The 135,267-nt window shown below is 45.6% G+C and overlaps 1 protein-coding gene across 16 annotated transcripts; it reads left to right on the top strand.

The window, feature by feature from the left end:
* The first annotated feature begins 36,844 nt into the window (after positions 1-36,844).
* AHNAK2 (AHNAK nucleoprotein 2) lies at positions 36,845-134,949 on the top strand. Of its 16 annotated transcripts, none has more exons than XM_081857112.1 (15): positions 36,845-36,914; positions 100,653-100,720; positions 102,529-102,624; positions 103,494-103,556; positions 104,879-105,020; positions 106,817-106,998; positions 111,953-114,335; positions 115,059-115,429; positions 118,322-118,405; positions 118,826-118,879; positions 119,603-119,801; positions 120,510-121,642; positions 122,351-122,596; positions 123,320-123,907; positions 124,364-134,949. In XM_081857112.1, exons 1-15 carry the CDS (start codon positions 36,860-36,862, stop codon positions 132,392-132,394), a joined length of 13,695 nt encoding a protein of 4,564 aa, XP_081713238.1. In that variant the 5' UTR covers positions 36,845-36,859; the 3' UTR covers positions 132,395-134,949. The 16 variants fall into 16 exon arrangements, with proteins under 16 accessions (XP_081713238.1, XP_081713239.1, XP_081713225.1 ...); XM_081857113.1 differs by having other exon boundaries at positions 118,826-118,891; positions 119,615-119,801; XM_081857099.1 differs by lacking the exons at positions 118,322-118,405; positions 119,603-119,801 and adding exons at positions 117,599-117,652; positions 120,311-120,422 and having other exon boundaries at positions 118,781-118,879; positions 121,131-121,642.
* The last annotated feature ends 318 nt before the right edge of the window (positions 134,950-135,267 follow it).

The raw sequence follows: 135,267 nt of genomic DNA, 5'->3' as shown, positions 1-135,267 counted from the left end.
TCGCTTTCAAGACAGCATATGTGGTTCTTTCCCCTCCGCCCATTTTCTCCTCACAACAACCCTTTGAGGTAGGTCATGCTGAGAGACAGTGACTAGCCCCAAGGTCACCCCAGAGAAGCATCATGGCCAAGTGGGGATTTTGTGGGATGTAAAACTGCAGTCAAGTACAACATTCCTTCCGTCGACATGTTAGGGGATGTTTTGTACCACTCAGGAGAAGACTTCCTGTTTCCTCCTGAGCTGGGACAGACTTGAAGAGGGTGTGGTCTGTTGTACCAGCATGGAGGAGCACACGACCTCCATGTTCTGATCAGTGTGTGTTCTCCATTTTGTATGTTGCTGTGTGTTTGGAGAAGTGACTGCTTAGTCACAGTCACTTGGGATTAACTTCTTTAAGGAATGTTGTTGTTGTTGTTAGTCGTTTAGTCGTGTCTTATTCTTCGTGACCCCATGGACCAGAGCATGCCAGGCACTCCTGTCTTCCACTGCCTCCTGCAGTTTGGTCAAACTCATGCTAGTAGCTTCAGGAACACTGTCCAACCATCTCGTCCTCTGTCGTCCCCTTCTCCTTGTGCCCTCCATCTTTTCCAACATCAGGGTCTTTTCCAGGGAGTCTTCTCTTCTCATGAGGTGGCCAAAGTATTGGAGCCTCAGCTTCACGATCTGTCCTTCCAGTGAGCACTCAGGGCTGATTTCCTTAAGAATGGATAGGTTTGATCTTCTTGCAGTCCATGGGACTCTTAGGAGTCTCCTCCAGCACCATAATTCGAAAGCATCAATTCTTCGGTGATCAGCCTTCTTTATGGTCCACCTCTCACTTCCATACATCACTATTGGGAAAACCATAGCTTTAACTATATGGACCTTTAAGGAATAGTTATAGTAGTTATGTAACCTAAGCCTGCCTTCAGGGATATGTTTGTGAACCTGAATGAATCTGTAAGTAAACTACTTTTATATTAACGTTAATCAGATTCTTGTGTTTATTCGTTTTAAGAGGGATTAGAAGGGATTTTACCAGGAAGGAATCTTTAATAGTAAGACTCAGATGAGTCAGCAATGAGCTGATCGCTGCATAATTTAAAAAAGGGGACTCGGCCAGAATATGGATCTTGCTAGCGCAAGTTAGGAAGGATATCATTAAATAATATATCCTCTCCTGCCTCCCTAATCTTCCCCACAGATTTAAGGTGCTGTGGTCTAAACCACTGAGCCTCTTGGGCTTGCCAATCGGATGGTCGGTGGTTTGAATCCCCACGATGGGGTGAACACCCGTTGCTCTGTCCCAGCTCCTGCCAACCTAGCAGTTTGAAAGCACGCCAAAAATGCAAGCAGATAAATAGGTACCACTCCGGCGGGAAGGTAAATAGCGTTTCTGTGTGCTGCTCTGGTTTTGCCAGAAGTGGCTTTGTCATGCTGGCCACATGACCCGGAAGCTGTCTGCGGACAAATGCCAGCTCCCTCGGCCAGTAAAGCAAGATGAGCACCGCAACCCCAGAGTCGTCTGTGACTGGACTTAACGGTCAGGGGTCCTTTACCTTTTTTAAAAAAATCCCCCCGTCTTAGTTAAACTGCTCTGCGCTGCGTCTCAACACCACACTGGCTGAAATGAAATTTTGGCCTAATGCTCACCCTTTGCAAGACAATCCTTCCCGTTTTTCCTCTCTCTGTGCGAGGTTTGTGCATCAGCACCTTCCTACTTAAGTGACCAGTGGACAGTTCATGGGAGAGAGGAGCAAAGCGACGTTCCAATTTCCTTTTAAAAAAAAACAACCAAGAATTTGTTGCAAAATTTGACAAGCCATTTCCCCAAAAATGCATTTTTAGATTTTTCACTAATCTAACATATAATTTCTATGTGGTTATTTTCACAAATATATGCATTTTACACACACCTAATATACATATGGCTGGAGAAGAGCCTCACAAACTTTGGAGAAGTGAAAAATTTGAAGGGTATCTGTGTTTCATTTTGCATATTATTTCCAGAAGTGCAAATGACTTTGGTTCACATTAAGATGGGCAGGGTATAAATAATAAAATAACGATATTAACAACGAGGCTGATCCAGATCTCCCCCCCGCCCCCCCGTGTTATGACCCAACAGCGAGTTGAAATGAACACATTTCAAATTTTGCTATGAAGAGTTTGCATGCAGAATTTCAAATTTGAATTGGGGGTAAAATTCTACCTGGAACTTGGAAACGTTAGTGCTTTAGACTTGTTGGCATTTCTTGCTTTGATGCTGGCAGGTGCCAAGTATGAAATATAATAAGCTGTCAGTTGTCAAATCCTGTTAAAATGCCTTTGCATTTCAGCTACAAAATATTAAGAATGTTGCAAAATGTTGCATCAGTAATTGTCAGGTCCATTAAATATGGCTGCATCTCAGCTGTCGGCTCTAAATGTCATTTCGTATTTTCCCTGTGGTCAAGCGCCGCAGAGAACAAACTGTCAAATATCAGATAATGAAACACAGTTCTCCGAAATGGATATAAGATATGCAATGTCATTTTCACTAATATATGCATTTAATGGACACTTTCCCCCCCAATAGGTACATTCTGAACCCATTTTCTTTTGGTTGGGGAATGGCACTGCAAAACTCAGAGAAGTGCAGGTTTCTGCAATTCAATTCCCACAGTGTTTAGGGCATTATGTTAAAAGGTGAAGTCGAGCCAATTTCTCCCCCAGTCTGCAATGCTTGCTTTTTGCTGGCCTGGGCTAGCCTGGTCACCTGCCTGCCAGGCATCTATCAGCCAACAAGGAGGCAGAAGACACAGGCCACATACTTCAGCTTACAGCATGCACATGTGTCACTCTGCTCATGGGACGCCATGAGTGGTATTTGGGTGAGTAGCAAGCAGGCACTAGCTAGAGCGGTGAGATGTCGGGATGCTGTCCTGTCTCTGGTGCTGAGGTCAGATTATTATTATTATTATTATTATTATTATTATTATTATTATTATTTTATATCCTGTCCATCTGGCTGGGTTTCCCCAGCCACTCTGGGCGGCTTTCAGCAGAATATTAAAATTCAATAATCTATTAAACATTAAAAGCTTCCCTAAACAGGGCTGCCTTCAGTTGTCTTCTAAAAGTCTGCTAGTTGTTTTTCTCTTTGACATCTGGTGGGAGGGCGTTCCACAGGGCGGGTGCCACTACCGAAAAGGCCCTCTGCCTGGTTCCCTCTAACTTGGCTTCTCGCAGCAAGGGAACCGCCAGAAGGCCCTCAGAGATGGACCTCAGTTTCCGGGCAGAACGATGGGGGTGGAGACGCTCCTTCAGGTATACTGGACCACAGCCATTTAGGATGCTAGTCCAGCCATCCATAATGCAACAAAGGGGGGGGAGGCAGTGTGGCAGCAGGGATCATGGCTGTGGGGATGCACTGGTAGAGCTCATCCATTGTTTCTGCTGGTGTGTCTACACTGCCCTGACCTTGCTTCTGCCCTCTACTGAAATGTGTGCAGAAAAGGGCAACCAAGATAATAATAATAATAATAATAATAATAATAATAATAATAATAATAATAATTTATTATTTATACCCCGCCCATCTGGCTGAGTTTCCCCAGCCACTCTGGGCGGCTCCCAATCAGTATTAAAAACAATACAGCATTACATATTAAAAACATCCCTGAACAGGGCTGCCTTAAGATGTCTTCTGAACGTCAGGTAATTCTTTATCTCTTTGACATCTGATGGGAGGGCGTTCCACAGGGCGGGCGCCACTACCGAGAAGGCCCTCTGTCTGGTTCCCTGTAGCCTCACTTCTCGCAATGAGGGAACCGCCAGAAGGCCCTCGGCGCTGGATCTCAGTGTCCGGGCTGAACAATGGGGGTGGAGACGCTCCTTCAGGTATACAGGACCGAGGCCGTTTAGGGCTTTAAAGGTCAGCACCAACACTTTGAATCGTGCTCGGAAACGTACTGGGAGCCAATGCAGATCTCTCAGAACCGGTGTTATGTGGTCCCGGCGGCCACTCCCAGTCACCAGTCTAGCTGCCGCATTCTGGATTAATTGCAGTTTCCGGGTCACCTTCAAAGGTAGCCCCACGTAGAGCGCATTGCAGTAGTCCAAGCGTGAGATAACTAGAGCATGCACCACTCTGGCGAGACAGTCCGCGGGGAGGTAGGGTCTTAGCCTGCGTACCAGGTGGAGCTGGTAGACAGCTGCCCTGGACACAGAGTTAATCTGCGCCTCCATGGACAGCTGTGAGTCCAAAATGACTCCCAGGCTGCGCACCTGGTCCTTCAGGGGCACAGTTACCCCATTCAGGACCAGGGAATCCTCCACACCTGCCCGCCTCCTGTCCCCCAAAAACAGTACTTCTGTCTTGTCAGGATTCAACCTCAATCTGTTAGCCGCCATCCAACCTCCAACCGCCTCCAGGCACTCACACAGGACCTTCACCGCCTTCACTGGTTCTGATTTAAAGGAGAGGTAGAGCTGGGTGTCATCTGCATACTGATGAACACCCAGTCCAAACCCCCTGATGATCTCTCCCAGCGGCTTCATATAGATATTAAAAAGCATGGGGGAGAGGACAGAACCCTGAGGCACCCCACAAGTGAGAGCCCAGGGGTCTGAACACTCACCCCCCACCACCACCTTCTGGACACGGCCCAGGAGGAAGGAGCGGAACCACTGTATAACAGTGCCCCCAGCTCCCAGCCCCTCTAGACGGTCCAGAAGGATGTTATGGTCGATGGTGTCAAAGGCCGCTGAGAGATCCAGCAGAACTAGGAAACAGCTCTCACCTTTGTCCCTAGCCCGCCGGAGATCATCAACCAGCGCGACCAAGGCAGTTTCAGTCCCATGGTGAGGCCTGAATCCCGATTGGAAGGGATCCAAATGGTCCGTTTCCTCCAGGCGTGCTTGGAGTTGTTCAGCAACCACCCGCTCAATCACCTTGCCCAAGAATGGCAGATTTGAGACTGGGCGATAGTTGGCCAAATTGGCCAGGTCTAAAGATGTTTTTTTAAGAAGCGGTTTAATGACCGCCTCTTTCAGCGGGTCTGGGAAGGCTCCCTCACAGAGGGAAGCATTCACCACCCCGCAGATCCCATCACCCAGCCCTTCCCGGCTCGCTTTTATCAGCCAGGATGGGCAAGGATCAAAGAGACAGGTGGTCGGTTTCACTCGTCCAAGCAGCCTGTCCACATCCTCGGAGGTAACAGATTGGAATTGATCCCATGTAACAGGACCAGACAGAACTCTAGCACTCTCCCGCCCTGGCCCTGCTCCCACGGTGGAGTCTACCTCCTTCTGAATCTGAGCGATTTTATCTGCAAAAAACTTTGCAAAAGCATTGCAGGAGATCTTGGGGTCCCTACCAGGCCCCGGTGGTACAGGTGGTTCTGATAGATTGCGAACCACCTGAAAAAGTCTCCTGCTGCTGTTTTCTGCAGATGCAATGGAGGCGGTGAAGAAGGCCCTCTTCGCCGTCGCCATTGCCACTTGGTAGGCTCGACGTTGAGCTCTAACCCGTGTCCGGTCTGATTCAGAATGAGTTTTCCGCCACCGGCGCTCTAGCCGTCTCAGCGATTGTTTCATCACCCTCAGCTCCGGGGAAAACCACGGAGCTGTCCGGGCTCCATGCAATCGGAGAGGGCGCTTCGGAGCCAGACAGTCAATAGCCCTGGTTAACTCCGCATTCCAGCGGGCCACCAGGGAATCAGCTGAAAGGCCATCAACTTGGGATAAAGCATCCCCTACCACTCTCTGGAAGCCAATTGGATCCATTAAGTGGCGGGGGCGGACCATCCGAATCGGTCCCACCTCCCTGCGGAGGGGAAGGGTTGCGGAGAAGTCCAGTTGCACCAGGAAGTGATCTGACCATGGCACTTCTTTTGTTTCGCTTTTAGTTAATGTCAGATCACCAGCATCCGTAGAGGTAAACACCAAGTCTAAGGCATGTCCGTGGTTATGAGTTGGGCCAGACTTATTCAGGGACAGCCCCATGGAGGCCATGCTTTCCACGAAGTCCAGGGTCTGGAAACCAAGCCTTATAAGGAACAGTTGAAGGTTCTGGGTATGTTTATCCTGGAAAGGAGGAGACTGAGAGGAAATAGGATAGCCATCTTCAACTATCCTAAGGGCTGTCACATGGAAGAGGGAGCTCCTGCTCTTGAGGGTAGGACTCAAGACAATGGCTTCAAGTTACAAGGAGATTCTGACTAAACATCAGGAAGAATTTTATGACAGTAAGAGATGTTCAACAGTGAGACGGTCTCCCTTGGAGGGAGGCGGACTCCCCTTCCTTGGAGGTTTTTAAGCAGAGGTTGGATGGCCATCTGTCATGGATGCTTTAGCTGTGATTCCTTCATTGTAAGGGGATGGACTAGATCAGTGTTTCCCAACCTTGGGCCTCCAGCTGTTTTTGAACTACAATTCCCATCATCCCTGACCACTGGTCTTGCTAGCTAGGGATGATGGGAGTTGTAGGCCCAAAACATCTGGAGGCCCAAGGTTGGGAAACACTGGACTAGATGACCCTCCGGATCCCTTCCAGCTCTACAAAAATGCAGGAAATAGTCCTGTCATTTCACTAGTAGATAGAAATGCCATCAAAGCTGTTGGATATCCAACTGAAGATCTTTATTCTCTAAGAAAAGCATGAAAGATCTTTACAAGAGGAGAGAATGTTGATGCTCAAACAATCATGGACATTGTATGGCATTAAATAAAGCCAGCTTTTTCAAAACTATACTAAGAAGAGAGAGAGAAAGATGTTATTTCTCCATAAAAGTAAACCTCATGCCAAATTTCTTCACATGTCATGATTAGTGGGTGGTGATTGTTGTCTGTCCCCAGAATAGAATTGAAAATGTGTGTGTGTCATGGGACTGGCCTTACAAAACTAAAACATCTGAACTACAGTAGGGTTGTCATTTCAATCTTCTGTGGTCAACATCCTGTTTGTTGTTGAAGAATCCTCATGGTCCATCTTTGTCTTTGGAATCTGAAAAGCAATGTTGCATAAGGCATTGCATCCAGACCACTTACCAGGAAGTAAGCCACATTGAACCCAAGTGGACTCATTTCTGAGAAGATGTATATAAGGTTGGGCTCGAAGATCACAACCACACCATACATTTACAGTGGTACCTCTGGTTGTGAATGGGATCCGTTCCGAAGGCCTGTTCGCAACATGAAAAGAGCGCAACCCGCAGCAGCGCATCTGCATTCGTGCTGGTTGCGATTCACCGCTTCTGCGCATGCGCGTGATGGCATTTTGCATGTCTGCACATGTGCGAGTGGCGAAACCTGGAAGTAACCCTTTCCAGTACTTCCGGGTCGCCACAAGACATATCCTGAAAGAACGTAACATGAAGCGGACGTAACATGAAGTATGACTGTACAGCACATAGCTTCTCCCAAAGAATCCCAGGAACTGTAGTTCACAAATCTACAATTCCTAGCACCCTTATGGAAGTAAAGTTCCCAGGATTCTTATGGGGAAGCCATAGGCCTTTAAATGTACCATGTGGGTGCGTTAGATGTCCTTTAGACCCACTGGACTCCATGAGGCCAACTGAAGTCCTATTGATTTCCAACTCTCAACATCCCCAGCCAGCAAAAGCAGCAGCCAGAGATAGATGGGAGCTGTAGTTCAACAGCCTATGGAGGGCTACAGGCTCCCCAACCTTGATGGCTTTGAAAGAAGATTAGACAAATTCATGGAGGCGATGGCTAATGAAGGTTACTACCCATGATGGCTCTGCTCTGCCACTACAGTTGGAGGCAACCATGCTTCTGAAAGCAGTTGCTGAAAACTAGAGGAAGGGGCAGGGCTCTTTTGCTCAAATCCTGCTTGCGGCTTTCCCAAGGGCATCTGCTTGGCCACTGTGGGAACAGGATATTGGGCTAGTTGGGCCATTGGCCTGATCCAGCAGGCTCTTCTTACGTCCATCTCGGATGTGCAGTGAGATCGCATCCAAAGACAATCTCAGTATAGAAGATCATTCTGGAGCATTCTTCCCCCCGGGGCCATTTTCACTGACGGTTAAATCGCCTGCATTTCCAACATCTGCCAACCAAGTATGATACCAATGGCTGCCTTTCCCTTTTGATCCAATTTTAACGACATCCACAGATGTGCACAAATAACGCAAGAAAGCTGTGTTGGGTGTTACCTCTGGCAAGTTCTTTCCTCTTTCTTTCCTTCTTTCCTTCCTTCCTTCCTTCCTTCCTTCCTTCCTTCCTTCCTTCCTTCCCCTGCTAGGCACAGATGGGGAGCTCAGAAACTGGCACCATATTTGGGCAGGAGCCTAAAAGTTCCTCTGGACAAAGCCAATCCCTCCAGCCATAACAAATAGAAGAGCATTCCAGGGTAAACTTTACAGTACCCAGGAGCACACCTGCCTCTCCAATTGTTTAGTCTTTCTTTTTCGAGATAGAAATCAGCCTTTCAAACTTGCTCCGTGTGGTCTGTTTGACAGCCTTGTTCTGCTGCTCTGTGTATCTGCTTTGCTGGGTTGTTAGACCAGGTACCCATGTTTATTCTGGGCGCACTCTGCTCACGTTTTCCCGAGCGCATTGATGCTGCCGCTACAGCTCTTGCTGTTCCCTGGCGCTTAGCCACAAAATGCCACGCTATAAATAATGGAGCAGGGCAGCCAACATCTTCCAGTAAACCAGTCTGCTTGTATTTTCATCGTCACTGAATTCTGCTGAGATCAGGCTCTCGGCAGCATCTAGTATAGGTAAGTAGGGAAAGAGTTTTACACTCGGCTGTTTGGGGCCCTGCTCCATCAGAGCGACGTAGGGCTCATCCGGGCTTGCGCTCATCCCATGCCTAGTTCCAAGCACAGTTCCAAGCCTCATGACAACACTGCTAAATAAATAAATAAATAAATAAATATACCCCGCCATTCCCGGTTCAGAGAACCGGGCTCAGGGCAGCTAACAACAAATTTAAAACACTTAATTGATGCAACAAAAACAGCATAAAATACAGTATAAAATAGGAGTAACAATAAATTCAGAATTCAAAAATCAATTTAGGGGGGAAATCCATCCAATAAACAATAGATGATCACCTGGGCTAGGTGGCTAAATTAGTCCTATTTGGGCCAGCGGGGAGACCAGGGGAGAATTACCTGTGGGATCCAGAGCAGCTAATCTTCATAAAAAGGGGAGAGGAAGGGAAGGAAGGGGAATAACAGATCAGGCTAAGTTCAAATTGCAAGCCAGGCGGAATAGCTCTGTCTTACAGGCCCTGCGGAAGGAAGTTAAATCCTGCAGGGCCCTGGTCTCATGGGACAGAGCATTCTACCAGGTTGGAGCCATCACTGAGAAGGCCCTGGCCCTGGTGGAGTTGAAGTCCAAGGGTGCCCCACAGGGTGACACATGGTTCGCTTCATAGAGAGCTGGGAATCAACCTCAGGTCTCGACCTACGGCTGGTCTCCCCACTTTCTGCCCTGTCGTCCATAATGGGTAGTAGCTACCTCTGCTTAGATAAATAGGATTCTTCCCATTTGTCAAATAATGAGTCTATGCAAAAAGGAATGTTTATTTTCTTTATTTTATTTTCAAATCCTGATTTTAAAGGTCCTGGTTTATTTCAGGCCAGAGACACGGAACAACTATGTGGTGGCAAAGTTCCTGAATGAAAGGCTGCCTTAAGGAGACAGCAAAATGTGCACCTATTTATTAATAAATAATATGAAACCACTGATGGGCTCCTGTTTTACGATGAATTCACATCTGCTTTCCTTTCATATTTGACAAGCTCGTATAGTTTTCCCCCATTGGAGCTTATAATGGAATCTCCGGTTTCCTGACTCAGTTAGCTTGTGAAGTTATATTTTCCTTGAGTCAAGATTTCGAGAAGTGATCATTAACCATCAAATTATATGTGGTCAATACATCAAAGTCACTTTGCTCTGACAGGAACAACTGCTCCCCCCCCTTTTTTAAAAAAAATATGCAGCAAAATTCAACTTGGGCAGGTGAGGGAGGGAAGAGAAGTAAGCTCCCCTGCCTTATTATCTTTAGAACAGTTATCTCACATGGCATAATGTCTAAGGTGAATCGTTAATTGTTGGTACCCAGGCTGATCCTCAAATCAGTACCACATGGGAGAACTGAAGAGCAGAGCCATGAGTCCATCACATGATTCTGCAGTACTATGTGCAAAGTCTCCTTTCTCTAATTTTGGCAGAGGAGCAAGCTACAGGATTCTGAAGACACCATCAACTTCGTTGGAGTGGCCGCTGTTTGCCCACACTTAAACTCTTGTATACTGGGACGCTGGTGGTGCTGTGAGTTAAACCACAGAGCCTAGGGCTTGCCGATCAGAAGGTCGGCGGTTTGAATCCCCGCGACAGGGTGAGCTCCCATTGCTCAGTCCCTGCTCCTGCCAACCTAGCAGTTCGAAAGCACGTCAAAGTGCAAGTAGATAAATAGGTACCGCTCCGGCGGGAAGGTAAACGGCGTTTCCATGCACTGCTCTGGTTTTGCCAGAAGTGGCTTAGTCATGCTGGCCACATGACCCGGAAGCTGTATGCCGGCTCCCTCGGCCAGTAAAGCGAGATGAGCGCCGCAACCCCAGAGTCGTCCACGACTGGACCTAATGGTCAGGGGTCCCTTTACCTTTTAACTCTTGTATAATTGTAAATCAAGCAAAATATTGCAGCAAAAGTCTTTGGTGCCATATCTGTCAACTTTCAGATTTGAAAATAAGGGATCAGTAGCCTCGAAAACGGTGGTGATGTTCTAACTCCACCGTCGGAATCAGTACTCCACGGAATGCCAGTTGCTGGAAAACACAAACGGGAAGGACGCTGTACCACTCAGCTTCTGCTCACGAACTTCCCATAGGTATCTGGTTGGCAACTGTGAGAAGAGGAATTTGAACAAGATGGGCTCTTCTTAAGTTGCAAAAGCTGACATTGCAGTGGTGCCTGTTCAGAATGAGGAAAGTGCTTCCTGCTCTCCCTCTGATTTGGCCTCATGACATGAGCAAATCTGACCTTACAATGGCCACCAACCTGGAGGGCCTGGAAAGGGGATTAGATGAATTCATTGAGGATACAGCTATCAACAGCAACTAGCTGTCGTGGATGTGTTCTGCCTCCACAACTAGAGGCCGTATGGCTTTGAATATCCGTTGTTGGGAACTGCAAGTTGGGAGAGTGCTATTGTTCTCATGTCCTGCTTTCCAGCTTCCCATCAGCATCTGGTTAGATATTGGGAGAACAGACTGCTCGACTATACGGCCTTTGGCCTGAACAAGCAGGGCTCTTCTTAGAATCATAAGTCTTGGTTTCTTGTGCTCTGAACATCCTGGGTTGTACATTTCAATGTTCACATGAAATAACCTCTACAGAATAATGAGTACAGACCATTTTCGAATCACTGCATTCTTTAGGAACACTTTTGGGGCATCACTTTTTCTAACATTTGCCGAGTTCTGAAGCAAATCGCAAGCCACTTATTTATCTTAGCATCTACTCCCCACTCCCTCCATTCAAAATCTGCTTTTACTGGCTATTCTGAACACTTCTGTCCCATTTACTTTGCACAGAAGGCTATTTGGAGGAAAGGAAGCATCTGTCTTGATTTCTCATCTTATTCAATAGTCTAAGAGACATCATTTTATTATGCTGGTGATCACCTTTGACCCGACAAAATGACACACCGTCCTCTATCCGATTATTATTTCATATTAATTGGATTCTGGGAATAGAAGAAAAACGAGTGTTTGCAACAGAATGGACATTAAGGCAATTGCTGAAAAGGTTTCTCAGTGGGTGTTTTCATTTGCTTGTTTCAAGAGAGCTTTGGTTTTTGGCATATATAATAGTCGCCTTGACTACTCAGCCATTTCTAACAAATCAGGGGAGAAAGAACCACAGAGCATGACTGGTGGAGATCAAAACAAGATATTAATCTCAGGATCTTGAATGGGAAAGTGGTAGAAAGTCTGCCTTGGATGCAGAACGTCCCTGGTTGTGGGCTTGGTGGACCACAAGTTTTACATGATTCAGCAGTGTGATGCAGCATTATAAAAAGCAAATGCCATTCTAGGCTGCATCAACAGAAGTTTAGTTTCCAGATCAAGGGAAGCAATTTGTTGTTGTTTAGTCATTTAGTCGTGTCCGACTCTTCATGACCCCATGGGCCAGAGCACACCAGGCACTCCTGTCTTCCACTGCCTCCCGCAGTTTGGTCAAACTCATGCTGGTAGCTTCAAGAACACTATCCAACCATCTGTCGTCCCCTTCTCCTTGTGCCCTCCATCTTTCCCAACATCAGGGTCTTTTCCAGGGAGTCTTCTCTTCTCATGAGGTGGCCAAAGTATTGGAGTCTCAGCTTCACGATCTGTCCTTCCAGTGAGCACTCAGGGCTGATTTCCTGAAGAAATGGATAGGATAGGATCTTCTTGAAGTCCATGGGACTCTCAAGAGTCTCCTCCAGCACCATAATTCAAAAGCATCAATTATTTGGTGATCAGCCTTCTTTATGGTCCAGCTCTCACTTCCATACATCACTACTGGGAAAACCATAGCTTTTACTATGCGGACCTTTGTTGGCAAGGTGATGTCTCTGCTTTTTAAGATGACTCTATTCTGCCTTGGTCAGACCACACCTGGAATACTGTGTCCAGTTCTGGGCACCACAGTTTAAGCAGGATATTTGACAAGCAGAGGAGGGCAACCAAGATGATCAAGGCTCTTGAAGCCAAGCCTTATGAGGAATGGTTGAAGAAGCTGAGTATGTTTAGCCTGGAGAAGGTGAGACTGAGTGGAGATATGATAGCCCTCTCCAAATATCCTAGGAACTGTCACATGGAAGAGGGAACAAGCTTGTTTTCTCCTGCTCTTGAGAGCCATGGCTTCAAGTTACAAGAAGGTAGATTCTGACTACACACCAGGAAGAAATTTCTGAGAGTAAGAGCTGTTTGTCAGTGGAACGGTCTTCCTCAGGAGGTTGTGGACTTTCCTTCCTTGGAGGTTTCTAAGCAGAGGTTGGATGGCCATCTGTCATGGATGCTTTAGCTGAGATTCCTGCATTGCAGGGGGTTGGACTGGATGACCCTTGGGGTCCCTTCCAACTCTACAATTCTATGATTCAACCCCCAGTATGTGCAGCTAGGGGTGGGAGAGGTTCCCTACCTGAAACCCTCGAAAGCCAACCAGCTTCTTTGTTGGTATAGGGCAGCTTCCTATGTTCCTGTGATGTAGAACAAGTGAGCTCCAGTTCAGACATTTTGTCCTACACACCTTCCATTGCCTTGCCTCGATTAAATGCCAAAGGAGCATTTGTTAGAGGCAGTATTGCACAGAGTGTCAATGTTATCGGCTTTAACGGAGCACAGCCAAAGGAACCGAGAATTCCCCAGGGAGCCATGCCTGACTCCTCCCATCTTCGTGTGACTCATATCTAGCACTCCTCTCCCCTCCCTTCTTTCTGGGGATCATGGAAACCTTTGCTATAGAAGCCAATTCATCACTGATCTAACACTTGGCTGTACAACCCTGGGCAGGAACTGTGAAACCTCAGCGAAGGTGTGAAGCTGCATTGATGCCAAACAAGCAAGGCTGTTAAGGCCCATGAAAACTCGACAACATGGTGTGACAGTGCTTTCCTGCAGAGGCCTGTCCCCAGCAAACCACAAGATCCACCAACTTTAAGAGGCGGTGTCCTGTTTTGTATTGGCATGTCAGTGGTATCTTACAAATGACACCTTTTTAAGCTGGGGGGGGGTGATAGCAATCTGCCCGTATTCAGTTGGCCTTCCTCCGTGCTGAGTCATTCCAGCCGTTGCAAAGACCGTTTTCCAAAGCCGCAGCAGCAACTATCTTCTGCTGATGAGTCAGTAAATATATCTCAGGTGCCTGCAATTATACGATGGCAGACAGGAGTCAAGTCATATGAGGAATAGCTTCTGGTTGTATTTAGCCTAGAGAGAGTTTCAAGTGAGAGGGAAGCATGTTATGGGCCCCTGCAGATTGGTGCTTTAATCTGGGGGGTTCCTTGACCCAATAATAGTGCGTGAATGGATTTATTCTGCTTTTGTGTCTTCTGTGATGTTTCCCAAGGCTACCACATTAGTGCTTTCCAGAGGGGCTATAGCACAACAAATGTGGGAGTAAGGTAAACCAAGAAGTCATGGTATAGTCAACAGGATATCACAAACTGAAAGGCAGCAACCTTTTGAAATGTGGACTTCTCTGCATTTTGCAATGCACCTCTCCAGCCAAGCAATGCATACAAAAATCCATTTGCTAGGGTAAAGTGTGCATAAAAGTGCATATTTCCATGCAAATAACATACAAAAAATGCACGGCATTAGGAGAAACTGCTGTGCAAAGATGTGTATATTAGGGGAGATTGCATACAAAAATGGATATATTGGGAGTAATTCCGTGGTGACTAAAAGAAAAAGAAAAGAAATCACAATCTGATGTGAAAATGTGGAGAACTGAATTTAAGTTTGGAAAAATGAGAAACCGAGAAAAACTGAAATACATGGATTCACCCATGCCAATTTTCTCCCTTTTTGGAATTATGTTTGCTTCATAACAAGATGTTCCAAGAGGCCGTGCCTGCTGCTTTTGGCTATAAATTCGTAGGGAGGTGTGCAAGGTCTGTTGAAAGGAAATCAGTTACAACCGTAAAGAAGGAGATGGCTCAAAAGATAAGAAGGAAGAGGAGCACACTAGCTGAAACCTCTGAGAAAGAGGAGGCGCAGGCAGTTGGCCCTGTGCTAAGAGCGTTTGCTTTTGTTAACCTCCCCAATAAGGAATGTTAATTTGCCGCTGACTCGCTCTCATCAGCAGCTCACTGTGTGAGGCTCTTTTTCATCCAACAGATGAACGAATCATATTACCCCGTTTCTGCTTCTCCGGAGGGGGGGTTTCATGCTGCTTTCCTCTGTGTAGATAATAATTAAGGACAAGAATAAACGATCTTTCGTGGCACCAGCCTCCTCTAGTTATAAACTGAATTCTCAAATTATATCTCTTTCCCTCACCCTCCTTCTCACACAGGAAACCCGATACACCTTTAGGAATTAATGATAACAACAACAATTTTCTTAGGTTTGCTCGGCTTCTTTGATCCTGAAAGATCTGATGGAACATCAGAAGGCCTTGCTCCAAGCACTTCATCATGTTAAATGATGGTGTGCCAAGCCACCTGGACCCTTGCCAGGGATGAAAGCAACTCTTTTCTCCAGAAACGTTGGGTGAAAATTGGGAGCTAAGACTCGCCCTCTCCCCCCCCCCCAATCCTTCCCGATCCAGGGCCCACCTTGTCTCTCAGCCTGCAACATCAGACACCCTTGTGCAAATTAATTGAAACAAACAATGTAGTTTATTGTACAAAACTCACATATGCATGTAGAAAACTCACATTAGTAACGGATACGACCTCCACTGTTTTTAAGCAGCATTTGAACATAGTTTGGCATGGAGTCTACTAGTTTCGAACAGTCACTGTTGATTTTCGGATCCCTGTACTACACTTGAATCAGCACCTGAATGAGCTTCTCCAGACTCGTACAGTCTACATCACGGAGGCAACTTTTGCATATAGGCCACAAATTCTCAATGGGATTGACGTCTGGGGAATTCCCTGGCCAATCAAGTACCTGTATTTGCTGCTCTGTCATGAATTTCTTCACCACTTTTGATGTGTGACAGGGGGCTAAGTCCTGCTGCAATATCCCAGTACCATCAGGATACAGAGAGCCAGTGTGGTGTGCTTAAGAGTGGTAGACTTGTAATCTGGGGAACCGGGTTCGCTTCCCCGCTCCTCCACATGCAGCTGCTGGGTGACCTTGGGCCAGTCACACTTCTCTGAAGTCTCCCAGCCTCACTCACCTCACAGAGTGTTTATTGTGGGGGAGGAAGGGAAAGGAGAATGTTAGCTGCTTTGAGACTCCTTCAGGTAGTGATAAAGCGGGATATCAAATCTAAACTCCTCCTCCTCCTCCTCCTCCTCCTCCTCCTCCTCCTCCTCTTCTGGGTTATTTGTGGGGCATAAGAATTTGTTCATTTCCCCCCCCCAAAAAAAATATAGTCTGGCCCACCACATGGTCTGAGGGACAGTGGACCAGCCCCCTGCTGAAAAAGTTTGCTGACCCCTGATCTTGAACCATGGTATCTGCAACACAATATGGGACTTTACTGCAACACTTTAATATGTATTTTATTCTCTATCTCAGCCCTCCCCCCCCCTTTCTCTCTGTCTTTTGCCTCATTTAACTATGAGGAACTATGTAGAATGTAAGAAAGAACCTCCATATGCACTATACAGTACATTTAAAAGCAGCATCATGCTATTATTATTATTATTATTCTCCCAAAGAAATTTGGGAACTGTGTTTTGTATGAGAGTCTTTCGGAAATCCCTATAGCCCTCCATGCCTCTTGCCAGGGAACTTTAGCAAGGCTGAGAAAGAGACTGGCCTTGGGGGTTGGGGGCCCTTAGGTTTCTAGGACGGCACTGCCCCAGTTATCCAAGCACACCAATTCCCCCTGCTAATAACACCCCACAAAAAGTGGTACCCACATTCCTGAGTCTTCAGTGGGACTTTGTGCTACGTCAGCACATGACTTTGTCATGTGAAAAACAATGGCATCCCACACAAGAGGGAGCAAGAGACCTTTGTCTCACCCACCAAATGCTATTCTTTGTAACGATTATCAATCCCCACCGCCGCCGCCTTGTATTTCTCCCATATATGTGAGGCTAGTGATAAGTGCACATTACCCAATTTCCTGCACATCAGCATCTTGCTTGCTGGATATCTTTTTCTTTAATGCTGCTGCCTTAAGTGTCCATAAAAGTTTTCTATTTTAGAGTGGTGTTTTATGCTGATAACGATCCCCCAACATTTGAACACCCAGTGCAGCTGCACTGATGCTGTGCTGGCGGCCAGTGGCGTAGCGGGGGTTGTCAGCACCCGGGGCAAGGCAAGTAATTTGCGCCAATAACCCCTAACCTGCCGTCGCTGCCAGCTTCTTCTTGCTGCTGCCTGGGCTGGAGTATTTACGGTAAGGTAGCCACGGCGGCAGCGGCGGGTCCGTGTCAGGTGATCTGAGGCGAGTTGCCGCTGGCGCTGCCGCCCAAATGACGCCGCTTGCCCGGAGAAGGAGGAGGGCAGAGAGGCGAGGAAAATGAAACATGGCCCAGCAGCTGCAGCCGCTGCAGCAGCAGCGGCGGGGCTGTGAGGAGGGGCTGCCTGGCGCGCCCTCCGCGGCCCTGACGCGCGGGGACCACAGTGAGCGCTGAGAGCCGCTGCCTGCCAGACGCGTTCAGCCCGGACGCACGCACAGCTCGTCGGTTCCGTGAGACATGGGGCTCTGCTACAGCCTGCGCCCGAGGCTCTTCGGCGACTCCAGAGGAGGCGAGCGCGCCCCCCCAGATGTTGCGCCCGGTGCGGCCGGGCCCCCCTGCACCCCCCACGCTATGCCACGGGTGGCGGCAGCAAACACACAGCCACCCAGGTGCATGTTGAGAAGAGTGGCACAGCAGGGTGAGGCTAGCGAGGGGCGCTCCCAAGCCACGGAGGCCCCCGGCCAGCGCCAAAACTGGCTGACTACTGGAGCCAGGCCTGCAGCCCAGCATTCCCTTCTCTCATTGGCCAGTTAGGATATGAGAGCAATAGCATCTGCCCATTCATGACCCCCAGCAAGGGGAATTCAGAGGCATATTGCCTCTGGTGCCGTCAGAATGACTGGCAGCTGCTGATAAGCCAATGTGCTTTTCAAAGGCCCTTCAAAGAAGAAGAAGAAGAAGAAGAGTTTGGATTTGATATCCCGCCTTTCACTCCCCTTCAGGAGTCTCAAAGCGGCTAACATTCTCCTTTCCCTTCCTCCCCCACAACAAACACTCTGTGGGGTGAGTGGGGCTGAGAGACTTCAGAGAAGTGTGACTGGCCCAAGGTCACCCAGCAGATGCATGTGGAGGAGCGGGGAATCGAACCCGGTTCCCCAGATTAGGAGTCTACCGCTCTTAACCACTACACCACACTGGCTCTCAAAGGCTTGTCTTCATTCTGATCTCATTGGGGTGTGAAGAGATAAGCCCAGGGGTCAGCAACTTGTGACCCATGAGCCAGATGCAGCCCACGAAGACCGTTTTGCCGGCCCACGAGCCACCCCTGAACCGAGCCGCCCACTCGGCAAGTCCCCCGCGCACTGCCCTAAACCAGCACAGCATGGCACGGGGACTTGCCGAGCACACCGGAAATCGCATCTGCGCATGCGCAGATGCCGGAAATCGTGTCTGCGCATGTCCAGACACCAAAAATTGCTTCTGTGCAGGTGCAATTTTTGACGTCTGGGCATGTGCAGAAGCAATTTCCGGCACCGCGGACAAGCGCAGACGCGATTTTCGGCGTCACGCTGCTCCAGTCTGGCCCACGGACAATCTCTGTGGGAGTGATCCAGCCCATGGCTGGTAAACCTTGCCGACCCCTGAATAAGCCCCTTTCCCACCAAAAACCAGGCTCCCCCTTTTCAGTCAAGGAAAAAGAAACCACACAGCTGTCTGGTACATGTTTAAGTGATTGTTTATGTTGAGCTTCAGCATGGGCGCCAGGTTGAACAAAATATTGGAGGGCCACCCACTCAGTGGGTGCTGGCCTCTCTTTTCCCTGCCCCACCCACTCACCTTTCTCCCCCTCCCCCGCATGCAAGATTTTTCTGCCTGCTCATCTGCCTCCTGCCCTCCACCCAAATGGGTTCAAAAGCCAGAAGGCAAGTTGGGAAAATAGGGCAGTACCTGGTTGGGGGTGGGTGGAGGTGGCTAGCCAAGGAAGGTAGAGGCACCGACTTGCACAAGATATTGGGGGGCCACCGCCGCCTAAGAATTTTGTTGGGTAGGATGAAGGTACCAGGAGCCCCTTAGAGTTAAGTGCCTAAGGCCCAGAGTGATGCAGCCAGAGTTCAGTAGGAAAACTTTTGTGACTCAAAAGTAAATCCTTGTGAATTCAGTGGGGAAATAGACAAGACATGGGAGAGATCTATAATCAGATCCTACAATGTTTTCCTTTTTTTAAAAAAAAAAATGCAGCTGGAAGGAGAATGCATGTGAAGAATTGGATCAGGACCAAAATGCTGAGAAGGGTGTAGAACATGTCCCCTGCACCATATTCCCAATCTAAATTGCAGCGTGCGCCCCCCCCCCAAATAGTTGTCTTTTGGTCTCCAGTTTGTACCCGTGGGTACAAGCAGGGCAAATAGCTTTCATTGGTGGCTGTGGGGAGGGGCGGCAGCTTTTGATCACAAAAATGCTGAAATATACTCAGAGTCATGTGGATTTCATGCTCTTTATTCAGCTCATAGTGGTGAGGAATGCAAGTTCCCCCTAAATGTCTGATTTATATACATTATTTACACAATGGGCCCCACGTGATTTGGCTAATTCTGGGATTCACCTGTAGGCCAATCAGGTTGCGGATTCACTTCCACCTGGAGCTGGATTGGGTGGCTCCTGCGGACCAATCAGACTGCTGCATTTTGGATCCTATTGTTCTAGGACCAGTCAGACTGCTGCATTTTGGATCCTATTCAACTCAGTACATAACAAATGCAATGGAGAGAAAAGTTTTTTAAGAAGGAGAAGGAGAAGGAGGAGAAATCTTCCCCAAACAATGTGTTCCCAATCCAAGGTTGCTTTGAAAGTGGGATTGGGGGTGAGGACATGTAAATTGCCCATATTTTCTAGTATAGACCTTACTCTCCCGAAAGTGTGCACAAAATTGCAGCCTAGCTACTGAAGCCAAACTGGCTACGCTGGATTTGAGCAGACCTTCCCCCTCCCTCTTCTCGATTGCCCACATTGTGAACAACTGAAAAACAGGATGAGGGCCTGAAGTCTGTCCCTGGTCCAAGGGATGTTTACCTTCTCCACTCTCCGTCTGTTTTCATGGAAACTTTTACTTCTGCAGCTCAACGTCAAGCCAATTTCCTTGCTTAAAGAGTTTTTGACCAAGGACGTCCTTAGGTGTGGGTCTTAATTGTTGCCGCCAGCTTCCGGAACAGGCTGGTCCCGGGAATGGTTTCCTAAGTGTAGCCATAGAGATGGAACCAAAAGCTGCCCAGTGGTCTTTTCCAACAACTTAGCTCCTTTGCACTGGAGTGAGGAAGAGAGAAACCTTTCCAAGAATCTGCCTGTTTTCAGGTTCTTTTTCCATCATCTGGTTTGGAGAATCTATCGTTGGCCATTTGCCAAACTCTTAATAAGGGATGCTTCTGTAAATCAGATGACTCCCCCGGTCATTTGATGCTTCCATAGCCAATGTGTGCTGAGTCACGAGGATGGGGGTTACATAGTGTCGAGTTAACCAGGCAAAATGAATTACTCAAGAAATTCCTCTTTCAAGGCTGGTTGGAAACCCTACTGATACATGTTTGTGTATGTTATGGTTGAAGAGGAAATTATTTGAAAATGATATATCGTTGGTACCTAACACCAAGTAAACTGGCAAAAAAAATGTATAAATCTAAATCAAACAAGTGCTGGAAGTGTAAAGAGACAGAAGGTTCTTTTTATCCTATGTGGTGGACTTGTAGTAAGGTTAAAGCTTACTGGGAAATGATATATAACGAATGGAAAAGGATGTTCAAAATAACCTTTGTTAAAAAAAAAAACAAAAAAAACCCCAGAAGATTTTTGGGGGGGAATAATACCTAAAGTGTATAGAAATTTATTTATGTATGCTACTACAGCCGCAAGAATGTTACTCACCCAAAAATGGAAAGAAGCAGAAGTCCCAGCAAAGGAAGAATGGATACAAGAACTTGTGGAATATGCAGAAAGGGTGAAACTTACCGGAAGAATAAGAACTCAAGATAACAAACTTTTTATAAAAGAATGGAAATGGTTTATGGAATATTTATGGATAAATTGCAAATACAGTGGTACCTCGGGTTACATATGCTTCAGGTTACAGACTCTGCTAACCCAGAAATTGTACCTCGGGTTAAGAACTTTGCTTCAGGATGAGAACAGAAATCGTGCTAAAACAGCAGCTCAGCGGCAGCAGGAGGCCGCGTTAGCTAAAGTGGTGCTTCAGGTTAAGAACAGTTTCAGGTTAAGAACAGACCTCCGGAACAAATTAAGTACTTAACCCGAGGTACCACTGTAATAATAATAATAATAATAATAATAATAATAATAATAATAATTTATTATTTATACCCCGCCCATCTGGCTGGGTTTTCCCAGCCACTCTGGGCAGCTTCTAACAAAAGATTAAAAATACATTGAAACATCAATCATTAAAAACTTCCCTAAACAGGGCTGCCTTCAGATGTCTTCTAAACGTCAGATAGTTGTTTATTTCTTTGACATCCGATGGGAGGGCGTTCCACAGGGATAAAACAGTTAAGAACATTGGCAGGATTATAGTAATAACCTGCAGTTACATAAGAGTATATATTTAAAGTAGATGAATAAATGAGCAAATTAAATGAATTTGGGCATGCAGAAGATATTAAAAAATAAATTTAAGGAACCGCAGAAAGAGGGGGAAGGAAGTCACACTTTGAAATGTTAAAATGATTGAAAAAATAATGAAATGTATAAACTTGAAAAGTATAAATGAAAACTTTTTTTAAAAAAAGATACATGTTTGTGTATCATGGAGGCATCACAGAGGAAAGCGAAAGCAACCACATTCACAACCCATGTGGCTACACATTAGTGCCTTGCAGGGATGCTACAACTACCTTGCTCTTAAAAGGTTCCAGGTTAAATTCTTGACATCTCCTGGTAAGATGGGGAATAGCCCCTGTCTGAAACACTGGAGAACTGCTACGAATCAGTGTAGACAGCACTGAGTTATGTAGACCAATATTCTGACTCGGTATAAGACAACGTCCTAATTTCCTTTTTGATGTTGCTGTCATGGACTGGTTAGATGCAAAGGAATAGGGGGAGGCACCAGCTGATGAACTCCCAAGGGAAGAAGGCTCAGGTACCGGTGGGACGATAATGAGTGGTTAGATGTATAAGACTGAATCAGATAAGCGCTGGAGATGCACTGAGGTTGAGGGAATGTTCTTTTGTATGTGGTGGATCTGTAAAAGGGTAAAAGGGTATTGGGAAATGATCCATAACGAATTGGAGAAAATATTTTAAAAAACCAGAGTCCTTTCTGTTGGGGATAACTCAGACTGAAATTTTCAGCAGTCAAAAAGATTATTTAAGTATGCCACTACTGTACTGTAGGGATGCGGGTGACACTGTGGGTTAAAACACAGAGCCTAGGACTTGCCGATCAGAAGGTTGGCGGTTTGAATCCCCGTGACGGGGTGAGCTCCCATTGCTCGGTCCCTGCTCCTGCCAACCTAGCAGTTCGAAAGCACAAAGTGCAAGTAGATAAATAGGTACCGCTCCGGCAGGAAGGTAAACGGCATTTCCGTGCACTACTCTGGTTCGCCAGAAGCGGCTTAGTCATGCTGGCCACATGACCCAGAAGCTGCACACCGGCTCCCTCAGCCAATAAAGCGAGATGAGCGCCACAACCCCAGAGTCAATAAAGCAAGATGTGCGCCGCAACCCCAGAGTCAATAAAGCAAGATATGCGCCGCAACCCCAGAGTCGGCCACGACTGGACCTAACGGTCAGGGGTCCCTTTACCTTTACTGTACTGTGGCCCATGTTTTGCTAGCCCCAAAATGGAAAACAAGTGAGGTCCCAGCCAAAGAAGAATGGCAACCTAAGGTGACACAATATGCACAGCTTGCAGACCTAACATATAGAATAAGAGAACAAGAAGAACATACGTTTAGAGAAGATTGGGAAACATTTACTGAATATATGGGAAATAACTGTGTACAGCTGAAAACGTTGGCAGCATTAAGATGAATTCAACAGTGTAAATAAGTTATGATGGATGTAATAATGGAATACTGAATGGTTTCTGTAAAATATGCAGGGATTTGTGATGTGTAAAATGAACCGTGGAAAGAGAAGATGGGAAGTCACTGATATTTTGAGGATGTAAAAAGGAGTACTTTAAACTGCAAAAAAGAAAATTTAATAAAAATTATATACAAAAAGAAAAAGACTGGGAGGAGGAGGTATTGGAAGCTGAAGAGGTCACAGGGCTTAGTGAGCAGGGAGAGTCTGTGGCAGAGAGCAGTCCAGAATCAGAGGCAGAAGCTGGAGCCAGCAGAGGAGGGAGGCCAAGAGGCAGAGATGAGTCAGACTGATGGCAATCAATGGCTGCTAGCTAGGTTCTGCCTCCACAGTCGGAGGCAGAAATGCTTCCGAATACCCATTGCTAGAAACCGCAAGAGAAGAGACTGTGCTTGTGCTCAGGTCACACTTCAAGATTTCCCACGGGCTTCTGTTTGGCCACTGTGAGAACAGGATGCTGGACTAGATGGGCCAGTAAGCTCTTCTTCGGTTCTTAAAAGCCAACTGACTGCTGGCAAGAGGACAGAAAGCCAAGGGAGGGGAGGGAGAAGGGAATGGAGGATCCTGGAACAGGGCAAGACAGGCAGGCCGGAAGCCTCACTCCCTGCTGCAGCTGTGTGCGCCAGGCCCCTCCTGCACTAGGAAGCCTCTTGCAGTTACAGTGGTACCTCGGGTTAAGAACTTAATTCGTTCTGGAGGTCTGTTCTTAACCTGAAACTGTTCTTAACCTGAAGCACCACTTTAGCTAATGGGGCCTCCTGCTGCTGCCTTACCACTGGAGCCCAATTTCTGAAGTTCTTAACCTGAAGCACTATTTCTGGGTTAGCGGAGTCTGTAACCTGAAGCGTATGTAACCCGAGGTACCACTGTATAGGTATGAACGACTTAAACCACACTGTCACAAAGGAGGGAGGCTTCTGTTCCACTTTAATGTGTCAAATGACATTGTCTTCAGACTGCCTTGGGCTGTTTCTCTTTCGCTGGCCAGCAGTTTAAATCTAACATCCCTGATTCCACACCCAAGCCCACGAGAATGATATAGGTAGCCTGGAGAGAAGGAGTTAATGAAGCAAGCGGAAACGCACCTCCATATAGCTCCCCTCCCATTCCCACCCCTAAGGCGCACTGGCAGCACAAAGCATGTCTCAGCAATAAAGGTTCTTGCTCCCTGCAATGCTGGAATCTCCTTCAGAGGCTGTGGGAGTTGGCGAGGGAAAGACGGCTCTGAATGATTAGCGGTTTATGCCATCCGGCAAAATTAACGTTTGTTCGCTGCCTGCGTGCCGAATTTAGATGAGGATCTCCTGGGGGCAATCACAGCGCTTTCCCAGTGCTGCACGTACTACTAGCAGGGCAGCCTTGGCATAAAATACAGGATACAGTACAGAAGAGACGCTGTTAACCGTGTCCATCCCAGCCGAGACGGAAACACAAAAGCCACTGGCTTTCAAGCACTGTGGTATTCTTGCAGAGAAGCTGGTAAAATGTGAGCTAGATGATGTTGGGTGAATTTGTAGCTGGTTGACGGACCAAATCCGAATAACTATAATATAATAATAAATTTTTATTTATACCCCGCCCTCCTCGGCCAGAGCCAGCCTCAAGGCGGCTAACACCAGTAAAATTACAATAAAAAGATAATGGGTGGGGACCACACAAAAAACCACCCCCACCAATTTATTAAAATACGGGTTAAAATACAATTTAAAATGCAGCCCATAGATCAAAACCATGTTGTTGTTTATTCGTGTCCGACTCTTTGTGACCCCATGGACCAGAGTACGCCAGGCACTCCTGTCTTCCACTGCCTCCCGCAGTTTGGTCAAACTCATGCTGGTAGCTTCAAGAACACTGTCCAACCACCTCGTCCTCTGTCGTCCCCTTCTCCTTGTGCCCTCCATCTTTCCCAACATCAGGGTCTTTTCCAGGGAGTCTTCTCTTCTCATGAGATGGCCAAAGTATTGGAGCCTCAGCTTCAGGATCTGTCCTTCCAGTGAGCACTCAGGGCTGGTTTCCTTAAGAATGGATACGTTTGATCTTCTTGCAGTCCATGGGACTCTCAAGAGTCTCCTCCAGCACCATAATTCAAAAGCATCAATTCTTTGGTGATCAGCCTTCTTTATGGTCCAGCTCTCACTTCCATACATCACTACTGGGAAAACCATAGCTTTTACTATATGGAGGACCTTTGTTGGCAAGGTGATGTGTCTGCATTTTAAGATGCTGTCTAGGTTTGTCATTGCTTTTCTCCCAAGAAGCAGGCGTCTTTTAATTTCGTGGCTGCTGTCACCATAAGGGGAGGGAAACATAAGGGTCAGACTAAGTCCAAACCAAAGGCCAGACGGAACCGCTCTGTCTTGCAGGCCCTGTGGAAAGATGTCAAATCCCGCAGGGCCCTGTTCTCTTGTGAGAGAGCATTCCACCAAGCTGGGGCCAGTACTGAAAAGGCCCTGGCCCTAGTTGAGACCAGAATGCTTGCTAATGGTTCTTCATCGTCCTGGGAAAAGGTGGCATGTGGGGTCCTGTCCTGGGAAAGCTGTCGCAAAAGCACTGGGCAGCAGATTGTCAGTGCCCACAATGAGCAGGGGCATAGCGTGGGCAGGCAGGGGGTGCACACAATTTTTAGGGGGCAAGAACCAGGCGCACACACCCCAGGGGTCACCATCCTGCCTTGCCTGCTGCTGGAGGTCTCTGAGTCCCAGAGCCCGGCTTGGCCTAGCTGCCGTGTCCCCAGCCCCCTTGGCTGCCTGGCCAGAATCAGGGAAATTTGCCTGCCAAGGCCTGGCCGGGCTCCTCACTGCACGGTCAGGCAGGGGAGCAGCGCAGCGCTGCTTTGCTCCCGTGGCCAGCGCTGAGCTGGCGCAGGGGCTCCATGAATCCTCTGTGCCCTGTGCGCATATGCTTGCCAGCTTTGGCAGTGAGGCGTGGTGTGGTGTTGGCCTTGTGCCCCCCCTCCGTCGCTGCCCAGGCACCAAAAAAGGATGCAACAGCAAGCAAATGAAAACCTGCCAGCTGGTGGGCGTAGGTGGGATTTTGTGCCCCCACCTACCTGTCAAACTTGGCCTGTCAAACTTGGCCCATGAGTGATGAGGGTGGTAAGAATCTGGCCTCCAGGCTAGTTATGCTCCCTTCCCTAAAATAAGAATTGGGGCAGATCCACATGATACACTTTAAGCCCATTCAACAGACATTTAAAGCCCATTACAGTCATACCTGGGACATGGGTGGCGCTGTGGGTTAAACCACAGCCTAGGACTTGCCAATCGGAAGGTCGGCGGTTCGAATCCCCATGAATCCCTCAATGGGTGAGCTCCCATTGCTCGGTCCCTGCTCCTGCCCACCTAGCAGTTCGAAAGCACGTCAAAGTGCAATTAGATAAATAGGTACCGCTCCGATGGGAAGGTAAACGGTGTTTCTGTGCGCTGCTCTGGTTCACCAGAAGCAGCTTAGTCCTGCTGGCCACATGACCTGGAAGATGTATGTCTGCTCCCTCGGCCAATAAAGCGAGATGAGCACCACAACCCGAGTTGGTCACAACTGGACCTAATGGTCAGGGGTCCCTTTACCTTACAGTCATGTTACGTTTGCTTCAGGTTGAGTGTTTCAGGTTGTGTCCCGCGGTGACCCAGAAGTACCGGAAAGGGTTACTTCCGGGTTTCGCCACTCACACATGTGCAGATGCGCAAAATGACATGTGCATGCGCAGAAGCAGCAAATTGCAACCCGCGCATGCGCAGACACAGGTTGCATTCTGCTCATGCTGCGAACGGGCCTCCGGAATGGATCCTGTTCACAACCAGAGGTACCACTGTACTTTCCACAAAGAATTCTGCGCACTCTTTCCCACTCATGGAGCTACAATTCCCAGCATCCTTAGCAAACTTTGGTTCTACTAAAACGGCAAACCGCTAATGGAGCAGCCTTCGTGGCTCCGGCTCAAAACGAAACAAAGGCCGGTGGGTAATGCAGGGCCACACTCCGCTCTGAGGCTCAGGAAGAAGCACCTTGTTGTCGCTCGATCTCTCCGATGTAGCTGATTAAACCATCATGCCCTGGTGCCTTGAGGGACCAAAGATGCATTTCTTGGCCGCTCATTCATGTTTTTCCACAGCAGATTTCCTGTAGAGATTTAGATGCTGCACGTGAACAGCATGAAGTAGTGGCTATAAAAACTGACCCAGTCAGGAAATGATAAGTGACTCTGCAAATCGGGCTTTGGATTGGGGCAGCCAGCTGTTTATGGAGCAGCAAACATCAGTCAGAAAGAGTTTTTGCGTGACAGGAGGCAGCAGTCTGCTGACAAAGAGCAACTGTAAACACTGTGAAGAAGAAGAAGAAGAAGAAGAAGAAGAAGAAGAAGAAGAAGAAGAAGAAGAAGAAGAAGAGGAGGAGGAGGAGGAGGAGGAGTTTGGATTTGATATCCCGCTTTATCACTACCCTAAGGAGTATAAAAGCAGCTAACATTCTCCTCTCCCTTCCTCCCCCCAAAACAAACACTCTGTGAGGTGAGTGAGGCTGAAAGACTTCAGAGAAGTGTGACTGGCCCAAGGTCACCCAGCAGCTGCATGTGGAGGAGCGGGGAAGCGAACCCGGTTCCCCAGATTACGAGTCTACCGCTCTTAACCACCACACCACACTGGCTCTCAAGAGCCTGCAGGATCAGTGGCTCAAGGTACGAAATGCACCTGGGTGCTTTGGAACTAACCTTCCCCAGGGGCTGCTCCAGACCATCTGTTTGTTGACCATTCATCCTGAGCTGCTTGCACAAAGCCTATGTGGAGGTTAGACAAGGTCTGGTTTTGATTTGCTCCCATCTCTTTGCAGCATGGTTATACATTTGTGAGGACAAAGAAAACAATGAGAGCCTGCTGGATCAGGCCAGTGCCCCATCTGATCAGGACCACAGTACCTGAAGAACTGCCTCTCCCCATATAAACCACCCCAGACTTCTTCATCTGAGGCCCTTCTTCTTCGTGTGCCTCCTCCACATGAGGTCCAGAGGGTGGCAACACAAGAACAGGGCCTTCTCTGTAGTGGCTTACCGTCAGGCGCCAAACAAAAACATTCCTCTTCAACCAGGCCAGTTTGGGCTGATTACTATTCCACAGTCTTTTCAATGTGTTTGTGGGAGGGGGGATTATTGTTTTGCTGTTTTGTCTGCCCGGGGCTAATGGCGTCTCTTTGTTTGGGATGTGGCATATCACGGCTCCTGTGAGCAGAAACTGAAAATGGAATTGCTGGACTGTGGAAAACATCAGGGGAAAACATTTCACACAGAATTAAGAAGGTGAAAGTTGAACAGGCCAGTGGTTGTAAAAGTAAAGGGAAATTATATGAAGGATTAACATCGGAACGGTTTATTGATTAACTAAGAAATGCAATGTGATATATTTCCCCCCCCCCAAAAAAAATGTATTGGTTTTCTCTTATAATACACAAACATAAACACAGAAAAGAACATTACATTTAACACAACATAAAAACTTAACAACAATAAAAGCACAAAAGAAAAAAGAAAAAAATAGGATTTTTCTATCCCTTAGCCTAATCTGTTACTTCCAGGAGTTTCTTAATTTATCTTATATTGCAATATCTCACTAAATATTATTTAAATTTCTTCCAATCTTCTTGTGTTTCCTCCTCTTTCTGGTTGCGGATTCTCCCAGTCAGGTCAGCCAGCTCCGAAAAGTCCATCATCTTCATCTGCCATTCTTCTATTGTCGGTATTTCTTGCAATTTCCAATTTTTGGCTAATAAAAGTCTTGCTGCTGTAGTAACATACAAAAACAGTCTAACATCCTTCTTGGGCATTTCCAGTCCTGTTATTCCAAGTAGAAAGGCTTCTGGTTTCTTAATAAATGTATTTTTCAACATTTTTTTTTTAATTCATTATAAATCTTTTCCCAGAAGTCTTTCACCTTGGGACACTTCCACCACATATGATAAAAAGTGCCTTCTTTCTCTTTACATTTCCAACATAGGTTATCATTAGTGTGGTAGATTTTTGCTAGTTTCACCGGGGTTAAGTACCATCTATACATCATCTTCATAATATTTGCTTTTAATACAGTACATGCCGTGAACTTAACCCCTCAGATATGCAATGTGATATTAGATTATCAGCACTTCGCGAAATTCAGAGCATGGGAAGTCAACCAAAGATATAAAATTCGGCATTTATATTTGGCTTTTTAAAAAAATTGTATTGTGATTTGGAATGTTTTAATGTGGTTTTTATTGGATAATTAAATTTGAAAGCTTAATAAATATTATAAAAAATAAAAATATTGTTTTGCTGTTTTGTTTTACTTATTTATTTGTATTTCTCCTGTATTTTATTCCGTGAACTACCCTGAGATCTTATGATGAAGGGTGGTGTATAAATGCAATGCAATCAATCAATCAATCAATCAATATCCAGCATCCTATTCTCATGATGTCCAATCAGATTCCCCTGGGAATTCCGCAAGGAGGACCTGAGCAAAAGAGCTTTCTCCCCGCCTGCCATTTCCAGCAATTGGCTGTGCATTATTGTGATGTCATAACATTCATTGATTTACCCTGCGTGGGTGGAACCACCCATATAACTAATTTAGGGGAGAGGAAGTCTTAATAGCCGGAGGAGGCAATGGCACTGAACAGGGAGAGGAAAATATATGTATATTCATTGATATCTGTACTTATCAGTGGCAGGATTCTTTTCCACTGAAACTGCTAAGTTTCTTTCTTCCTCCAGTTGGAAACTAGGTACTATTCAGCACAGCTATAATTCAAATCATAGCCCAACCCTAAACTTAGTGGGTGGCTTTCAGCAAACCTCTTATCATGCAGGATTTGTTTATTTTTTAATCCTCTGCTTGTTAAAATGAAAATAGCTGATGGGGCTGTTGGGATGAAGAATGAGATAAGAATTCCAAAGCATTTCCCGGCCAAAGCTTTGCTATATAAATTACTTGCAATCTTTTTTTACTGGGGGAGGGGGTTACAAAAGGCAATTTTTGAGATGTTCACCTGGGTCTATTTTATGCCTCCCCAATATATAACCGCAAGCAGAAAAGTAATTAAAAAGCCCTCCTAATTGAAGAGGAAGCAAGTTTATATATCATCATCTAACACACCCACACACCCCATATGATGGTTATCAAAGGAAAACTCTGGAAAACAGTTTTCTCATCTAAGCAAGCAAGGCATGGCAGGTTGGTGCGTTTGCTGGGATTTCCTCAGGGAGGAAAAAGGGGGAGGTGAGACGCAGGAGGGAAACGTTTTGAGGTTTTGCTCAAAGGAAATTCCAGTAATAATGAATAAAGCAAATAACGTTGCCTAAGGACCCAAGAATGCCAAAAGCCAGCTAACTGCTGTAAACAATGATCTCGCACATCGAGCTGATGTTCTAACCGGCTTAATCACTGTCCTACACTGTATGACACAAAAGCCAAATGGAAGCCAGAACAGAGTTGAGGGAGCTGAGGCACTTGAGCTGTTGCTAGACTCCAACTCCCACCAACCCCAGTCAGCATGGCTGACAATCAAGGTGCAGTGGCGTAGCGTGGGGGGTGCAGGGGGGCCGGCCGCACCGGGCGCAACATCTGGGGGGGCGCGCTCGCCGCCTCCGGAGTCGCCGAAGAGCCTCGGGCGCAGGCTGTAGCAGAGCCCCATGTCTTGCGGAACCGACGAGCTGTGCGCGCGTCCAGGCTGAAGGCGTCCGGCAGGCAGTGGCTCTCAGCGCTTGCCGTGGTCCCCGCGCGTCAGGGCCGTGGAGGGCGTGCCAGGCAGCCCCTCCTCACAGCCCCGCCACCGCCACTGCTGCTGCAGCTGCTGGGCCATGTTGCATTTTCCTCGCCTCTCTGCCCTCCTCCTCCTCCAGGCAAGCAGCATCGTTTGGGCGGCAGCGCCAGCGGCAACTCGCCTCGGATCACCTGACACGGACCCGCCGCCGCCGCTGTGGCTACCTTACCGTAAATACCCCAGCCCAGGCAGCAGCAAGAAGAAGCTGGCAGCGGTGGCAGGTTAGGGGTTAGGGGCGCAAGTTACTTGCCTTGCCCCGGGTTAGGGGGCGCAAATTACTTGCCTTGCCCCGGGTGCTGACAACCCCCGTTACGCCGCTGTCAGGGCGGATGTAGTTGGAGTCAAGCAACATCTGTGAGGTTGCTCAGCCTTGAGACAGTGCATGGTTTGTGTTCGTTCTTGTTCCTTGTTTTCATTATGTATCTTGTCTCCTCGTTTTGTATTGTTATGTTGTGAACTGCCCTGTGATCCCAAAATTTAACAAATCAGAAACAGAAAGTTAACGAACGGGTTCGTCGGCAGGACACATGGAACCAGCTGGCATGTCAAACCCCCGTTGGCAGAAGTGTCCCGGTGGGAACATGATTCAGCTTGTGGGCAAGAGAGCGCAAGCACTGAGCACCTATGACAGCCCAGCCAAATGCCCCTCTCGGGAATTGCAGAAAAATGCATCCTTTGCTGCTGCTGCTGCAGCAACATCATTTGAAGAAGAACAAAAAGTAGGAGAAGAGATTGTTGCCTTGTTGGACATCTTGTGGTGCCAAGGGAGCATTGTGCCTGCTCTCCCCTTAATGTTCTGGGGGTGATTTGTGCCCAAGTGACTTTTATTGTGGGGTAGGAGAGGGGGCATGGAATGGAATGAAGATGCCTTTGGGTGTCTTTCTATTGTATTTTGCAGTTATATAGATCATTTCTGTACCCCTTAACATACCAAGTTATCTCTAAGTGGTGTGCGGAAAACTAAAACAGCAGCAACAGACAACTTAAACACTGATAAATGTCACAAAAACACAGTTGCATAAAACTGTCACATCAGTATCAAATTACTAATGCATGAACTCAACATTGATTCCTTCTCCTTCTGCATCCTTCCCTCTCAGCATCCTGGCCCCCAGCCAGGATTCCACCCATCCATCCAGGACTCTCAGCCAGGGCCCAAACAAATTCACAGCTCACCCATAAAAACCTGAGAATGAGGAGGGTTCCTGGAACCTGCTGACATCACCCAAGTCTCCCACACTAGGCTTGGTCAAAACAAAACAAATTCCTTCCAGTAGCACCTTAAAGACCAACTAAGTCAGTTCTTGGTATGAGCTTTCGTGTGCATGCACACTTCTTCAGATACACTAGGCTTGGTTTTGGAAGGACAGGCATTCAGGCAGATGGAGAGTCCTCAGGCTGCCCAGAGCTGTGTACCACCCAGCAGTCAGCTGCACTCGCCCCATCCACTTCCAGGTGGTGTAGTGGTTAAGAGCGGTGGACTCATAATCTGGTTCCCCGCTCCTCCACATGCAGCTGCTGGGTGACCCTGGGCCAGTCACACTTCTCTGAAGTCTCTCAGCCTCACTTGCCTCACAGAGTGTTTGTTGTGGGGGAGGAAGGGAAAGGAGAATGTTAGCCACTTTGAGACTCCTTAAAGGGAGTGAAAGGCGGGATGTCAAGTCTTCTTCAGGTACAGCAGGTTTGGTGAGTTTCCCAGAGGGTCCCCAGAAAGGAAAAATAATATAATATAATAATAATTTATTATTTATACCCCACACATCTGGCTAGGTTTCCCCAGCCACTCTGTGCAGCTTCCAACAAAATATTAAAAATACAATAAAATGTCACCCCTCCACTCACATTTCTTCCTCTAGCTTCAGCCCTCTTCTCCAGCTTTTGGCACACCCATGTTTCTGTTCACACGGGTGCGCATTGGGACCTCTTTTTGCATGTGCCCAGGGTTTATTTTTGCATGCCTGCAAAAAAAGGGGGAAGGATGCACAGACCCTCCAAGTGTCCCTATTTTTCCAGGACAGTCCTGGATTTACAAAAGCCATCCCTGTTTCTGATTTGATCCCAGAATGTTCTGCTTTTCCTTAGGACATCCCTATTTTCATCAGAGAAATGTTGGAGGCTATGGAGTTATCTGACCCTCAAGACATCTGAAGGCAGCCCTATATGGGGAAGGGTTTTTAAAAAATGTTTAATGTTTTATTATGTTTTAATATATGTTGGAAGCAGCCCAGAGTGTCTGGGGAAACCCAGTAAGATGGGTGAGGTATTATTATTATTTATTATTATCATCATCATCATCATTATTGACATCCCTATTTTCATCAGATAAATGTTGGAGGGTCTGGATGCATTCCCAAAGGGCAATCCAAATCTTTTTTTTCTTGTTTTCCCCACCCCCTTTCAATTCACACAATTCTCTTCCAAGCAACTGTTTGCTACAGATTGGTGGAAACCAAGGACAGTTGTGTGGCTTTGAGAGTGAGACTGCATGCGATATGCAACCACAAGTTGTGATGGGTGCAGTGCTGCCTTTTCTCTTAGTGATAAACCAGCAAGAGCAGAGCCAACTTGAAACCACACTTGAGTGGTGAGCAGCACCAGACCATAGAGTGATCGGGGCAGAACTGTAAAGTTTAGTTCATATTAGGTTTGCCATTATTATTATTATTATTATTATTATTATTATTATTATTATTATTAGACTTCTGCTCCCATACCTTAAACAGCTGCCCTGATTAATTGCTGATTATTGGCCGAAATGACTGGACTTCAATAATGTATTTCTAACTTTCATTTTATTATGAAAAATGTTAAAAGGTATATGAATCCTACGGTTTACCTGCAGCATCAACCTAACCCATATAATATTCATTATGTAATGCCATGAACCTCACTGGATGATCTTGGGCCAATCACTGCCACTCACTTTAACCTACCTCACAGGGTCATTGTGGACATTGAGCAAGGAGGTGGAGAACTGTGTGTATCGCCTTGAATTCTTTGGAGAAATGCAATAAATAAATAAAATAAAATGCAGTGGAAAATAATGACTCAGCTGAAGCAATTCTCGTGGAAAGGTGACTTGTCACACTAAGGATATAGGCTTCCGACTGCCAATTCTCTCCTGGGATTTTCTTAACTTAAACAAGAGTTTGGCAAAACAATTACTCTTTGCATTTCATGGCTGGACTGCAAGTTGATGGATGTGACACCTGCATTTTAAAATAAGAATTTAAAGAAAACACTGGCCACCTTGCCATTGTTTTACGGTGTTTGCCACTCAGAAGAGACAATAGAATGGGAACAAACTGACCAGGAACTGATTTATCAATCAGAATACGAATCAGGTGACTTTAAACACAAACTGAATGGCGATTCTCAGTGGTCCGTCTCCTGCAGGCAATACTCAGCTGTTTCTCTTGGATGACATAGAAGTCTTCATATTGCTTAGCTACTCACTGCAATCACCTTATCAGCAAGGCCGGCATCACATGGAACGCAGGGCCGGCTCTCCCATTGGGCAGAGTGAGGAAATGGCCTCAGGTGGTAGATGTGGGACAAGAAAGGACCGTGTGTGATGCGTGGCCTGGTATGCACCTGCTACAACAGCCTGATGCCCTTGGGTGCTTTGGGGGCTGCCATCCCATCACCTGTTTCATATGCCAGTCCAGTCAGATTCTGCTCATGGACTGGAGGCTGCCATCTTGTTCTTGGCTTCAGAAGATAACATCATCTTAAACTATATATCTAATTTAGGGGGCTTGGCAAATGGTCAACGCAAATGGATTCTCTGAGCCCTTACACCTGCAAAAAAGATTAATGTGGATACATTGGCTGGGGGGAGGGGGAAGCTTCCTTTGATCCATGGATAGACAACATGACAACTCTTGCAACCTATGAAAATTACATATGGACAAATGTAATGATATTTGGAAATTGTTTACTGGAAGCATAGTGACTCATGAATGGGTGTATACACAAGGGACATAATAAGTCTATCTTATATTATTATAAAATATATTAAAATATTAAAATATTGTTGTTATCATTATTATTAGATACTGCAGGGGGTTGGAATAAATTACCCTTGCGGTCCACCCCAATTCTACAATTCTATGATTCTAAAATTACATTTTAATGGTATTTCATTATTGTTGTCGTTATCAGGGCCAGATTTAGGTTTGATGAGGCCCTAAGTTACTGAAGGTAATGGGGACCTTTATATGTCCAGCTGTCCTTTGCCAACAACAAATTGTCACATTTTTTTGTGTTGAATACAGTGGTACCTTGGGTTAAGAACTTAATTCGTTCTGGAGGTCCGTTCTTAACCTGAAACTGTTCTTAACCTGAGGTACCACTTTAGCTAATGGGGCCTCCTGCTGCCACGGCACCACTGACGCACGATTTCTGTTCTCATCCTGAAGCAAAGTTCTTAACCCAAGGTACTATTTCTGGGTTAGCGGAGTCTGTAACCTGAAGCATCTGTAACCCAAGGTACCACTGTATATGCTATATGGTGATTTATGGACCTAACAGGTATCTAAAGCCATCTGCACGTAACAAAATATGCATTTTATCAAAGTAATTGTTGAACTGAAATACAATTAAGAAGAAGAATGAGGAGATTTCACCCCTCCCATATCCAAGAATCTCCTGGTGAGTCTGGTGATTTTCCAGAGAGGAGGGGGCGGTGTTCTGCTCTCTACTTATTCTGCTCCAGCACCACATCAAAGAGTCAGTCAGTCAGTGAGTCGGAAGAGAAAGACTGAGTGTTAGAGATTGTGTGTATAGATAAGGTGGCTGCTAAGAGCAGCTGCAGACACTCAGTGCAGTTCAGTTTTTTAGTTTAGACCTCATATAACTCTGTATATAGTTGTGTATTATAGTTGTAGATAGAATAAAGAAGATATTCTACAGAGCTGCTCTCCGAGTCGTTTATGCTCTGCTATACTCTGCTATACTCTGCTGTGCGACGACTGTCTTCTTGTGGAAGTGAATCCGGTGCTCACAACTCTAAGCTGTGAGTCCACAGCACTTTGACCTGTTCCTGTGCAGAAGGTGGTCTCTGGAAGTGCTACCCAGCTCGCCTAGCCCAGTTGGTGACACTGGCTCAAGGGCGATGCTGACAATTAAAAGTGAAATACAATTAAGAAGTAGTATATTTAGGGGCAGGGGCAAGAGAGTGGGGCCCTAAGCTATAGCTTGTTTAGTTTATACATAAATTCAGTACAGTGGTACCTCGGGTTAAGTACTTAATTCGTTCTGGAGGTCTGTTCTTAATCCGAAACTGTTCTTAACCTGAAGCACCACTTTAGCTAATGGGGCCTCCTGCTGCCGCCGCGCCGCAGGAGCATGATTTCTATTCTCATCCTGAAGCAAAGTTCTTAACCTGAGGTACTATTTCTGGGTTAGCGGAGTTTGTAACCTGAAGCGTATGTAACCCGAGGTACCACTGTACTGGTTGTTATCCTTGCTTTCTTCTTCTTCTTCTGTTTTCCCTTTCCCCCTTTTTTCACTTATTCACTTTAATCTGCTGTAAAATATTTCCATAATTCGGGACTGAGCATAAGCAAACCCGCACTTAGGAAGCTTTGGCATTTCAGAAGCTTTGGCATCTCAGGGATTCGAGTTTCCCATCTCGCTATGCATCTCTGGCGATGGGATGACCCTACACTGTCGTCTGATCTTGGCGAGAGAGAGAGAGAGAACAGCAATCGCATCCTCTCCCAGTGCGCCAGTTCGCTCTCTCAGCTTCTTGGTTTAATAGGAGAGCCGCAGCCAATCAGGTGAGCGTATGCAGCTGGGCATCCTCAGCCCATTTCGCTGGGAGTCTTTTCGGTCCCTGCAAGGCGGCGGCGGCGGCGTCTCCACCCCTCACCACCACTCCCTTCCTCTGCAATGACCTAAAGCACCAGCTCTGCAAGGCTGCTGCGATGGAGCAGGATTGCAACGCAGGGCAGACCCGGACCGTCTAGTAGTCTCTGGTGACCGGCGGAGAGTGCCAGCAGTTTGCTCCCACCTCAAGCCACTTTTTCCTGCGTCTCAAAAACCTTCCATCTTCTGCGCTGGGACTGAGCCTACAGCAGACAGGAGGCTGCTTTCCTCTCTCTCTTTCTCTCTCTTTCTCTCCTCTCTGTCTGTCCTCCTCTCTCTCACATTGCTGAGCCAAGCCAACACAGCAAGATGTGTGACTGCTTTCATCTAGTCCTTCCAAACTGGCCGGGATCGCCAGGCAGTGGTGGGCTTAACTGTTTTTTCTACTTTCCTTCTGCGCCTCTGCTGCTGCCGCTGCTGTTTTGAAATGCCTTTGCTAGCTGCGAACCCTCCCTCTCTGATATCCTCCTCTCCCTGCAGCTTCTTAGGGTGTGGCTCTGACCAGATACCTGCATGCATCAGAGTTTCAGAGCAAGCCTGTAAATATTCACACAGGCAAAACTTTCTTTCGCCTTCTTACAACGCGACAAAGTCACCTCTGAAATCTCCTGCAATGTGTACAATTAAGTCAAGTGCTCTTTTTGTGGTTCCTGTCAGAATATGTCAGGTTTTTTAAATTCAGACTGCATGTCTTCAGTTTCACTCCCCCCACCCCTTCCTTTAGCAGTGAGGATGCTGGAGCTCTGTGCATGGGCATGGCACGTTCTAAAAAGAACCGCAAGACAAAGCTGGCTTTTGACTCCAACTGAAAATATGTGACACACGCTTTGAATGTGTAGTTCTCAACATTTCTCATGCTTACTGTCAAGAGTTTATGAGTGATCGCGATGAAAGTTAATGGTATTTTCAGGCACGGCATCAGGTCCAGCAGAGTTACAGTAATGACACCATAAGCTTTTAAAGTTTCATAAATAATTTCAGACTGTGTTCCCATAATCCTCTTGAGGAAGGAAGTGGAATTGTTTTAAGCTTTTTTTCTTTTCTTTTTTAAAAGGAGGTTTCAGGATTCAGTCTTGTCTGGAAGCCGTGCTCCTAAATCCTCAGTATTGGGGGGAGGGTACAGGGGCCCAATAGTGACCAGAATGCACTCTGTGCATGCCTCAAGCCGCTCTTCTTCATTTCATATTCTTTCATGTGTTTTTCTATAAAGAGCAATATTGCTGAAGAATGATGGTGGAAACAGGTTAGCAGGTGGAGTTTAGAGAGAAATGTTTAAAAGCATGACGAACAGAGAGCAGGCTAGAGTTTTATTTTCCTGTTTATTTTCTAACAAGCAACAGTGGCTCTTGACTTGTTCCCCCTCTCCCAAAAGGCAAAGTAGATCTTGTTATTTTTGCATGATAACCATCACCCAGTGTGGCATCTCCGAGGGAAAAAAAAGAAAGAAAAAGGGGGAGGCAACTGCGATTGGCTGATTCATCCCAAAGGCAACTTTTCAGAAACCAGCGCAATTGTCTGGGAGGCAGGCAGGCTGGCTGGCTGGCTGGCTGCCATGTGTTTGATATATTGCAAGTGTGTAGTGAATAGACAGAGAAGGTCGGTATCAAATTAGAGTGCCCGATAAGTGAGATATTTATTTCTTGCAAGATCAAAGCGAACATCAAATCTTTTCCTGGTGTCTCATCTTGTGTTATCCTTTTAGTGATTCAAAGTGTGTGCACACACAAGAAGACATGCCTTTTGAAAGACTGCAACTTGTGAAAAGCTTTCTGAGGAGGGTGGGGTGGAGCGATCTTGAGGGTGTGTGTATTGAATACATGGCTTGTTATAATGCCTGGTTTTTTGTTGTTTTTCTACAAGTCTCTTATAATTCTGTTTCCTAATGCGTTGGAATTTATGGGGCTGGCTTTATCTCCCCTTCATTCTCATGCAGAGTAGTAACTTTTACTGATTACGACTCCACCACGGAGCTGGGGGCTATTTTTCCGCAAGAGAAAAACAGAGCTTTAGCTCTTTCCCCTGACCCCAGGATAATATTTTGATTAGATGAGCATCATCCGAACAATAATATTTTCCAGCTTCGCATTTTACAACAGGGATGGCCGTTTGGCAACCTGAGGGCTGGATTTGACTCCTGGAGCAACTTTATCCGGGGGCCCCAGAGACCCCACCACGTTTTGATCAAACTCTGATAAAAGGCCTTGCTCATAGTTTGACTCTGGTGCAATAGGAGCGACTCCATCTGTGTTTCATAAAACTCTATTGTATTGCTGTCTTTTCTTGTTTACTCTGGATGTAAGGAGGGACTCTGCTTCTCTTTCTCTCTCTGAGAACATTTATTCCTGAGGCTCCCACCACAAGTGATGGTTTCATTTCTTCTGAGCACATATGCCTTATACTTGGGAAGCCTCTTAACTGCTAGGGGGTCCCACGGTTATTATAGAGCTCTCACCCACACTATTCGTTTTAAAACGGTATCATGCCACCTTAAGCCGTCATGGTTCCATGCCCTCCTCCCCTCCAAGTCATGGAAACTGTAGGAACTTGTTAAAGATGTTGAGAGTTGTTATAAGACCCCTGTTCCCCTCTCGGAGCTCCAATTTCCAGAGTTCCCGGTGAGAAGCGGGATTGATTGTTATACCATTCTGAGAATTATCTCTCTTTGAGGGGAATACAAACTCTCAGCATCCATAATAAACCACAGTTCCCAGGATTCTCCTTGAGGAGCCATGACTGTTTAAAGTGGTATGATACAGCTTTAAAAGTATAGCAGAAATGGAGCCAAAGTCTGAGTACCCATGAGAAGTTATGTTTTTTTTCCTGGATGTAGGCATTGATGTTTCTGAAGCTATGTACACACCTCACAATTCAAACACAATCAAAGCACGTAACTTCCCCCCAAAAAATCCTGGTCTCTAAGTGTGGGAATTGTGGCTCTATGCTGGGTGAACTACAGTTCCCAGGATTCTTGTGGGAGGGGAAGTCATGTGTTTTAAATGTATGGTGAATTCACAGCCTGTTGTTTCCTCCCATTATGTGGTTACACAGTGCCTGGTGCTGTGATTTGAGCAGAAATGTGTTTCTGTTCGGCTTCTGCCATTGCCTCCAATCTACACTGGCCAGAACCCTCAGCTAGGGTCTTACTCACCTGGTTGCAGGGAAGGGCCGTGGCTCAGTGGGAGACGGTCCCAGGTTCAAACCTTGGCTTGTCCAGGGTTAAAACCCCAGAGAGATACCGCTAGCCAGTTCAGAGACTACTGAGCTCGTTGGATCGATATTTCAAGATATGACAGGCACCCACAGCCTCCATTTTCCCGAAACAACTGAAAACATTTTTCTTCTGGCGGGCTGTCGTAGCTGGATAAATGAAACTTTGCCACACATATTTTGTATGGTTCTAGTTTTGTTTTACATTTATTTGTTGCTTTGTGCTTTTTAGCTGTGTTTTATTTATTTTTATCGTACATCACCTTAAGACGATTGCATAGAAGGCGACAGATAAATTAATAATAATAATAAGAGTTAACGTTCCTACATGCACTGGTTCAGTTGTGCCAATCTTGATCGATGGGAAAGGTGGAGTGTATCTTTCCACAAATACAACGGTGTGAGTCATGATAGCTCCCTAGTAGCAGGACCCCTCTTGGACCAGTCCTATCCATTTTGTATCTTTCACTGCAGACTGCAGGATCAGAGGCTTCATCTTAATTCCAAGCATTTGTGGCTTAATTGAATTACAGATCAGGCTGCCTGAGCAGCAGGTGCAAGGTCTTGCAATAAGTTAAGTTGCCATGTTTTTGTAGGTTTCCTTTGAAGCAGAGATTAACAGCTTGTCCAATGCCAAGGAGCCAAGAAAACCTAAGAGATCTGCTGCTGATTTGCTAATAATTGACCTCTCTTGCACCTGATGCATAGCAAGGAGTCAAGGCTTTGCTGATAGGTAAAGACAAAGGGACCCCTGACCATTAGGTCCAGTCGTGACGCTTTATTGGCCGAGGGAGCCGGCGTACAGCTTCCAGGTCATGTGGCCAGCATGACTAAGCCGCTTCTGGCGAACCAGAGCAGCGCACGGAAATGCCGTTTACCTTCCCGCCAGAGTGGTACCTATTTATCTACTTGCACTTTGATGTGCTTTCGAACTGCTAGGTTGGCAGGAGCAGGGACCGAGCAACGGGAGCTCACCCCATCGCGGGGATTCAAACCGCCAACCTTCTGATCGGCAAGTCCTAGGCTCTGTGGTTTAACCCACAGCGATTTGCTAATAATTGACCTCTCTTGCACCTAATGCATACCAAGGAGTCAAGGCTTTGCTGATAGAAACCTGTTATTGCTTAGGATGAGTTACAAATTACTTCTAAAAGGTAGAGCACTCAAGCAAGTTAGAATTGTGGGCACATGCGCTAAACCCTGTCTGTGGTGCCTACCCTTTCCCCCCAAAGAATGAGACAAGAGACCAGAGTATGGGTTCAAATTGGCCACAACTTTATTGGCACAGGCCTTGGCAGGTAACCCTCTCAGCCCCTCTGGCTGAGGATATGTAGGTTGATGAGGTGCAGTGAGGGGGGACTGCAAAGCACAAACTTACACAGCATGCCCTTCTACTAACCTCGTCCCAGGAGTTTGACCTACATGCCTACGCTCTAGGGCCAGGGACTCCCGGTTTTTCCCTTTAACAGGCCCTGCAAAAGCGCCGCTGCATGGGAAGGGAGCATGAATGCACCCCACCCCCGACTTGATGATAGACTAAAGGATACCTTGCCAAGGCCTAAAACTGCCAAAGTTGTGGCGAAATGCTACGGGGAAGGCGAAACCTGCCAATGCAGGGAAAATTCCTTCCCGGTTCTGAATACAGCAACCATCTTACAACCACAGCAGCGTCCGCTGACCTGGAATGCAAAATATTAGTCTGTAAGGGGAAAGTATTGTTAACTTGACGACCACTGACCTAGGATGAAATTATTTGGAGGCAAGAAATTATTAATTTGAGGGAGGGTGGGTGGGTGAGCATGGAAGGGAGAAAACCAAGTGAGGCTTGGACAAAAGGGTCAGCCTTTTTCTTTGGCCTTAGCCCCACCCCCGGCCGGCTGTCCATTGACCTCCTTGGCCGAGTGCGAGTCAAAGGCCAACCCAAGCAGGTGGGAGGCACCCGTCCAGGTGAGCCCCCGCTCAGTGCCGCAAACCCCGCCCACCTGTAGGGAAGGGAGGGCGGAAATTGTGAGAGGAGGGTTGTGAATATTATGTTATTGGGTTATTGCCCTTGTAGGATGCTCTGATCTCCCTAGGGAGGAATCAAAGCAGAAAGCAGATTTTAAATAAAATAAAATAAACTTGCACCCCAAACATAATGCTCCTAAGTAGAATCACTTCATATCCATTCATCTGAGAGAGATGCTGAGAAATCCAGGTTTATTATGGGTGGACTGGCCCATTGCTTTTTTCAGTCAATAATATAATAATAATTTATTATTGATAACCTACCCATCTGGCTGGGTTTCCCCAGCCACTCTGGGCGGCTTCCAACAGAATATTAAAAATAAAATCAAAAATTTAAAACTTTCCTAAACAGGGCTGCCTTCAAATTTCTTCTAAAAGTCAGATAGTTGTTTATTTCCTTGACATCTGATGGGAGGGCGTTCCACAGGGAGGGTGCCACCACCGAGAAGGCCCTTTTGCCTGGTTCCCTGTAACTTCGCTTCTCACAGTCTATAGTTCAGGGATAGCCAACATGCAGCTCTCCAGATATTGTTGGACTACAGATCCCATCAACACTGTCCACTGATGGGATATGTAGTCCGCAACATCCAGATCACACCGCATTGGCTACTCTTGGCATACTTCCAACTATTTAGCACTTGAGAGGTAAAATGTATGCAATCAAATCCCAAACCCTGCCCGCCTGCTTGCCTTCATTTATTTATTTATTTATCTATCAAGCAAAATATAAATACGGCTTGACTGAAGAAGAAAGCTCTAAGCAGTTCACAGAAATATAAAATAAAACTTAAACATTCTCAATAAAAAAAATTGTCAATTAAAAAATAGTTTAAAACAGGCATTTAAAAGCATTCAAAAGACTATTGAAATCATCAGTAGCTAAAAACACACAAGAGGCAAAAGAGATGAAATAATTACCGGTATACATGTCTAGACAGGCTTGCCCAAATAATACAGCAAAGGCGCCTGCCTGATGTCAAGAGCCGAGGAGTTCCATAGGTGCTGCCACACTAAAAGTTTGATTTCTAACAAGTGTGTGACAGGTGATAAGTAGCACTTGCAACAATGCCTGTTCCACAGATTGAAGCGGTCAAGAAGGCATATGTGGGGTAAAGCAAGCCCATAAGTCGTCCCCACCCCACCCCCCGTTAGCAACCAGCTCATATTCACTGTGATACCAAAACAACTGTGTTCCAGCAGGAGCTGAGATTCTGCTTTGTCTCCTGATGGAATGATGCTAGGCTGCTTGGCAAGGGAGGCCATTGAATAAGCCACCTGAGGTGGATATACCCCTCAAAGCCCAAGGCCTTCCCTGTAGCTTCCCTATATCTGCATTTCCATTTTAGTGTGAATAAGTTTGTCTGCACATTGTGTAATGTATGCAATAAACCTCAGTGTTACAGAGCACTGTAGTCAACAAGCGCTCTTTTTATTCATCACTTGGGCAGAGCAACATGCTTGTTTTATACTTAACTGGTCAAAATAAGGAGATGTGCTTTTTGGTGGAATGATGCATTGCGGTTGCCAAGAGTTATGATTCAGTAGGGAAGTAGGCATCATGACTTAGTAATGATTGCAAGCTGCCCCAGAAAGAGTATTTGTGTTCTCTTAGTAGGTCGTTTAGTAGCGAGAAAGAAAAGTGCTGCCTTTTTTAAACCCAAAGAATTCATTCATAAATTTATTGCCAAAATCTTGGTATGGGTCCTTATTACAGGTATTGAGAAAGTGTGAGACAAATATAAGCTGCAGTCTTTTGCGCATTTGAACCTTTACTCAGAGGAAAGCCTCTTGAACCCGATGGCACTTCCTTCTGAGTAAAACATGGGTGGGATCCAGCTGAGAAGCTGCCACTTCTTTTTAAAAGACAAAGACTTCATAATAACGAATTATGTACTTCGGGATACCTGAGTTGGCAGATCATGAGACTCATCATCTCAGGGCTGTGGGTTCGAATCCCACGTTGGGCAGTTGCACTAGATGACACTCATGGTCTCTTCCAGCTATATGGTTCTATGATAACAGAGTGCAATGTATATCAGGAACACTTGGAAAAGTCCAAAGACTAGTAATTAAACTGAATATTTGCATCATGTGCTATGCAAGTCATCGCCTGTCTCAATAATAATAATAAATCAATAATAAATTAGGGGCGCAGGTGGCGCTGTGCGTTAAACCACAGAGCCTAGGACTTACTGATCAGAAGGTCGGCAGTTCGAATCCCCGCGAAGGGGTGAGCTCCCGTTGCTCTGTCCCTGCTCCTGCCAACCTAGCAGTTTGATAGCATGTCAAAGTGCAAGTAGATAAATAGGTACTGCTCTGGCGGGAAGGTAAACGGCATTTCCGTGCGCTGCTCTGGTTTGCCAGAAGCGGCTTAGTCATGCTGGCCACATGACCCAGAAGCTGTACACCGGCTCCCTCGGCCAGTAAAGCAAGATGAGCGCCGCAACCCCAGAGTCGGCCACGACTGGACCTAATGGTCAGGGGTCCCTTTACCTTTTTAGCCAATGTGGTGCATGCTAGACGTTTGGGACTACAACTCCCATCAGCTCCAGGCAGCATAGCCAATGGTCAAGGATTATGGTAGTTGTAGTTCACATCTGGCTATTGGCTGCCCCTGGTCTACTGCACTTTGCCAGAGGATCTGCACAGAGCAGAGCAGTGTTTGTCCTGCTGCACAATGCAATCCTATGCATAACTAAGTTCTCTGGGTGGTTTACATGCCTTTTCAGAAGTACCTAATTCCCTCTGCGTTTATTGAGGCTTATTCCCAGGTACGTGGGTAGAAGATTTCAGTGGGTGATGGTATTTCCCCAGTTCTCTGGGTTCCCTAGTTTCTTTCTGGCCACAGTTCAAGGCGATGGTTCTTACCTTTGAAGTCCTAAATCAGGATGGAGGAGGCAGATTATGTTCCTCCAGATGTTCGATTCTGATGATTCCCATCATCTCAGACCATTGGACATGTTGGGTGGGTCACATGGGAGCTGGAATCCAACAACATCTGGTCTGTACCAGATGTGCTCCCTCTGCCCTGAGAAGGCTAGGAGCAAGATACCTACAGATCCAGCCTCAGATAAGGACCTGACCATTAGAGACAGAATTATTTGCCACAATATAGACGAGAGACTCTGCAGGGATCTGCAGGGCAGCAGCAGCCAAGCTTCATGCCAAGAAATTGAATGGACCCGAGGTGTGGTCTGTGCGCAAGACAGAAAGCAATGCAGCCCAAGAAAGTTGACTCAGACTATGAGATCTTCTGCTATAAATGCGACAAGAGAGAGAGAGAGAGAACAAGGAAAAATGCTCATAGCTGGCGTGGAACGCAATACGGCTTTAAATAGTACGCAGCATTTGGAAAGGTTTGTCGTATGAATAATGAGTTTGCACAATGCTATAGTTACCCCAGATAAACAAAAGCCAGGAATGTTGCTTCCTGGTCTTGGGGCAAAGGACAAGTTGGTGCCCTCAATTCCATGCACAGAATCCAACCTGTTTGGCAATTGAACTGATGTCAGCAGCACTGACGGGACCTCCCCTGCTTATTGTAGGGTCAAATATGGCTAGTGTTGGAAGAGATGCTCCTTTACGGAATTGGGTCCATAGCTGTTTGGGGCTTCGTGTGCTAGTGCCCCACAGCTCAGTGGCAGCCAATGCAGCACTTCCAGAGCCACTGACACTTAATCCCATTAGGCCGCCCCATTTATTGACCTAGAAGCTGCATCCTGCGGTAGCTGTGACCTCCAGACTATCTTCAAGGGCAGCCCCACATACAGTGCATTACAGTAGTCCAGACAGGACCAGAGCATGGGCAACTGAGGCCCGGCTATCCCAGTCTAGCTGTAGCTGGCAAATCAGCCTAAAATGGGCGTAAGCACTTCCATCCATGAAGGCACGAGACTCCAGCGATAGGTTGGAATCCAGGAGTACTCTTATACTGCTTAAGAGTGATTGTGTCTGTTATGTACTGAGTTGAATAAGGTCCAAAATGCAGCAGTCTGATTGGTCCTAGAACAATAGGATTCAGAATGCAGCAGTCTGATTGGTCCTAGAAAAATAGGATCCAGAATGCAGCAGTATGATTGGTCCACAGGAGCCAGCCAATCCAGCTCCTGGTGGAAGTGAATCCTCACCCTGATTGGCCTACAGGAGAATCCCGGAAATAGCCAATTACGTGGGGCCCATTGTGTAAATAATGTATATAAAGCAGACATTCTTGGGGAACTTCGATTCCTCCTCACCACTATGAGCTGAATAAAGAGCATGAAACCCACTCTCGGCTCCGAGTATATTTCAGTGTCAATGGCCCTCAACATTTCAATTAGACCAGAAAGTAATCAGCTCCCAGTGAGGAAGTTGCATGGAGCAGCAGCTGCATTTAAGCTGGATCCTGAGTTAATATTTTGCCAGAGCCAGATTATGAACAAATAAAAGCGAGATCAAAACCCTTGCCAACCAATATAAAGCGAAGTGTTTATTCAGAAGCAAATATGCCAGCAAAAGGGAAGCGCCTTGCTAGAATTAAGTATGAAAACAAAGCAGACGGCCCTCCAATTGTGGGAGTATGAAAGAAGCTGACACCAGTTTCAAGCCTGAGTGCTTATGGGAAGCTTGAGAAACTGGTTTCGTTATGAAAATAAAAGCCTTGTTGCACATGGATTCCACTTTGCCCCGCAGTGTGACGATTTGAAAGCAGATGAAAACAGATACAGATCACTGGCGGAGGAAGAGGAGTGCGGGAGGTGCGCATCGCCCCAGCAGCGCGATCCCAGTGGGGTGCTGTCACGGCTGCCCCCCCCCACCAGAGCTGGGCGCCCTGCCCCCAGGACGAGCGCCAGGCCCACCCCACCTGCTCTCTGCCCACCAGCACCCCCCAATGCCGGAGCATGAAGCTACGCCACTGATACAGATGGTCCCACCAACATTTACCTGAGGCATCTGCAGGGAGGGAAAAGCATGGATAACCTAATAAGGGAGAAGTTTTTCCAATGTGCACCAAGTAACTGCATCCATCCCTGTGGATGGCAGGATCTATATTCAAACTAGATTGAATGGCTCCCAGTACGTTTCCGAGCACAATTCAAAGTGTTGGTGCTGACCTTTCAAGCCTTAAACGGCCTCAGCCCAGTATACCTGAAGGAGTGTCTCCACCCCCATCATTCTGCCCGGACACTGAGATCCAGCGCTGAGGGCCTTCTGGTGGTTCCCTCCCTGTGAGAAGTGAGGTTGCAGGGAACCAGGCAGAGGACCTTCTTAGTAGTGGCACCCACCCTGTGGAATGCCCTCCCAGCAGATGTCAAAGAGAAGAACAACTATTTTACTTTAAAAGACAACTGAAGGCAGCCCTGTTTAGGGAAGTTTTTAATGTCTGACGCTGTATTGTTTTTAATATTCGGTTGGAAGCCGCCCAGAGTGGCTGGGGAAACCCAGCCAGATGGGCGGGGTATAAATAATAAATTATTATTATTATTATTATATGGGTGCTTTCGTTGACATTCCTGCATCATAGGGGGTTGGACTTGATGACCCTAAGGCACCCTTCCAACTTGTATGATTCTATGAAAGAAGCGTGTTGAAGATGAGCACGAATGATTCCAGGCTGAGAAAAACTACATTTTTGTGCTGCAAAGTGGTTAGTGTGCGTGCAGCCTCAGTTGACTTGTGAGTGATAGGCCTTCCATTGAAGGAGTTCACCTATAAGAAAGGAAATGCAGACTCTTGAAATTGTCGTCCTCCTCGTTTTATTTGTATGTCGCCTTTCCAGGGTTGCAACCGTGCTCAAAGTCAACAGCCGGCGTGAAGGATCAGAGCCGCTCAGTATCTTGTGTGTGGTCCCCTAACACTTTGCAGACATGCTCTCCTCAAAGTGCAAAGCATGACTGTGACAAGCTGGGCAGGGCTGAGAGGAGGAGGCAGCGTGCACCACCCACCTGCTTGTCAGGAAAACTGGGAATTGGTAGAGAGGACATTTGGTGGCAGGTCTGCGCATGTTGGCTTGAGCTGCAGGACACAGCATCCTACCTTAAGCTTTGATTAAAAAAAATGTAATCTGTCTCCAGCCTTAATGCAAAACAACCAATGGCCAGTCACCTTCACATCCCCTATAATATAAATCAGAAGGGATGGCAGACAAGCTGTACAATCTGGGAAGATTTCCAAACTTTTTCTTTTTCTTTTTTAATAAAGTCGTTTAAACAGGCTTTGGCAGTGGGGTGTGAGCAGCACTGCAGATGTGCTCTCTGGATGAGGATTAAGCTAGAGGACAGGTAGGGAACAGAATCTGGCAGCGAACTGGTTGGTTTCCTTTATCCAGCTCTTTTTTAAATACACTCTGGCCTGGAGCTGAACCCACATGTGAGTATGGGAGATAATGTCATATTTATCCCATTCTGATGGGCAGCAAAACTGGCAGTTCTGCAAAGGTAACTTGCAGCAAGAGTTCTGGGCACACGACTTGCACTGTTGAGATTTTTCTTAGAAAAAGAAAGAGTACTTTTGAGAATTTTCTCTGAATATTTTCCATCTTTTTGTGATACCCAGTGTTGTAAACAAAAATTGCCTTTTTCCCTTATGGGGTATCCAAGAGCCCATGTAGAGTCCTTACATAGTGAAATGGTTCTAGGGGTTGCTCATGCGTAAATCGGCGCCACACCTGGCTGGGTTGCCTGAGTGAACCCTTTCTGTCCGGACAGCCACTCACCTGTGGCTGTCTCAATCGCTGGCAGAATCCGTCAGTGGGCGTTTCTTGAACTTCTTCCAGCAAAGAAGCTCTTTGACGCCTAGTCTCCGCCTACTCTCCTTGCGCGGAAGCCTTCTGTGCAAGGAGGGTGTGGGCAGCGGAGGACCCGTGCTCTCCCCACTGGTCCCCGGCGAGGAGTCATGGGACTGCCTTGCCGATTCCCCCATCTGCCCCCCTTCTCCACTGGTGCTATGCTGATTTCTTTCCCCAGAAGATGGGCTGCTTCTCCCTATCCCAGGACGCTCTCCGGAATCCCTCTGGAGCCTTCCCTCTCCCTCTGGCTCCGATGGCAGTTCCCTGACACATAGGTTCCCTATTGGTAGGAGAGAATAACAGAGGCCAACCAAAGAATATTGAGAAGCAAAGCAGCTAGTAAGCTTGATCTTTATTGATCTGTTGCAACAGGGTGCTCCCCTTACCCGCAGGAGAGGAGGGGGAACCCAGAACAATGGCACGCAAAGCCTTATCAAGACTTTTGAAATTGCCACCCTGTAGATCAAGACCACCCCCTCAAATGCATCATACCTACATCACAGAAAAGGCGGTCTAAAACAGAAATTTGAATGTTGTTTATCTCCTGTCTGGCAGGTTACTTGACTCGATTGCCTGGAGAGCCTGGCCAGTCTTTTGTAATGATAAATACTTAGTTCCTGGGCCAGGTCACAGGCTCACACCCTATTCAAACACAGACATACCCTTAAGACAGGATTTGTGAGGAAAGAGGGAATGGGGAGGTTTCCCACTTTGACCTTACAGAGAAAACATTTGCTCAGTTTAGGAATCAAAATGCTTCCAGGTTGGTCTTCCTGTGCTGATCTATGTATGTGCTTGGTTGGTACACTTATGAACATTACCATATATCTAAGACCATAAAATTCCTATCACACCAGGTTGCCAAATACACAAACGGTCCCCGGTGTTTGTGTTTCTTAGGGTTGACAACATGCATACCATCCAAGTGCCCCTATTTTCCAGGGACAGTCCTGGAATTAGAAAAGCCATCCTGGCTTCTCAATTTGTTCCCAGAATGCCCTTATTTCTCCCGCCAGGACAATGAGCCAGCACTTCTCCTGAGTAGCAGTGGCTGCGAGGGACCTTCCTGTTGCCTCTCCAGGTTCTCTCCAGGGCCACTGCCACTGGCCTCCCTTAGCCACCAAGGCTCAGCCCCCGTGTGACATGCGAGCTCTGAGGTACAGGCAGAGGGAAGGGCCCCCCTGGGCTGAAAAAAAGGGGTAGCAGAGTACAGTGGTACTTCTGGTTACGTACTTAATTCGTTCCAGAGGTCCGATCTTAACCTGAAACTGTTCTTAACCTGAAGCACCACTTTAGCTAATGGGGCCTCCTGCTGCCACTGCAGTGCCGCTGCATGATTTCTGTTCTCATCCTGAAGCAAAGTTCTTAACCCGAGGTACTATTTCTGGGTTGGCGAAGTCTCTAACCTGAAGCATATGTAACCTGAAGCTTATGTATTTCGAGGTACCACTGTAGAGCACTTTGTGCATTTGTTTCTATAAAAAAATGCTTTGTGCAAGGAGTCTTGATTTTTGATTTTTTAAAAAATGCTTTGTGCATTTGCATCTAATCTTTTTTTAAAAAAATATTTATTAACAATTTTTATTTTAATTACAATACCAAAAAAACAATACAATATAACACATCTCTTAGCATAATTTTCTTAACTTCTTGGACTCCCTCACATCTCCCGCTCCTGCATTCCTGACTATAAATTTTTATCCAGCAAATTTATCCCCTTGTTTCTATTCTTATTATCTAATTTTCCAGTGTTGTATCTCTAATTTAGATATCCTTTATTCAGATCTTAAAAGTTTAAATATAACCTAAAATTTCCAAAACTTTATCTTTTCTTAAATTTAACTTATCTTCATATTTCTCTTCATCTAGCTTAATGGTGCCAAGTTGTTTTTACTCTAGCATCCTTCTTAACATTCATACAATTTACAATATTTTTGTAAATAAGTCTTGAATTTCTTCCAATCTTCTTCCACCGTCTCTTCTCCCAGGTCTCGGATTCTGCCAGTCATCTCAGCCAGTTCCATATAGTCTATCAGTTGCATCTGCCATTCTTCCAGTGTGGGTAAATCTTGAGTTTTCCGCATCTAATCTTGCCTCTTCTAAAATATATTTCTTACTGTGTTTCCTTTTGTAAATCTACCAAAGAATAAGACCTTAAAAACCATGATATAATCAGATGATCAAAACATAGATAAGAGTTTTCAAAACAAATTTGCACGTTCATTTAGCAAGGCCCATATAATCCTTTATGTAAAATACATATTTTTGTGCACATTTTTGCACACAAACAAAACGCAGAGAAGCTCATAAAATCCTACCAGGATTTGCATTCTGACCGGCAAACCTGTTTAGACCCAGCTTCAGAGAGCTCTTGCTATGGTTCCTGGGAGTATGTGAAGCACTCCGAGGACTTAAAATGCTCTGTATGAGAGCTAAGCTGTATTATTATTAATAATAAATATTTTAAGTGCCTAAAATAGCCAGGCAGTGTACTGAGATAAGATAAAAGACAGGTCCACCTTCAGGTTTACAGCCTTCAGGAGGCTGGGGGACCGGTTGTTAAAAAGGAGAGAAGCGGCAGTGCTAAAAGCATCATTTGTGGGAAGTGAGAGACATTTGAAGGAGTTTTTTATATAAAGCAAGTCAAGAAGTAGCCATGTGTAAGACAACAAAGGGGAGGGGCTTCCAGTAAAAGGGAGCATCAACTGGGAAATGTCATGTTGGAAAGAGAAAACATGGGGTGTGGAGGAGATCAGAGCCAGCAGAAAGTAATGTAGCATTTAATGTACAAATGTTATTGAAACCACATAGTGCATAACCTGATAGGACCTCCCTTGGCACTACTAGGTAAAGGCTTCAAATTGGTCCAAGGCGCTTTTGATGAAACCATGGACTCGGCGAGTCGGTGTTGTGCAAAGTCTCTCACTCCATCAATGCAAGGATTTCTGCTGCACAGCAGGACATTCTCCCTACTCTTCTCCTTTTGCACACCCTTAATCTATTCTGAGGGACGCGGGTGGCGCTGTGGGTTAAACCACAGAGCCTAAGGACTTGCCGATCAGAAGGTCGGCGGTTCGAATCCCCGCAACGGGGTGAGCTCCCGTTGCTCTGTCCCTGCTCCTGCCAACCTAGCAGTTTGAAAGCACGTCAAAGTGCAAGTAGATAAATAGGTACCGCTCCGGCGGGAAGGTAAACGGCGTTTCTGTACACTGCTCTGGTTTGCCAGAAGTGGCTTAGTCATGCTGGCCACATGACCCGGAAGCTGTACGCCGGCTCCCTCGGCCAGTAAAGCAAGATGAGCGCCGCAACCCCAGAGTCAGCCACGACTGGACCTAATGGTCAGGGGACCCTTTACCTTAATCTATTCTGAATGCTCTCCCAATCCTCTGCAACAGATTTTATAGAATCGTAGAATTGTAGAGTTGGATGGGACTCCCCAGGGTCATCTAGTCCGACCCCTTGCAATGCAGGAATCTCAGCTAAAGCATCCATGACAGAGAGCCATCCATTCTCTGATTTAAAACCGCAGGGAAGAAGAGTCCACAACCTCCCGAGGGAGACTGTTCCAGGGTCGAACGGGTCTTACCGTCAGAAAGTTTTTCCTGATGTTTAGCCAGACACTCCTTTCTTGTAACTTGAAGCCGCTGGTTCGAGTTCAACCCTCCAGAAAAGGAGAAAACAAGCTTGTTCCCTCTTCAGATATTTCAAGATGCCTGTCATATCAGTCACCTCTTTTCTAGGCTAAACATACCCAATTCCTTCTTCTTCTTTTTTGTTAAATCATTTTTATTAATTTTCCAATAAAAAACCTCCAATTAACATATCAAATCATAATCCAATAAAAATAAAAAATAAAATAAAATGATATTCCAAATTATAATTATTAATTTTCGGGGCTTCCCATAGTCTGGACCTTGAAGCATATCTCCAAATCTCAATCCTGCCTTTCATCGTTACTTCCATATTTCCACATCTCGATTTTAACGCTCTAAACATACCCAATTCCTTCAACCATTCCTCATAAGGCTTGGTTTCCAGACCCAGATTTGGGAGGTTCTGAGGATGTGCAAAGGGTGTCCAACGGGGATTGCACAATCACAATTACACAAGTGGGGATGCTCACACTGATGGGACATGACAGTTGAGTGCCACCCCTTTTTTTCGAGACTGTCACTTATTTGGGTTTGATCCCAGAGGACTCCAGTAAACTGGTATCCGGATTTCCCCCCTTCCCAAGCTCTGGCACAACCTTTGCATTATTTCTAAATAAAGTGGGTCTTTATAAGCTGAAGAACCCTTCCTTGTCTCCACTATAGATGAGGGATGGGGGAAGCATGGCACTCCAGATGTTGTTGGACTACAGATCCCATCATCACTGACCCTTGATCATGCTGGCTGGGGCTGATGGGAGCTGGAGTCCAGCAACATCAGGAAGGACACAGAGTCCCCCAACCCAGCATCAAACTACGCACTTCCATTCAAGTCAGGGTGCATTTTTAACCGAGAAAGGTAGAGCGTGATCTGTAACTGATTTGAATGCCTGTTCTTCCCGCTGGTTCACAGATACTATTTGCATACTTTCCAGCTTGCATTATCTGGTGATAAACAGAAAGCTATTACGTAACTGCTGGGTGATGACAGCCAGCGTTCTTGTTCTTTCTGCTGAAACACAAGAAGGAGAAGGTGGAGGCCGAGAGGAGTGATCTCTTGCTTGTGATCCTGTGACATTGTTTCTGTAACGAGCTGGTAGATCAAAATGCTCTTGATTAATAGGGGTGGGGAAAATCAGGATTTGCAGTCATGTCACTTTGGAGAGGAGCCAGCTTCAGGGAGTGGAGATGGAGTAAAGTTTCCAAGACTATGAGAGCAACACGAGAGCATGCATTGCCACTGGTGGGGGGTGAATCTCGGTGGCTCAATTTGCTAACAGCATCGCGCCGATGTCAGAGGGGCAAAAACACAGCTAAGAAGCTCAAATCACGCATATAACTGATACTCTTCTTTGAAAATTAAACCAATGTCCAGACTTTCACATTGAAAAACTTTACATGCAGATACTTATAGATGAATTAAAACATAATATTTAAAGTCACATGCTTCTCCAAGCATGGGCTTTCTTCTTCTAACTTCCAAACAACTGTATTTTCCTTGCTTTCCAGAGCTCAGCACTTTCAGCCTTCTGTATCCCTGTTAATCCCTGCTAGGTTATGCCTAGCAGCTCCTGTGAGATTCCCACTTTCACCTTCTCCTGCAGTTTTGCTCTCTTTCTTCCAAGTGCTCCAACACTCTATTCAACTTAGCAGTGTTCACAGTGGATTCTAAAACATAGTCATCTTGCCACACACAAAATGGAGTCTGTCCTTCACTGGATACCTCCCATGTGACCAACGTTAGCCAATCACAGGAGAATTACTAGAGAACTTTCTAGAATTCAGCTACCAAAAGCAGTCAGATTTAAACACATAGTAATGCACACAAGCACTTACAATTTCAGGAATTAAATTACTATACTTAACACAGTGACTATGTTCTTACTTCCACTGTTGGAGGCAGAATGCCTCAGAATACTGGCTGGTTGGAGTCTATCAACATCTGGAAAGCTCTATAATGGCTGCCTTATGGTTATACGTGGGTAGATATATCTTGAGCAAAGTTTGGCGAACCTCCATAGCAAAGGACTTACTGGGTAAACTTCCTCGTGCTTAAAAAAGGTGGAACTTTATTCTTTTCTTTTGCTCCTTACTGCTGTCCACAAATTTAACAAAGTCATGCAAAAGTTAAAACTGTGGAATGAGTCGAAATCCAGGTATGAATTTGTGTACGTCGCGGAATTTGAAGTTGCAGAATTTGAGTTAACTCAGTGCAGAATTTGTGTTTTGTCTGACTTCTCTCACTGTTTCATTCCTCTTTTTGACCACTTGAGGGACATACCTGGTGAGCAGCCTAATTATATTGTAGAGAGCTACTGTGTTCAAATGGGATGATGTAACATTTCAAGGTGGGTGTGACCGCCATGCTTTTGGCATATGCACTAGTTTCAGTTTAAGGGACTAGGTGAACCAAACATGGACACCGAATCCATATCCCTGTGACGCGGTCAGTCGTAAAATATAGTTTACGTAACAATGAGAAGTGCTTATCAGCAGAGGAGCAAATTGGGCCAGATATTCAGCTGCTGAAAAATGAGTATAGATTAAAGTTGGAGCACTGGCCTGAGAGCAGGGCACACCCACACCATAACTTACAGCATTCTTTAACCGTCATGCCCCCCCCCCAAAGCCTGGGAAATATAGTTTCTTTGGGGTGTTGAGAGTTGCTAGGAGACCCCCTATTGCCCTCCTAGGCCTACAATTCTGAGTGTTCTTTGGGAAGCGAGACTGACTGTTACCTACGCTGGCAATTTATTTTCTGCATTGACATGAGGTTGGAGAAGAAGACCTTTGGGATCTCCCCCATCTTGTGGTTCTACTCATTAATTTCCTGCAGTAAATGAAATGCAGACACCTTGCATCTCTGGGCATCCCTGGTGGGTCAGCCCAAAGCCCCATCTAGTCTGGCATTCTGCTTCCCAAAGCAGGTGTCTTCAGGAAGTCCACAAGAGGGCATAAAGTCCTCTGCTGTTGTTCGCTGCCCACTCATAGTCTGGGTGGCATGCCGCCAGTGACATACTAAGGCGGTGATTGCCTTATTTTATTCATCAGAATATTTATATACTGCTCTATGATACAAAATAACAAATCAGTTCTCAGTAATATCTACGTATAACAAAATCCTGTAACTATTTAAGAGACCATCCATTAAGTTTTATGGAAAGGTGTTTTCTTAATTTCCTGAGTGAGGCTGGTGAAATAGAAAAAGTTTTCAGCAGGGATTTTAAGGCTAAAACAAGAAGGTGGGTGCTCAGTCTCTGTTGGCAGAGCTTTCCACAGGACTGGATTTATGAGATTCTTAATAGCTCAGTCGGTAGAGCATGAGATTCTTAACTGCAGGGTTGTGGGTTCGAGCCCCATGTTGGGCAAAATTCCTGCCTCGCAGGGGGTTGGACTAAATGACCCTCATGGTCCCTTCCAGCTATACAATTCTATGACTCTATGACACTAAAGGCTCTATTTCACCAACTCAGGAGACATCCAATGACACTCCTGCAGTAGATCTCAGTGATTGAGCTGGGACATAAGGGTTCAGGTGGCCCCTAATTCCTTATATAGCCAAGGAAGCTTCTAGCAAATTATATAGCCAAGGAAGCTTCTAGCAAATTCCAGAGTTCCCAGAAGCCTGATCCACAACAATTTGGAGCAGGGCTTTCAGTGTGGCTGCCCCTGTTCTGTGGAACAACATTCCTGCCATGATACAACAAGCACCTGCTCTCCATACTTTGCAGAAACAAATGAAGACCTTTGTGTTCCAACAGGTCTCTGCCATAGTTTTCTACCTTGTATTCATTCTAAATTCATATTGTGGGGGTTTTTTGTGCTGTTTTTAAGTGTTTGGGGGAGGTGGGGTGGTTTTTTCCCAATTATGTTTTGTGCATCGCTTTGACATATATGGGTGGAAGAAGATACAGTCATACCTCGGGATGAATATGCTTCGGGTTAAGCATTTTCAGGTTGCGCTCTGCGGTGACCCAGAAGTAACGGAGCACGTTACTTCTGGGTTTCGCCGTGCATGCATGCGCAGACCATCAAAATGACATCGCGCGCATGTGCAGAAGCACCGAAATGTGACCCGCGCACATGCAGACGTGCGGACATGGGTTACGTTCGCTTTGGGATGTGAACGGGGCTCCGGAACGGATCCCATTTGCATCCCGAGGTACCACTGTAGAATCATGGTACCTCTGAATGTGCTTCTATGCATCTGATCAGAAAGTGCTGTGGTTACCTGTCATGGCCATCTTAAGCATATCCGGCGCCATGGTGCAAAGATCCCTCCACCCCCCCCCATTTCCCCAGAGTTGCCAACCTTTTTGGGGAGGACGGTGCTGCCAGCGACACCCCCAGCTTTGCAGGGCTGGAGGAGGTGGGCAGTGGCTGGAGGGCAGGGAAGAGGGGAGGGTAGACACAGCAGCTCCCGGCTCAGCTGGCCGCTTCATGCCATGGTAGCCATGGCAGGTAGAGGCTCCAGGCGTGGCACTGCTTCGGCATGGCATGGCAGAGGCGGGTGAGGGCAGCGAGCTGACACTGGGAGGCACCGCATCCACCCTCCGCCTCTTCCCTGGCGCCCTCCAGAACTTTGTGCCCTGGCACCAGCGCCACTAGCCTCTATGGGTAAGATGTCCCCGGTTACTGTGGCTAAAGCCAGGTAGCTTTTTCCAGTCATTGTGCAGCAGAACATTTTCCAGCAGGAGTTTTTAACCTCTTGGGATATAAGTCCTTCATCCAGCACCCAAGAAACACCATTGCTGCACAGGGTAGGCGACGTGGCTTGCTTCATGCACAGCTTAATGGTTACAAACAATCATTATGGCTCCATTATGTTAAATCCTTCCTGGGGCCCCGAAAAGAACAATGGGCAATGTTGTTTCACCGCCCAAGAGGATCGTGTCCACACCCACACAAAATGTGGGTCCTCCTTCATCAATCATAGTTTGTGCCAACAGACAAAAAGACACTGAATTGTCATGTTTATTCAGAAGTAAGTCCCATTGCATTCAGTGGGATTTACTCCCATGCAAACATGCATAGGATTGCAGCATAAGGAAAGGAGCACATTAAGATGCTTGTATATTCCTTCCTATATCACAACCAGCCTACCACGCCATGTGCAAGCAGTGAAGACACTCAAGTCCGCAAAGAAGTCCTGGCAGAGAACACTTTGCTTCAGACTATTCTGAATATTCAGAAGGGATATTAGGACTATGATTCTATGATTCTATTCACTGTGCGTCAGAGGCGCCATGTGCTGCACGGTGCATTTAAAGCTGTATCATACAACTTTAGGGATGTGGGTGGTGCTGTGGTCTAAACCACTGAGTCTCTTGGGCTTGCTGATCGGAAGGTTGGTGGTTCAAATCCCTGCAACGGGGTGAGCTCCTGTTGCTCTGTCCCAGCTCCTGCCAACCTAGCAGTTCAAAAGCACACCAGTGCAATATAGTTTGAAAGCACACAGGGCTGTCTTAAGCATATGCAGCGTGCCGGGATGCAAAGATCTGCCCGGCACCCCCCCAGGTTGCCCAGTCCCAGGCATGCAGGAGGGCGGAGCCAGCCGGCTGCCTCAGCATCTCGCTGGCTCAGTCAGCACCCAAACTCGTGGCACAGAACCACCCGCAGCAGAAGAGCCTACTGCGGTGCTCTGACTGACGGACGGGCTCTTTCCTGGACTCAACTCTTGGGCCCCAGACTCTCAGCCTGGTGCCCCTGAGAGCCTGGCACCTGGGTGCCCCGCACCCCTAGCGCCTATGGGTAAGATGGCTCTGAAACCACACCAGTGCAATATAGATAAATAGGTACCGCTGTGGCGGGAAGGTAAACGGCGCTTCCGTGGGCTCTGGCTTCCGAGTTTAGTCTTGCTGGCCACATGACCCAAAAAGCTGTCTGTGGACAAACACCAGCTCCCTCAGCCTGAAGCGAGATGAGCTCCACACCCCATAGTCACCTTTGACTGGACTTGACCCTCTAGGGATCATTTAACTTTAGCTTTAGATACCACTTTAAATGTCGTTTTTCTCCCCCCCCCCCATGGAATCCTGGGAACTGTAGTTTGTTAATGGGCTGAGAACTATTCCCGTCACTAAGCTACAATTCCCAGAGTGATTAAACCATCTTTTCCCATGGATCTTTTGGGAATTGTTGCAGCCACACTGACCGAGGCTGATTTCAGGAAAAACACCTGGAAGGCACCACATTGGCTATTCCAGAATTACAGTAATCATTTCTAAATCTGCATGTATGCATATAAAATTGGCATAGGCAAATTGTATGCCAATATTAGTCCATTTGTTGTGGTGATGCGTTTCCTCTCTTGGGGCAATGTGAAAGTGGCTGGCTGCATGTGATGCCACATCCCACAACTCCCCTCTGCCAGGAAGTCTTTGCTGGGGATGTGGGGCAATTCAGACAAAATGGAAATGGGAGCAGAAATTGCCAACATTCCCTTATTCTTCCTATGTCCAGAATGGAAATCAGCCCAGTGAATATGATTGGTATCTGTCATCGGTGTTACTTTCAATCTGCCAATGATGGGTAATCTATTATATCCCCCCCATTCACACTGGTTCCCCCCCCCCTTTTAATGAATGGGGTAGAATAACGTAATTACACAACTGCTGCAGCAGCCAGTGAAACAAATAGCAGAAGGCAGTAGTTCTGGGCAGAAGGGAAACTGCAGCAGAAGGGAAACAGGACTGTGTGCGAAAATACAGGGCAGAAAAGAAAACTATCTCCTTCTTACGTCCCTGAATCTAACCTCTCCTCCTCCTCCTCCTCTGGCAACTGAACTAAAGCTAAATTATGCATAACTGCATTTGCTCACAATCATTTCTCATAAGCCCCCCGCACCTCCCCACTATCTAAATTCGATTGCAATCTCCCCGAGCCAGAAGTATTTCCTTTTGCTTTATTTCATTCTGCTGGTACTATATAAATACTGAGCGATATAAGGTTTCCCAGCTTTGCATGCAACAAGCTGTCAAGTTCTTTTAATGTCGTTCTCATAAAGGGAGGAATTCTGCCAACTAACCAACGTTCGGCCCACATGTGTCCTTGATTAGATTAACAAAGTGATTTGTTGAAAGAGCCGTTTCTGTTGGCTCTGCGAGTTGAAACACCACTTGATTTTAAATCGGGCTTCTCTGCTCTCAAAGCAATAATCGGGAAGCATGAGTACCTCTCTGACAAATCGGTCCAGGGAGACAGCAATTGGTAGCTCCCAGGACATTCTTTTCGGACACACACATTTGCCACCATCTCTGTGCTTCCTCAAATGACCGTCTCCACATCCACACCACACATTTAAAGCACATTCAACCCACAAGCACATGCCCCCCCCCAAAAGAATCCTGGGAACTGTAGTTTCCAGAACTACAATTCCCAGTATCCTCAGAAATCTGCAGTTGCCAAGATTCCTTTGGGGGCTGCCATGTTCTTTAAATGTGTGTTGAATGTGCTTTAAATGTACAGTATGGGTGTGAGCTGAGAGATTGGGGGCAAAAGCGAGGGGTCATTCCTCCCAGGTTCAGTCACTGGCATTTTCACATTAAAGCAGCATTTCCCGGTGTTTTCCAGATGTTTTGGACTACAACTCCCATCAGCCCAAACCAGCACAGCCATACTGGCTATGGCTGATGGGAGTTGCAATTGTTGTAAACAAAAACCTGCCCTTTTTCCCTTATGGGGTATCCAAGAGCCCATATAGAGTCCTTATGTAGGTTCCCTATTGGTAGGAGAAAATAACAGAGGCCAACCAGAGAATATTGAGAAGCAAAGCAGCTCATAAGCCTGATCTTTATTGATCTGTTGCAACAGGGTCCTCACTCACCACACGCAGGAGGGAGGAGGAACCCAGAACAATGGTGTCCAAGCCCTTATATAGACTTTTGAAATTGCCACCCTGTAGATCAAGAGCACCCCCAGAAACATACATCACAGAAGGGGTGTAGCTCAAGACCACCACCCCCAGATACATCATACCTACATCACAGAAAGGGCGGTTTACAGCAGAAATCTGAGTGGTTTGTTTACCTCCTGTCTGCCAGGTTACCTGTTTAATGGTCACTTGATTGGATTTCCTGGGGAGCCTGGCCAGTCTTTTGTAAAGATAAATACTTAGTTCCTGAGCCAGGTCACAGCCTCACACCCTATTCATATCTTGTTGTTGTTTAGTCCTGTGCTGATCTATGTACGTGCTTGGTTGGTACACTTATGAACATTTAACATATATCTAAGACCTCAAAATTCCTATCACACAATCCAAAACTTCCAGAGGGCAGCAGGTTGAGGTGGGCTGCCTTAGAGGAAGTGCTAGCAGAAAGACCTCATAACCGCTGCCAGACAGAGTGAACAAAGAGCTTAACTGCCATAACACAGCAACTTCCTAGGTCTCCTGTCTTTATCCCGAAACTAATGCTTCTCAAACTTAGGCCACATCTGCACTACGGTTCTAAAGTAGCATCATTCCATTTTTAACACTCATGGCTTCCCCCAGGGATTCCTGGGAAATGTAGTTTGTTAAAGATGCTGAGAACGGTTAGGAGACACCCCCCCCCCTTACTCCCTCATAGTGGTTTAACAATCAGTCCCTCTTCTGAGGAAACTCTGGTAATTACAATGGTACCTCAGGTTAAGAACTTAATTCGTTCCGGAGGTCCATTCTTAACCTGAGGGACCACTTTCATAGAATCATAGAATCATAGAGTTGGAAGAGACCACAAGGGCCATCGAGTCCAACCCCCTGCCAAGCAGGAAACACCATCAGAGCACTCCTGACATATGGTTGTCAAACCTCTGCTTAAAGACCTCCAAAGAAGGAGACTCCACCACACTCCTTGGCAGCAAATTCCACTGTCGAACAGCTCTTACTGTCAGGAAGTTCTTCCTAATGTTTAGGTGGAATCTTCTTTCTTGTAGTTTGGAACCATTGCTCCGTGTCCGCTTCTCTGGAGCAGCAGAAAACAACCTTTCTCCCTCCTCTAGGTGACATCCTTTTATATATTTGAACATGGCTATCATATCACCCCTTAACCTCCTCTTCTCCAGGCTAAACATGCCCAGCCCCCTTAGCCGTTCCTCATAAGGCATCGTTTCCAGGCCTTTGACCATTTTGGTTGCCCTCCTCTGGACACGTTCCAGTTTGTCACTTTAGCTAATGGTGCCTCCCGCTGCCGCCGCACGCTTTCTGTTCTCATCCTGAAGCAAAGTTCTTAACCCAAAGTACTATTTCTGGGTTAGCAGAGTGTGTAACCTGAAGCGTCTGTAACCCGAAGTGTCTGTAACCCGAGGGACCACTGTATAGCTGGTGAATCGGGGCCTCCAAACCATTCTCAGCACCCACAATCAACTACAGTTTTCAGGATCCTTTGGAGGAAGCCATGACTGCTGAGCAGTATAATTCTTCTTTTGATGTACAGTGGTACCTCAGGTTAAGTACTTAATTTGTTCCAGAGATCCGTACTTAACCTGAAACTGTTCTTAACCTGAAGCAACACTTTAGCTAATGGGGCCTCCTGCTGCCACTGTGCCGCCGGAGCATGATTTCTGTTCTCATCCTGAAGCAAAGTTCTTAACCCAAGGCACTATTTCTGGGTTAGCGGAGTCTGTAACCTGTTGTAAATAAAAAAATGCCCTCTTCCCTTATGGGGTATCCAGGAGCCCATATAGAGTCATTACATAGGTTCCCTATTGGTAGGGGGAAATAACAGAGGCCAACCAGAGAATATTGAGAAGCAAAGCAGCTAGTAAGCTTGATCTTTATTGATCTGTTGCAAAAGGGTGCTCCCCTCACACGCAGGAAAGGAGGACCCAGAAAAATGGTGTGCAAGGCCTTATAAAGACTTTTGAAATTGCCACCCTGTAGATCAAGACAACCCCCAGAAACATCATACATACATCACAGAAGGGGTGTAACCTAAGACCACCCCTCAGATACATCATACCTACATCACAGAAAAGGCGGTCTAATAGGCGGTCTAAACAGAAATTTAAATGTTGTTTATCTCTTGTCCTTGTTTATCTCCTGTCTGGCAGGTTACTTGATTGGATTTCCTGGGTAGCCTGCCCAGTCTTTTGTAATGATAAATACTTAGTTCCTGGGCCAGGTCACAAGCTCACACCCTATTCAAACAGAGACATACCCTTAAGACAGGATTTGTGAAGGAAAAGACAATGGGGAGGCTTTTCCAGTTTGTCCTTACAGAGAAAACATTTGCTCAGTTTAGGAATCAAAATGGTTCCAGGTTGGCCTTCCTGTGCTGATCTATGTACGTGTGGTTATGAACATTGCCATATATCTAAGACCATAAAATTCCTACCACAAACCTGAAGCGTATGTAACCTGAAGCGTATGTAACCTGAAGCGTATGTAACCTGAGGTACCACTGTATAGTGTATTATTTGGCTTCAGAGGGTTGTCAGCAAACATTCCTGCTGCAATGTTTCACCTTGATTCCAAATTTTGATTAAGTGGTGTCAAGCACCTTACCATTTCCTGTGTTGTGAGCAGGGCCTATGTCTCTGCCAATGCCGCCTTGTTTCTAGTTTTTGTTTTTATTTATTGAATTTATATCCCGCCCTGCCTCCTGAAGGTGGAATCTTAAATAGTACTTCAATTACTCTGGATTACTCTGGCTCCACATTGACTTTGCCTCCACTGCTGTGGAACCCAGGGCGCTCAGCTCTGCATATGCAAAGGCGAGGCAAACAAGTTTTCATTGCAGGTTGCCAAGTGCCCTGGAATGTATAATAGCCGGTGGCAAACCTGGAAGGACTGCATCCGAATTTCCAAAATGAAGGCTGGGTGGGATGAGTAATGTTATGAGAATTATAAGGTCTAAGATATAAAATAAACATTCATAAATGTACCAGGCAAACACATGCATAAATATATAAATCGCGGGTCTGAAATAGTACAGGAGAACAATCCTGAAGCCATTTTGACTCTCCCAAATTGACCTCAAATATTTCTCCTCAAGGAGGGAGGAAATGGGAAAAGCTCTCCCATTGCCTTTGGACTGTAGGGGCTTACACATCCCTTTTCAAATACAGTCTGGCAAGTATCTGTTAAGCTGAGCAAACTATGAATATGCCTAAGAGATTCAGGAACTAAAGCATTTACCATCTCAAAGGAATGGCCAGGCTACCCAGAAAACGCAATCAGATAAGGCATTATCAGGTATCCTGGCAGATAGGAGAGAAGCAAAACAGTAATAAACCTGCAGGCACCCAATTTGCAGAAACTCGCAGCAAACATTGCTCTGAAATGTATTTGTTGTTGTTGTTTAGTTGTTTAGTTGTGTCCGACTCTTCGTGACCCCATGGACCAGAGCATGCCAGGCACTCCTATCTTCCACTGCCTCCTGCAGTTTGGTCAAACTCATGTTCGTAGCTTCGGGAACACTGTCCAGCCATCTCGTCCTCCATCTTTCCCAGCATCAGGGTCTTTTCCAGGGAGTCTTCTCTTCTCATGAGGTGGCCAAAGTCTTGGAGCCTCAGCTTCAGGATCTGTCCTTCCAGTGAGCACTCAGGGCTGATTTCCTTAAGAATGGATAGATTTGATTTTCTTGCAGTCCACGGGACTCTCAAGAGTCTCCTCCAGCACCAGAATTCAAAAGCATCAATTCTTCGTCGATCAGCCTTCTTTATGGTCCAGCTCTCACTTCCATCCATCACTACTGGGAAAACCATAGCTTTAACTATACGGACCTTTGTTGGCAAGGTGATGTCTCTGCTTTTTAAGATGCTGTCTAGGTTTGTCATTGCTTTTCTCCCAAGAAGCATTCCAGGATCAAATCAGAAACTGGGATGTCTTCTGTAAATCTGGGACTGTCGCTGGAAAATAGAGACACTTCAAATGGTCTGAGAATGTCAGAACAAAAGTTGTAATGACAACAGCAACAACAACAACAAATTATATATTGTTATATATTGTTGAACTGCATCATTTCACAATGCAGTGTCACAGAATTGTAGAGTTTCAAGGAAGCTTGAGGGTCCAGCCCCCTGCAATGCAGGACTCCATGACAGCTGGCCATCCAATCTCCGCGTAAAAACCTCCAACGAAGGTTCCCGAGGGAGACCATTCCAATGTCAAACTCCGAATGCGCGCACACAAGCCAGGCTTCCTAGCTGCTTGGAGCGGCTCTTAAAGGCAGCCGTGGGACCAGCTTCTCACACTGCGTGTGTTTCAACAAGAACTTCCATGCTGTTCCTTCATGAAAACGCTCGCTGATTTGGAAATGAAATGGAACAGCCTTAATGACGAACACATGCAAAAGTGGCACGAACTGGAACGAGATGGATCCGCCTGGTCCTCCATTCATTCCAGCAGGCCCCTTTTCCGTTTTGATGGTGGCTGCACCAGACCTTTTCATTCGGAGGGGAGGGGGAGTCTTTTTCATCCCAGGGGCCACATTCTCTTCTGGAAAACCTTCTGAGAGTCACATGACAGTGACGGCTGCACCCAGAGGCCAAAGTGGGCAGAGCCGTAATTATAAGTTTCGTGCAGCAGGCTAGTTTCTCCAAACAGACACCTACACCTCCCCACGCCCTTCTCTCTCTCCTCCATCCAAGCAAGGAAGAAGCATCTATGGATGGCCATCTGCCGTGGATGCTTTAGCTGAGATTCCTGCATTGCAGGGGGGTTGGACTAGATGACCCTTGGGTGTCTTCTGTTGTAAACAAAAATCTGCCCTTTTTCCCTTATGGGGTATCCAAGAGCCCATATAGAGTCATTACGTAGGTTCCCTCTTGGTAGGAGAAAATAACAGAGGCCAAACTTTTATCACAAACTTTTATCTATCATTTTATCACCACAAACTTACCACACAGAAAAGGTGGGTGGTCTAAAACAGAAATATGAATGTTGTTTTTCCTGTCTGCCAGGTTATCTGATAATGCCTTATCTGATTGCCTTTCTTGATATTCTGTCACCCATTGAAATGCTGATTACTCAATTCCTGAGACAATGGGAAGGTTCCCTCACCAGCTCCCTGACCCCCCCCTCCCTCCTTGCAGAGAAACATTTGGTCAGTTTGGGAATAAAAAATGGTTTCAGGTTGATCTTCCTGTGCTGATCTATGTACGTGATTGGTTGGTGCATTTGTGAACATTTATTATATATCTAAGACCTTAAAATTCTTATCACAAGTCCCACAGCACTTGGGTTATCTCTTGATATTGTAGACTTGGAACTGGTTCAGAAAAGGGAGCAACTTCTCTATAAGGACAGATTCAACCTCTGTCAAGGAAAGAGAGTCTCCCACCTCCATTCCACTGTAGAGGAGCTCTTCCTATCAGAAAGTTATTCCTGAAATTTATTTGGAATCTCCTTCCTTGTAACTTGAAGCCATGGGTTCGAGTCCTACCCTCCAGAGCAGGAGAAGGCAACTTTGTTCCCTCTTCCATGGGATAGCCTTGAGATATCTGAAGATGGCTAAGATGATGTTTGCTTTAGGGAGATGTTTAAGCATTATGATTCTAGTAGTTTACAGACTATTCACTGCTTTGAATAGAAAAAAGAAAAGTGTGCTAATTTTGTTTGTTGTTGTTTAATCGTTTAGTCGTGTCCGACTCTTCGTGACCTCATGGACCAGAGCACGTCAGGCACTTCTGTCTTCCACTGCCTCCTGCAGTTTGGTCAAACTCATGCTGGTAGCTTCGAGAACACTATCTAACCATCTCGTCCTCTGTCGTCCCCTTCTCCTTGTGCCCTCCATCTTTCCCAACATCAGGGTCTTTTCCAGGGAGTCTTCTCTTCTCATGAGGTGGCCAAAGTCTTGGAGCCTCAGCTTCTTGATCTGTCCTTCCAGTAAGCACTCAGGGCTGATTTCCTTAAGAAGGGATAGGTTTGATCTTCTTGCAGTCCATGGGACTCTCAAGAGTCTCCTCCAGCATCATAATTCAAAAGCATCAATTCTTCGGCAATCAGTCTTCTTTATGGTCCAGCTCTCACTTCCATGCATCACTACTGGGAAAACCATAGCTTTTACTATACGGACCTTTGTTGGTAAGGTGATGTCTCTGTTCTAATTTTAAGTGTGCTCAATTTTTTTAGATGACAGGGCTGTATGCACTCAGGTAATCCTCCCCAAATTCTGTTGGAAGTGGTAAAGAAGAAGGGGGGAACCAACTCCTTTCCATGAGGTGTTCCTTAAAGTAGAACTCGGCATCAACAGAACCAACATTTGACTGTGGTTTGTGGCTCATTGATTTCTGTCCATGGAGAAGCTCAACATGATAGCTCAGTTGGTAGAGCATGGGACGCTTAATCTCAGGGTTGTGGGTTTGAGCCCGACATTGAGCAAAAGATTCCTGCATTGCAGGGGGCTGGACTGGATGACCCTTGTGGTCCCTTCCAATCTACAGTTCTACGATTCGCCTGAAGTATTCAGCAAAGCCAAATGTAAGCAGGTTTGGGATTTAAATCCTAGAATTCCGGGGAATCATGCCATATTTTGCCACAAACGAGCAGCATGCATGTGCATATACTTGCTCTCGTATCTTGCGGCCTTTTGCTCTGCTGTCATAACATGCTGGTAGATCGCACCAAACTCTTGCATTTCTAGTGTGTGTTCAGCAATATTTGCTCTGGTTCCAATCTGAGCTTCGGGTGGGACAAAAAGGCTGAGCCACTGTGCTTCCTTTGAGATGATGATCCTGACGTTTGTTCTGGCATTTTATCAAAGGAGTTGATCTCCTGTTTCTTCCCCCCCACCCGCTGCACTTCCCCAAAGGGGGAATCACTGAAGGAGGGCCGGAACGAAACTTGAACAAACCAGTTTTCTACCAAATGCTAAGCAACATTTCTCGCTTATGAGTATCTTGGATGCAGAACCAACACACCCTGACCTAGACTTGCAATAATATTCCAAGCGAATGCATATGCCTGGCTGCCGGCTCCCAGTGTTAATTGAACATGAATATTCCACAGCCGTAGGTTTTTAAGTCCTCAAAGTGTTAAAAAACTGCAGGAGGCACAGAATTAAGGCAATCCCTTGCATAGTTTCCTAGGAGTTAGCCCCATTCACCATAGAATCATAGAATTGGAAGGGAGCTTTCCCTGGGTGAGCTCGAACCACCAACCTTCTGGTTAACAGCCAGACACACTGCCCCATTGTGCAACAAGAGGAATTAGCATAATGGGCCTTGCTTCAGAAAAAAACACACGCATACGATTGGTGGGAAGCTGTTATTAGACAGGCTTAAAAGGGGGATTAACCAACATTACAGAAGACCCGCCCATCAGGGTAGGATCTTCGCACAATCCTGCTCACGGTGCAATCCTTCCCATCTCTGCTCAATGTCCCATTGAGATCAGTGAGGCGTAAAGGTAAAGGTAAAGGGACCCCTGAGGATTAGGTTCAGTCGTGACCGACTCTAGGGTTGTGGCACTCATCTCAATTTATTGGCCGAGGGAGCCGGCGTACAGCTTCTGGGTCATGTGGCCAGTGGGGCATACTCTTAGGTTAAAAGGTAAAGGTAAAGGCCCTGGATAGTTAAGTCCAGTCAAAAGCAACTACAGTGGTACCTCTGGGTGCAAACAGGATCCGTTCCGGAGCCCTGTTCGCATCATGAGCAGAACGCAACCCACGTCTGCGCTTGCATGGGTCGCGATTCGCCACTTCTGTGCAGATGCATGACATCATTCTGAGCGTCTGTGCATGCATGAGCGGCAAAACCCAGAAGTAACCCGTTCCATTACTTCCGGGTCACCGCAGGATGCAACCTGAAAAGATTTAACCCGAAGCAACCTTAACCCGAGGAATGACTGTATGGGGTTGCAGCAGTCATCTTGCTTTCAGGCTGAGGGAGCTGGCGTTTGTTGACAGACAGCTTTCTTGGTCATGTGGCCAGCATGACTAAACCGCTTCTGGTGCAACAGAACACTGTGATGGAAACCAGAGTGCACGGAAACGCCATTTACCTTCCTGTCACAGTGGTACCCATTTATCTACTTGCACGGGCGTGCTTTTGAACTGCTAGGTTGGGGCAGAGCAACGGGAGCTCACCCCGTCACAGGGATTCGAACCGCCGACCTTCTGATCGGCAAGCCGAAGAGGTTCAGTGATTTAGACTACAGCGCCAGCCGCATCTTAGTTTAGGTGTGCATAGGATCATAGCTCAATTTACAGGTGCTATCAACAACAACTAGTGAACCTGTCCCAGTGGCTTCAACAGGATTTCATCATGGCTGAGCTGGATCCCAGCTAGAATGTGTGTTTTTGTACTGTCCTGGCCCCAGTAGTGTGATGGTAAGGAAAGTCTGAAAGACACATATTGCCAATCTATATGCTGATCCCACGCGGCCACACCCCAAAAACTTGGGCGCTCCACCATCGCAGGCCCGCAGGTGTGTGATCCTTGCATAGCGCCAGGCAATGTGGTGATGACTCATACACGCACATACACACACCTGCACACGTGGCCACAACAGGTATGCAAATCTGGCAAGAGACTGTGTGATTAGGCAGCGATCCTGTATCCTGAGTCCACTGGTGCTAAAATAGCAGGGTTGCAATAAATTTGCTGGATCAGCCTGAAAAAGGATGTCTAAAGGACGCCATCGGTGGCAAGATATTTAACTATGGCCCTTGCCTGTGTGCTTGTGTGTGTTCTTGGCTACGTGTGTGTGTTTGGTGAGCACCGTGACTCATTGCCCTGAGGCCAGATTGGAAATGAATCTCAGGAAGAGAGATGTTTTGTTATGTGCGCTCTCGTTCCCAATGCATTTGCAGCCACAGGGAAACTTCTGCGCGCGCTCTCTCTCTCTCTCTCTCTCTCTCTTTCTCCACCCCTGGATCCACATTGGTGCTTGCAAATGTAGGCTTAGAGACAGAGTCCGTATTGAAATCCACCCGCCCCAGTCTTCTCCCTCCATGCCTGAGGGTGAGTCACAGACTCGGCAAAAGGCATGGAGAGTTGCTCCAGCCCTGAATGAAGCAGTCCAGCTGTTGCCTTCCTGTAGGGGTGGAGTAGGGGGGTCGGAGCTGGATATCACAGGCTGCCTGAGCTGCAACTGCACCACTGAGCTTGGAGTGGGGCAGGCCAGGAGGACTCCTGGCGGAGACTACGAGGCAGCTATCTTCCTAACCTGATGGGAGGAACTCCCTGCTCAGCCTGACTTCTGAGATTCAGCAACAGCAACAACCCGTTTGTTTTGCTGAAGTTCTGCGTGCCTCACTTTGCAGAGGGCTGCTTGGAGGAGCTGATCCCGCACTTGCACGCTTTATCTATTTGAACTACAGAGCCATTTCTGAGAACTTTTGTTCCTCTGTTTTGGTAAGTCTTTTTTCTTCCCACCTTCTTCCTCCTGTTTTGTTGGGGTATGTGGGCTTGCAGCACCAGACTGCAAACCCAGACATGAGCTTTTTGGTTCGGGGATGGTTCACTGTCTGCATGCCCTGCGATCTAAAGAGAGAGCGTAAAGATTGCATGTCAAGCTGGACAGTGCTCCAGGGATGTGATGAGGAAAAGGTGCGGAGAGTATGTTGTGCGCCCACCATCAAGTCTTGCTGTGTTGCAGAAGTAAAAAAAACCCAGAAATGAACACCTCAGAGGTTTTGGAATTGGGCTTTTGGGTAACTTTGAGGTGAGGGGCTTTTGATCAAAAGTATAGCAAACAGTGATGACTCAACAGATTGCTTTATGAGTTCAGAGATAAGAGACAACTCTTACAGGTGAATGAGATCTGTATCAGTAAGTATGCAGTTAAAAGTTTTCTGCTCAAACCTGTGCATGTTAGATTCAGAAGCAGAGTCCCATCAACTTCTTCCAGGGGCGTGTTCACAGGGTTGTATGCTGGCAGTAAAGACTTGTGTGTATCAGGAGAGCATACTGGCTCAGTGTGGAAGTTGAGCTCCAATGCCTTTGGTTCAGTTTTTACATATAAAGGTGAATCTATCAAAATTCAAAACAGTGAGAACCAAAGCACCTTCAAAATCTGCATTTATCTTAATTTTCTGAGGCAGTTCTCCAACCAAATAAGGTTTGCAAAAAATGCATATATTTAAGGAAAGTGTGCCTAAATAGGAATGCATTGCTGGAAGCAGCATACAAAAATGGATTATATTAGGAGAAATTGCTTGTAAAACAAAAGTAGACAAAGTTGCATATATCAGGAGAAAGTCAAACTAAAATGCTGGATAATTTGCAAGGTGATTGGTGGAGGGGGTGGGGAGGATTGCAAATTGCAGCACATATGCGGAGAACCAAATTTAAGATTTGGGAAAATGAGAGGATGGGAACTGGCGAATCCTTTGATCCCTAGTCTCCATATGCCCAGAGCAAATAGGCACAGCCAGCACACATACACCCTAAAATATTTGAGAATGAGCAGGAGTGGTCTTGCTTCTCAATGGCTGGGGGTGAGGGGCCTGCTGGAGACTTAGCCCCACCCACTTGCTCAGCCGGGTCTACAAGTTACACCATGCAAATGAGTAGTTGCCATTCAGCCATTCTGACCACTGCCTTTTGAGACCATGCGTGGAAGGCAAAACAGGCACTGCACTTCTGATGTGGGAGAGGAAGGCGTGTCCCTCTGTATCTAGAACACTGCTGCCTTGCAGCGAGTCAGTTTAGGGCTGTTTTACACTGAGTGGCAGTAGTAGTAGAGTTTCAGACAACCATCGTTCCCTGCCCTACCTGGAGATGGCAGGACTCGAACTCCGGACTTCCTTCGAGCAAAGTGCTCCCACTGAGCTTTGGGTCCTTCCACAAGGACATGCTGCCTGTACAGTTCCTTACAACAACCAAGCCTTCCCTACGCACCCAGCAAGCTTTCAACGGGAGGGGGTAACATTGCAGCCTTCCCTTATAGAGTTGCCACAAGCACGGACTCCCCAAAGGTTTCCTCCTGCCCTGAACATGCCCGATCTTGTCCAGTCTCAGAAGCTAAGCAGGGTCAAGCCTGGTCAGTACGTGGATGGGACCCTGCCTGGGAATACTGGGTGCCATAGGCTTAGAAGCCTGGATAGCTCAGTTGGTTAGAGTCTGGTGCTGATCATGCCAAGGTTGCAGGTTCGATCTCCGTATGGGATAGCTGCGTATCCCTGCATTGCAGGCAGTTGGACTAGATGGTCCACAGGGTCCCTTCCAACTCTACATTTCTGTTATTTCTATAAGATCAGGTTTGGTTGGCTTCTATTCTGTGCTTCTGTTCTCTGCATCAGTCTGTAGGGAAATTAAATGACCATTGCATCTCCTTGCAGGCCCCATTTTAAAAAGAAAGGGGGGGCTATGAAAAATACGTGCAAAAGAAATGTTAGATTTCTGGGGTTGGTCCATTCAAAATTAAAGATTTGTGTGGCCTCATCCTACACATGTAGGCTCACAAGTGAGTTAACTGGGATGCATTCCCTAGTAAATGTACTTAGAACTGCAGACTTACAAAGTCCCTCCTCTCTGGTCTGTCCCCAAAGTCAGTAAGGCGGGTGTTTGTACCTTTTGGTGCGTTGTGGATTTACTGCCTAAAGCATGTTTTGATTTCAGTGCTTCGTTTTTCTTTTTGCACGTTCCCCTGAATACTTTTCTATAAACGCAAGATAAAAAGAAACAAACAGATATAACTTCCAGAATTTGCAAATGCTAGAGATAGGGCCTTCTCGGTGGTGGTCTCTCATCTGTGGGAGTCCTTCCCAGTGGGCGAACAGTTGGCCCTTCAGTTCTGGATTTTAAGTGGGCTTTGCAGCAATTGTTGCTTTTAGCCGCCTTGTCTTCTGGCGAATCACTTGGACGAGTTTTGACTTATCCCAGGGGCTCTCCTGCAGCTGGTTTCAAGTGTGTTCTCAATTGTAATATTACAGGTCTCTTGGCTGGACTTCCCTAGCTACTGTTTCAAATTATGGGCCTTTGGTTGAGATTGTGCTTGTGTATGTTTTATAGCTGAATAGTTTTATGTAAGCCACTTTAAGAGGGCTTTTTGGCCTGGAAAGGTGGCTTAGAGATACTTAAGATTAAATAACTAGAGGACTCTTGTAGAGTTCTGTCGCTGTTTGTACTGGAGGAAGAGAGTCATTTTGCTCGGCTCAAGGGGAGTTGTATATTTGGCTATATATTTGTATATTGGCTGAGGTGTATATTTGTTTAACAGAAGGGGGTGAAACGCAGGATTGAAGGCTCTGCTCTGAGCCAGCTTGGGAGGTTTCAAAGCCTTTGGAAGCCAGATTTGACCCCAGGGCTTCCAGGTGCCTATCAGTATTGCAGATTCCATCAGAGCATGAAACAACAACTTCTGGTTTCCATGTAGGAATGGCAGGCCAGACAAACCCAGCCCGGCCTGCTCCTGTACAGCTGGAGCTACAGCCATGAGTTCGCCAGGAGAAGCTATTATTTTAACCTCTTCCTTTCTGCACTTTACATGACTAGTGAAAGGACAGCTGCAGGGGCCAGTCTGCAAGTTCATAAAAGCAGAGTTGGGAGCAGGGATAGGTTCAGTGCACATTTAGAGTCGAAATTATTAAACGCACACTCTCAGAAGCAACACACAAACTGAAACTGAAATTCGCACCTGTCTGAATTTTTCAATGCCGGTTTCCAACCGATGTGTACAGAAATGCATACGTTAGGAGAAAGTGTGCATTAAACTGAAACTGTCAGTGAAAACCACATACAAAATGGCATTCTATCAGGTTTGCAAAAAATGTGTGCGTTGGTCAAAACCACATGCAGAAATGTGTGTATTGCGATAAAATTACACAAAAACACTGATGGATGCTTGTGATTTTTTTTCTTCTTAAAAAACATGAATTACTGCAGAAATGTGAAATACTGAATATAAGACTGGAAAAACGAGCAACTGAGAGAAGTGAAATTGGCGGATCCTTCCATTCGTGGTTGGAAGGGATTTTGGGGGTGCGCTAGTCCTGGCATGGGGAACCTCAGGGCCAGGGTCCAAATGTGGCCCTCTGAAACACTCTGTCTGGCCCTTAGAACTCTCCCGCAGACCACACCCCTCACTGGACCTGCTCTGCTTTCCAAATCTTTTTGTGCAGTTGGAATGTGACCCTGAACTCTCCCAATGCCCCTTGTTTGGATGGAGAATAGAGGGGGCCATGCTTGTGTGCGTGCAGAAACTAGCCTGCTAAAGTTCCCCAACCCTCAAAGGTTAGGTTAACTTTTGGTCTGGCTGTCATGTCCTCAGATTTGGGTCTTCAAATATGGGTCTGCCCTGAGCAAGTTGCATGCAAAGATAGGGTAGGATTTACAACACAGAAAAGGCTGCGTTGGTGGGGGATCCAAACCTGGGATCTAGATGTGCTTCTTCTCCCCACGGAAACCAAGGTTTGCTCTTGGCTCTCTGCTCTGAGCCTCTCAGCTGCTGTGCTCCATGTCCTCCTTGACTGCCTTTGACCAGGATGTGTGCTTGAAATCCCTCTTGCTTGCATGGACGATGGATGGAGAGATGCAAGAGGGCTGTGGGTGGAAACCTCTGAAATGTAGCCTTCTGTACAAAGGTAAGAGTCACACCTGGCACCCCACCCTGCTTTTGCCTCTGGCCCTGTCCACCACTGGCATGTGGCCCCTGGAAGCTTGCCAGGGAGGCAATGTGGCCCCCAAGTTGAGAAAGTCCCCCCCCCCCGGTTCTGGGGCAGCCACAGCTCACAATTGGTGTTGCTCAGCCAGCTGGTGGAATCCTATCTGGCTCAGCTCTGAAGCTGCAAGCACTGGCGGAGGAAGGGGAGTGCGGGGGGAGCACACCGCCCGCGGCAGCGTGATCTCAGTGGGGTCCCATCACTGCCACCCCCCTGCCCACGCTGGGTGTCATGCCCTTGTGGGAGGCACGCCATGCCCCCAGGACGCATGCCACACCCCTGCAGGTGGCACACCATGCCCCCAGGACATGCGTGAAGCTCCACCACTGGCTGCAAGCTCCCCTGGAGTCTCCTTTCCAGTCAGTTGACCAAACCTGTGTTTTACCCTCTCTAGCTGAGCAGGCAGCTAGCAGACTGTCAGGATCTGGCCAGCAGGGCCCTGGCACAAGGCGGAAGTCTGGTATTGGTGCTCTGATCAAGCAAAGCTGTGCCAGGGCCGTAGAAAACACTCCTTTTAAAAGAAATCGTAGACCACAGAATTGTAAGGTTGGAAGGGAACACGAGAGTCATCTGGTCCTGCAATGCAGGAAACTTTGGCCCAAAATAGGATTCAAACCCATGACCATGAGACCGAAAGTCTCATGTTCTACTGACTGAGCTATTCAAGATGGATGGGTCTGGAACCCTGAAGGCTGCAGCCCTGTAGGCAAAAATCTCCACCTGGGGTCCACAGGAGAGGATTCTGTTCATTCCTGAAGGCAAGTGGATTTCCATAATTGGAAGGGTTCTGGGGGTCATCTGGTCCAACCGCCTTGCAGTGTAGGAATCACAGCCAGGGGAGTCTTTAGCAAATGTGCTACCGGGGTGCAAAGATCCGCCCAGCGCCCCCAAGTCTGACAAGCGCCGCTGCTGTGAATGACAAGCGCCGCTGCCAGTGTGCCGTGTCTTTGGTAAATGAGCGCACAAAGTCGAAAGTCCTTTAGTGACACAGTAGGTATACATTTTGCTTTTCTAGCTTGGTCAAAATGATTTATTATTTCGTAACGGGTAGATAGTTAAGAGCTTAGGCGACTTCAGCGGCAGGCGCCGGGCACCCCCCAGAATTAAACGCCCGGGTGCCCTACACGCCTTGCACCTCCTGGTAAAAACGGCCCTGATCACAGCTAATATGAGCAGAGCTTTCACCACTGTGGCACTTTTTTATGGAATACCCACCTTGGGGAGGCTTTCCAAGCTCTCATCTCTCCAAGGATTTAGAAGACCGAGATTTTGTGGTTATGGGCGGCTCCCAATGCGATGTCTGGCTCCCTCCCCCAGCTTGTCATTCTGGTGGTTCTATTTTGATGGGTGGGGCAGGAATGGTTGAGTGTAACAGAAGGGAACCTTGGTGGATCTTTGCCAAACAGCTGCCAAGAGTTGGTAGGCAGGTACAGTTTTAAGTCAAGAAGCTGCAGGCAGGTGGCGATGCATAACCCTTCCCCTGCCTGCCACTTTCCTCCTGTGTCCCCTTCTCCCTGCTGCCTCATTGCCAGAGCAGAACAAATATGGTTAATAATCTGGAAAGCAAGTCCTATAAGGAAAGGTGGAAGCAACTGAGGATCTTCAGTTTGGAGAAGGCTGAGAAAGAACAGGCTAAACCCTCTTCAAATACCCAAAGGGTTGCTACATAGGTTAATAATAATAATAATAATAATAATAATAATAATAATAATAATAATTTATACCCCGCCCATCTGGCATGAGTTTCCCCAGTCACTCTGGGCGGCTCCCAATCAAGTATTAAAAACAATACAGCGTTAAATGTTAAAAACTTCCCTGAACAGGGATGCCTTCAGATGTCTTTTAAAGATAGGATAGCTACTTATTTCCTTCACATCTGAAGGGAGGGTGTTCCACAGGGTGGGCGCCACTCCCGAGAAGGCCCTCTATCTCGTTTCCTGTAACCTTACTTCTCGCAATGATGGAACCGCCAGAAGGCCCTTGGCGCGGGGTCTCAGAGTCTGGGCTGAACGATGGGGGTGGAGATACTCCTTCAGGTATACAGGACCAAGGCCGTTTAGGGCTTTAAAGGTCAACACCAACACTTAGAATTGTGCTCGGAAATGTACTGGTAGCCAATGCAGATCTCTCAGAACCGGTGTTATGTGGTCCCGGCGGCCACTCCCAGTCACCAGCCTAGCTGCCGCATTCTGGATTAATTGCAGTTTCCGGGTCACCTTCAAAGGTAGCCCCACGTAGAGTGCGTTGTAGTAGTCCAAGTAAAGGTAAAGGGACCCCTGACCATTAGGTCCAGTCGTGGCCGACTCTGGGGTTGTGGCGCTCATGTCACTTTATTGGCCGAGGGAGCCGGCGTACAGCTTCCGGGTCATGTGGCCAGCATGACTAAGCCGCTTCTGGCGAACCAGAGCAGCGCACGGAAACACCGTTTACCTTCCCGCTGGAGCGGTACCTATTTATCTACTTGCACTTTGACGTGCTTTCGAACTGCTAGGTTGGCAGGAGCAGGGACCGAGCAATGGGAGCTCACGCCGTCGTGGGGATTCAAACCGCCGACCTTCTGATCGGCAAGTCCTAGGCTCTGTGGTTTAACCCACAGCGCCACCATAGAAGAGGGCAAAGACTTCTTACCTGCTTCCTGCCAAGGCAGGTCTGGATCAGGGGCTGAGCTATCTGCTCCGGCCCCTGGAGCGGTGCACATGTTGTGCACCTGGGGGAGGGGCTAGCTGCCATGGGGTGGGGCTAGCTGCCGTGGGGGCACCACCCACAGCAAGTGGTGAGCAGCCCGGGGGGTGCCGCCTGCAGCTATCGGCCCAGGGGGCGGTGCAGCGATGTCACCCCCCTCTGGGGTAGGCCGCACCAACTACACTCCCTTCCTCCACCAGTGGACTGGATCTAAAGCCATTTCAAGAAGGGTAATTTTGGTTGAACATTAGGAGACACCCCAATGTTTAATGGAAGAGCAGTTCACCCATGGAAGCAACCTTGCAGTGGTAGGATCTCCCTTGCTGGAGGTCTTCTCTTTGGAATGCTCTGGGTTGGAATTCTGTGTATCAAGCAGTGGGCTAGACTCTATGGCCTTCAGGGACCCCTTCAACTCTAGGATTTCCCTGCAAAACAGCATGTCCAGAAACTTAGCTGCGGCGGGGCAGGGTTTTGCAGGGAGAAAGTGGTGGGTGGGGAAGGGTTAAGCACCCCATTCCGCTCACTGCTTCTCTGCTTCAAATCATGCCCTCCCCACTCTGCTTTTCAGCTGTTCTGCAGAGAACCAGATTCTCTGCAGAATGTCTCATTCCCTCCTTAATTTTACTTGATTTTATCGTAGGCTGCCGTGGGAGGGAATCATGTGAGCTTGACTCTTTCATTCTCCACAAGCCCTATTTATCCTGGCATTCCCATTCAGCTGTATGTTAGTGCAGGTTTGGTAGTTGATACAGAGAGTAAGCCAGCTTCCTTTGATCTGTCTGTGTTTACCTCTTTTCTTTTCTTTTACTGTTTTTGGTATAGCACTTTCCTAAAGTAAACTCAGCCCTGTGGATGGGAGGCTTATATAAATCTTATTTGGGGCAAGTGTGTTAAAGATGATCTCAGCCACTACTTAAAAGCAGTTCGCTGAAGATGGCTGCATTCCAGTCTGCAGTACAACTGTTTTTCATGCAAAATACATCAAGGGTATATATATATTTTTCCCCAGTCTGGAAAGAGTGCTGGCAAAAGTTCTCTTTGGGGATATTCTTCTGGGCCCTGGTGATAGGGAATATTTTTAAGTTATAGTATTCATCATCTTGTTAGGTCAGTTTTCATTCCCAGCTATGATGTCAGTGTGCCTTTAGTTATCTTTGGCCAGGTTTGCTGTTAATCACCATAATCAAGTCCAGCGATCAGGGGATGATACGGTGAAATATATTAAGGCCCGGTGATTGGAATTAGCATTCAGGGCAGGGTAGAGCAACTTATAGTTCACACAGTTTCATGCAGTTCAGGAATTGTGGATATATAAGTCCTTGACAACTGCCTTACAGGCTGCGAGAAAATAAGAAGAGCCTTGCTCATCTATTTCAGCATCTTGCTATCACAGTTGCCAACCAAGTGTCCATTGAAACCCTGCAAGCAGGACCTGAGTGTCCATTCCTGGGTTTTCTGCAACTAGTATTCAGAAGCAACAGTGAAAGTAGAACATAGCCACCTGGCTAAGTAGCCATTGGTAGTCCTCTCCTCCTTGAATTCGCCCATTCCTCTTTTAAAGCCATTCAAAAGCAAGCCTGATGAGGAACAGTTGAAGGAATTGGGTATGTTTAGCCTGGAAAAGATTTATGGGGGGAAATTATGGAAAAGTGGGATAGATATAAGATATATGTTCAAAATGGTACGTTTATGAACATTATTATATTATATTATATTATATTATATTATATTATATTATATTACCTTAATTTTTTTATTTCAGTTAGAACATGGTGCTAATAACAGCAAGGTTGCAGGTTCGATCCCCACATAGGACAGCTGCGTATTCATTCCTGCCTTGCAGAGGGTTGGTTGGACTAGATGATCCTCCGGGTCCCTTCCAACTCTACAGCTTTCTGATTCAACGACAGGATTTCCCAATCTGTCAACAGGCATTCAGTAGAACGCTGGGGCAACATTGCAAGAACAGCTATTCTCTCCCAGGCAAATAGTAACTCTGCTTTGCTCTTGATGCGGTTCAATGGATACTGTCTCCGCACCATTTAACTTGGTTGGTTTTTGGTAATGCCTTCATTGTTAACATGAAACACAGACAATAAGGCATGAGCCTCACATTACTTTTAAAAGCACCATTTGACCTGCTTAGAGTGGATTCCCTCAAACAAGGAAGCAGCGTCTGTATGAAATTCAACCCATCAGGGAAGGCCATAGCCCAATAGGTATATGCAGAAGGCCTCCGGTTTGCCATGGCTTTCTCCCCAAAAACCTGGGAAGTGTGCATTGTTAAAGGTGCCAGGAACTATAGCATTTTGAGGAGTCTCATAACAACTTCCAGCACCCTTAAGAAGCTGGGGTTCCCAGGATTATTTGGGGGATGCCATTAATGTTGAAGTGGTATAAGAGTGCTTTAAATGTATGGTGCAGATGGGACCAAACATTGGGGACAAGGTGTGATGAAGTTTCTGCCTGTGATGAACAACAGCTGATGGACTACAGCTCCCATCATCCCTGACCATTGGCCACACTGATGGGAGTTCCCGTCCAACGGTGTCTGGAGTTCCACAGGTTCCTCATACTTGTTTAATTCAGATTCATGGAATTGTAGAATTGGAAGGAACCCTGAGATCATCTTTCTACAGTTAAACCATGCTATATGATTGGGGTGTGCTATGCTCATTGTGAACAACATGGACTGCAAGAAGATCAAACCTCTCCATTCTGAAGGAAATCAGCCCTGAATGTCCCCTGGAAGGACAGATCCTGAAGCTGAGGCTCCAATACTTTGGCCACCTCATGAGAAGAGAAGACTCCCTGGAAAAGACCCTGATGTTGGCAAAGATGGAGGGCACAAGGAGAAGGGGACGACAGAGGACGAGATGGTTGGACAGTGTTCTCAAAGCTACCAGCATGAGTTTGACCAAACTGCGGGAGGCAGTGGAAGACAGGAGTGCCTGGTGTGCTCTGGTCCACGGGGTCACGAAGAGTCGGATACGACTAAACGACTAAACAACAACAACAACAAGCTCATTGTGTGATGTCTACATGTGGCCTTTGTATATGTTAAGCCCAGTGTGCTTGAATTACTGAAGAAAAGGTGTGCAGGGGCGCGGTCCTTTAAGAAATCCCAAGAACATGGAAATGTAGCCTACCAGCCTCTTACCAGGCTAGTAACTTTTGAGTGTTATTTGCAAGGCTGTATAAGGCCAGTCCTTATTCCTTTCTATGCTAAAACTCGTAGGCTAGAGATCATGGGGTTTGGGTGCCAGTGAAAACAAACGACGGCACTGTCTGCCACATAATACAGTTTTAAACAAGGACTTCTGATAGATTAAAATCTATCACTGTGCTCCAAAAGAGATACCATTTCCATGTGACTGCCAATATTTCCTGTTCCTAGCAGAAGAGCATTTCCTGTTTCTAATATCAGCCCAATGCAGAAGGCCCAGCGATACACAAAAAATAAGCCTGGCATTTTGGAAAGAAAGGCAAGGTTGGAATGTGTGTTGTTCCCTGTAGTACAGGAAAAAGATCGTCAGTGTATTATTTTAATCGAACTGTTTCCATTATTCCAGAGGAGCTAATTCTAGCCATTAAACTGAGCTCTTTATGAGATTTATGAACCCTGGAATTATGCATGTAAACATCAACATTTCAGGCTTCCTTGAAAGCAAACAATTGTGTCATCATTGCGCAAGCAAATATGTGTAATTACGGAATCTGTGCTTCAGGAATTCTTGAGGAATTCATTCTTTGCAAATTCCTAGACGGACCAACCTGATCTGCGGCTCCAGGACTAAGGAGTGCACTACATTCCTCCAGATATCGTGACAGATATCTGCTCAAAAACTGTCCCCTTTTTTATTTTAAAAATCTGCATTTTGGGATAAATTACAGCTAGAAATGCATAACATGAGAGAAAATATATATTTGCAAATGCATATTTTTGCGAGAAAACGTGTATTTAAATATAATTTCTGTGCTTTTTTATTTTAAAAAATCACAAAGTAATGCAGAAACAGAATGACACAGACTTATGAATGAGCACGTGCAAAACTGTTACAATCTGGAATTAGCTTTATCCATCCATTGCTATGAATAATTAGAGTACAACATGTGCGTTGAAAATTGCCTTCTGTCAGATCAGACTATTGCTGTCTACTCTGCCAATTGCTGTCTATTCTGAAAGGCAGGTGGGGGCCTTTCACAGCCCTTTTATCTGATATCCTTTTAATAGCAAATGCCAGGGAATGAATCTGGGACTTTGCACATTTAGCATAGTTACTCTGCCTCTGAGCTGCAAGTCTTCCTTCCTTCCTTTTTCTTGTACCACTGCTGGCAAGATCTGGCATGAGAAGCTGTACAGCAAAAGTGTCAATACTGATACAGTCATACCTCGGGTTACAGACTCTTCAAGTTGCGTGTTTTCGGGTTTCGCACTGCACCAAACCCAGAAGTACCCGAACAGGATACTTCCAGGTTTTGGCGCATGCGCAGAAGCACTAAATTGCGCTTTGCGCATGCGCAGAAGTGCTGAATCATGACCTGCGCATGTGCAGACGCGGAGCTGCTGGTTGCGAACGCTGCGGGTTGCCAACGTGCCTCCCACATGGATCACGTTCGCAACCCGAGCGTCCACTGTAATGTAGTAGGGAACGAACGGCACTTTAACTGTGTGGGAGCTGTGTAGAGCAGTGGTTTTTAACCAGTGCGCTGTAGCACCCTGGGGTGCCTTGAATGATGGTCAGGGATGCCATGGGCAACACTGGCCTCTGTCCCTCTTTCCTTCCCTCCCTCCTCCGATGCCCTCTCACATCTCTGCCTGCCAAAGGCTTGCACAGCTGTTTACTGCAGCAGCCCTGGCTACAATCTCCCCAGGCGAATGGAGCCTCTGGGGCTGGCTAAGGGGTACTGGCTACCAGGAGCTGAGGGGGGCCTCAGAGTAAGCAAGCAAGCAGACAAGGGAGCCCAGGGAGCCAGTCCACCAGCCCTTGCTGTCAGGAATAGACAGACAAATCCCAGGCCCCCGTGGGGCAGTGTGAGGAGGCACAGTTCTTTGGGGCTGGAAGGCGGGGTGGGAAGCTCAGAGACCAGGACTCTGAAAGAGAGGGGAGAGGAGAGGAGGCTGAGGGAACACTCCACAAGGGAGGGTGTTTGAAAAAGGGTGAGGGGCTGCCGGCTCTGCAGGCAAGGGGTGACACAACTGGGTTCCTGAGCCCCACAGGTGTGCAGCAGAAAGAATGCAGTTGGTCAAGGGAGCCATGGACTCAAAAAGGTTGAGAACCTCCGGTTTAGAAACATGCAGTTTCAGAGGGAAGGAACCAAAGAAGCAGGCCCTCTCCAGGCATTGATAACACAGGAGGGCTCAAATGCTTCAGGGGCCCTAGGGATAGAGTAGACATGTGATTCTGTTTGCATTTGAAGGCATACATCTCTAATTTTTAAAAAAATCCTTCCAGTCGCATCTTACAGACCAACTAAGTTAGTTACTGGTATGAGCCTTCATGTGCATGTACACTTCTTCAGATACCGAATTCACAAATTTTGAAAGAAGATGCAAAACAAAACACAAAACGCCCTTTGAAATTTGCCTCCCCTCAGAATTTTGCTGTGCAGTCCTCCAGCCAAGTAATGTGTACTAAGATGCATACACCAGTGTAAATTGTGCAAATAAATCACATTTAGTGAAAATAACATATCTGCAAATATGTATTATATTTGGGGAAACTGCTTTGCAAAAAAATGTGTGACTTGGGCAAGATTGCATGGAAAAATGTTAGAATAAATCTGTGCTAAAGTTAGCTGATGAATTTACATGAGGACTTCTTTAAAACAAAACACCTCACAAACTGATGTGGAAATGGGAAGAATTGATTGTAAGGTTGGAAAAATGAGAAACTGGGGGAGGGGAGAAACTGACAAATCGGCCCATCCCTAAGAGGTCTGGGAACACATGCACCAGCCTTGTCCCCCACCCTCAAAAAACCTTTCAGGAATTCAACTGAAGATACCTCTTGCTCTATAAGACTCACTTTTTCCCTCCTAAAAAGTAAGGGGAAATGTGTGTGCGTCTTATGGAGCGAATGCAGGCTGCGCAGCTATCCCAGAAGCCAAAACAGCAAGAGGGATTGCTGCTTTCACTGCACAGCAATCCCTCTTGCTGTTCTGGCTTCTGATATTCAGACTATTTTTTTTTCTTGTTTTCCTCCTCCAAAAACTAGATGCGTCTTGTGGTCTGGTGCGCCTTATAGAGCGAAAAATACGGTAGCTAGAATCTCTCCATAGAATAGATCTTCATGTTCAATATGTAAAAGGCAAAAAGGGCTGGGGCTGGTGTGCACAGGCAATTTTGGGGGCTGGGGCATGCACCCCTACACAGTTTGAGTAATCATACATTTTTTAAAAAATGCCCGAGCAGGGCTTTAGTAAGCTTGAGGGGAGGGGGCCTGGTCTGAGAAAGTGTGCAAAACTCTGAGTTAGGGAAGGAAACTATAAATGCCTTAATATATGTGAATATATTATATGGCTATAATTTATTTGCCAAATGCTGTTTACTTCTTTTTGTAAGCTGTTAGCTCTCAGGCAAGGCATGATATTAGGTATGGGTCTACCTTTTAAGTATGCTGATTGATGCTGTGGGAAAACCCACAAGGATTTACTTATTGTGCGTGATTGGCTGCAAACACGCTGTCCATTTAAAGCCCCCCCCCAAAAAAAAACACACCCAATCGCTGTGAGGGGAAAACTACAGTTCCCAGGATTGTTTGGGGGAATCAATGTGCCTTTTTCATGACTTAAGTGTATGGTGTTTGCGCAGCCTTTATTTGTTTCTAAAGAAAGGACTTCCTTCAGCAGCTGATTTGAATGCTGGCAGCCGTTCTCTTCAGGGCTTACTGGCCACACATAAGGGGATGTTTTGTGTTCCTGAGAAAGGCTTTGCCCTCCCATTGTTCCTTTCAGCCTTCTCACCTTGAGAATTCTGCTGAGCCTGATTCAGCAGAATCGCCCACTAATTCACATACCAGTCTGTCAGGTTCCACAGGAGAGGTCTCCTTCTCTACTGCTAGAAGCAAAGATCACAATAATGCAGGTGTGCCCAGTGACGTGAGAGTTCAAATGTTGGCTGTTGAGGAAATGTTGTGATTCGGGGAGTATCTGGCTCTGAAGCTGCTGCCCCAATTCATACATTCAGTATTCATTATGCAGAGGAGACTCATCACCATAGTCCAGGGGTGAGGAACCTTTTGTGGCCAGCAAGCCAGATCCATATCTCCCCAACCAACCCCACGATGGGCCAAATTTGACATTACCTTGACACCTGGCATTACTATGACGATCAAGTGATGCTGCCCTTTGAAGCCCCAAATAGTGGTTCTTCAAAGTGCAGCATGGGGCTCTTTGAAAGCCCTTTTGCAAGCAGCCTCATGTGTTGTCCATACGGGCACCCATACGGGCTGCCTCTCGCATGGCAACCATATGGGATGCTGCACATGCGCAGTCCATAGGGACATCGCATGTGCGTCACCAGGCCATTTGCCCCGCTCCTTGGCGTCCTGCCCCGGGTACCGGAGAGGGTTCCTCCGCCACTGCCTGAGAGGTGCCAGAACTGAGTTCCAGCTGACAAAACAAGCCCTGATAAAACATTTAGAAACATTTAGGGCTGCCTTCAGATGTTTTCCAAAGGTTGTATAGTTGCTTATCTCCTTGGCTTGGGGATCACATAACTCCATAGCCTCCAACATTTCTCTGATGAAAATAGGGACGTCCTAAAGAAAAGTGGGTCATTCCAGGATCAAATCAGATACAATGGTACCTCTGGTTACATACTTAATTCGTTCCGGAGGTCTGTTCTTAACCTGAAACTGATCTTAACCTGAAGCACCACTTTAGTTAATGGGGCCTCCCACTGCTGCCTCGCGATTTCTGTTCTCATCCTGTTCTTAACCCGAGGTACTATTTCTGGGTTAGCGGAGTCTGTAACCTGAAGCGTATGTAACCCGAGGTACCACTGTACTGGTGGCTTCTGTAAATCTGGGACTGTCCCTGGAAAATAGAGACACTTGGAGTGTCAGCAGAGCCAGAGGCAAATGTGATCAGAGCAGCCAATGTGAAGGTACCATAGACCTGGCAATCCAAAGTACTTAAGATAAAATCCAACTCCTTCTTTCTCTGGAAAGAACCTACATTCCCCCAGCCTAGGAAAGAACAAGGAAATCTACAAGAGCCAGGTGTTACAGGCCTTGCCACAGAGCAGGGAAAGCAGGGAGAATGTGTTAGCAAACGGTTGGCAGATGACAAAATGCACACAGCAAAGAATCTTCTCCCCAGCTTGTGTTTTGATTTCTTTCGCTCTCGTCTCCTCCAAGAACTCAAGAGTAATTTCCAGTCATTTCGACTCCCTCCTGGCTGGGGTGGAGCTCTGGCAGTGCTCATCTAAGACATCTCAGAGTGTAAATCATTCTCCTCTCCAAGCCTCTTTGCAGTGGCAAACTTCAGCTTCTGGAATTAAGATGCCTTGCAGCCAGGAAGAGGCAAATGGCAGGCACAAAAATAGTAAGATGTCATGAAATAAAGACACCTTTATTTACGTTACCTAATCTGCTTGAATTGCAATGTTGAGCTTGTTGCAGAATTGAAAGCCAGCTTTGGGTGACGGCAGCTGAGAGACATGAAAATGCATGTACAGTATTGTATATTCCCAGTTACAGGTAGGTAGCCGTGTTGGTCTGCCGTTGTCAAAACAAAATAAATAAAAAATCCAGTAGCACCTTAGAGACCAACTAAGTTTGTATCTGAAGAAGTGTGCATGCACAGGAAAGCTCATGCCAATAGCAAACTTAGTTGGTCTCTAAGGTGCTACTGGAAGGAATTTTTTTATTTTGTTTATGCCCCCAAATCTTCCCTTTTGGGAAGATCAGGTTAAACTTCTGAAATCTCCAGGTAGGGTTGGGAATGTTCCCGATCTAAAATCCTGGAGAGCAGTTGCCAGTCAGTGCAGACAGTCAGAAGCAGCTTGTCATGTTCATCTTAGGGGGGTCAGTGTTTTTTCAGGCCTGCTCCAAAGTGAAGTCGGAAACCACTAGCCCTGGGCGAGAACAAGCCCCAAAGCCACATTCATGTCAACAGGGCTTCTGCCAGAAGCCCAGAAGATACTATGAGCCACCTGCTGCGAAGCTGAAATTACGTTAAGCCATCTTCACAGCCTATCAGTAAGGAGGTAATAAAACACCCACAGTCTGCATTTCCTTGTTCTTTTGACAACAGAACAGCTTCTGTGAAATATTATTCACCTCCGGCTGAAAAAGCTCCCAGCAGTGGAATTCCAACAGGCCCACAAAGCTTGCATTTCTGCCATTTCTTGATTTTTTTCATTTCTAAAAGCAGGTTGTACAAGTTTTTTTTTAAAAGAACACTTTCACTGCGAAAAAAACAGGAAAGCATCAGGGAACCGGCCCTGTCCTGTTATTTATGGACTCGCCTTTCCCCTGGACTGTGCTTTAGCCCAACACCTGTTTGAGCGGCATTCATGCAATGGGAACAGCTAAGGAGTGTTGTCAGCGTAGAGTTAAGCTGCATGGAGTTCAATTTGTCCCAGGGCACAGGCTCCAAAGAATCTGTTCTCAGCACTAGGACTTCACCCTGGGGTGTGTGAAGTGCTGAAAAAGACGAGCACTTCTGAGTGTAAAGTGAATTGATAGTAATCGACCACAAGCAAAATTAATCTCCCTGAGATGCTAGTTTCTAGCTATGTGTTATTCTATTTTCCACAGAGGGAATCATTTGTATTTGGAAAGCGTTGCAGCCTGACAGCGACATGCTGAATGCACAAAAAGTCTCAGGTTCAATCCTTGGAGTAAACTCTGATTCTCAGCGTTGTGGATTCGAGTCCTGCCTTGGGCCAAAGATTCCTGCCTGGCGGGGGGTTGGACTAGATGATCCGTGGGGTACCTTCCGACTCAACCATTGTAGGGGCTGACGTTGCCCCGGGCACAATCAAGACACACTTCTCCACTGCCTTTAAATGCTTCCCCCCTCCCCCTCTTTCCCCTTTTGCTTCTCTATCCCATGAATCCTTCGTGCTTTTCTAAAGAAAAGAGAGGGGGGAAGGCTTTTTAAAATGCCATTATCCAAGCTGACCTCAAAGCCAGGAGACCTCCAAGGTCAAAATGCTGACAAAACACAGTCCTGATACAAGCCCTGTCCTCAGGAGCATTGTACATGCTGCAAACCTTTGGGAGGGGACAGAGGTTAATTTGTGAATAGAGGTTAGTGAGAAAACTGGGGACCAAGCAGCTAATGTCAACAAGGAGCTGTTGGTTTTTCCTACGGATGAGACAATGCCTTTGGAAAGTTTTCTTTCAAAAACCGAAACTACAGTTAAAAACTGATCTCATGTTGCAGGGGAATGATTCCAGATGCAGAAATTGCTTAATCATGTTTTCTTAGATTTCACCGAATTAGGTCCTCGATCAGACATAGCCAGATGCTTTTCCTTTCTTTCTCGGAACTAGCAAACTTTTATTGTTTTCCTTGGGTGTAGGATTGTTTAAAAGTAATATTTTCTGTATGCTGTAAAATGGTTTTAAGAACCTAAGAATTCCGTGGCAGAATGACAACAAAGTCCATATAGTCCAATATTGACTGATGTGAATTATAGGCCAAAACATTGAATTATAGAATTGTAGATTTGGAAGGGACCCCAAGGGTCATCTAGTCCAACCCCTTGCAATGCAGAAATCTCAGCTGAATCATCCATGACAGATAGCCATCCTCCTAGAAGGGAAGGTTGCAGTAAAGCATTAAATTGGCTTCCTTTGAACACTCTACATCAGAGGTAGCAAGGAGCTGCCCTTCAGATGCTACAGGACCAAAAGTCACGCCAACCTTAATGGCTGGTCAATCCAGCAGAGGCTGATGGAAGTTCGAGTCCCACAGCACTTGGTTATCTCATGATAGAGTGGGAAAAGGTTCAGAAAAGGGCAAGCCAACACGACCAAGCGGGTGGAGCAACTTCTCTATGAGGAAAGGTTGCAGTTTTTGGAACTTTCTGGTTTCGAGAAAAGGCAAGCGAGAAGGGGGCATGATAGACTTTGTAAAATCATTCATGACATGGAGAAAGCGGATCGAGGAAGGCTTTTCTCCCTCTCTCATAACACTCAAAGATTCAAATGTTAGAAGATTCGAGACAGATGGAAGAACTTCTTCACGCAGTGTGGAACTGAACTGTGGAACTCACTTCCACAAGAGACAGTTGTGGTGGTCACCAACACAAATGGCCCTAAAAGAGGACTGGACAGATTCATGGAGAATAAGACTGTCAATGGCTATTAGCCGTGATGACTATGCTGTGCCTCCAGGATTAGAGTCAACAAAGCTTCTTCTTTTTTATAATAATATTTTATTGATTTCCCACATACTCACAATTTTCATTTTTCGTCTCTACTTATTAGGTTCTTTTGAACCTTTGAACTTCCCTCCAGCCCCTCCATGGGTTCTTTCTTTATCCCATAATTAATGGCATCTTTTACGTTTTCTAAATCATTGTGTCAATCAATAGTAGAATATAGTAGAATTTCATATTACAAGTATCTTCACATTCCTGCCAGTGTCTTTAAATTTTTGCAGTGATCTTTTAAATATAAGTACAGATCTGTTCCAGTCCTTTTCAAATGCTTGGTCTTCCTGGTTTCGGATCTTTCCCCTCAGTTTCGCCATCTCCGCATGGTCCATCAGTTTTGCTTGCCACTCCTCTTTCACTGGCACTTCATCTTGCTTCCATTTCTGGGCTAGTAATACTCAGGAGGCAGCAAAGCTTCTGAAATCACAAGAGGGAAGAGCGCTCTTGTGCTCAGATTCTGCTTCAGTAAAGCTCTGGCAGACCTCCAGAGAACGTTGAGATTCCTGGGCACATAATTTGACAACCACATTTCTCCCAGGTTCTCGAATTATTATAAATAAACCCCTCTTTACCTCTTTTTAAAAATCATAATTTAGTGGGCTGTCCCTTTCTTTTAAGGGACACAGGTGGCGCTGTGGATTAAACCACAGAGCCTAGGACTTGCCGATCAGAAGGTCAGCGGTTCGAATCCCCGCAATGGGGTGAGCTCCCATTGCTCGGTCCCTGCTCCCATTGCTTTGTTGGAGTGGTCGCTGTTTGCCCCCACTTAAACTCTTGTATACTGGGACGCTGGTGGCGCTGTGGGTTAAACCACAGAGCCTAGGGCTTGTCAATCAGAAGGTCGGCGGTTCGAATCCCCGTGACGAGGTGAGCTCCCGTTGCTCAGTCCCTGCTCCTTCCAACCTAGCAGTTCAAAAGCACATCAAAGTGCAAGTAGATAAATAGGTACCACTCCAGTGGGAAGGTAAACAGCCTTTCTGTGTGCTGCTCTTGTTCGCCAGAAGTGGCTTAGTCATGCTGGCCACATGACCCGGACGCTGTATGCCGGCTCCCTCGGCCAATAAAGCGAGATGAGCGCCGCAACCCCAGAGTCGTCCGTGACTGGACCTAATGGTCAGGGGTCCCTTTACCTTTACCCTTTCTTTTGGTCATTAAAAAAAAAATGTTCTCTGTTTCTGCATCCTTCTCCTTTTTTCTAATGCTCATAAAGATTTGGTGCCCCAAAGGGTGTTTCCTTTCCCAGGCCTCCTTATATTGTTTCCTCAGTTCCCATTTTTCAGCCCTCGGAGACACAACGTTGCTCATAAACATGCTTTCGGCTGGTGGATTCATGTGTGGTTCTCTATAGCAACAAACAAAACCGTGAGTCAGAAACTGGCATAGAGCTATAAACATGTTGTCCGTCCCCGCCCCCCGCCCCAGACATTGCCCAGCGTTTTCTTAATTTCTGTGGCATGCTGCTGAGTCCTGCTGTAGAAAATGAAGTTGCCCCTGATATCTACTATGAGTTCCTAACAGAAGTACACTCCTTTTTCTCGGCCCTCCATCCCCAAGGGGAGGGGGAAGCTGAGCCTGCCGAATTTCATTCTGTCATGCAATTGTTAAAGTTCTCCAGAGTCCCCCATCAGAAAATTTGCAGACGCCATGTCAGCAACATTTTAATTTTGTGTTGCATTTGAATGATTGAAAAACAGGTTTGGTTCTTCTTCCTCACCCCATCCCACCTCCTGCCCCCAACTCCTGGAAATTAGGAACAGAGGAGCCAGATGCAAAAGGGGACAGAATTCCTGCACCTTTAATAATTTACTTGCATGGCATCCAGCCAACCTAGGTAGGAAAATCACATAGGTACCTTCGGTTAGCCACTGGCCTGGTCCAGATGCAAAGTTCTAGATCCAACAGCTCACATGTTAGAGCAGATCCTCCAAGTGTCCCTATTTTCCATGGACGTCCCTGATTTAAAGAAGCCATCCCACTTTCTGATTTGATCCCAAAATGTCCCGCTTTTCCTTGTTGTTGTTGTTTAGTTGTTTAGTCGTGTCCGACTCTTTGTGACCCCATGGACTAGAGCACGCCAGGCACTCCTGTCTTCCACTGCCTCCTGCAGTTTGGTCAAACTCATGCTGGTAGCTTTGAGAACACTGTCCAACCATCTCGTCCTCTGACGTCCCCTTCTCCTTGTGCCCTCCATCTTTCCCAACATCAGGGTCTTTTCCAGGGAGTCTTCTCTTCTCATGAGGTGGCCAAAGTCTTGGAGCCTCAGCTTCAGGATCTGTCCTGCCAGTGAGCACTCAGGGCTGATTTCCTTAAGAATGGATAGGTTTGATATTCTTGCAGTCCATGGGACTCTCAAGAGTCTCCTCCAGCACCATAATTCAAAAGCACCGCTTTTCCTTTGGACGTCCCTATTTTCATTGGAGAAATGTTGGAGGGTGTGGAGTTATCTGACCCCCAAGCTGTCTGAAGGCAATCCTGTATAGGGAAGGTTTTTTTTAATGTTTAATGTTGTATTATTATTTTTTTATATGTTGGAAGCTGCCCAGAGTGGCTGGGGCAACCCAGTAAGATGTGTGGGGTATAAATAGTAAAGTTATCATTATGGAATGGGACATCCCTATTTTCATTGGAGAAATGTTGGAGGGTATGTGTTATGTACTGAAGTTCTCACCCTGGGCCAGCAGGGGGATACTGTAGATAGTTATGCAAATAAGGGTTCAAAAGTGACGTTCAGTGATTGGATAGTTACAGAAAGTTGTTACAGTTACATTGTACTGGAGCTCTATATAAGCAGACTGACTGAACCCTTCAGTTCAGTTCTTTTCTGGCCTGTGAATAAACAAGAGCTGTTTGAAGAATCGCTGTGTCGTCTGATATGTTCACCCACAACTTAACAGTATGTTAGAGCAGGAACAAAATCAGGCTTCAAGAGCTCTATCTTTCCCCCTTTCCTGTGCCCGCAACAAAATCACAGTTTCGTGGTTTGGATGTTGCAAGGAAAGCTTGATTTAGCAACTCAATGTTTGGCAGATAGAGATCTCTGTAGTAGCAATTTATCTCTGGAACTCTCTGCCACAAGGAAGTGCATGTGGTCATCATACTTCCTTCACTGGCAAAGAACCCCATGCAAAATGACTGCTGCCTGTAAATAGTTTTAATTGGATTTTGGATAAATGTGCAATTAATTGTGGCTGTTTTGAATTTTATTGTGTTATTATCTTCCATAGTGTGTCAGGCAAACCACTATTCTGAGTCATGCTTTTTTATAGAGCAGGGTAGGGGGCACTGGGGATGAATATATGCAACCAAGGGTGCAGCGGCCCCAAAAAGTTCAGAAACCACTGGTCTTGGGCAAATGTTACATGTGTTTTCATCGCTGATGAGATTATATCTCACAATCCCTAAATGTTCTTCTTGGTCACTTGAATATGATTAGTTCACTCTGGGCAACATGACTGACTGTTGTTGAACATTTCTGGAACATAAAGAATTTTGTTTGTTTGTTTGTTTTCCTGCATCACATGCTTAAGCAAAAGCACTTCTGGCCCAGCTTGTTTAGGAACATGCCTCGGAAAATGTCAAAACTCGCTTTCAGACATTCTGCCAATGTTTTGTGTAACTACAGAAGCCAAAACTCAGAATTCAATTGCAGACTATGAATGAGATTCATAAACTAAAATAAGAGCATATGAAGAGCTCTTCCGGATCAGGCCATAGTCCCATCTAATCCAGCAGCATCTTCTTCATCATTTTTTATATTTCATTTATGATTTTCAGTTTTATACTTTTCAATAATTTTATAATCATTTTAACATTTCAAAACTCGACTTCCTTTCCCCTCTTTCTGTGGTTCCTTAAATTTATTTTTAATATTTTCTGCATATCCAAATTAGCTTAATTTGCTCATTTATTCATCTTCTTTAAATATATACTCTTATAAAACTGCAGGTTATTACAATAATCCTGCCAATGTTCTTATCTGTTTACAGTTTGTAAATAGTCCATAAACCATTTCCATTCTTTTACAAAAAGTTTATCTTGATTTCTTATTTTTTGGGTAAGTTTCGACATTTCTGCATATCCCATAAGTTTTTGTATCCATTCTTCTTTTGCTGGGACTTCTTCTTTCCATTTTGGGGCAAGTAACATTCTTGCTGCTGTAGTCGCATATATGAATAAATTTCTATACAGTTTGGGTAGGTCTGTCCCTATAATTCCCAAAAGGAAAGCTTTTGGGTTGTTGTTGTTGCTGCTGCTGCTGTTGTTTTACAAACTTCTTTTTCAATTCATTATATATCATTTCCCAGTAAGCTTTAACCTTAGTACAAGACCACCACATGTGATAAAAAGAACCTTCTTTCTCTTTACATTTCCAACACTTAATTGGTTTGGATTTATACATTTTTGCCAATGTACTCATTGTTAGGTTCCATCGATAGATCATTTTCATATAATTTTCTCTTAGACCGTAACATGCTGTAAATTTTATATCCATATTCCACAATCGTTCCCATGCCTCCATATCTATATTATGGCCAATATCTATTGTCCAGTGTATCATTGAGGATTTTACTTGCTCATCCTTTGTCTCCAATTCCAATAATATCTCCAATTCAAATAATATACATTTGAGACAACAATTTTACATTACATTCCAACAGCTCTCTCTCCAGTTCTGATATTTGTTTCCCCAACATCCTTTTCTTACAGTGCCCAGCCAGATGCCTGTGGGAAGCCCACATTTAGGGCCTGAGTGCAACAGCACTTAGTGGTACCTTGGTTTACAAACTTAATCCGTTTCGGAAGTCCATTCTTAAACCAAAGCGTTCTTAAACCAAGGTATGCTTTCCCATAGCAGCGGGGGACTCAATTTACAAATGGAACACACTCGACAGGAAGCAGAACATGTTCTGCTTCCAAGGCAAAGTTCACAAACCAAAACACCTACTTCCAGGTTTGCAGCGTTTTTAATCCAAGTTGTTCATAAACTAAGCTGTTCTTAAACCAAGGTACCACTCTACAGTGGTACCTCGGGTTAAGAACTTAATTCGTTCTGGAGGTCCGTTCTTAACCTGAAACTGTTCTTAACCTGAAGCACCACTTTAGCTAATGGGGCCTCCCGCTGCCGCTGCACCGCTGCTATGCGATTTCTGTTCTCATCCTGAAGCAAAGTTCTTAACCTGACGTACTATTTCTGGGTTAGCGGAGTCTGTAACCTGAAGCATATATAACCCGAGGTACCACTGTACTAGGGTAAAGTGTGTGCATATAACTGTATATATTCATGCATAAAACATGCAAAAGTTCATTATATCGGCAAGTCCTAGGCTCTGTGGTTTAACTCACAGTGCCACCCATCAGCACCTAAATCAGCAGGCCATGAGGGATGCAGCTGGAAGCACCTCTCCATGCAGTACAAAGCTTCCTCTTTCAATTTCTGCGGGTCACAAGGCTAGGCCAAGGTGATTTTTTTCAGGTCAGCTTGCAACCCCATCTACTCATGAGCAATTGCAAAGTGTGCTTCTGCCAGCAGTGAGTCACTACAGAGAACACACACACACACACAGCACCAGAGAGAAAGTTTTCCAGACAAATAGGACTTTTATTTCTATTCAAGGACAGATTTGAACTCTGGTAGCTCCTTTTCTCTATAAATTAAAGGGCTGATTCTACCAATTGTCTAAACTCATGATTCCCATAAATACCTTGTCTCCAAGCTTCCTTATTAAATGCCTGGCTCTCATTGCCAAGCAAGTGTCAGGGTTTTCATTTTGGTTTTTTGCAAGCAGTCATGCCATTTATGGTGATTTTTACACAGAGGCTAGATGTTTCTTCTCTAGAAACATCACCAATAAAACCAACAGACTCGTGACAACTTCTAAACTTACAGAAGTATATAACTCCCCCAGCCGCCTGATTTCTCTGATCTTGTCAGGGTTCCTCTCAGTGTGGCCAATAACAAATTGTTGGTCTGGTCTAAAAAAAAAAGGCACCTCTTTAGGACAGGGAGGAATGGACGTGGGAGGGAGACTAAAGCCGTAAGCTTTCATAAACACTGTTCCGTGAAAATCTTGTGCCATAATCAAGTTTGTTGCATCTTTAAGGTGCCAAAATATAGTTGAATGTGCAAAAATGCACAGAGCTATAATTTTCAGAGTGCTTTAACAATCCATACTCCTTCTCATGGAACTCTGAGAATTGTAGCTTCGTGAAGGGTATAGGGGTCTCCTAACAATGCTCAGAGACTACAATTCCCAGGATTCTTTGAGGGAGGGCCTGAATGGTTAAAGAGGCATGATACTGCTTTAAATGTGCTGTGGCCGATGGGACCTTTGAGTGTGTTTACTCAGCTGTCCTTGAGCTGTAACAGTGCCTCTTGCTCGCTTGGATGAAGAGGGTGTACACTTAGAAACTGCTGGCTTCCGTGTAGCTGGAATGTGGCCTCTTGCACAAGGGTAGCCCATTGGTTGCATCACACATTTTTACCTCTGGGAATTCCCACTGTGTTTTGGCCATGCCCACCATTCACATGTGGGCACCCCTGAAGGTTGCACCCAAGGAGATACTTCAGTCGGGCAGGAAAAGGCCCCACCTCCACTCCTGTACTAGACTCTAGCTGAAACAGAAGCACGAGGGCTGTCTTAAAGCGCTTCTCAAAAGTGCTGTTTGAAACAGCCACACACATCTTTCATGTAAAGGAGAAGGGGGCAGATGCTTCAAACAGCACTTTTGCAAAAGGCTTTAAACTGCACATTTGGCAGGTGTGCACATCCCTGTCCACTTTTCAATCCTGTGATGACATAATGATGTCATGTGATTGGCAGGTTGTTAAATATGGTCCACAGGGTTCGTCCCAAAACAATAAGGCTCCACCCACACCCATGCTAAAGGATAGGGAATAAAATGATGAACCATATCTAATTGGCATATTTATTAGTCAGCAAACTCTTGTTTGGCCTTCAGAGATGGAATACATTGGCATAGAAATGATCATTCAACAGAACACCCATGAGTCATTTAAAAAGCGCTTTTTTTAGTGAGGATTTCATCTGACCAAGTGTGATATCAGTTCCCTCATGGGACAAATCCAGTCATAAGTAATTGTTTGACATTTCCCCATTAACAATGGACACAAGTGTGCAGCTAATACATTGGGGATGTGACAGGATGAAAAGAGGCAAAGCAAATTCTGAATAACAAATTACCAGCAACTGTTGCAAAGCTTCTAGAACAGGAGTAGGGAGTATTTTTTCAGCCTGGGGTCCACATTCCCCTCTTTTTGTGGGGCCAGAGGCAAAAGTGTGTGGAACAATGGATGTGACTGTATCCCTTGTACAATAGGCTGTGATTCAGCCACACAAAATTCAGAGGTTTCTACTCACATACACACTTCTCCATCCTCAGCTGAAGCATTATCATTGCTCAAAGACAAATTCTAGTAAAATGTTTGAGAGGACATGGATTGGGGCCAGTGAAGAGATGTGGCCTGGAAATAGGTGTGGCTGTGTGAGAGTCCCAATGGCCAGATAGAGAGCATGGAAGATCACATTTGGTTCTGGGATTGAGGTTCCACACCCCTGTTCCTTGGGATACCTATACAGTGGTACCTCGGGTTACATACGCTTCAGGTTACATACGCTTCAGGTTACAGACTCCGCTAACCCAGAAATAGAGCTTCGGGTTAAGAACTTTTCTTCAGGATGAGAAATCGTGCTCTGGTGGTGTGGCGGCAGCAGGAGGCCCCATTAGCTAAAGTGGTGCTTCAGGTTAAGAACAGTTTCAGGTTAAGAACGGACCTCCGGAACTAATTAAGTACTTAACCTGAGGTACCACTATATAGCAAAATGTGATCTATACAGGATGGGGAGGGAACCTTGGCCCTCCAGATGTTTCTGGACTATCCCCTCAATGGTTGGCAATGATGGGAGTCTCATCTCAGTAACATCTGGAAAGCCAGATGTTCCCCACACCTGCTGTACGGTGACAGCCTCCAAAGTCAAGCTGATTTTCACTTTTGATGAAATCAGGCAACAGCTAAGGGATGCACAGAAGCCCCTCTGTGAAACTTTACGTGTCCTGCCAAAGCTCTTTTGGGTACCCATGAAATTGCTTATGGCACAATCCTAGAGCTATCCACTCATAAGTAAGCCCTGTTGAGTTTATTGGAACTTTCCGCCAGGTAGGTAGGTAGGAAGGCAAGCATAAGATTGCAGCCTTAGATGTTTCATCCAGGTTCCACGCACATGTCTAAACATCCTTGAGATTGGGAGACCAATTGTGGCCCCACCTCGATTTAACACAATTAGAAGTTGCCATATACCTGCCAATGGGAGAGGAAGGAGAAACAAACCGGTGCTGCTCCCCTCCCCCCCCCCCGCGTCTTCCACAAATGGGGAGTGGAAGTGACCTGTGATCCAGGAGATGTTTCTGTACTGCAGTTCCAACCATCCTTAACCATTAGCTATACTGGCCAGGGCTGATGAAATTTTGAATCCAGAACATCTAAAGGGCCATAGACCTCTCACTTATAACACAGAACATCAATTTCCCCCCATTTAAATAGTATTTATGTATTTATATTAAATTTGTATACCGCTCTTCTTCCAAAGATCTCAAGGAGGATCACAGCATAAAAAAAATACAAAATAAAACAAAGGACATAATAAAAACAAGAACAAAACAAACCCATTATACCATCCCTTCCATGAACACATTTTAAAGGACATAGTCTGTTAATCAGCCAAAGGTCTGGTTGAAGGGGAATGTTTTTGTCTGGCTCCTAAAGATGTATCATGAAGGCGCCAGACAGGCCTCCTTGGGGAGAGCATGCCACAAATGGGGAGCCATTTATATTGTCACCATCTGGACCTGTCATGGAGGAAGGACACAGAAGGGTCCGAGGTTATGACTGATGGGGAGAGGTGGTCATTGAAGTCGCTGCCAGACTATAATATGCTTTTATTATGGTTTAGCATAAGCTGAATCACATGTTCTAAATGGTGTCTCTTGAACACTGTAGTTTCAGAAAGCAAGTCCATTGCGGTTTGCTTTGGTAACTGAAAATCTAAGAGCTCATGAAAATGTTGCATTTTGTGCTATTTTAATATAGCATTAGGTTGCTTCTTCCATTTGTAATTGGAGCTGAAGACCCTGAACTCTGGGGAAAGCAAAAGATATTGAAATAAATTGATGCTGATGGCATCAAGTGAGAAAACTATTTTTGTGTTCTTCGTACCACAGAGACAGCACATTTAGCAGACAGAGAGCCAAAGATTGCTCATCCCAGATGATGCACTTGGGGAAAAGAAAGCAATTATATACATTCATACATCTCGCTCGCCATTCAGTTCTGCAAAGTGGCCCTCCAGTTCCCATCAGCCCCAGAAAACATTGTAAATGGTCAGAGATTATAGGATTTGTAGTCCAAAATAAAAAATCTGGAGGGCTACAGGTTGCCCAACCCCAATCTAAATAAGAGATAACATTTAAATACTGCATATACACACGTCCTCTTTTGTCTTCTCTCTCTCTCTCTCTCTCTCTGTGTGTGTGTGTATATGGATCGGTGGGTGTGCGTGTGTGATAGTCTTATGATATTTAAATGTTCTTCTGATCTGTCTTAACGCCTACAGACTTCTTTCAAAACTATTCCCTTGTTTTGAAAGCAGTCCAGTGGCTACTGGAAATAGTTACAGCCACAAATTCCACCAATGCCTCTCAGAAGGAGGTTGACACAAAGCATCAATTGTCAGAGATTTATGTAAGGAGTGAAAACTCTGGAAATGTTGGCTGCATTGAAAAGTGACTAACCAGAGTGAGAGTTTTTATATGTACTTCTGGATATAGGAAAAGAAACGAGATTTGCTCAATGTGTGGTTCGTTCATTCTGATTTCCGGAAGCCTGTTTTTGAGCCCCTTGTGGTGTGAGGCTGCTTAGTCACAGAACAGCACAGTTGACAGAGAAAAACAATTCATATTCAGTCCCGTATAAACCCTGCAAAGCCACTCACCAGGAAGAAAATGCCACAGATTCATCCATACCGTTCATTTCATGTGGATTGTAAGATTCCCAGCTCTCTGTTGACCATATTACTTTCTCCTCCAAATCACTGCCTTCCCACATTTGCCCCTTTCTCAATCCATATTTTCTCATACCCTGTCCTTTTCATAGTATCTCTAGGATGAAAAATTCCAGAGGTCAGGAAGCTTACTACCCACGTTAAACAATAGTATGGCTGGGCCCTGAGTAGATAGCCCATGCAATGTTTCATCAGTAGCTCAAATCTGTGCCATTTGTGATCCAGCCAGAGCACACCAGCCTTGTATCTTGAGCTACGGTGCAGACAAGGAACCGTTCTGGGCAACATCCCAGGGGCCACATGCTGCTGGTGGAAGGGGCCAGAGGGAAAAGTGGGCTGAGCAACAAATGTGAGTTTCACCTTTGGGCAGCAGGCTAGTTTCTTCTTCACTCACATGCCTCTCTGCCCTTCATCCCGGCAAGTAAAAAGCATAATCAGAGATCAAGGTCCTATAGTAGTACGGCTAAATTACTCAAGGGGGGGTTCAAAGCAGGGCTGTGGCTAGGAACAGATAGAGAGACATGTGGACCTAACCTTCCCCATCCCTGTCATAAAGGTAAAGGTAAAGGGACCCCTGACCATTAGGTTCAGTCATGGTCGACTCTGGGGTTGCGGCTCTCATCTCGCTTTATTGGCTGAGGGAGCCGGTGTACAACTTCCGGGTCATGTGGCCAGCATGACTAAGCCGCTTCTGGTGAACCAGAGCAGCACACGGAAACGCCGTTTACGTTCCCGCCAGAGCGGTACCTATTTATCTACTTGCACTTTGACGTGCTTTCAAACTGCTAGGTTGGCAGGAGCAGGGACAGAGCAACGGGAGCTCACCCCATTGCGGGGATTCGAACCGCCGACCTTCTGATTGGCAAGCCCTAGGCTCTGTGGTTTAACCCACAGCGCCACCTGTGTCAAATCTCCTGATTTTGCAATCCCAGGGAAACAGCAAAGAAGTTCAACATGTTCACGCTGGAGAGCTGCATTCCCCGAGGTGTGCAGGCTTACTTCAGTCAGTGGTTCTCAGAGAACAAGTCAACCCCGAATGGGCAGTCCCTTCCATTTGTTTTCTCACTTTCCAACAAGTGTATACCTTGAGTCTTGCAGAATGCACCAACCTAAACCATTGATACAATACAGGAAGCTGTATGTGCCTTCGTTCCTGGCGTTGACTGTTTTTCAGCAAGAAGTCATTTGTTTCAGCCAACCTATCAGGAGCACATATAAACTAGTTACATAGATTTGTTTTTATTTTGTTAAATTTATTTGTATGTCATTGGTAATTGCTTTATATCATTTTATGTAGGTAGATAATTTATTACCATCAAAGACCAGCTCACATAACATAATAAAAACAGTGTTCATAAAGATAAAATATACAATTGGAGCAGATTGCAGCAATAGCTCATGAGTTAAAATTGAGATATATACATACACCTGTACAACTGAGATTTGGGCTACTGTAAAAAATTGACCCTGAGGCGTCCCAAAGGGCAACTTCAGCATTTTCCTAGTATTTTATTCTAGATGATGGTCTGTGCCTACAAATTTGGGCGCAGAATCTGGCTACCAGCCAGATCGTCTTATGATCTTTGCCTAAGAGGAGAGAATTAAGTTTTGACTTGTCTGAAAGATTGGCGAGCCTCTTCAGCAAAGGATCAGTGGTGTCTCTACGAATCTCAACACAAAAAGGGCACAATAATAATAATAATAATAATAATAATAATAATAATAATAATAATAAAAATTTATTATTTGTACCCCGCACATCTCACTGGGCTTCCCCAGCCACAAAGACCAAAGATACACTAATATGTTATACATTAAAAACTTCCCTAAACATGGCTGCCTTCAGATGTCTTCTAAAAGTCTGGCAGTTGTTTTTCTCTTTGACATCTGATGGGAGGGCGTTCCACAGGGCGGGCACCACTACCAAGAAGGCCCTCTGCCTGGTTCCCTGTAGTTTTGCTTCTCGCAATGAGGGAACCGCCAGAAGGCCCTCGGCGCAGGACCTCAGCGTCCGGGCATAAAATATATGTTATATCATTTTATGTACAACAGTTAGTGGTTTTTTAATTAAGCTTTTTATAAATTCTTTTTAAAAGAAACAAAAGGGGGAAAAAACAACAACAACAAAAACAAATTGACATAACCCTCTAAATTCTCCCAGGCATTGCACTTCAGAGAAATCCTTATCTGTGGACCCGAATGACTCTGCTTTGAGATGTAAGGTAAATCCCTGGAACTGGATTTAAAGTGAGCTCTTCCAGATGGGATGGTCTGTCGTTTTTCTCCTCTGCTCTCACTTGACACTGCCCAGGAGAACAGAAGTGTCCAATCTTGGGTTTATGTCTGGCCAGGTGTGAACTGGTTAACTACCTGAAAAGTCAACATTTCTCAACTTCATTTTTTTTAATTGTTCATTTAATTTTAAATTTAATTGAGCGCTTACTGTTCCCAATCCTAACCCTGCGGAAAGCCATCTAATTAGACTTTAATTTGATTTTGACCTGTTTTTAGGAGGTAATTTAGTTATTGTTTGATTTTATACCAATGTTATATATCTGATGTTAGCCGCCCTGAGCCTGACTTTGGCCGGGAGGGCAGGATATAAATAAAAGATTATGATTATGATTTAAAAAAGCTTGAGTAGTTGCCCATGGTGCCCGCAGGTGGATCAGGACCATATTGCTTTGGGTTTGGGGCATATTTCAATCCCATATCTATCATGAGGTTAATAACCTTTGTTTTTCACTGCTGTGGGTGGGACAATTGTTTGATGGCTTGTTTGATCATTCCAGCTTCGGGGAGACAACTCAGACCAGAAGACACTGAGGCTGACGGTGAGGCTGATGCAGAAGATGACTCTGTGAGTAACACCCAACAGTTTTGCAGCCACCACTGGTTTTAATTCAGAGATTGCTTAGCATCTTTTCCTTTACGACAGGAGCTAAGAAGATCAAGAAGTCAAACTAAAGCCTGAGTTTAATTCACAAACCATACTGACTCCCTTTTACGTCCAGAACTGGAATAGAAAATGCAATTTTATTTGAAAGTCTCCAGTCCATATTAAATGTAACCCAGAGCAGAAACCTAAAAATTGGGAGATGACTGCCTGGTACTTAAAAATAGTAAAGGTAAAGGGACCCCTGACCATTAGGTCCAGTCATGGCTGACTCTGGGGTTGCGGCGCTCATCTTGCTTTACTGGCCGAGGGAGCCGGCGTACAGCTTCCGGGTCATGTGGCCAGCATGACTAAGCAGCTTCTGGTGAACCAGAGCAGCACACGGAAATGCTGCTTAACTTCCTGCCGGAGTGGTACCTAGTTATCTACTTGCACTTTGATGTGCTTTTGAACTGCTAGGTGGGCAGGAGCTGGGACCGAGCAACGGAAGCTCACCCCGTCACGGGGATTCGAACTGCCGACCTTCTGTTCGGCAAGTCCTAGCCTCTGTGGTTTAACCCACAGTGCCACCCGCGTCCCTTTTTGTACTTAAAAATACTCGGGGCTAAAGCCCATGGCACATATTTGCCTCTGGGTAAATGAAGATGGCTGATGGGATCTTACTTGTGCTGCATCATACAGCACACCTGCTTAAAAGGGAAGGGATAGACAAAGGGTTGGATGAGGTGTAAAATAAAGGGTTTTTTGTCACTTGTAAAGGAGGAGTGATGTGAGATAAATGTGGGGCTGGCAAAGGGATTGGTGAGTAGGTGGGGTTGGCGAACAGAGGCAGCAGCCCCAGTTATATGTAATACATAATGGTTGGCATAGTTGATTTAAACATTTTGGCTGTGGAAAAAAAGAAGTTTATGGGTATGTCCGAAGAGTCCTGCTGGATCAGCTGAAGAATCCACCGTTATGTCAGTGGCCGAGCAAATGACTCTTAAAAACTCAAAGCCCTGGTATGAAGGCATATGGCCTCTCCCACTGTTTGCCCCCAGGAAATGTCATTCACAGGCATACCACCTTTGATCCTGGTTTTACTGCCACTCCTTTACGGATACACATCTAACTCTTTTTTTAGTTTTGTCACATTTCGCTGGGGGGGGGGGGAGGTGATGCAATGATTTCAAAGGATTCCCTTCCTCTGCTGCTTCCTCTGCTTAAATTAGGGATGGAGAACATTTTTTAAGCCAGTGGCCACATTCCATCAGGAAAAGTGGGGGGGGGGAATGTGGGGGAGGGAGAGAGCTAAGGGTGGGCAAAGCTGCAGCCAAAAGTGAGTAGGGATACCTTAAGCTCTCTTTTTGCCACCTCTTCTCTGGAAATGTCTGGCTTCTGTGGTGGGTACCAAGAAAGAGGCTCGTCTTCTTCAGCACCCATTGCAAAAACACAGTGGGCTGTCAGAGGAGCAATAGAGTGACCTTGGGGGTAGAGGCTTGGAGGAGAAACCGAGACTGGGAAGGAAGGGATACAGGCTAGACAAAAACCTACCATGCACCAGATCCTTGGCCCTGATTTAAACTCTTCAAACTGGCAGCGTCCATTGTTCATCAGGGAGTACCTGTCAATGGTGGAAGGGGCTCCCTTGAGACTGCCTCCCTTCGTTGGGGGTTTTTAAGCAGAGGTTGGATGGCCATCTGTCATGGATGCTTCAGTTGAGATTCCTGCATTGGGTTCCTTTCCAACTCTACAATTCTATGCTAAATTCTGTTGTTGTTCCACTCCTACAGGTCGACGAAGTGACAAGTGAAAACATACGACCAAGACCACAAGGATCCTCTCCTGTTTATGAGTATTGCATAGAAGATGAATATTTTAACAAAAAGGCAAGATGTGACACAATGAGATTTTGTCTTTCACTGTTTTGCTAGTGTCAAATTCTCAGTTCTTTTGGACGATCAAGACAATGGCTTCCTTAGCCCTTTGAAGTTAAAGGCAAAACTGGCATCAGTTGGCCGTGGAGAGAACCATCTGTTTTTCCCCAAGAATGCCCCATGCAAGACACTACATAATGACATAGTGTTGTCCCAAATTCTAGAGGGAAAGCCAATGGACCATTAAGGCAGCTAAGCCCTGCAAGGAAAGAGTGGTGATGCTTTATAATCGCCATGATTATAAAGATAAACCATCTCTCACTTGGCCGAATATTTGGCTGAGTACTTTGGCCCTGCCCTAGATAAAACCATTGAAACCAAGCATATATAGCCAGCTGGAATATCTGAGCAAAGAAAAGTGTATTTGCCTGGTGACAAAATGGCCCTATAGTTTATTTGCATTTTATGTACTATTTATTTTTGACAATTCATATACTGCTTAATTACACCTTCATTGTATATATTTAGGCACCATGTGCTTCTTCACCCACCCAAATCTTTGGCTAATTAAACAATGTAGGGCCTTTTAAACTAAACTTAGTGTTTTCTGTGCTATTATGTCATATATTTTTGTGTTCTTATACTGTAAACCACCCTATGATCCTTGAATGAAATGCAGTATATAAATGTGAATAAATAGGTTTTTTTCCTGGTCCCTGTGTGTGGGTGTGTACAGCTATTGTCCAGCTATTGTTAACTTCAGTGCCACTCCCACCACAGAAAAATAGCTAATGACTACAGAATGACAGATGTGTGAGAAGTTTGGCATGATCTGTGCAAATCCATTTCAGCTAACTTAAAAATTACACCTCTGTTTGCAGCTTCAGCAAGATATAGAGAACAGACAAAGACGGGATTCTTCTATCAAAATGAGTGATTCACAGGTGAGCTTAAGGTGTCTGATAAACACCAGGTACGCCCTTCTGTACAGAAGAGCATTGTTTCAGAGCTCTTCAAACTGAATGATCTTCTCATTGATACCTGTCCCTGGACGGGAATGCAACCACAGATTTACAAATACAAGCTTTAACTGTTACTTGCCAAAGAATACTTCCCAAACTGGTTCCAGTTTGCGAAGCCACAGAGGGCCAGTCCATGCAAGTCTTGGGTGTGTGTAAGTTGTATGTTTGGAAAATATGCATGTACAGATCCCCGCAGATAGGTACACACTCACACAACTCGGTCTACACGTGGTGTGGGCGCATGTGGGTGTGTGCCTGAAATATGTATTCAAGCCTCACTGCCTGTGTGAACCAGCCTATAGGCTTTCTGAAATGTTTCCCCAGTCTTTCAAGGGAGCTTGTGATAGACCAAAGTCCCCACCCACAGATTCTCACTTGTCATAGCACTGAAGATTCTATGTATACATATCCAGGGCTCTGTTGTACTCCATGCTAAGAATAATAATTAAATATCTATGTCCAGGACATCCAAACAATGATGGATTCTGCAACAATATTTGAATTATTTATTCTACAATGTTTTCTTTTCTGCATAGTTCATTTTGGTGTTGCTTGTAATGGGATGGGAAGAGACATGGCCACTTTCCCCCTTGGAAGTCATCTGAAACTGGAAAACACTCTATCCAGAAACCTTTATGTTGACTCTGAGTATGTGCAAATAAGCCCAGCAGTTCCACTGTTGTCAGTGTAGTTTGCTGTTTTCTGGATGCCAAGGGTTTCAACTATTCAGTATAATGTCAGGTTGAAACCAAATTGTGTGGGAAGATCTCCACGTAGATTTTTCACAATCAATCAAACTGTTTACCCAAGTTACCTTGGGGTTCAATTAATTTGCTGTAGAGCAGCCACACCTGTGAAACGAAACAGGATATGCAGGTGGGCTGGAGCTGCGAAGAACGATATTGAATATACCCATTGTACACCTAAGTGAACATTCGTTTTTCAAAAGGAGCCGAATTTAATAATATTCAAAGCATTGTAATAGTCATGCTACTGTCTCTGGATGAGAGACTACTTACTTGAGATGCAGTTAGAGTTCTGTTTTGGTTTAAAACCTGGATAAGGAAACTTTTTAGCCTTTCAGGGGCTAGAACATTCTAGAAGCTTTTGTAAATCTACACAATGTGCAGAACTGCGCCTTCGATGTAACCACCCATCAGCTGATGTTTACTGATGTCATGACAGGAATGGGTTGAAGTCTTCAATGAAAGGAGTTTTGATAATGTACTTTTTGGTCCAACTAGGAATCTATGGAGGTTACCTTACAAACGGAAGTCGAATCTGGTGCAAGTGGTTTTAGTGTGGCTGGTGGAGGAACCGAAGGATTATTTGTGAAGCAAGTTCTCAAAGAGTCCCCAGCATCGAAGTTATTCAGTCTGAGAGAAGGTACAGTAAAGTCTTATGTCACATTTATTTTAGTAAAATTAGCTACGAAAGTGAAACCTGGCCAGATGGGTGGGGTATAAATAAATTATTATTATTATTATTATTATTATTATTATTATTATTAAAAGGTTAATTAAAATGTTGGTCAAATTTATGCAAACTTTTTTTAAAAAGCACCTTAGACAATCTATAGAAGAGGAGAAAGTGGGCTTTCTCTTTTTTAAACAAATGGCTGAACAAATAACAGTAGAAGAGCCGGGACTAACCTACTTACAGTGCAATCCTATAAATGTCTACTTAGAAGTAAGCCCTATTGAATTCAATAGGCCTTACTCCCAGACAAGGTGGTATAGGATTGCAGTCTTAGTCAACTGGCTATGATCTAAAATTATCTTGACGGATAGCCAGCTGTAGCTGGAGGGCTTAGAATCTGTAAAAAAAATAACTGTACAAATAAAATCCTGCTTGTGTGAATGCTCACACAACCTAAGGGACCATTCAAATGATCAGATAAAGCAGTTTTGTACTCCAGGGTATTCCCCACACACACCTGAGACAACAACCTGTTAGATGGTCACTTACAACCTGGTTTTGTGAATGCATTCATAATACAAGATGGGTGACACCTGGCTTGAGAGCAGTACATGTGAAAAGGATCTAGGAGTCTTGGTTGACCACAAACTTGACATGAGCCAACAGTGTGACGCAGCAGCTAAAAAAGCCAATGGAATTCTGGGCTGCATCAATAGGAGTACAGCATCTAGATCAAGGGAAGTAATAGTGCCACTGTATTCTGCTCTGGTCAGACCTCACCTGGAGTACTGTGTCCAGTTCTGGGCACCACAGTTCAAGAAGGACACTGACAAACTGGAACGTGTCCAGAGGAGGGCAACCAAAATGGTCAAAGGCCTGGAAACGATGCCTTATGAGGAACGGCTAAGGGAGCTGGGCATGTTTAGCCTGGAGAAGAGGAGGTTAAGGGGTGATATGATAGCCATGTTCAAATATATAAAAGGATGTCACATAGAGGAGGGAGAAAGGTTGTTTTCTGCTGCTCCAGAGAAGCGGACACGGAGCAATGGTTCCAAACTACAAGAAAGAAGATTCCACCTAAACATTAGGAAGAACTTCCTGACAATAAGAGCTGTTCGACAGTGGAATTTGCTGCCAAGGAGTGTGGTGGAGTCTCCTTCTTTGGAGGACTTTAAGCAGAGGCTTGACAACCATATGTCAGGAGTGCTCTGATGGTGTTTCCTGCTTGGCAGGGGGTTGGACTCGATGGCCCTTGTGGTCTCTTCCAACTCTAGGATTCTATGATTCTATGATTCTAAAGTGCCCATGCTGCAGGATTATCTGAAGATCTCTCTGAAAACCAGCTTGGCCACAATTCTGCATGCACAAGTTTGGGATGCTTGTTATTTCCATCATATGACCTGATTTCTTGCAGGAAGGAGAGCTCCGGTGTCCATGCAGATTTACTGGGAGATATGTGTAAATATTTTCATGAGCCACTTGTTGAATCAAGACACTAGAATATGTGTTTTTTAATGGTACAACAGACTCCTTTTCAACGGATTTCGAAATGGCCATAGCATAGCTGTCAACGTTCCCTTTTTTTAAGGGAAATTCCCTTATTCTGAATAGGATTCCTTGCAAAAAAGGGAAAAGTTGACAGCTACGGCCGACATGGGTGGGGTGTTTGCTGTTGTTGATAGATGTCTTTGCATAAACAAGGCATCTAATTAACGAGTCCGATCTTTTGACACCCAATTAGTTTTTGCTGCCTCTTTTCACAGGTGATCAGCTTCTAAGTGCCACGATCTTTTTCGATAATATCAAATATGAAGATGCACTCAAGATTCTGCAGTATTCCGAGCCGTACAAAGTACAGTTCAACCTCAAAAGAAAGCTCGCCAGGAAGGAAGATCTTGAAACAATGCATTTTGCAGCGCAATCCAAAAAAGAAAAAATGAGTCAGGTAATGCACAGCTGTAAAATTACACTTCAGATCAAGACATGGATCTTGGGGGAGGTATTAACTTGATCATCACTCGTGTAATTTTAGGACAGTGGTCTAGATACGGCGATATATTGAGCAAACAGAAAGGCATTTCTGCTAGACCAAGGTAGCCCTGTCAAATTATCACAATTTTTTCAACCCCACTCCCTTGCTACACCACCCATTGCTCCAACAGTGAGCCAAGAAACCCCCATCATGCAAACTAACACCCACTCATCTGTCTTTGGATCCAACCTTCAGGGGTTTTTTTAGTGGAAGTGAAATTTGAGGGGAAGCAGCCTTTGAGGCATTGAATTATTGAAGCCCCTTTTCTGTGTGTTCTTCAGTTTCTGTAAGAATACAGAAAGCCTCTCAGAATAGGGTGCAATCTCTCTTTCTCCGTGTGTGTGTGTGTATCACATTGGGTTGTCGGGCATCTTCTTCTTATAATTTATATAATTTTATACCGTCCTATACCTGGGGGGAGGTGGTCCTCAGGGCAGTTCGCAGAATAAAATCAAGATATAAAACCACAAAATACATAGTAAAAATAAAAACAACCCAATACCCCCCCATACACAAAAAAACCCCACATTTTAAAAGGGCATAGGATGTGTCAGATGAACCAAAGGCCTAGCTAATGTCTTGAAGACTTTTTAATGCCAACAGGCCCATGCAGCTGTTTACATGTTTCTCGAGCAGCCAGTCATTTAAACGTTTTTTTGGGGGGAGGATTAGTACTTTTAAAAAATGTGTTTATATTATATTGCTGTACACTGACCTGATGTTTCATGGGAGGGTAGTATGTAAATACTTTTATAAATAAAACAGATACATAAAGGGGGTATTTTTAAGCCCAAGAACAACTTCCTGAGGGACACAGGCCAGCAGGGCCTGAGGTAAAAGTGGGGGCGGCCATAGACATACTTTGATGAGGAACATGGCTCTTTGTATAGCTGGTTACATTTTTATCCAAAGTATCAAATGTGGTGACAGTAATAATAATAATAGAAGAAAACAACAACACCAGAAATTGGCTTATAAGTATAAAACCAAATTTGCTAGAATAATAGCTAGACTAGAGATAGGCTTGTAACCATTCAAACAACAAACATACTAAGGTGCCATGTGCAAGACAAAGCCTGGAGATACTGTAAACATGGAGTGGATAAATGTACAACTCTATCTTAACAACGTAAGCGTTATACAGACTGGATAAATGAACTGTTCAACAAGTAACGTAAGTCCAATCACAGAATGGCAACCCCATGCCGCCACAACGGCAAGGGTAGTACACTGGGTGGGAGAATATGAAAAAGTTTCAAAATACAGTCTGTATAATGTTTGCTGCACATGTAATTTGTTAAAATAGAGTTGGTGGCTGCGTTTCTGGAACCAATGAGAGGAAATAAATTGCAGAAGACTCTGCAATAGTTGCTACAATGAAATTGCAGAGGAATATTGTAACCGGAGGGCAAGAATGATGCCGAAAGCCAGGTGGAATCTGCACACGTATTTAAAAAATGCTGTGAAAATGTTTGTTGTTGTTTTAAAAAAAAAGTTTTGAAAAATACATTGAATTTGCCATAGCTCACTGTCTCCATCTAGCGTCACATTTGTATAGTGCACTTAAAAATGTTTTATTTGCAGCTGTATAGCTGAGTCCCCAGTCTAGCATCAACCTTTTGCTGTGGCATGCGAGTAAAGGCATTTCAGCCACACCAACTCGCATTTTACAACTTCTTAGCCTTTTGCCCCAAAGTGGAGTGGAGCCCTCGTCTTCAGCAGTGCTGCTGACAGCATTTTGTTTTCTGAGGAGAAAGTGCCTCCTCCTGTTTTGTTTTCATGTGGTCGGCTGCTGTAATGCTAGGCCCAATCCCCAGGTTAATGGGTTCTGAGAAGCAGGCCTCCTGTCTGCAGCTTCACGTTTCAGATGAATCACAGCACTTGACAAGCTGAAGACTACTGGCATATTAGTATGTTGCCTAAGGACACTTTTTGGAGCAGAAGAATCCCCCCCCCAAAAAAAAAATTTATCGCTTCCTATGAAGCATCTCAAAGCAATTTCACGATACGATAAAAACCACAAACGAAACAGCTGGTTACGTAAAGACAGTTGAAACAATTGCTTATATAAAAGCAATTTAAACAACTGCACATAGAAAGCGATTCCAAATAAATTCGAATACCAATTGGGATGAAAACCTCAACTTAGAAGGCTTGCGGAAAGAGGAAAGCCTTCAGCTGGCACAAAAAAGACAATAAAAACCAGAGCTATCTGATAACTAGAGGAAGTTCCATGCTGTACACTAAGGGCGTATTTCTGACATTGTGCAGAGCAGACATCCTAATATGATTGTCTTAGAAACATAGAATTGTAGAGCTGGAAGGGCCCCCCAGGGTTATCTAGTCCAACCCCCTGCAATGCAGGAATATGCAGATGGCCTATATATATAATAATATATAATAGTAATATTTTTATTTATACCCCACCCCACGTTGCCTCAGGCACTCTGGGTGGCTTCCAACACACGGATAAATAATAATAAAACATCAAACATTAATAGTAACAATCAGATCCTATAGTACATAAAAAAAGTCACAATAATTTTAAAATAAGAAATTTATATCAGATAAAGCACTATTCAATAATCCAATAGTAAACGGTAAAATTAAACATCAGCAAATAATAATTTAACGGTTTACACTTATCAATTCCAATAAAGAATTACTAATCTATAATCAAAAAAGTAACAGCAAATCGCAATGCATAAAATAACAGCAAACACACAAAACCATGTAAAAGGGTCAAACTGAGAAACAAGGACACACAACTCAGCTTTTAAAAACTATCCCTGAACTACTCTCTGCCCAGCTGCTTTTGCTGTTCTCACAGTCATGGTCTGGGAAAGGCTCTTGGGGATGGAGGTTGCAACAAGGCAGGTGGAAAAGCCATTGCCTGCAGAAAGTCTCTCTCCCCCCCCCCCCCCCCGTTCTTCCTCTGGAGCAGAGCAGGTCTCCTATAAATATAGGTTGTGGTGACCTACGGAACACAATGCACACTCCAGTTGTGAGATGCGAGGATGCAAGATTAAGGTCCTCTTACACAGGGCAGGCTTATACACCCTTGTGCAAATTAATTGAAACAAACAATGTAGTTCATTGTACAAAACTCACATATACATGTAGAAAACTCACATTAGTAACGGATATGACCTCCGCTATTTTTAAGCAGCATTTGAACACGGTTTGGCATGGAGTCTACTAGTTTCGAACAGTCACTGTTGATTTTTGGATCCCTGTACCACACTTGAATCAGCGCCTGAATGAGCTTCTCCATAGTTGTACAGTCTACAGCACGGAGGCGACTTTTGCATATAGCCCACAAGTTCTCAGTGGGATTTAACGTCCGGGGAATTCCCTGGCCAATAAAGTACCTGTATTTGCTGCTCTGTCATGATTTTCTTCATCACTTTCAATGTGTGACAGGGGGCTAAGTCCTGCTGCAATATCCCAGTACCGTCAGGATACGTTTTTTTCCAGCTCTGCAATAACTCTCTTTCGTAGAACCTCAGTATATTGTGGCGAGCACATTATTCCTTCTATTGGCTGCAGGCTTCCGACACCATTATGACCAACTCATTTTTCGTGTTTGTTTTGAGTACAGGATTACGAGTAAGATAGAAAACATGCTTTGTTTCAATTATTTTTCACAAGGGAGTACACCTTCTCTTATTAACAGCTTCACACTGTGTCGTAGCGGCTAGGAACATTGCATCTAGGTTTCAGGAGGGGTACATCACTGGGGAATGGGAAAAGACTGCAAAATTGAGTAAGTTGTATTATCTACATGATATTTTTCAGCAAGTGTTTGTCACCTTGAATTGCTAGAGGGACCTAATGGTCAGGGGTCCCTTTACCTTTTTACATTCCCAGAAGCATGAGGCTTTTATGGAATGTGAATCAGTTGTTTTGGAGACTCGTGTTTGCTCTGCTTCCAGTGAGCTCCCAGCACTGATTTGTGAAGCCGTGCATGCACAACGTTGGCTGCAAGTCACATCTATCCTGTAGTTCCCTGAGAAATATTGCATTTTTATGTGTTTTCTCCCTAACCAGCTTCAGTCTGATTTGAAAATATAAGCCATATGATGACATCCATGCCCCTCTCCACCCACTGATGTGGACTTGCAATGGGAGACTTGGAAAAACATCCAACCTTTTATCTCATTGTATTATGAAAAAAAGGGACGCGAGTGGCGCAGTGGGTTAAACCACAGAGCCTAGGACTCGCCGATCAGAAGGTCGGTGGTTCGAATCCCCACCACGGGGTGACCTTCCGTTGCTTGGTCCCATCTCCTGCCAACCTAGCAGTTCGAAAGCACGTCAAAAGTGCAAGTAGATAAATAGGAACCGCTCTGGCGGGAAGGTAAACGGCGTTTCCGTGTGCTGCTCTGGTTCGCCAGAAGCAACTTAGTCATGCTGGCCACATGACCCGGAAGCTGTACGCCAGCTCCCTCGGCCAATAAAGCGAGATGAGTGCCGTAACCCCAGAGTCAGTCACGACTGGACCTAATGGTCAGGGATCCCTTTATCTTTTAACTTTATTATGACAAAGCTTTAATAAAAACTATTATTATTATTAAAGGGAATTACACCCAAGCATGCTGATGTGTGCGATGATTTCCAAATGTGATTTGAAATGAAGCAGAGGGAAGTTACCCCACTGTGTTTTAAGCTGGTAATGTGCACACAGCCCAAGTCTCTCTGCTAATTTAGTCTGTTTTAACGTTTTGGGGTTTCTTGTTGCTATTTGATTCATTTAAACATTCTGATGTACATTGCTTTCAACAATTTTGAAGATGCAAAGGGGTGGGGATTAAATACATACATATTAAGTACTACAACCATTTATTTTGGAAATTCTATTTCTCAGGGGAAGGAAGCACTGGAAACATCAGAAAAGACATTCACAGAAGAAGATAAAGCAGACTTAATTGTAAAACAAAGAGTTGGAAGACCAAAAAGATCCAAAAAGGACAGACTTTCCTGGCCAAAATTCCAGTCATTAAAAGGTAAAAAGATACTGGGGCAAAGGAGATCTCGTAGCACATCAGATGCATACGAACATGCGATTCCGGATATTTCCCCAACAAGCACAGACACAGAATCACAATTTCAGCCAGAAGAAATTCATGCAAAAGTTAAAAGAGGAAGTCAAAAGAAACTAAGGTTCCCCAGTATTGGATTCAAGATGCACAGAACTAAACAAGAACCAGAGGAGAGGACAAAATACGAAGTCAAACCTCTCACAGACTATGAAAATGATACTGCGCAGGAAATCCCAGAATTAATAACAGTGCAATATTCTACTTCACGGGCTAAAGAGAAAAAACTGGAGGAAATACAGGAACCCAGAAAAGATGTTAGGGAAACAAAATTTGAACTGCCATACCATACAGGTAAATACCCTGAAGTTGAATTAACAATTAAAAAAACAAAAGAAAAGAAATCAAAATCCAAAGCCATCACAAAAAAATCAGAAACGACAGTGATAACAACACAGATAACAAAACCTACATTGCAAACAGGTGAAATACAAGATGTACAAATAAAACAGTTAACACCACCAAAACAACGAAAAAAGAAGCAAAAGGGATCCACAGAAAAAATGTATACAAAATTACAAATGGACAATGAACAAACAGAAAAAGAAAAAAAAGACATGGATGGCATCAAAGGAGTAATTAATCAAAATGAAGAAGATTCAAACGTCATGATAGCAACAACTGACATACGTATACCGACAGCCAAAGCTTCTTTGGAACTTAAAACTCCTCACATACAACTAGAGACACCATCAACTGATATGTCTCTGCGTGCTGCTGAGATTAAGAAGGATGGCATGGGCACTACGTTTAAAATGCCAAAAGTCCAAATACCCGAATTTGGAACACAATTGAAGGCTCCAGACCTAAAGATTGAGGCACAATCGGCTGATATTGCAGTAGGTGGAGTTGAAGCTAATCTGGAGGGCACCGGCAGTAAATTTACAATGCCAAAACTCCAAATGCCCAAGTTTGGAATGTCACTTCCCACAGGGAAACTCGCTGCAGAGGGAGAAATCACCTTACCTTCTGTAGATGTGGAAATATCCAAACCAGAACTGAAAGGGGAAGTGACCCTGCCCTCTGTGGGCATCAAGACTGACGGGAAATGGCCCAGAGCTGAAATGAAGGTACCTAGCGTGGAGTTGGAGGTCGCTGAGAAGGGCAAAATCAAAACACCTGATGTCAAAATGCCAAGCGTCAAGGTTCCGAAAAAAAAGACTCCTCAAGTGGGAGTCTCACTGCCCAATGTTGAAGCAGACATCTCTGCTCCCAAAGCTAAAATGGAAATTCCAGAGGCAGAGGTCTCTGTTAAGGTGCCTGATGCAGAAGGCAGCATTGAGGGTGGCGGGATGAAAATACACATGCCAAAGTTCAAGATGCCCAGCATGGGTTTCTCCAAACCAGAAATCAAAGGTCCCAAAGTCGATATGGACTTCAGCGCACCCAAGGTTGACATTGCTCTTCCAGACGTCAGTGTAACCAAGCCTGAGATCAAAGCTGGTGACATTTCAGCAGATATCAAGTTCACAGCACCCGATGTGAAGATTCCAAAGGGAGAAGCTTCCGTGGAACTGAAGGCTCCAGACTTGATGGTTGAGGCACCATCAGCTGATATTGATGTAGGTGGCATTGAAGCGAAGCTGGAGGGCACGGACAGTAAATTTAAGATGCCCAAATTCCATATGCCCAAGTTTGGAATGTCACTTCCCAAGGGGAAAGCTGTTGCAGAGGGAGAAATCACCTTACCTTCTGTGGAAGTGGATATCTCCAAACCAGAACTGAAAGGGGAAGTGACCCTACCCTCTGTGGGCATCGAGACTGACGTGAAATTGCCCGGAGCTGAAATGAAGGCACCTAGTGTGGATTTGGAGGTCGCTGAGAAGGGCAAAATCAAAATGCCTGGTGTCAAAATGACCAAAGTGAAGACTCCTCAAGTAGCAGTCTCACTGCCCAAGGTTGAGGCAGACATCTCGGTTCCCAAAGCAAAAATGGAAATTCCAGAGGCAGAGGTCTCTGTTAAGGTGCCTGATGCCGAAGGGAGCATCGAAGGTGGCGGAATGAAAATACACATGCCAAAGTTCAAGATGCCCAGCATGGGTTTCTCCAAACCAGAGATCAAAGGTCCCAAAGTCGATGTGGACGTCAGCGCACCCAAGGTTGACATTGCTCTTCCAGACGTCAGTGTAACCAAGCCTGAGATCAAAGCAGGTGACATTTCAGCAGACATCAGCGTTTCAGCACCTGACGTGAAGTTTCAAAAAGGAGAGGCTTCCTTGGAACTGAAGGCTCCAGACCTAAACGTTGAGGCACCATCGGCAGATGTCGCTCTAGGTGGAGTTGAAGTGAAGCTGGAGGGCACCGACACTAAATTTAAAATGCCAAAATTCCAAATGCCCAAGTTCGGAATGTCACATCCCAAGGGGAAAGCCACTGCAGACGGAGAAATCACCTTACCTTCTGTGGAAGTGGATATCTCCAAACCAGAACTGAAAGGGGAAGTGACCCTGCCCTCTGTGAGCATCGAGACTGACGTGAAATTGCCCGGAGCTGAAATGAAGGCACCTAGTGTGGAGTTGGAGGTCGCTGAGACGGGCAAAATTCAAATGCCTGATGTCAAAATGCCAAGCGTCAAGGTTCCCAAGCTGAAGACACCTCAAGTGGGAGTCTCGCTGCCGAAGGTTGAAGCAGACATCTCTGTTCCCAAAGCAAAAATGGAAATTCCAGAGGCAGAGGTCTCTGTTAAAGTGCCTGAAGCAGAAGGCAGCATCGAAGGTGGCGGAATGAAAATACACATGCCAAAGTTCAAGATGCCCAGTATGGGTTTCTCCAAACCAGAGATCAAAGGTCCCAAAGTCGATGTGGACGTCAGCTCACCCAAGGTTGACATTCCTCTTCCAGACGTCAGTGTAATCAAGCCCGAAATCAAAGCAGGTGACATTTCAGCAGACATGAAGTTCACAGCACCTGACGTACAGTTTCCAAAGGGGGAGGCTTCCGTGGAACTGAAGGCACCAGACCTAAAGCTTGAGGCACCATCGGCAGATGTCACTCTAGGTGGAGTTGAAGTGAAGCTGGAGGGCACCGACACTAAATTTAAAATGCCAAAATTCCAAATGCCCAAGTTCGGAATGTCACATCCCAAGGGGAAAGCCACTGCAGACGGAGAAATCACCTTACCTTCTGTGGAAGTGGATATCTCCAAACCAGAACTGAAAGGGGAAGTGACCCTGCCCTCTGTGAGCATCGAGACTGACGTGAAATTGCCCGGAGCTGAAATGAAGGCACCTAGTGTGGAGTTGGAGGTCGCTGAGACGGGCAAAATTCAAATGCCTGATGTCAAAATGCCAAGCGTCAAGGTTCCCAAGCTGAAGACACCTCAAGTGGGAGTCTCGCTGCCGAAGGTTGAAGCAGACATCTCTGTTCCCAAAGCAAAAATGGAAATTCCAGAGGCAGAGGTCTCTGTTAAAGTGCCTGAAGCAGAAGGCAGCATCGAAGGTGGCGGAATGAAAATACACATGCCAAAGTTCAAGATGCCCAGTATGGGTTTCTCCAAACCAGAGATCAAAGGTCCCAAAGTCGATGTGGACGTCAGCTCACCCAAGGTTGACATTCCTCTTCCAGACGTCAGTGTAATCAAGCCCGAAATCAAAGCAGGTGACATTTCAGCAGACATGAAGTTCACAGCACCTGACGTACAGTTTCCAAAGGGGGAGGCTTCCGTGGAACTGAAGGCACCAGACCTAAAGCTTGAGGCACCATCGGCAGATGTCACTCTAGGTGGAGTTGAAGTGAAGCTGGAGGGTACGGACAGTAAATTTAAGATGCCAAAACTTAAAATGCCCAAGTTTGGAATGTCACTTCCAAAAGGGAAAACAACTGCAGAGGGAGATATCAGCTTACCTTCTGTTGATGTGGATATCTCAAAACCAGAACTGAAAGGGGAAGTGACCCTGCCCTCTGTGGACATCGAGACTGATGTTAAATTGCCCGGAGCTGAAATGAAGGCTCCAAGTGTGGAGTTGGAGGTCGCTGAGACGGGCAAAATTCAAATGCCTGATGTCAAAATGCCAAGCGTCAAGGTTCCCAAGCTGAAGACTCCTCAAGTGGGAGTCCCGCTGCCCAAGGTTGAGGCAGCCATCTCTGTTCCCAAAGCAAAAGTGGAAATTCCAGAGGCAGAGGTCTCTGTTATGGTGCCTGATGCCGAAGGGAGCATCGAAGGTGGCGGAATGAAAATACACATGCCAAAGTTCAAGATGCCCAGCATGGGTTTCTCCAAACCAGAGATCAAAGGTCCCAAAGTCGATGTGGACGTCAGCTCACCCAAGGTTGACATTCCTCTTCCAGACGTCAGTGTAGCCAAGCCTGAGATCAAAGCAGGTGACATTTCAGCAGACATCAGCGATTCAGCACCAGACGTGAAGTTTCAAAAAGGAGAGGCTTCCTTGGAACTGAAGGCTCCAGACCTAAACGTTGAGGCACCATCGACAGATGTCGCTCTAGGTGGAGTTGAAGTGAAGCTGGAGGGCACTGACACTAAATTTAAAATGCCAAAATTCCAAATGCCCAAGTTCGGAATGTCACATCCCAAGGGGAAAGCCACTGCAGACGGAGAAATCACCTTACCTTCTGTGGAAGTGGATATCTCCAAACCAGAACTGAAAGGGGAAGTGACCCTGCCCTCTGTGGGCATCGAGACTGACGTGAAATTGCCCGGAGCTGAAATGAAGGCACCTAGTGTGGAGTTGGAGATCTCTGAGACGGGCAAAATTCAAATGCCTGATGTCAAAATGCCATGCGTCAAGGTTCCCAAGCTGAAGTCTCCTCAAGTGGGAGTCTCGCTGCCGAAGGTTGAAGCAGACATCTCTGTTCCCAAAGCAAAAGTGGAAATTCCAGAGGCAGAGGTCTCTGTTAAAGTGCCTGAAGCAGAAGGCAGCATCGAAGGTGGCGGAATGAAAATACACATGCCAAAGTTCAAGATGCCCAGCATGGGTTTCTCCAAACCAGAGATCAAAGGTCCCAAAATCGATGTGGACGTCAGCTCACCCAAGGTTGACATTCCTCTTCCAGACGTCAGTGTAATCAAGCCCGAAATCAAAGCAGGTGACATTTCAGCAGACATGAAATTCACAGCACCTGACGTACAGTTTCCAAAGGGGGAGGCTTCCTTGGAACTGAAGGCTCAAGACCTAAAGCTTGAGGCACCATCGGCAGATGTCACACTAGGTGGAGTTGAAGTGAAGCTGGAGGGTACGGACAGTAAATTTAAGATGCCAAAACTCCAAATGCCCAAGTTTGGAATGTCACTTCCAAAAGGGAAAGCCACTGCAGAGGGAGATATCAGCTTACCTTCTGTTGATGTGGATATCTCCAAACCAGAACTGAAAGGGGAAGTGACCCTGCCCTCTGTGGACATCGAGACTGATGTTAAATTGCCCGAAGCTGAAATGAAGGCTCCAAGTGTGGAGTTGGAGGTCGCTGAGAAGGGCAAAATCAAAATGCCTGATGTCAAAATGCCAAGCGCCAAGGTCCCAAAAATAAAAACTCCTCAAGTGGGAGTCTCGCTGCCCAAGGTTGAGGCAGACATCTCTGTTCCCAAAGCAAAAGTGGAAATTCCAGAGGCAGAGGTCTCTGTTAAGGTGCCTGATGCAGAAGGCAGCATTGAGGGTGGCAGAATGAAAATACACATGCCAAAGTTCAAGATGCCCAGCATGGGTTTCTCCAAACCAGAAATCAAAGGTCCCAAAGTCGATGTGGACGTCAGCGCACCCAAGGTAGACATCGCTCTTCCAGACGTCAGTGTAACCAAGCCTGAGATCAAAGCAGGTGACATTTCAGCAGACATGAAGTTCACAGCACCTGACATAAAGATTCCAAAGGGGGATGCTTCCTGGGAACTGAAGGCTCCAGACTTTAAGGTTGAGGCACCATCGGCTGATATTGATGTAGGTAGCATTGAAGCTAAACTGGAGGGTATGGACAGTAAATTTAAGACGCCAAAATTCCAAATGCCGAAGTTTGGAATGTCACTTCCAAAAGGGAAAGCCACTGCAGAGGGAGATATCAGCTTACCTTCGGTGGAAGTGGATATCTCCAAACCAGAACTGAAAGGGGAAGTGACCCTACCCTCTGTGAGCATCGAGACTGATGTTAAATTGCCCGGAGCTGAAATGAAGGCTCGAAGTGTGGAGTTGGAGGTTGCTGAGAAGGGCAAAATCAAATTTCCTGATGTCAAAATGCCCAAAATGAAGACTCCTCAAGTGGGAGTCTCACTGTCCAAGGTTGAGGCAGACATCTCTGTTCCCAAAGCAAAAGTGGAAATTCCAGAGGCAGAGGTCTCTGTTATGGTGCCTGATGCCGAAGGGAGCATCGAAGGTGGCGGAATGAAAATACACATGCCAAAGTTCAAGATGCCCAGCATGGGTTTCTCCAAACCAGAGATCAAAGGTCCCAAAGTCGATGTGGATATCAGCTTACCTTCTGTGGAAGTGGATGTTTCCAAACCAGAACTGAAAGGAGAAGTGACACTGCCCTCTTTGGGCATCGAGACAGATGAGAAATTGCCCGGAGCTGAAATGAAGGCACCTAGTGTGGAGTTGGAGATCTCTGAGACGGGCAAAATTCAAATGCCTGATGTCAAAATGCCATGCGTCAAGGTTCCCAAGCTGAAGTCTCCTCAAGTGGGAGTCTCGCTGCCGAAGGTTGAAGCAGACATCTCTGTTCCCAAAGCAAAAGTGGAAATTCCAGAGGCAGAGGTCTCTGTTAAAGTGCCTGAAGCAGAAGGCAGCATCGAAGGTGGCGGAATGAAAATACACATGCCAAAGTTCAAGATGCCCAGCATGGGTTTCTCCAAACCAGAGATCAAAGGTCCCAAAATCGATGTGGACGTCAGCTCACCCAAGGTTGACATTCCTCTTCCAGACGTCAGTGTAATCAAGCCCGAAATCAAAGCTGGTGACATTTCAGCAGATATCACGTTCACAGCACCCGACGTGAAGATTCCAAAGGGAGAAGCTTCCTTGGAACTGAAGGCTCCAGACTTGAAGGTTGAGGCACCAGCGGCTGATATTGATGTAGGTGGCATTGAAGCGAAGGTGAAGGACACGGACAGTAAATTTAAGATGCCAAAACTCCAAATGCCCAAGTTTGGAATGTCACCTCCCACAGGGAAAACCGCTGTAGAGGGAGAACTCACCTTACCTTCTGTGGAAGTGGATATCTCCAAACCAGAACTGAAAGGGGAAGTGACACTGCCCTCTGTGGGCATCGAGACTGACGTGAAATTGCCTGGAGCTGAAATGAAGTCACCTAGTGTGGAGTTGGAGGTCGCTGAGAAGGGTAAATTCAAAATGCCTGATGTCAAAATGCCAAGCGTCAAGGTTCCCAAGCTGAAGACTCCTCAAGTGGGAGTCTCGCTGCCGAAGGTTGAAGCAGACATCTCTGTTCCCAAAGCAAAAGTGGAAATTCCAAAAGCAGAGGTCTCTGTTAAGGTGCCTGAAGCAGAAGGCAGCATTGAGGGTGGAGGGATGAAAATACACATGCCAAAGTTCAAGATGCCCAGCATGGGTTTCTCCAAACCAGAAATCAAAGGTCCCAAAGTCGATGTGGACGACAGCGCACCCAAGGTCGACATTGCTCTTCCAGACGTCAGTGTAACCAAGCCTGAGATCAAAGCAGGTGACATTTCAGCAGACATCAGCCTCTCAGCACCTGACATAAAGATTCCAAAGCGGGAAGCTTCCTTGGAACTGAAGGCTCCAGACTTTAAGGTTGAGGCACCATCAGCAGATGTCACTCTAGGTGGCGTTGAAGCGAAGGTGGAGGGCGCGGACAGTAAATTTAAGATGCCAGAATTCCAAATGCTGAAGTTCGGAATGTCACTTCCCAAGAGGAAGGCCGCTGCAGAGGGAGAATTCATCTTACCTTCTGTGGAAGTGGATATCTCCAAACCAGAACTGAAAGGGGAAGTGACCCTGCCCTCTATGGGCATCGAGACAGATGTGAAAGTGCCCGGAGCTGAAATGAAGGCACCTAGTGTGGAGTTGGAGGTTACTGAGAAGGGCAAAATCAAAATGCCAAGTGTCAAGGTCCCAAAAATAAAAACTCCTCAAGTGGGAGTCTCACTGCCCAAGGTTGAGGCAGACATCTCTGCTCCCAAAGCAAAAGTGGAAATTCCAGAGGCAGAGGTCTCTGTTAAGGTGCCTGATGCAGAAGGCAGCATTGAGGGTGGAGGGATGAAAATACACATGCCAAAGTTCAAGATGCCCAGCATGGGTTTCTCCAAACCAGAGATCAAAGGTCCCAAAGTCGATGTGGACGTCAGTGCATCCAAGGTTGACATTGCTCTTCCAGACGTCAGTGTAGCCAAGCCTGAGATCAAAGCAGGTGACATTTCAGCAGATACCAAGTTCACAGCACCTGACGTACAGTTTCCAAAAGGAGAGACTTCCTTGGAACTGAAGGCTCCAGACCTAAACGTTGAGGCACCATTGGCAGATGTCACTCTAGGTGGAGTTGAAGCGAAGGTGGAGGACACGGACAGTAAATTTAAGATGCCAAAATTCCAAATGCCCAAGTTCGGAATGTCACTTCCCAAAGGGAAAGCCACTGCAGAGGGAGAAATCACCTTACCTTCTGCGGAAGTGGATATCTCCAAACCAGAACTGAAAGGGGAAGTGACCCTGCCTTCTGTGGGCATCGAGACTGACGTGAAATTGCCCGGAGCTGAAATGAAGGCACCTACTGTGGAGTTGGAGGTCGCTGAGAAGGGCAAAATCAAAATGCCTGGTGTCAAAATGACCAAAATGAAGACTCCTCAAGTGGGAGTCTCACTGCCCAAGGTTGAGGCAGACATCTCTGTTCCCAAAGCAAAAGTGGAAATTCCAGAGGCAGAGGTCTCTGTTAAGGTGCCTGATACAGAAGGGAGCATTGAGGGTAGTGGGATGAAAATACAGATGCCAAAGTTCAAGATGCCCAGCATGGGTTTCTCCAAACCAGATATCAAAGGTCCCAAAGTCGATGTGGACGTCAGCTCACCCAAGGTTGACATTGCTCTTCCGGACGTCAGTGTAGCCAAGCCTGAGATCAAAGCTGGTGACATTTCAGCAGATATCAAGTTCACAGCACCCGACATGAAGATTCCAAAGGGGGATGCTTCCTTGGAACTGAAGGCTCCAGACTTGAAGGTTGAGGCACCATCGGCTGATATTGATGTAGGTGGCATTGAAGCGAAGGTGGAGGACACGGACAGTAAATTTAAGATGCCAAAATTCCAAATGCCCAAGTTTGGAATGTCACCTCCCACAGGGAAATCCGCTGTAGAGGGAGAACTCACCTTACCTTCTGTGGAAGTGGATATCTCCAAACCAGAACTGAAAGGGGAAGTGACACTGCCCTCTGTGGGCATCGAGACTGACGTGAAATTGCCCAGAGCTGAAATGAAGGCACCTAGTGTGGAGTTGGTTGTCGCTGAGAAGGGTAAATTCAAAATGCCTGATGTCAAAATGCCAAGCGTCAAGGTTCCCAAGCTGAAAACTCCTCAAGTGGGAGTCTCTCTGCCGAAGGTTGAAGCAGACATCTCTGTGCCCAAAGCAAAAGTGGAAATTCCAAAAGCAGAGGTCTCTGTTAAGGTGCCTGATGCAGAAGGCAGCATTGAGGGTGGAGGGATGAAAATACACATGCCAAAGTTCAAGATGCCCAGCATGGGTTTCTCCAAACCAGAAATCAAAGGTCCCAAAGTCGATGTGGACGTCAGCGCTCCCAAGGTTGACATTGCTCTTCCAGACGTCAGTGTAACCAAGCCTGAGATCAAAGCAGGTGACATTTCAGCAGACATCAGCCTCTCAGCACCTGACATAAAGATTCCAAAGGGGGATGCTTCCTTGGAACTGAAGGCTCCAGACTTTAAGGTTGAGGCACCATCAGCAGATGTCACTCTAGGTGGCATTGAAGCGAAGGTGGAGGGCACGGACACTAAATTTAAGATGCCAGAATTCCAAATGCCAAAGTTCGGAATGTCACTTCCCAAGGGGAAAGCCGCTGCAGAGGGAGAATTCACCTTACCTTCTGTGGAAGTGGATATCTCCAAACCAGAACTGAAAGGGGAAGTGACCCTACCCTCTATGGGAATCGAGACAGATGTGAAATTGCCCGGAGCTGAAATGAAGGCACCTAGTGTGGAGTTGGAGGTCGCTGAGAAGGGCAAAATCAAAATGCCAAGTGTCAAGGTCCCAAAAATAAAAACTCCTCAAGTGGGAGTCTCACTGCCCAAGGTTGAGGCAGACATCTCTGTTCCCAAAGCAAAAGTGGAAATTCCAGAGGCAGAGGTCTCTGTTAAGGTGCCTGATGCAGAAGGCAGGATCGAGGGTGGCGGGATGAAAATACACATGCCAAAGTTCAAGATGCCCAGCATGGGTTTTTCCAAACGAGAGATCAAAGGTCCCAAAGTCGATGTGGACATCAGCGCACCCAAGGTTGACATCGCTCTTCCAGATGTCGGTGCAACCAAGTCTGAAATCAAAGGAGGTGACATTTCAGCAGACATGAAGTTCACAGCACCTGACGTACAGTTTCCAAAGGGGGAGGTTTCCTTGGAGCTGAAGGCTCCAGACCTAAAGCTTGAGGCACCATCGCCTGATATTGATGTAGGTGGCATTGAAGCGAAGGTGGAGGGCACGGACAGTAAATTTAAGATGCCAAAAATCCAAATGCCGAAGTTTGGAATGTCACTTCCCAAGGGGAAAGCTGTTGCAGAGGAAGAAATCACCTTACCTTCTGTGGAAGTGGATATCTCCAAACCAGAACTGAAAGGGGAAGTGACCCTGCCCTCTGTGGGCATCGAGACTGACGTGAAATTGCCTGGAGCTGAAATGAAGGCTCCAAGTGTGGAGTTGGAGGTATCTGAAAAGGGCAAAATCAAAATGCCTGATGTCAAAATGCCAAGCATGAAGGTCCCTGGTATGAAGACTCCTCAGGTGGGAGTCTCGCTGCCGAAGGTTGAAGCAGACATCTCTGTTCCCAAAGCAAAAGTGGAAATTCCAGAGGCAGAGGTCTCTGTTCAGGTGCCTGATGCAGAAGGCAGGATCGAGGGTGGCGGGATGAAAATACACATGCCAAAGTTCAAGATGCCCAGCATAGGTTTCTCCAAACCAGAAATCAAAGGTCACAAAGTCGAAGTGGATGTCAGCGCCCCCAAGGTTGACATTGATCTTCCGGATGTCAGTATAGCCAAGCCGGAGATCAAAGCAGGTGACATTTCAGCAGACATGAGCCTTTCAGCACCTGACGTGAAGTTTCCAAAAGGAGAGGCTTCCTTGGAGCTGAAGGCTCCAGACCTAAATGTTGAGGCACCATCGGCAGATGTCGCTTTAGGTGGAGTTGAAGCGAAGGTGGAGGGCACGGACAGTAAATTTAAGATGCCAAAATTCCAAATGCCCAAGTTCGGAATGTCACTGCCAAAAGGGAAAGGCACTGCAGAGGGAGAATTCACCTTACCTTCTGTGGAAGTGGATATCTCCAAACCAGAACTGAAAGGGGAAGTGACCCTGCCCTCTGTGGGCATCGAGACTGACGTGAAATTGCCTGGAGCTGAAATGAAGGCACCTAGTGTGGAGTTGGAGGTCACTGAGAAGGGCAAAATCAAAATGCCTGGTGTCAAAATGCCAAGCGTCGAGGTTCCCAAAATGAAGACTCCTCAAGTGGGAGTCACAATGCCCAAGGTTAAAGCGGACATCTCCCTTCCCAAAGCAAAAGTGGAAATTCCAGAGGCAGAGGTCTCTGTTAAGGTGCCTGAAGCAGAAGGCAGCATTGAGGTTGAGGCACCATCAGCGGATTTCGCTCTAGGTGGAGTTGAAGCGAAGCTGGAGGGTACGGACAGTAAATTTAAGATGCCCAAATTCCATATGCCCAAGTTTGGAATGTCACATCCCAAGGGGAAAGCTGTTGCAGAGGAAGAAATCACCTTACCTTCTGTGGAAGTGGATATCTCCAAACCAGAACTGAAAGGGGAAGTGACCCTGCCCTCTGTGGGAATCGAAACTGACATGAAATTGCCCAGAGCTGAAATGAAGGCACCTAGTGTGGATTTGGAGGTCGCTGAGAAGGGCAAAATCAAAATGCCTGGTGTCAAAATGACCAAAATGAAGACTCCTCAAGTAGCAGTCTCACTGCCCAAGGTTGAGGCAGACATTTCGGTTCCCAAAGCAAAAATGGAAATTCCAGAGGCAGAGGTCTCTGTTAAGGTGCCTGATGCCGAAGGGAGCATCGAAGGTGGCGGAATGAAAATACACATGCCAAAGTTCAAGATGCCCAGCATGGGTTTCTCCAAACCAGAGATCAAAGGTCCCAAAGTCGATGTGGACGTCAGCGCACCCAAGGTTGACATTGCTCTTCCAGACGTCAGTGTAGCCAAGCCTGAGATCAAAGCAGGTGACATTTCAGCAGACATGAAGTTCACAGCACCTGACGTACAGTTTCCAAAGGGGGAGGCTTCCTTGGAGCTGAAGTCTCCAGATGTAAAGGTTGAGGCACCACTAGTCGATGTTGATTTGGGAGGTGTTGAGACAAAGGTGGAAGGCATGGACAGTAAATTTAAAAGGCCTAAATTCCAAATGCCCAAGTTTGGAATTTCATTTCCCAAAGGTAAAGCCAGTGTAGATGGCATGGGCACCCTACCTTCTGTGGAAGTAGATGTCTCCATACCAGAACAGAAAGGCGAAGTGACCATGCCCTCTATGAGCATCGAGACAGATTTGAAATTGCAAGGAGCTGAAATACGGGCACCTAATGCGGAATTGGAGGTCTCTGAGAAAGGAAAAATCAAAGTGCCCGATGTCAAAATGCCAAGCGTCAAGGTACCCAAAATGCGGACTCCTCAGGTGGGAGTCTCACTGCCAAAAGTCCAAGCAGACATCTCTCTTCCCACAGCAGCAATGGAGAATCCAGAGGCTTCCGCATCTGTCAATGTGCCTCATGCAGAAAGTAGCATTAAGAGTGGCGGGATGAAAATACACATGCCAAAGTTCAAGATGCCCAGCATGGGTTTTTCTAAACCAGAAGTCAAAGGCCCCAAAGTCGATGTGGACATCAGCGCACCCAAAGTTGACATTGATCTTCCTGATGTCAGTGTAACCAAGCCTGAAATCAAAGCAGGTGACATTTCAGCAGACATGAAGTTCACAGCACCTGACGTACAGTTTCCAAAGGGGGAGGCTTCCTTGGAACTGAAGGCTCCAGACTTGAAGCTTGAGGCACCATCAGCAGATGTCGCTCCTTGTGGAGTTGAAGCGAAGCTGGAGGGCACTGACACTAAATTTAAGATGCCAAAATTCCAAATGCCCAAGTTTGGAATGTCACTTCCCAAGGGGAAAGCCACTGCAGAGGGAGAAATCACCTTACCTTCTGTGGAAGTGGATATCTCCAAACGAGAACTGAAAGGGGAAGTGACCCTACCCTCTGTGGGCATTGAGACTGATGTGAAATTGCCCGGAGCTGAAATGAAGGCTCCAAGTGGGGAGTTGGAGGTCTCTGAGAAGGGCAAAATCAAAATGCCTGATGTCAAAATGCCAAGTATAAGGGTCCCTGATCTGAAGACTCCTCAGGTGGGAGTCTCGCTGCCGAAAGTTGAAGCAGACATCTCTGTTCCCAAAGCAAAAGTGGAAATTCCAGAGGCAGAGGTCTCTGTTAAAGTGCCTGATGCAGAAGGCAGGATTGAGAGTGGCGGGATGAAAATACACATGCCAAAGTTCAAGATGCCCAGCATAGGTTTCTCCAAACCAGAAATCAAATTTCCAAAAGTCGATGTGGACATCAGCGCACCCAAAGTTGACATTGATATTCCAGACGTCAGTGTAACCAAGCCTGAGATCAAAGCAGGCGACATTTCAGCAGATATCAGCCTTTCAGCACCTGACGTGAAGTTTCCAAAAGGAGAGACTTCCTTGGAACTGAAGGCTCCAGACCTAAACGTTGAGGCACCATCAGCAGATGTCGCTCTAGGTGGAGTTGAAGTGAAGGTGGAGGGCACCGACACTAAATTTAAGATGCCAAAATTCCAAATGCCCAAGTTCGGAATGTCACATCCCAAGGGGAAAGCCACTGCAGACGGAGAAATCACCTTACCTTCTGTGGAAGTGGATATCTCCAAACCAGAACTGAAAGGGGAAGTGACCCTGTCCTCTGTGGGCATCGAGACTGACGTGAAATTGCCCGGAGCTGAAATGAAGGCACCTAGTGTGGAGTTGGAAGTCGCTGAGAAAGGCAAGATCAAAATGCCTGATGTCAAAATGCCAAGCGTCAAGGTTCCCAAAATGAAGACTCCTCAAGTGGGAGTCTCACTGCCCAAGGTTGAGGCAGACATCTCTGTTCCCAAAGCAAAAGTGGAAATTCCAGAGGCAGAGGTCTCTGTTAAGATGCCTGATACAGAAGGGAGCATCGAGGGTGGCGGAATGAAAATACACATGCCAAAGTTCAAGATGCCCAGCATGGGTTTCTCCAAACCAGATATCAAAGGTCCCAAAGTCGATGTGAACATCAGCGCACCCAAGGTTGACATTGATCTTCCAGACGTCAGTATAACCAAGCCTGAAATCAAAGCGGGTGACATTTCAGCAGACATCAGCCTTTCAGCACCTGATATGAAGTTTCCAAAGGGAGAAGCTTCCTTGGAACTGAAGGCTCCAGACCTAAACGTCAAGGCACCATCAGCAGATGTCACTCTAGGTGGAGTTGAAGCGAAGCTGGAGGGCACGGACAGTAAATTTAAGATGCCAAAATTCCAAATGCCGAAGTTTGGAATGTCACTTCCCAAGGGGAAAGCCGCTGTAGGGGGAGAACTCACCTTACCTTCTGTAGAAGTGGATTTTTCCAAACCAGAACTGAAAGGAGAAGTGACCCTACCCTCTGTGGGCATCGAGACTGACGTGAAATTGCCCGGATCTGAAATGAAGGCACCTAGTGTGGAGTTGGAGGTCGCTGAGAAGGGCAAAATTCAAATGCCTGATGTCAAAATGCCAAGCGTCAAAGTTCCCAAGCTGAAGACTCCTCAAGTGGGAGTCGCGCTGCCCAAGGTTGAAGCAGACATCTCCCTTCCCAAAGCAAAAGTGGAAGTTCCAGAGGCAGAGGTCTCTGTTAAGGTGCCTGATGCAGAAGGCAGCATTGAGGGTGGCGGGATGAAAATACACATGCCAAAGTTCAAGATGCCGAGCATGGGTTTCTCCAAACCAGAAATCAAAGGTCCCAAAGTTGATGTGGATGTCAGTGCACCCAAGGTTGACATTGCTCTTCCGGACGTCAGTGTAGCCAAGCCTGAGATGAAGGCAGGGGACATTTCAGCAGATATCAAGTTCTCTGCACCTGATGTGAATATTCCAAAGGGGGAGACTTCCTTGGAACTGAGAGCTGCAGACCTACAAATAGAGGTACCTTCTGCTGAGATTACTCTGGATGGTGCTGAGGCAAAGATGGAGGGCCTAGACAGTAAATTTAAGATGCCAAAGCTCCAAGCGCCCAAATTTGGAATTTCGCTTCCCAAAGCGAAAGGTGCAGACGAGGAGATCACTTTTCCATCTGTGGATATTTCTGTTCCAAAATCAGATGCTGACATCCAAGGACCAGATTCAGAAGGCAAAAATATTAGACGTGAAAGCTATGAAAAAGAAATTGTTGAAAAAGAAAGCAAATTTAAAATGCCAAAATTCAAGCTTCCATCATTTAGCTGGTCTCCAAAGAAAGAAGCAAGTGTTTCTACTGATATTTATGCAAATTTAGAAGATCCCTCAGTTCCAGTTCCAACAGGTGATATTGAATCTGAATTAACACTCACTGTAGAGGAAGGCGATGTCCACATTGAAGAACTAGAGGGACATATGTCTTTTGATAAAGACAGCGAGAAAACCAAAATCAGAAGGCCTCATTTTAGCATGCCAAAGATATCCCTTCCAAAAATGAAAAGTCATAAAGCAGAAATATCTGTACCCCAGTTGCATGCTGACATGACAGTATCTACAATAGAGGATGAAGGAAAGATGTCACTACAAATGCCGGATACAGATATCGGTGGTAGTGATTCTAGAAAAGGCATTAAAATGCCCGAAGTTAAGCTTCCAAGCCTAGAACTTTCCAAACCAGAACTTAAAGGTCCAAAAATGGACATGGAAATCAGCTTACCTGAAAGTGATGTCAAACTTCCTATACCTGATGCCAGTCTTTCAGAAGCAGAATTAAAATCACTTGATGTTGGTGATAATGTTAGTAAAACAATGGCAGAAATTAAAGTCCCTGTGGTGAAAGGCCTAGAAGTAGGAGTTGAAGGACCGTCCACTGATATCTCTGTAGATGGAACAGAGATAAAAACTGAAGGAATGGATGGGAAGATGAAAAGGCCTAAATTCCAAAGGCCTAAGTTTGGAATCTCATTTTCTAAAGGAAAAACTCCAGACACCGAGATTAGTTTACCATCTGAAGATGCAAAAGTTCCTCAGTTGAAAACGACTGCAGATATTGCAGATATTGCAGTAGAGGCTCCAACACTTGAAGGAGAAGGTGACTTAGCTGGTTCAGGAAAAACCGGCCCCGAAGGGAAAATTAAAATGCCCCCAATCCCTAGAGCTGATGTGAAGATTCCAGCAATAGACATAAAATTACCATCAGTGGGTCTTTCTGTGGCACAGCCAGAGACGGAGGCTCAAGATTTGGTTGCTACAGCAAAAGATGCTAAATTTGAGGGAGATATAAAGACTGGAAGTATAGACGCAGAAGAAAAAGAAGGGCATTTCAAAATGCCAAAATTCAAATTGCCATCATTTAATTGGTCACCTAAAAAGGAAGCAAGTCTCAAAACTACTGCAAAGGAACCTCTGGAAGAACCTAAATTGACTATCTTATCAGATGATACAGATGCAGAACTAACAGCAGTTCTGTCAGAAGACCAAGAAGTCCACATGGAGCTAGATGCTGAAATAGCTACAAAAAAAGGTCAGATGAAAAGGCCACATTTTAATATGCCCAAAATCTCCCTTCACAGGCCAAAGCTACCAAAATCGCAGGGTAGCCTGCCAAAAGTGGAGGCAGATATTACTGTGGAAAGAGATGGGGCTTTGGTACACATACCTGATATAGAGAGCAGTTTTACCACACAGAAAGAAGAAGAAACCGAAATATGCATAAAAATGCCAAAGGGCACATCAAAAGTGGAAATCAAAGCTCCCCAAGTAGATACCGATATTAAAGTTGACATTAAGGAGCCCACCATAGATAGTTCAGTTGAACTGAAAAGTGCAGAAATAGGATCTGAAAGTGAAATCAATGTGGATAGTGGAAGTATGAAAACTGATGTTGCGGAGGGCACAATTAGAATGCTAAAACTCCAAATGCCAAAGTTTGGAATTTCAGTTCCAGAAGGAAAATTGCCAGAGACTGGGGTCACCTTACCCGAAATGGAAACTGAAGTTTCTCATCTACAAGCAATAAAAGACTTTGAAAGACTTTGCGGCGAAGCTCCAATCTTGGAAGTAAAAGCTGAACCCGCTGATGCAGAAATAAAGGTGTCAGCTGGAGAAATACAAATGCCCGGAGTTGACATCGAAGTATCTGGCATATCTGTTCGCAGCCCTGCAGAGCAGGATGCAAAACAACAAGGAGAACATGAAGCAAAGTCTGGAGAGAGTCAAACTGAGGAGTCTCCAGGTTGGTTTAAAATGCCAAAGTTTAGGATGCCTTCATTTGGCCGGTCATCTTCAAAGGGGAAAAAAGGTGATGCTGAAGGAGATGGCAGTACAGGAAAAGCTCCTCTTGCTGAAGTAGAAATAAACGCTCCTGAAATGGCAACCCAGTCTCCCCACGTGGTTAGTGAATTGTATTCTGGACAGGACATTTTAGAAGGCAAAGTCATGTTTCCTCAGGAGGACGTTACAAAAGATGGAGTTTCAGTACAGAAGGAAAAGGACTTCAGAACTGGCCTATTAATTGGGGAAGGCAGTTTTTCACAGGCCTCAGGAAAAGCTGACGATACAATAAGTCCTCTGGGATCTAAAACATATGCTGATATAGTTAAGCATGGTGCTGAAGGACAGATTGTACAGATACATAAAACTTCATCCACTGTCCCCACATCAGAAATCAGTGTACCAGATGTGGATATTGACATGACAGTGGCTGAGACACATGCCACTAAAATTACTGTGGCTGGAACAGAGGAAAAAGTTGATGCTATCATTACAGAGGCAAACGTCGCTGAGCAAAGCCCTGATGCAAAGGCTGAAAAGGAGAGCCAAATAAAGTCACCCAAAAAGGATATTCAAGGAAAAGAAAGCATATTCAAAATGCCAAAGTTCAGTGTGCCTTCTTTTGGATGGTCAACCACAAAAACCACCAAGAAAGTTGATGATGCTACACCTGACTTGCAAGAGCCTGATGTTAGACCACCAGAAGTTAGAATGGATGTTTCAGTCACTGATGAAGACTTTGAAATAATAGAGTACCCAATAGAAGGCTTTGAAAAAGATTTGCCCGTGGAAGAAGTGAAAGCAGAAGGGACAGATGGCTCAAGTAAAACAAAATCATCAAAATTCAAGATGCCAAAGTTTGGCAGTTTACGTACCAAATCACGAAGTGCAGAAGTTGATGCTGACCCACCAAAAACAGAGGCTGAGGTGTCACTAGATAAAACTGAAGGACAGATATTTGGAATCCAGGCTCAAAAAGCAGAAGAGTTTGTTGACATGAAAAGTAGAAAACTCGACTTTGCGGAGAAACCAGGAGACACCACGGGCAAACAAGTTTTTGAAGATTCAGAGATAAATTTCCATATTCACAAACTTAAAATACCCAAGTTCACATACAGCACATCTGTAGCTGAAGGACAAGTGTTGACTTCAGAAGACACAACACACATGAAATGTGCTGCTACTGATACAGATGGTGATGGTGCCCCTCAACAAGAATTCAGAACTACATTCCTCGATAAGAAGGTAGAAGACATTGGTTGTAATATCCAGAAATCAACAGTCAGAATTACAACATTGTCTGACATCCAAAGAACACAAGTGGAAACTAAACTGCCATCTACAGATCGTTCTTTTGAGGAGACAACAACACTCATACAGAGGCCAGTGGAATTCAACATTAAATTTCCTACAGAAAAAATAGATACCATGAATGGTAAAGTCCAAAAATCAGTAGCTAAAATTACAACACTGACAGAACCAGATATTCAGACAACACAACTTGAGTGTAAACTCCCATCTACTGAGACATTTATTCAAAGTTCATCACTGCACATTGAAGGACCATACTTTGAAGGAAATGGAAAACAGCTACAAGGTAAATCTGCGTTTGACTCCTGCGATTCTGAAAGTCAGGAATCTTTCTCAACTCAGATAGTGAGAGAATCAGAGATTCCTCCATCAGAAGTTCAAACTGCCACCTATGGGTTTTCTCTTTTAAAAGTGAAAATTCAGGAATCACTTGTGAACTTGGATATGCCAGTCAAACTGTCTTCTACAGAATATACGAATGAAATGTTTGAGAGTAAAGATCGCCAACCTTCAGGTGAAAAGGCAAGAGAAACAACACAAAAGACCAGCTTTGCTGAACTGAAAGTATCAGACAAAGGCCAAGAACTTACTGAAGAAGCATCTTCTACTACTAAGCTGACAAAGCTAAAAGCATTTGCAGTTGAAGTACAATCTTCTGATGAGTTTGCAGACAGTTCAATGATGTCTGAATCTGCTGTAGAAATTACCGAAGAAACTGAAGTTGCAAGGGCTGAAGAAGAGTCAACAACAGATCCAAAGGAAAAATCTGATAGTAAGAGATCTTCTGGCAGGTTTAAATTTTGGCTCCCAAGTCTTGGGTTTTCTTCCTCTGTTGATGACACAGGCACAGATTCCAAACCTGAAGTTCAAAAACCATTTCAAGAAGAGACACAAGTCGATGTCCCATCCACATCAGACAGTGACACTGCCAAACAAACTGAAAAAGCTGGGTGGTTTAGATTCCCTAAGTTAGGTTTTTCATCTCCAACAAAAAAGGGAAGGGAAACTGATAAAGTAGAAGAGACAGATCCAAAAGAAGAAAAACCTCAGGATGAGGAAAGTCCAACAGAAAAATCAGAAACTTTTTTTGATGCACAAGAATCCTTGCCACCAAATGAAACAGTTGCAGAGAGTGAAACCTCAGAGACCACACCCATTGTTTCATCTTCTGCAAGAACTGAATTGATACTGCTAGAGAAAGGGAAAGCTCCAACCCAAAGCGTTCCTGAAGAGGCATAAAATTAAGATGGTTTCTTTTCCTTCAAAATTCAAGCATACATAAAAATGTGATGAAACTCTTTTCTAGGCAGGGGAGAATTAGAAAACACATTGCCTTCTTTCCAGCAAAAGAAAATAAAACATTACATTAAAATGATCGAAGAAATGATTTGATTAAAATTACAGTACTGTTTTCAAGCTCATTGAAATATAGAAAAATAGTTCTTAACAAAAACACTTGTTGCATGGGACATAAGGAAACAAATTAGACAAAGGAAGCTACTGACAAGAGACATCCGTAGTTCTAATGAAACCAACAAAGACCCTTTCTATTAATTTCCACAAGTGTTCCTTCTTCAGACCTACTTAGAGGAATAAAGACTGGACAAAAGTTTAAATATAATCATTTGAGAATCAAATCACAGCAATGATTTTGTTCTAGATTATTTGCAGAGTATTAGGAAGCTAGTGCTGGGAGAATTAGGAGACATATTTTCTTTTTTAGATTTTATTTTTTTAACTGTATTTCTGCTGCTATCTTATGAAAAGTATATATAAAAATATTTTCATTATCTTTGAGCAATAGGCATATTTCAGGATCGTTTTGAAACATAGACCAAATGGAAATAATACTGTAAATGTTACAATGCTTATTCTTCCTTTCCAGTCACAAAGCATCTTGCCAGTTTTCAAGACTATCAGTTAAACTGAAGTATCGGCACCTAAAAGACATTGCATATCAGTCCTAAACATTTTGCAGAACAGCATATATAAATGTTACTTCTGAAATTTCTTTTTAATGACAAAAAAATCTTAGCACCAGTGTCTTAAGATGTGTGTTAGCGTGCCTTTTGAAGTTTTATATATGTAAAATATCGGGACTAGCCAACATCTGGTCACCTGGGTGAAAAGTAGCTATACAAAAAATATTGCTTGCCTTCATGCTTGTCCTGTGGCAAGTTGGGTAAATGCATTTGCCACTGTACAGAAGAAGCAGTTTTAACTATGCCCCTGCAAATATTTTTTCAAACCTTTGCACTGGGGAGTCAAAAGTTGAACCTGGTACATGATGCACACAGCCAGTTTCCTACCGACTGCAGGCCAACACACACAAAATTCCTGTGGCTACCATGCCTGTAACTGATTACCTGAGCAGATACAGGCTGTAGCCTGTATGGTGGATACAGGATGGAAACAAATGACTTACTATGTGAAAACTTGCCACGGTGCATATTTAATTGGTGTCTGTTTTGTCCTGCCAAGCGGCGAGAGTTTGACCCACACTTCCTCACATTTCTAATCAGGTAGAGAAATGCGGCAGAATTCCTCATGCAATTTTGCAAGACAAAACAAGCCTCTTCTGTTGTTCTTCCCTCATTATTGTGAGATGGGGGAGAGCCAGCTCAAGACATGCTACCTGAGGTGAAAGACAAGATGCCCCCCTTCCCCTATTCCTCATACAGAAGCCAAGCAGACTGCCGACTGAACCTTACTGCAACACTGCCAGCAGGTAGAACAGTGCATCTGAGGGCAGAGGGCTCACCTACAGGGGACACAGGGCAATATTGTGGCACACACAGCTCTATCCTCCAACACCTTGCTGCTTGTCTCCACCACCTAGTATCTGCCTGAGGCAATCGCTCCACTCTGCCTAATGGCAGAGCCAACCTTAGGGACCTTCCTGTACACATTTAGGCTGCCCGTGTGATTTAGAGCATCGGATTCACCAGTGTTCTAAATTGTGCAAGGGATTCAGAAGGATCCCTGGCGCTGAAGTATTTTTCTAAACGTGGAGGACAATGGTGTCAGTTGCCAGGTCATGACAGACTGGGTGGGTTAAAGTCCATGGGGTCATCCCCACTTCAGCCATATGAGGCATGAAGGGGATTACAGTTGACGTGAAAATGCCTACATCCTAAATTATGACTTGTCAACCATAATCTGTATTCATTTGTTGACACTCATTCACCCCAGGGTGACTCATTCACCCCAGTGTTGTTTTGTACCCTTCTGCTGAGCAGTAAAAACAAATCACCACAGGCCAGGTACAGATATGTAACCACATGATCACCAGTAATCACTCTCAGTCCAAAGACATGTGTTGGGCAGACCAAAGCCGTCACATTCATTAATCCATCTAACAATTCAAAAGCGGCATTCGTTGACTCCAATCTTAAGACAAGGGTCATAAGATCCAACTGTCTTGATAAAGAGAACCTTCTGACCACAACAGTACCCCTACAGAATGGGGGCTGAAGTGGCTTAAGGTGTGTACTTCAGTGTGACTGGATTTTAAACTGGCGTTCAAGTGACTTCAGAAATAAAACTTATTAGTCAGGAGTTTAGTGCTTGGATAAGATGGAAGGGAGCATATGTAAGTGGCTTTAACTTTCCTAAGGATATAGGTTGTAAATAGTTATTCTTTGCCTTTTGGATTATATGAATGCTTGCTACACGTATGCAGCCAACAAGATGGTACACCCATGCCTGTGAAACATTGTGCTTATGTACGGCAATAATGTTGATTGTATCCTGGCTATGCTCCTCCTGATACAGAAATAAAAGTAGTACCATTAGTATTGTGATCGTCATTCTGATTCTGAAGAAATACTATCCATGCTAACATGCCGATGTGGCTATCTAAAATGTCTGGGAAAGTTGGGGATTGGGGAATCTCTGGTTGTTAGGACTAGGATTCTGAGTTCATTTGCAAAAACAAATACAACAAAACCCTGGAATGTCCCTGAGAGAATGTCCCTGAGATGGAACTCCTTCCCTTCCATCTGCAGATTTGGGAGTTATCTGCAAATCTGGAAATTATCTTCTCTTGCATTCAAGTTTAGCAGTCTGACAATGACTGTTAAGCCTGTACTGTAGATAAAGTCTGCAGGGGG

Source organism: Podarcis erhardii (genome assembly GCF_964252035.2).
Source record: "Podarcis erhardii genome assembly, chromosome: 1".
NCBI lineage: Eukaryota > Metazoa > Chordata > Lepidosauria > Squamata > Lacertidae > Podarcis > Podarcis erhardii.
This window is presented reverse-complemented; position numbering and strand designations above follow the sequence as displayed.

What these genes read in the sequence shown, in the direction of transcription:
- AHNAK2 (XM_081857098.1), top strand. Translation starts at nt 36,860, where the DNA reads ATGTGTGACTGCTTTCATCTAGTCCTTCCAAACTGGCCGGGATCGCCA. An exon ending in AAAAAGAAAAAATGAGTCAG is followed by an intron (nt 106,999 to 111,952) that starts GTAATGCACAGC and finishes TCTATTTCTCAG; the next exon opens with GGGAAGGAAGCACTGGAAAC. An exon ending in ATCAGCAGATGTCACTCTAG is followed by an intron (nt 119,925 to 120,632) that starts GTGGCGTTGAAG and finishes ATGTCACTCTAG; the next exon opens with GTGGAGTTGAAGCGAAGGTG.